The sequence below is a fragment of the Gopherus flavomarginatus genome, chromosome 10 (genome assembly GCF_025201925.1).
Source record: "Gopherus flavomarginatus isolate rGopFla2 chromosome 10, rGopFla2.mat.asm, whole genome shotgun sequence".
Classification (NCBI taxonomy): domain Eukaryota; kingdom Metazoa; phylum Chordata; order Testudines; family Testudinidae; genus Gopherus; species Gopherus flavomarginatus.
Window position 1 is genome coordinate 11,336,440 of NC_066626.1, and position 142,210 is coordinate 11,478,649.

The following is a 142,210-nucleotide window of genomic DNA, read 5'->3' on the forward strand; positions in this document are numbered from 1 at the left end:
TCCCTAAATGGCGCCGTCTAGGATTGAACTCACAGCCCTGGGTTTAGCAGGCCAATGCTCAAGCCACTGAGCTACTCCTCCCCCATGCACTCTGCCAGATCTGCTGCTCCTGTGAGACTGAGTCCATGTATAAAGCCTTCCTAGGTGTTGCCATCGTCATTGTGAACGTATTTACTTGGAACAAGTTTGCATGTGCACTGGTTGTACTTGTTCATCATATACTGGTACAATGCGAGCACCCCGGCTATGGAAACTGGCCAAGCAATGCTTATGTGCCAGAGTGACAGACCTCTTAGATCCTGCTGATAGTTGGAAATCACTGCATTGAATGTTTCCCAACAGCACGTGCAGTCTGGGTGCACAGTCATTAAAGAAGGCTGATACAGCTCTGGAAGAAGGAGATGTGTGCAAGGAGGACAGATGTAAGAACACCCAGCCCAGAAACTATTCCCCATTCTCTCCAGCTCTGGTAGGAGCCCCTGAGAAGCACTGTACTCAGCTGGAGAGGATAAACTGAAGGCACATGAGTAATGAGTGCAGAGTAAAGAGGGGGAGGGTTTGAGCACTCAGCCCAAAATCGAGATGTTGAGAATAAAAATCAAGAAAGTGAAGGACATGAAGAGAAGAAATTCTTTATTTGCTTATACACCAGTGCTAGGAGCCTGGGTAACAAACAAGAGGAATTTGAATTAGAATTGCCCATTTATGAGCATAAATTTGATCTAGTTGGTGTTAGTGAAACTTGGTGGGATGATTCCCATGGCGAATGTTAAAATCAATGGATATAACCTATTTAGGAAGAATTGATTGAGCAAAAAGGGAGGGGGAGTGTCAGATTGTCAAAAATGACAGCTGGTACCAGCTGGCATCTACTACAGACCATCAGATCACATCAGAGAGTAGGATAACCAGCATCTGTACTGGGACCAGTGCTGTTCAGTATATTCGTAAATGATCTGGGAAAAGGGGTAAACAATGAGGTGGCAAAATGTACAGACTATACAAAATTACTTGAGATAGTTAAGTCCAAAGCGGACTGTGAAGAGCTATAAAGGGACCTCACAAAACTGGTAACTGGGCAACAAAATGGCAGAGGGCATTCAGTGTTGATAAATGCAAAGTAAAGCACGTTGGAAAACAATCCCAACAAAATGATGAGGTCTAAATTAGTTGTTACCATTCAAGAAAGATCTTGGAGTCATTGTGGACTGTTCTCTGAAAACATCCCCTCTATGTGTAGCAGTAGTCAAAAAAGCAAACGTTATGAAATATTAGGAAAGGGATAGATAGTAAGACAGAAAATATCACATTGCCTCTCTATAAATCCATGGTACTCCCACATCTTGAGTACTGTGCACAGATCTCATCACCCCATCTCAAAAATATATATTGGAATTGGAGAAGGGCAACAAAAATAATGGTATGGAACAGCTTCTATATGAGGAGAAATATAGAAAAAAAGACTGGGACTTTTCAGCTTGAAAAGAGATGACTAAGGGGGGCTATGATAGAGATCTATAAAATCATAATTGGTGTGGAAAACGTGAATAAGGAAGTGTTATTTACTCCTTCATATAACACAAGAACTAAGTCACCTAATAAAATTAATAGGCAGCAGGTTTAAAACAAACAAAAGGAAGTATTTCTTCAGATAACTCAGTCCACCTGTGGAAAACTTTGCCATGGAATGTTGTGAAGGCCAAAACTATAACATGGTTCAAAAAAGAGCTAAATTCATGGAGGATAGGTCCATCCGGAGCTATTAAGCAGAGTGGGCATGGATTGCAACACCATGCTCTGAGTGTCCCTAGTCTCTTCCAGGAACTGGGAGTGGGCAGCGGGATGGATCCCTTGGTGATTACTTGTTCTGGTCATTCTCTCTGAAGCACCTGGCATTGACCACTGTGGGAAGACTGGATACTGGGCTAGATGGGCCATTGGTCAGACCAAGCATGGCAGCTCTTATGTTCACAGATAATTGCTGTGATCAATCCATCCCCCAAGACTCATCTATACCTGATAAGGTAGAGGGTAGTTTTGGGTGCACTTAATCATCTTGGAGCCATTCTATTACTTGATAATTTGCCCTCTTGATAGTTGGTATAAATGCACTCCTTGCTGGTGGCAATTTTTTTCTGTTTGCGCCTGCCTGGAGACATCCAACAAAGTAATTCTGGAAGTTTTGTTGTGTTGGCCTTCAAATGGTAAACTTGGCATAGGAATATCTCCAGTGCATTTATAACCTCATCAGTGACAATCTCAACTGTTCCACCTCCTGCACAGTGAGGGAGGAGAGTCTTCTGCAGCTGAATCAAATGCCTTCCAGTAAGATAATTTGGCCTTTTCTAGCCAACCTTCCAGTAGCGTCACATCCTGAAAGGGTGTGGAAACTTGGTGGTGCAGTGTCTTTTAATGGGCCAAGTGATAGGAACACATCTCTGAGAGGGACAAACAGCAATTCTGTTTCCCAGCAGCAGGCACAAAACCAGAATCTTGCTGAAGACTTGGGTAGCACATCTCAGAGAGCACTACAACTGCTGTGTCTTGTTCAAAACTCTAGAGTTTTTAGTATCACCTCTTATAGATTCTAGGACTGGAAGGGACCTTGAGAGGTCATCAAGTCCAGTCCCCTGCCCTCATGGCAGGACCAAATACTCTCTAGACCATCCCTGATAGACATTTATCTAACCTACTCTTAAATATCTCCAGAGATGGAGATTCCACAACCTCCCTAGGCAATTTATTCCAGTGTTTAACTACCCTGACAGTTAGGAACTTTTTCCTAATGTCCAACTTAAATCTCCCTTGCTGCAGTTTAAGTCCATTGCTTCTTGTTCTATCATTGGAGGCTAAGGTGAACAAGTTTTCTCCCTCCTCCTGATGACACCCTTTTAGATACCTGAAAACTGCTATCATGTCTCCCCTCAGTCTTCTCTTTTCCAAACTAAATAAACCCAATTCTTTCAGCCTTCCTTCATAGGTCATGTTCTCAAGACCTTTAATCATTCTTGTTGCTCTTCTCTGGACCCTCTCCAATTTCTCCACATCTTTCTTGAAATGCAGTGCCCAGAACTGGACACAATACTCCAGTGTCCAGTGTGGCACTGATACCATGCAAGAAAATTTCAGTGTCAGTCTCCTCATGGGAACTATGAAGAAACTCCAGTGAACAGTGCAAGGCAGCAGATACATTATCTTGCAGTGAAGAAATTCTTTGAATAATTCTTCACATGCTGGAGCATTTTCCCTGCAATGTACGTGGTTAACTTGTCTTTCGTGCGAGTATGAGACATTCGTTTCTTCTTTGTGACATTGGAGATGTTCATAGAGTCAGTGATTTTGTATTGGACAGCTGTGATATCATGGAGTCTCTTCTTTCTGGTAATATTTTTAATTGATTCCTCGGCATTCATGTCAAACACAAGGTGGACTTCATCATAGGTCCAGTATTTTCTTCATAGCCACATCATAAAGTGTTCAGCCAAATCTCGGCATGTGTTTATAGTTTCTGATTTGTCAAGAGCTTGACCTCAGCCATAATTCAGCCTATGATTGCTATGATGAAAGGCCTCTACTGGCATAAGATACTGGTCACGTCAGTAGGTGCTGACTTAGGAAGATGATGGAAGATGTGCACTAGTTTGCTTTTTGCCTGGCACGTATGCGTTGTTCTGTTCCATTCAAACAGCAATTGTAATACCCCAGAACACTTGTACGTTCCCTAAGTCTCATATAAATCAACACAGGGGTCCCCAACATGGTACCCGCGGGCACCATGGCACCTGCCAGGGCATCTATGTGTGCCCGCGTACTGTCCGGCGGACGAACATCCACCGAAATTACAAGAAGCAGCATCATCCAGAGGTGTTGCCGCCAAAATGCCACTGATTTTCGGCGGCGACGCCTCTGGATGTTGCTGCTTGGCAGCATTTCGGCAGTGACGCCTATTGACGTTGCCACTTCTCGGCGGATGCTCGTCTGCTGGCCACGGTCCTCAGTGGTTCATTGTGCAGCACCTGCCAGACTAAAAAGGTTGGGGACCACTGAATCAACATCATGCTGAGATCTGGACACAATCACGAGACAGGCAAACAATGCCATGTCTGTGATTAGCTCTGTAATAGTCCCTTCCACCTTCATTCTGACTTTCTTCTTTGCATTCGAGCACAGCTTTAGTCTGTTCTTGAGTGGAGCTTGTAGACTGACAGCCTTGGTTAATACCTTCACCATCTGCTGTATCATCACAGAAGTAAGTCTAAGTTATCGGAAGCACAAACTATAAACCTATCCTTGACAAGGTCTGGAGGAATGTGCATCCCTTCAGTCAGTGCCATGCAGCAAAGAACCTGGTTTGCAGCTGTAGTCAGTGGAGGAGCTAATGCATAAGCTGCACAAGGAATTTGCTACATGATTTGGAATGAATTCTTCAACCAACAGCCACTTGTAGCAGTAGATTACACACATGCTGCACTGTTGTGTATGTGTTGGAAACCTCTTGTGACTAATGTGTTACTGAGGCCAAAAACTGTAAAAATGTGTAATGTGTATGATTTGTGGGAAAATCCTCAAACATGCTGAAATGGTACATGGAAACAAACTGTAATAGAAACCCTTATATGGATGCTGTTTGGTTAAGTAAGAACACCCTTTGCATTAGAAAGCCTAATAATGTTGAGGTTTCTCAGCTAATGCCTATCCACATGCCTAAAACTTTCCACTGCAGAAAAACCAGTACAAGCTTGGACTGCTGTGCAAAAAAGGGAAACACAATAGCTCACAGCCTTCCTGGCTGAATGCCAGAGTAAGAACATGCTCCCTGAAGAACATTAATGGCTATGTTAAGTCAGCACATAGTCCAAAGCCTGAAATCACTGAAGTGTTTCACAAAGTACAGACTGTTTTTAACTTGGACCAGAGCAGGAATGACTAGTTTGGCCTATAGAGAATTCAGTGTAAACACAGCTCATGTCAAAATTGGAAGGTACTTAAGGTGTATCAAGAGCTCTATTTACTCCCTTCTACACCAATCTCGTGTTAGGGGTGTAACGTTATCTAATTAACATATGCCCATGCAAATCATTGTTGTTACCACTGTTATATAATTGCAACGAATCTTATACAAAGTGTAATGTATGGCCAGAAAGCTTTAAGCATCCTGCAGGATACCTGACCCAGAGTCACCCATTGGAGGGATGTTGGAAAGGTGTGTGAATAGTAATTAAGGCCATTGCATGGTAGATAGGCTAGAACTTTGAAATGCAAAGCTGTATGGTTAGAAAGGAGAGGTAATACTAATTGCAGGTGTGTACCCATATCTCGTCTGATGCTAACCATGTAACCAGACAGTTCCTGTCTGTCACTATTGAGTCGGAGACCACAAGGCCATGTTAACATTTAGTAACCCCCCTGTGAAAGGCACTGCCAATCACCTGAGAGTGATGGGAAACAGGCAGGTGCCTTACGTTAATCTGGGTGGGGAATTACCGGTGATGCTTAGGAAATGGATCGACTTCCAATGTCCCCTAATTGCCTAGTGTTGGCGGAAGGACTCCGGGCTGCCAGGAGAAGGCTCGCAGCTGAATGAAGATGCCTGGGCGGGGCTCCCAGTCCCTTTCCTCTCGGATCGGCTTGGCTGTGAGCCTCGGGCCTGTTTCCGACAGCGCTGCTCGGAGCGAGTCAGCGCCGCGCCGAGCTCAGAGCCGCGCCGATCTCCTCACCCACACACCCCCGGCTCTGCGAACACAAGATGGCCTCCCGCCGGCCGGGCCCCGAGTCCGCGCGGCGCCAGCGGCGGGTGAGTCTCGTGAGCGCCGAGAGCGCGGCCCGCTCCCAGCGCCGCGGGTCGCTGCCCCCCCCTTCTCATTCCCCCGGGGGCGAGTCTCTGCCCCCCCTTCTCCTTCCCCCGGGGAGGCTGGCGGCCCCGGGCTTGGGGGCGGGTCTCTGTCCCCCCCTTCTCCGTCCCCCGGGGGCGGGTCTCGGTCCCCCGCTTCCTTCCCCCGGGGGGGTGGGTGGCGGCCCCGGGCCTGCGGGCGAGTCTCTGCCCCCTCCTCCTTCCCCCGGGGGGGGGTGGCAACCCCGGGCCTGGGAGTGAGTCTCTGCCCCCTCCTCCTTCCCCCGGGGAGGATGGCGGCCTGGGGGCGGGTCTCTGCCCCCCCTCTTCTCCTTCCCCTGGGGGAGTGGCAGCCCCAGGCCTGGGGGCGAGTCCCTACCCCCCCTCCCCCTTCTACCGGGGGGGTGTATGGTGGCCCCGTGCCTGGGGGCGGGTCTCGGTCCCCTCCCCTTCCCCATAGAGGTGACGGCCCCAGGCCTGGGGGCGGGTCTCTGCCCCACTCCCCCTTCCACCAGGGGGGGGGCTGGCGGCCCCGGGGCTGGGGGCGGGTCTCCCCAGCATGGATGTCATGGGGGGGGGGTGTCTGCTCCCCCCATGGAGGTCGTGAGGGGAAGGGGTTGCCAGAGCTCTTCCTGAGAGTGGGGCTGAGTCTCTGCCCCCTGAGGAGGTTGTGGGGGAAGGGGATATGGGCTGTGTGACGGAGGGAGGGGCTCTTCTCCGCCCCAGGGAGGTTGTGGCAGGAGGGCTGCCAGCCCTGTGACTGAGGTAGAAGTTGCCTGGGCTTTGGCATGGCTAGGAGGAAGTGTGGCCTGGAAGGTAGGGATTTGCCTAGGGCGTAGGAGGTCCGGGTTCGGTTTTCTGCTCTCACACAGTCTTCCAATGTGACCTTGGCTGAGGCATTTAGGCTCAGAAATTTCACGGTGTTTAGGAGTTGGCATGCTCAGCATTGCAATTCCTAGCTAGTTTAGGTATCTAAATCTCATTTTTGAATCTTACTGTCAAAATGAGAGATGTAAGTTTCTAAATCGGCTAGGCATTGAGGATAACATTAAAGACTATCCTAACACATGCATATGAAGGGACAGAATATAGGTTCCATGCATAACTTCAATTTGGTACTTCTTGACTTTTAAGTGTATAACTTTGTGACCTTGAAGTTCAGCTTACCTGAGGAAGAAGGAAACAAAATGTGCGTTGAGTGAGAAGGGAAAAGGAAGCATCTGGGGGATGGAGGGGAGGACATGCCTGAGAATTCATGCTCTAATGTTTACGTCAGATAGTGCTGACATAAGCCTTACTTAACCACAGTAAAAATAAATACACCTAATATTGGTGAGGTTTTTTTAACCTAGATGATTCTAAAACATTGTCTTATTTCTAGTTCCAGGTAGATGACCAAACAGAGATGCCTTCTTGTGTAACTGTTCTGATTATTGGAGCTGGATGCCGGGGAAAACACTACTCTTATTTTGCTGTGCATTTCCCCAACCGAATGAAGGTAAAGATGTGATATGCTGTCAATGTTTTTCAAGTGGTCATGTGTCTTATGGTTCTTAATTTGAACAGAGTTCTTCTTGAATTGCAGCAATCACCATATAAAATGTGAGGTAAATTACTATAGTGTTTGAAAGTTGTTAATGAGAAAACAGATCTTTTCCTAATATCTTACTCCTTTATTGGTTCATAACTCATAACAGCAGGAATATTAAATTTCAAACATAGCATTTGCGATGCCTTGTGTTAGAAAAGTGATGTTTTTAACGACTATATTTACCTTCTGAAAGTCCTGTACTGAGTGTGAGCACTCCATTGTTTAAAGTTCGGAATTGCAGCTAGAGCCACTGGGCATGTGCACGCTGCTGGGGAACTGCAGCATGTTTGTAGAGACGGTTAAGCTGGAGCATTTACAAGCAATCTGACAAAACTGAAGTTGGACTCTCTTCCCTCCTCTTTCATTATCCTACATGAGAGTGGTGTTTTGATTTAAAACAAGTCCCCTTTGAGCACTTATACTTACCTGCAGCGGTTATAGATCCGACTGCAAGTGAGCAATTTGTGAAGGAGAGCGAGAAGAAGGGACACAGAACTGGTGTTCAAGTGCACTACTAGAAAAATGCTTGACATCGTATTCTCCAGCTATTAAATTACACTCAGCGCAGTCTAAAGAAGCTCTTGACTAAGTCAACACTAAACTTAAGACTTAAAGGCCAAAGTCTGGGCCGTGCGCACAGCACCTTCTTAGTTCGTGGTATAGTACCTGTGGGTTTTGGCCAGTGGATCTGAGAGCACACTTTCCAACAGCTAGCAGTGTTGTAATTGTAATTGTCCTCCTATCTCCTTAAAGTAGCAATAGAGGTGGTGATAGTCAAGGACATTGAGGAGCAGAGTCTAATCCCAGCTCCTTGTTAGACACATCAGGAGCCTACTCTGTTGTTATGCCCTCTTCAGTTTAACTGTGTCAGTAAACCAAATTTTGTTATACAAATGCCAAACTGCCCCCCCCCCAACATCATGGTACTATGAGCATGAGATTTCCTGCGCTTAGTTTTTGCTCTGCTGTCCACTTCTGATTAGTGCTGACAGCAGTGAGTGCTGGAGGAGTGGCCATGGTAGAGGATCCTCCCATGCAGCAAGGTGCCTGCAGTTGTTATCTTAGCCACAGTCCTGGCAGGAGATTTTCAATGTGTGGTGCTTGCTAATCTCACTTGTGGAATGTCCCACTGATCTTGCTAATGACTTCATTTTGGGAGTACCAGGCAATGGCATGCAGAGACCCGAACCTTCCACACATGCTGTTTAACATACAGTCAGTTGCTAATAAGACAATTGCCACCTGTATTCTGGTAATGGATAAGATGCTTGGCCTTTTGTGTATTACTAAAACAAGCTGGCGGATCCTGTTAGTCCTGCGATGGCTTGGTTTGCTCCAGTGGAATAACCAGTGCAAATGTAAGGCCTTGACTACCCTGGCACTTTACAGCGCTACAACTTTCACGCTCGGGGTGTGAAAAAACACCTCCCTGAGTGCTGCAAGATACAGCGCTCTAAAGCCTCAGTGTAATCAGTGCCGCAGTGCTGGGAACGCTGCTCCCAGCGCTGCAAGCTACACCCGTAAGGGATGTGGTTTACGTGCAGCGCTGGGAGAGCTGTCTCCCAGCGCTGGCCCTCCGACTACACTCACACTTGGCAGCGCTTTGAAATTTCAAGTGTAGCCATACCCTAAGACTCTGGAGGATCAGCAGGAGTTTGTGGCTATGGCTTTTGCCTCTGCACTTTGCAGGGTCCCAGAGCCCGGACTCCAGTCTCAGATCAAACATCTACATCACAGTTAAAAAGCCCCACAGCCTGAGCCCTGTGAGCCTGAGTCAGCTGACATGGGCCAGCTGTAGGTGTTTAGTTGCAATGTAGACATACTCTCAGACAGCAATGACAATTATCTGTGTACTAGAAGAATGTCTTCCATGGCTGATTAAAGTCAGTGACAAGACTTTAGACCCATTATTACAAGAAACTGTTAATGGTTTTCATGTTGAGGGCAACAGGCTGTCCATAGTCTTACAAACAGCATTTGACTTGCTCTGGAAATTCACCAACTATATCACAGCCTTGAATATTTTGTTTAAATGGAAGATTGAAAAGGTGGTGGTGGGTTTTGGTTTGCAGGATTCCTATCCATCTGGCTTCAGATCTCAGAATGGAAGAGAGACTTATTGTATTGACAGTTGATCTCAAGTAATGATGCCCAGCTGATTCTACTAATTATTTCTGCTTTTTAATGCCATTCACCACTGAGGTTTTTACCCTCCTGTAGGGTCTTGTAGGGATAGACAAAATGACCCTTCAGTGGTTGGTTCCTCCCTCTGTACAAGATACAGAGGATAGTATTGGGCAACTGCTGCTCCTTTCCAAGGCTCTTGCACAGAGAGTTCTTGATGCCCCTCCTGATCAATGTGTATATGAAGCTACCAGGGGAACTAGTGTAACATACTGGGCTGAAATATCATCACTATGATGTTGGTGATAGTAGCTAGAGGAGAGAGTCTGATCAGTGTCCATGCTAATTGAATGGGTTTTGCCTGCTTCTTGCCAATATGCTTTGCAGGTCTCTGGCAGGCCTATTTGGCCCATTGCTGTCCCTGAATTCTTAGTGCTTTTGAGGCGATGAAAGTCCCAAAGTCTCTCCAGATCCGCGAGAAGGCTCTGCTGCTTCTGGTCCAGTCCCGAGTTTAGCATGCTCTTACGTTTCCTTGTTGGTACCCCTGAACTGGCCACCTGTCTTGAGATTTATACCTTCACCAAGATAATATCATGGTTCCATAAAAGGAGATATTTGCCTCTTTGTTTTGCCATTGGCTGTTACTCATTCTCACTATCTCACTCATTCCTTACATCAATCGATTACATGTTCATAAGCATGAATACAACTGATTATATAGAGCTATGCAGCTTTAAGCAAGCATGTAACATCATTGAGGCTTTCCTCGGCTCGTAGCTTTGTAATGGCGTTAACAGGATACAGTTCAGCCCACACCTTAAAGAGCAAACGGGGGTGGGGGACACTTCTGGTTACAAGAAGCGCAGTTTGTGACTGGTTGGGGAGTTTAACTTCAATGTTACCCGCCAGTCTTGGGAGTATCTGCTCTCCCTTTGCAGCTTTCCCTGACCTTGGTATTTCCGGTGAGGGCTGCCCCAGGCACCTCTGTGCCACAACATCTTTGACATGCTTCCAGGTCCAGATCAGGCTTGTCAGGATTTTTAAACCTTGAATGATCTGGGCTCAAGTTGTCTGAGAGACCTCTTGTCCTATACTCCATCACAGCAATGGAAATCATTTGGGATACAGTTGTTCTCTGGAGCCAGTGGGAGGTTGTCCATGGTAGAGGGTCTCCACCTTTTGAATTTGCTCCACTTGATAGTTCAACAGAGCTTGGGTTTGTTGAGCTAGATATTCAATGTCAGACTTAATTATCTGATCTGATGCTTGATTGCTTTTGTTTGCCAGCTTGGGTTTTATTTTCATTAATTTTGTTGCAATTTAAAGATCATTTCCTACAGTAAGTGGTGTGGTGTTTTATTCAGTCAGGTTTTAAATACTCTAAATGATGTGGCTTTAATGAGGAGATATTTCTACAACCTGTTAAATGATTCAGGATTTTTTTCCTGAAATTTAGCCTAAAATTTTCTTTGCTAAGTTTTCTTTCCTGACTCCTAGGTTAAAGTGTTAGCAGTGTTTTGAATATGTAAAATGCTGTGTTGTTTTTATTTTATTGTTGCTAATAGTGACCCCTTGATTTAGGCTTCCTAAACTTAACCATTATGAAAGATTTTTGTGGTCTCTTTTTGAGGAAACACTAAACCCTTCATTGTGAGCAGCAGGTCTTTGGAATTTGGCATGCGAAAACCCTGGGCTAGAGATGTGCCTTTCTCTTGTCCAGGGTGGATAAAAATTGCTTTTTTTTTTTTTTTTTAAAAGAGGGGGGTATTTAAATCAGATTTTTTTAATTTGAATATTTAAAATTAAATTTGAAATTATGATTATGGTAAGCCCTTAATTTATTGTAAACTTTAAAAAATTATTATAGTAAATTTAAAAAAAATTAAGCAATATGTGTTTGTTAAATTTTAAAGAAAATCAAATTGCTGAACTGGTGCAAGTCACTGGCTAAACTCTTGAACTAGAATTAGCTGAAGTGCTAAACCAGCTTTTAACAGTAGTAGACTTTTCTGCAAGTGTGGAGAGAATATTTTCAGTTGATGACTATAATTCATTCAAAGAGGCCAGTGGAAGTTGAAAAAGCTGGAAAGCTTGTTTCTTCTTCCAATCTATGAGTAAAAAAACAGCTTTGAGAGGAGATCTAATAGTTCTAAAATCTTGAAGGATGTTTCTGGTCATCACGATCAGTTCAATTTATTAACTACAGATGATACTTTGTTTAATTAATCATATAGTCTTAAATGCAAAACATGTTTTGATGAACATTCCTTCTTAAATGTGCCAGATACATAAGAGACTTTCTTATTAGTTAAATAAAACTAAATTGCTGGGTTTTGTGCATTTTAATTGAATTTGAATTTCAGCTTGACAAAAATCACAAGTTAAAAAATTAGGGCATATCTACACTACAAAGTTAAGTTGACGTAAGGCAGCTTATGGCGACCTAACTGTGGAGGTGTACCCACCGCAGTGCTCTTCCTGCCGCTTTAACTCTCCTGCTACACCGACCTGGAGGAGAGGCAGAGCTTTTTGCAACCTAGTTAGACTAAGGCAGTGTCCGTTTAGACATTGCTTATGTTGCCTTAAGTGGCTTCCAGGAGCTGTCCTGCAATGCTGGTCACCGTTTTCAACTCCACTGCTCTGTAGCCAGGTAGAACATCCCATCCCCTTTAAAGCCCCAGGAAGTTTTGAAATTGCTCTTCCTGTTTGCTGGGCATGGAGAGCTCACCTAGCAACTGCCCAATTGACTGCTGGCTCCATGCAGAAAATGTGCTTCTGCCTGGAGTACACGGGAGATGGTGGATCTCCTGGGTCTGTGAGGAGAGGAGGATGTGCAACCGCAGCTCCGCTCTAGCCGCAGAACTTGGATATCTATGGCAGGATCGCTTGGAGCATGGTGGAGAAGGGCTGCAGCTGCGACACGCTGCAGTGCAGTGTCAAAATCAAGTTGCTGAGGCAGGCATACCGGAAGGCAAATAGACACTCTGGTGCGGAGCTGTAAACATGCTGCTTCTACAGGGACCTGCGTGCCATCGTTGGCAGCAACCTTACCTCCACCCTCAAGAGCCCTGTGGGTACTTCAGGGCTGGAGTTGCTGGTCACCAGAGTGAACACAGAGGACGACATGTTGGATGAAGAAATGGAGGCGGAGGAGAATGAGAGACAGGCAACAGGGAGACCCCGTGGCATGGAGAATCAGGATCTCCTTTTGAGTCCTGAGCTGTCTAGCCTGTCCCAGCAGGCCAACCCTGGCAAGCCGGATGCAGGGGAGGGAAGTTCTGGTAAGCACTGTGCTTCAGTACTGCAGGGACACATCTGCTCACGTACTGCTTTTTTAATTGGGCTACAAGAGGTAGTGAAAAAACCAGCACAGAAACAGTTATCTGCTTCTCATTCTCCTGTACAGCTAGGCAGGGGGGCCCTGCAGAAAAGTTTGTTTATGCACAATGGGATATCCCATGAATCTTCCATAGAGATCTCTTGGAAAGTTTCCTGGAGGTAATCTGCAATCCTCTGCTGAAGATTTTTTGAGAGGGCTGCTTTGTTTCTTCCCCTGTGGAGGCCACTCAGTAATTACCTCAGCAGGCAGGATAGAAGCACACAGGGCAGCAGCATACAGTCCCAGGGTATGGCTACACTGGAGAGTTGTAGCAATGGGGTGGGTTTACAGCGCTGCAACTTACTGTCCACACTTGCAAGGCACATACAGCGCTGCATCTCCCTGGCTGCAGTGCTGGCTGTGCTCCTGCTCTGCCTGGGGAATAACGATTGCAGCGCTGGTGATGCAGCGCTGCTCCGCCAGTGTGGCCACCAAAAGTGCTGTAATTGGCCTCCAGAGTATTCGAAGGTATCCCAGAATGCCTGTTCAGCCACTCTGCTCATCAGTTCAAACTCTACTGCCCTGGCCTCAGGTGACCCGTCCTTTAAATGCCCCGGGAATTTTAAAAATCCCCTTCCTGTTTGCTTAGCCAGGTGTGGAGTGCAATCATAATCTTTCCAGGTGACCATGCCTCCACGTGCCAAACGAGGCCCAGCATGGAGCAATGGCGAGTTGCTGGACCTCATCAGTGTTTGGGATGAAGAAGCTGTGCAGTCCCAGCTGCGGTCCAGCACTAGGAATTACGATACCCGTGGGCAGATCTCAAGGGCCATGCTGGAAAGGGGCCATGACCGGGACGCGATGCAGTGCAGGGTTAAAGTGAAGGAGCTGCGGAGTGCCTATTGCAAAGCCCGCGAGGGAAACCACCGCTCTGGTGCTGCCTCCATGACCTGCCGTTTTTACAAGGTGCTGAACGCGATAATTGGGGGTGACCCCACTGCCAATCTGACGACCATGATGGATACTTCAGAGCGGTGAGGGAGAGTAGGAGGGGGAGGGGGAGGAAACCGAGAGTGAGGGTACTGGGGGGAGGGAGACACCCAGGAGGCATGCAGCCAGGAGCTCTTCTCAAGCCAGGAGGAAGGTAGCCAGTCACAGCAGCCGGTACTTGGTGAAGGAAAAGCAGAGGAGCAGGTTCCCGGTAAGTGGCTTTTATTTTCAGGATGGAAATGTTTCGGGAGAGGAGGGAGGGTTAGGGCTGCATGCATGTGTAACCCTTTTGCCCCTCTGAGTTGGCAGCAACAAAGGCCGGGTTCAGTACCCAGGGGTTCCGTTTCAGTAACACAATGCATAACCGGCTCGAGCCCCCAGCCAGTGACCTGGGACACTTACATACCACACCCCCCTGGGCGCCTGTGGGAGGCAATACTTCCCCTCTCGCAAGCACGGAGTCTGAGTGTAGCAAAATCTTTTTAATAAAAGAAGGAAACAATGCGGCATCACGTTGGAGAAACACCACAAAGAGGATTATAACACAAACCATAAACAAACAAACAAACCCCAACCCCAGGTATGTTTGTCAATGTCCTTTTCCCCTTAGGGTCTTAAGTCCAATCACCCCAAAGTCCAACAACCCCAAAGTCTCTGGTCAGTGCCACCCCAAAATTCGAGAGTTTATCTGCAGTGTTACCCCCCCCCCCAGCCTGGGTGGAAAGGGGGGGGGGGGAAGTCCACACAGGGGGTTAAGGGGCACCTTATGTGGGCCAGGGCCAACTGCTCCGCCTCTCCATTGAGTTCTGGAGCCTTCACCACGACCAGCTCCACCACACCAGCTGTGCCGCTCCTCCAGCTGTCCCTGCAAACTGCTTCAGTCCGCTCACTGTTCCATGGGCTGCTCCAAAATGCTGCAAACTGCTCTTCTCTGCTAGCCACTTAACAATAGGTCTTCAGGCTCCCCCACTAGTTAACACAGCACTCTATGATCTCAATTCAGTTCTTTCAGTGATTTCAGCTCTTAGTAGGGGAGCCCTGGTCCTGGTGCACCATTGGCCCAACATGAATTCAGCTCAGCAGTCTCTAGATGGACTTCTAATAGAATAAAAAATTAGCTCTACTCTTTAACATTGGAGAGAGGAGGATGTGCAATTGGTGTTCCAGGCCCTCAAAAGAGGCCTATACAATCAGGTACACACACCCGTCCCCAGCCTCTCTCAATTCATGGGGTTTTGGAACCAATGTCCCATGTTCAGCAAGTACCACCCAACTGAGATTGAGTCATTTCTGTCACAAAGCAGTCCCATCCCAAGCTGCTGTGGGGTTATGCTAAGTAGGGGGGTGGATGCCAATGCAAATTCTTAAAATTCTTTCCACACTCTACAATTCACCATCAGATGTCAGGGTAGCGCTCATCCTGACTCTGCTTACACATGCATGCCTAGATGTAGAATAGCCCATTGATGTGGTCTAGCACGTCGTGGTAATCGGCCTCGGTAATCTCTTCAAACGTTTCAGCCAGAGCTTGGACAATGCGCTTGCGCAAGTTTATAGGGAGAACCACTGTGGTCCTTGTCCCAGTCAGGCTAACACGTTTCAGCCACTGTGCCGCGAGGGGTGGGGGGACCATTGCTGCACACAGGCAAGCTGCATACGGACCAGGGCAGAATCCGCATTGCTGTAGAAGCTCCTCCCGCTCTTCCCAGGTGACCCACAGCAGCGAGATAGCTTCCAGGATTAACTCCTGTGGAAAATGTTGGGAGACTATTCAGTGTAGATGCCGCCTGCAGCAGTTTGCTTTCCCCAACGCACAGAAACCCCTGCACATCCCTGAAGCAATCAGTCCCCCTTACTCACTATTTCGTGGCTCCTGTGGGTTATGTGTGCTCTGTTTGGTATGGGAAAAGTATGCTTAAGTGAAGACTGTAAACTCCATTGTGTGGGAATAACTGGGTGAGATTATAAACAATGCAGCTCTGTTAACTGTTGCCATTTTTGCCTTTCGAAAAGTGTCCTTGACTGCTCGACTGCCCGTATCATCAACTGCTCAGAGGCTACAAAACCTCGGGAAGAAGCCACGAAAAAGCAAAGAAGACATGCTGAAAGCAGTTATGGATCACTCTGCCAGAGAGAGTAAAAAACTGCAGGACTGGAGGGCAAGGGAAAGCAGGCTCCGCCAGAGAAACACAGCGGCTTAGAAGAAAAGCACAAAACAACTGATAAGCATCCTGGCGCGGCAAGCGAACTCTATCCAGTCACTCGTAGCCCTGCAGGCAGAGCACTACCGTGCCGCCCCTCGCAACCCCCCGTCCCAAAGCTCTTTCCCTTGTGCCCCAGTGTCAGCTACAAACCCCCTTCCCCAGCATCCAGGTTCTTACCACCACCAGCTGCCCCCAACACCTGTACGTTCATGAACCAGCCCTGAGAACTACGACCCTTACCCTCTGCACTCAACCCCCATCACCATGCAGTATTTTCATCCTGAAGTGCAGCAGTCATTGCACAGCACTCCAGACAGGACATATTCAAACCTGTGACTGTACAGTTCACGCCCCCCCGCCCTTTTAGGTTCCCAAAATGTTGTGTGTCTGTCAAGAAAGTTATTTTCTTTTCAATAAATGAATTCTTGGCTTTGAAAACAGTCTTTATTATTGCAGAAAGTACAAGGATACCTTAGCCTAGGAAAGAAAACAGGCACTGCAAATCATTTCAGGAAAAACAGATTCCTACTAACATTGTAACTACTGCACTTCACTCCCGTGCAAGGCACCAAACATTACTGTTGGTTTTCAGCCTCAAATTCCTCCCTCAAGGCATCCCTAATCATTGTAGCTCTGTGCTGGGCCTTTCTAGTAGCCCTGCTCTCTGGCTGTGCAAATTCAGCCTCCAGGCGTTAAACCTCGGAGGTGCATTCCTGACTGAATGTTTCACCCTTCCCTTCACAAATATTATGGAGGGTACAGCACGTGGATATAACCGCAGGGATGCTGCTTTCCCTCAAGTCTAACTTCCCATACAGAGATCTCCAGCGCCCTTTTAAACGCCCAAAAGCACACTCCACAGTCATTCGGCACCGGCTTAGCCTGTAGTTCAACCGGTCCTTGCTCCTGTCAAGCTTCCCTGTATATGGTTTCATGAGCCAAGGCATTAACGGGTAAGCGGGGTCTCCAAGGATCACAATGGGCATTTCGACGTCCGCTACTGTGATCTTCCGGTCTGGGAGAAAAGTCCCGGCCTGCAGCTTCCTGAACAGGCCAGTGTTCTGAAAGATGCATGCATCATGCACCTTTCCAGGCCAGCCTGTGTTAATGTCAATGAAATGCCCACGGTGATCCACAAGCGCCTGGAGAACCATAGAGAAATCCCCCGTCCGATTAATATACTCGGATGCTAGGTGGAGTGGTGCCAGAATAGGAATATGCATCCCATCTATCACCCCTCCACAGTTAGAGAAACCCATTTGTGCAAAGCCATCCAGAATGTCCTGCACGTTCCCCAGAGTCACGGTTTTTCTTAGCAGGATGCGATTAATATCCCTGCAAACTTGCGTCAACACGATTCCAGTGGTCGACTTTCCCACTCCAAACTGGTTCGCGACCGATCGGTAGCTGTCTGGAGTTGCCAGCTTCCAGATTGCAATAGCCACCCACTTCTTCACTGGCAGGGCAGCTCTCAACCTCGTGTCCTTGCGCCGCAGCGTGGGGGCGAGCTTAGCACACATTCCCATGAAAGTGGCTTTTCTCATCCGAAAGTTCTGCAGCTACTGATTGTCATCCCAGATTTCCATGACAATGTGATCCCACCACTCAGTGCTTGTTTCCCGAGTCCAAAAGCGGCGTTCCACAGCGCTGAGCATTTCCATGAATGCCAGCAGCAATTTAGTGTCATACACGTCAGACGACTCGATATTGTCAGACTCCTCACTGTCACTTTGGAGCTGAAGGAATAGCTCAACTGCCAAGCGTGATGTGCTGGTGACGCTCATCAGCAAAGTCCTCAGCAGTTCGGGCTCCATTTCCCACAGAAATCGCGCTGCACAGAAACCGTTGGGAGACTCACAATGGCGCCAAACATGGACGGAAAAACAGTGACTGCTGGGATGTGAAGCGATGCGTCATGGGGTGTTGGGACAGGAAGCAGAGTGACCCGCACCCTTCCGTCTCCTTCCCACAACCCACAGCTCCAAAATGGGACTAGGTGCTCTGTGGAATAGCTGCCCATAATGCACCACTCCCAACAGCACTGCAAATGTGGCCACACTGCAGCACTGGTAGCTGTCAGTGTGGCCACACTGCAGCGCTTTCCCTACACAGCTGTACGAAGACAGCTTAACTCCCAGCGCTGTACAGGTGTAAGTGTAGCCATACCCCCAGTCTGCAGCTGGACCCTTGCAGCCTCGGTTAACCTCAGGCGTGCACCAAGGGAAAGAGAGACAGGGGCTCTTGTTGCTTGTTTGGATCAAGGGTATAAGTGCACTGACAATAACACCTCTATTGTTTTGTTAGCCGCTGCAGATGTGCCCTTAATGGTCTCCCACACACTGGCTGATCACCTCTCTCAGATAAGGAGGAGTAGAGCAAACATGTTCATGGAGGTGCTGCAGTTGTCTGGTGCTTATGAGCAGAGAGGATGGAGTAAGGCAGTCACCATCCACTACATGCTGTTTTTGCAGCAAAGGGGTTTCCCAAATGTGGTGGGGTGATAAGGATGTACGTACCATCTATCTTGGGACCAGACAACTGTGCCGCAGAGTACATCAACAGAAGGGGCTACTTTTGTGTGGTATTGCAAGCGCTGGTGGACCACCAGGGACATCTTACCAACATCAATGCAGGAATGTCAGAGAAGGTGCATGACGCACACGTCTTTAAGAACACAGGGTTGTTCAGAAAGCTGCAAGCAGAGACTTTTTGTCCAGACCAGAGGATTACTGGGGCTGGGGAAATTTCAGTAGTGATCCTGAGAGATCCAGCCTACCTCGTGCTCCCATGGCTCATGAAGCCTTATGTCGGCCACCTTGACAGCTTCAAGGAGCACTTCAACAACAGGCTCTGCAGGTGCAGAATGACTGTTGAATGTGCCTTTGGCCGCTTGAAAGGCTACTGGCATTGTCTATTCATGAGACTAGACATCAGTGAAAAAAATACCGCTATGGCTATAGCTGCCTGCTGTGTGCTTCATAATATCTGTAAAGCAGAGGGAGAGAAGTTTGTGCCAGGGTAGAGTCTCTAAGAAGAGCTCAGCAGGGAGCTATACAACTCAGGGAGGCTTTGAAAGACCATTTTAATAATGAGCCACAGTAATGTGTGGTGTGTGTTGGGTGCCTGTCATTGGTTGTGGTTTTATTTTTTGTAGTAGTATAACATTGCAAATGCACCTATTGCTAATATCTGTGAATGTCAGCCCAAACCACTGTGTTGTGAACTAATAAAAGTGAATTAAGTTTCCATAAATAGACTTTTATTCCAAACACATGCAAACAGATATACAGAAGAACCTCAGTTATGAACACATTGGGAATCGAGGTTCTGAATAACTCTCAAAATGTTTGTAACGCTGAACAAAATGTTATGTATGTTCTTTCAAAAGTTTACAACTGAACATTGACTTAATACAGCTTTGAAACTTTACTATGCAAAAGAAAAATGCTGCTTTCCTTTTTTTTTTTTTTTAAATAGTTTGTTTAACAAAGTACCATACTTGCTTTTTCTTTGGTCTCTGGTGCTGCATGATTGTGTACTTCCAGTTCCGGATGAGGTGTGTGGTTGACTGGGCAGTTTGTAACTCTGAGGTTCTACTGTATTTGTAACTGAATGAAACTTTATAAATACAGGGAAAATAATCTTTGTTCTTTCCCCTTTAAACACATTCACCAACCCTGTCTCACAGATCAGTGTACATGCTGCTGTGATTGTTTATACTCTCTCGCTGGGGTAGAGTGGTAGGGGTATTGCATCAGCCCTGCACACTGTGTGGAATGTGGGGTGGATGTAGGGAGGTCCCAGAATGCAGTTCTCTGGCCACAAAGGGAGGCGAGCATGGATCTGTTGAGCTTAAAGGTTAGTAAGAGTCTCAGGATGTCTGTTTGCTGCTTGAGAAACACTTTCATCTCCTGCTGCATGTCACTCTCCATTTCCTGCACTTTTCTCTTGCATGCACTATCTCTGTCCATTCTGTCTGTGAGCATGATCCTCCAAGCCCTCTGCTTGGTATCCATAGCATCAGAGGCTCGCAGGATCTCTTAGAACATGTCATCCTATGTTGTCTTCCTTCTCCTTACCTGGCTGAGCCTTTCTGCGGGTGTGCATGGAGAGACCCTTAACGCTATGTTTCCAGCTGTAAAAGTTACAATTAGGGCTTCAAGTGATTAAAAGAATTAACTGCAATTAATCACATTAAACAATACAATGCTATTCATTTTAAATATTTTTGGATGTTTACTACATTTTCAAATATTATTTTCAATTCCAACACAATACAATGTGTACAATGCCCACTTTATATTTTTTATTACAGATATTTGCACTTTAAAAAGGTGTTTTTCAATTCACCTCATACGAGTACTGTGGTGCTTTATCATGAAAGTTGAACTTACAAATCTAGAAATATGTTTAAAAAAAAAACAAAAACAAAAACCACCTGTATTCAAAAACAAAACAAACAACGTAAAACTTTAGAGCCTACAAGTCCATTCGATCCTACTTATTCTGCCACTCGCTCAGACAAAGAAGTTTGTTTACATTGATGGGAGATACTGCTGCCTGCTTATTTACAATGTCACCTGAAAGTGAGAACAGGCATTTGCATGTCACTTTTGCAGCCAGCGTTGTAAGGTGTTTACATGGCAGATATGCTAAACATTTGTATGCCCCTTCTGTGCTTTGGCCACCATTCCAGAGGACATGCTTCCATTCTGATGATGGGTTCTGCTTGATAATGATCCAAAGCAGTGCAGACTGACACATTTTCATTTTCACTCGCTAGACAAGGGACATGGGTTCCAAAACCCAGTGAATGGAGAGAGGTTGGGGACTGGTGTGTGTACCTGCTGATTACCATGTGGAGCTCACTACACAGTTCATCACGTTGAACTTTTTTTCCTCTCTTTAAAAATAATAATTTCCTACTTTAAAATAAAAATAAGGTTGCAAAAATAAAGCACTAATATTTAGGAAATGCCAGAATTAAGGTGCCTACGTAAACTTTGTTTCAGCCCCCTTGTGCTTATGCATCATCATAACTATTTACATGACCATTTTATATTTTTTTCCACAGGTTCCCTGCCTCATTCAGTGAATGATGCTCACTGTATGGGTACCTAATCAGTACTTTTTTTTATCCTCATTCAGTGTGGGACCTCATGCTTATTTACTGTACACCATCCAAACCCTGCACAGAATAAGAAATTTTCCCATGGGCATTTTTTATGGCATTCATTACTGTAGCACCTGCGTGGCACTGATTACTGAGTGTTAAAGAACTTAGATGGGGAACTGTGGCTGAGTTTAAGGCCAGAACTATTAAGTGCCCAACTTTGAATGCCCAGGACCTGATTTTATTTCTGAGTGCTTAGTGTTTTTTAGCACTTTATGTATTCACAGCTACCACTGGCTTCAGTAGCAAAAGTGAGTGCTTGGCAGGGCCCATGTATCTAATGTTGGGCACCCAGAACATGAGGAACACACAGTGACCCTCGGGGAGAAGTTTGGTTTAAGTGACTTTCCCAGTATCAAGGAAGAACTATCTGGTGGAGGTGGGAATGGAATCATTTTCCAGGGTAGCATTCAGCTGCTTTAACTGAGTCCCCTGCCTCATTTGCTACTACCCACCTTCCAACTTCTGCAACAAACAAGGCTGGGGTCCTACAGACAATAGCTTCCTTCCGTACACAACCCTGACTGAGTATCTGAGCAACATCTGTCCAGTGTACTAAATGAGGCAGGGGTCCTGTGACCAAAAAAAAAGGGGGCAGGGGGCCAGCATGATTGGAGCTGGGTTGTAATTGACAAGCTTAAATCTGGCACGTCTACATTTCAATTGCTTCAATTTGCAATCTTAATGTTTTCTATGTAGTCTTTTTATATGTAAATGAGAGTAAGGTTTTACTGCTCTTTTGGCACTGCAGAAGCTGTCCAGCTTTGGAACCCGGAGCTGGATTATTGTTCACACATCAACAGAACTGGCTTTGCCCTCTAGTGTCTTCAGATTCTGCTTCTTCACACCTGTGCAAGCCCACTGAATGCAATATTCTATTCAGGTTCTTGTTGCAGCAGAGCTGTGGCAGAGGGTGTAATTTTGAGGACAAGTGGTGTACAGATATAACTGGCAGTTTTGGGGGTATGGACTCTAGTGATGCACTAGGTTGATTTTCATATGTCTACTCTGCAATAAAAAAGCCACGGTGCTGAGTCTCAGCCAACTCAGGTGTACAGCTTGGACTGTTGAGCTAAACATTTGGGCTGGGGCTGGAGCCTGGGCTCTGAGACCCTCTGCCCTATCACCTAGCTCCAGATCCGAGTAGGCTTTCATAGATTTAAAAAAAAATCTTTGGCTGACAAACTGAGCAAACTTGCTAGAGAGTAGACAAGAATAAATGTGGAGCTCCACAAAACCATTGTTAAAGTCATATTACAGAGTATAATCCTCCCTTTGGCTGGATGAATAGCAAAAGGACCTTGCTTTCAGTCCGATGGAGGGGTTAGGTTTCAGTTCTCTTTAGATTTCTATTTCTACCCGTTTCTCAAAGCAGTCAGCTGGTGTCTTCCAGCCCTGCTTCCACCAAGCTTGTCATGCCTGCATTGTGTTCAGATTTCAGGGGGTTGTGGAAGGAGGGGAAGTGCTCTCACTAAGTAGCGCTCGCCTTTCTAATTTTGTCCCTACATACTTGTGTTATTTGTTTATATTCATCCTTTGTAATTTGATATAGTCTCCACTTTTTGTAGGACTTTTTATTTGTAGATCATTGAAGATCTCCTGGTTAAGCCAGGATGGTCTCTTTCTATACTTCCTATCTTTCGCTCTTGTGCCCTTAATAATGTCTCTTTGAAAAAGTGCCAACTGTCTTCTATTGTTTGTTTGTTTCGACGGGGACAGGTGAGCAAACCCCACAGGTAGGTGGGGAACAAGACCTGGGAGATGGGTTGGAAACAGGAGGGAGCCCGGGCTATAATGGCAGAGAGAAAGGAGGGTCAGGGCAAAGCTGGGAGGCAAGATCAAACCAGTATCTTAGATGCCTATATACAAATGCAAGAAGTATGGGTAATAAGCAGGAAGAACTGGAAGTGCTAATAAATAAATACAACTATGACATTGTTGGCATTACTGAAACTTGGTGGGATAATACACACGACTGGAATGTTGGTGTGGATGGGTATAGTTTGCTCAGGAAGGATAGACGGGAAAAAGGGAGGAGGTGTTGCCTTATATATTAAAAATGTACGCACTTGGACTGAGGTAGATGGACATAGGAGATGGAAGTGTTGAGAGTCTCTGGGTTAGGCTAAAAGGGGTAAAAAACACGGGTGATGTCGTGCTGGGAGTCTACTACAGGCCACCTAATCAGGTGGAAGAGGTGGATGAGGCTTTTTTCAAACAACTAACAAAATCATCCAAAGCCCAAGATTTGGTGGTGATGGGAGACTTCAACTATCCAGATATATGTTGGGAAAATAACACCGCGGGGCACCGACTATCCAATAAGTTCCTGGACTGCATTGCATACAACTTTTTATTGCAGAAAGATGAAAAAGCTACCGGGGGGAAGCTGTTCTAGACTTGATTTTAACAAATAAGGAGGAACTTGTTGAGAATTTGAAAGTAGAAGGAAGCTTGGGTGAAAGTGATCATGAAATCATAGAGTTTGCAATTCTAAGGAAGGGTAGAAGGGAGTACAGCAAAATAGAGACAATGGATTTCAGGAAGGCAGATTTTGGTAAGCTCAGAGAGCTGATAGGTAAGTTCTCATGGGAATCAAGACGGGAAAAACAACTGAGGAAAGTTGGCAGTTTTTCAAAGGGACGCTATTAAGGGCCCAAAAGCAAGCTATTCCGATGGTTAGGAAAGATAAAAAATGTGGCAAAAGACCACGTTGGCTTAACCACGAGATCTTGCGTGACCTACAAAATAAAAAGGCGTCATATAAAAAATGGAAACTAGGTCAGATCACAAAGGATGAATATAGGCAAATAACACAGGAATGCAGAGGCAAGATTAGAAAGGCAAAGGCACAAAATGAGCTCAAACTAGCTATGGGAATAAAGGGAAACAAGAAGACTTTTTATCAATACATTAGAAGCAAGAGGAAGACCAAGAACAGGGTAGGCCCACTGCTCAGTGAGGAGGGGGAAACAGTAACGGGAGACTTGGAAATGGCAGAGATGCTTAATGACTTCTTTGTTTCGGTCTTCACTGAGAAGTCTGAGGGAATGTCTAATATAGTGAATGCTTACGGGAAGAGGGTAGGTTTAGAAGACAAAATAAAAAAAGAGCAAGTAAAAAATCACTTAGAAAATTAGTTGCCTGCAAGTCACCAGGACCTGATGAAATGCATCCTAGAATAGTCAAGGAGTTAATAGAGGAGGTATCTGAGCCTCTAGCTATTATCTTTGGGAAATCATGGGAGACGGGAGATTCCAGAAGACTGGAAGGGGGCAAATATAGTGCCCATATATGGTAAGGTGATAGGGAATAGCCAGCATGGATTTGTAAAGAACAAATCGTGTCAAACTAATCTGATAACATTCTTTGATAGGATAACGAGCCTTGTGGATAAGGGAGAAGCGGTGGATGTGATATACCTAGACTTTAGTAAGGCATTTGATACGGTCTCGCATGATATTCTTATAGATAAACTAGGAAAGTACAATTTAGATGGGGCTACTATAAGGTGGGTGCATAACTGGCTGGATAACCGTACTCAGAGAGTAGTTATTAATGGCTCCCAATCCTGCTGGAAAGGTATAACAAGTGGGGTTCCGCAGGGGTCTGTTTTGGGACCGGCTCTGTTCAATATCTTCATCAACGATTTAGATGTTGGCATAGAAAGTACGCTTATTAAGTTTGCGGACGATACCAAACTGGGAGGGATTGCAACTGCTTTGGAGGACAGGGTCAAAATTCAAAATGATCTGGACAATTTGGAGAAATGGTCTGAGGTAAACAGGATGAAGTTCAATAAAGATAAATGCAAAGTGCTCCACTTAGGAAGGAACAATCAGTTTCACACATACAGAATGGGAAGAGACTGTCTAGGAAGGAGTATGGCAGAAAGAGATCTAGGGGTCATAGTAGACCACAAATTTAATATGAGTCAACAGTGTGATACTGTTGCAAAAAAAGCAAACGTGATTCTGGGATGCATTAACAGGTGTGTTGTAAACAAGACACGAGAAGTCATTCTTCCGCTTTACTCTGCGCTGGTTAGGCCTCAACTGGATTATTGTGTCCAGTTCTGGGCACAGCATTTCAAGAAAGATGTGGAAAAATGGGAGCAGGTCCAGAGAAGAGCAATAAGAATGATTAAAGTTCTTGAGAACATGACCTATGAAGGAAGGCTGAAGGAATTGGGTTTGTTTAGTTTGGAAAAGAGAAGACTGAGAGGGGACATGATAGCAGTTTTGAGGTATCTAAAAGGGTGTCATCAGGAGGAGGGAGAAAACTTGTTCACCTTAGCCTCCAATGATAGAACAAGAAGCAATGGACTTAAACTGCAGCAAGGGAGATTTAGGTTGGACATTAGGAAAAAGTTCCTAACTGTCAGGGTAGTTAAACACTGGAATAGATTGCCTAGGGAAGTTGTGGAATCTCCATCTCTGGAGATATTTAAGAGTAGGTTAGATAAATATCTATTAGGGATGGTCTAGACAGTATTTGGTCCTGCCATGAGGGCAGGGGACTGGACTCGATGACCTCTCGAGGTCCCTTCTAGTTCTACAGTCTATGAGTCTATGAGTTTTTCCCCTTATACTTGCTTCCTATGACTGACTCCTCCGAAGTATCAATGGGATCCTTGGGGGTATGTGTCCCTGCTGAGTATGACATGCAGCTCATTGTAAAAGCAGCATGTTTGCAGTTCTGCACCAGAACGACTGTTAACCTCCCTTGCATTTTGATATGCCTGCCGCAGCTCCTGACTTTCATGCAGCGCTGCTGCGGGTCCTTCATGTAGCCCTGTGATGTTCCTCTCTAGTGTTGTCTGTCACTCCAGTCCTTGACTCTGGGAGCCAGTCTTACCCTGCTCGGCTGTGAGAATCCCCACTTATGGGCTGTTCACTCACAGTCTTAGGCATGTAAGCTGCTCCTTGGATTGTGCAACTGAATGATACTAGCCAATATCTCCAGTCCCAGACACAACCCTAGGAGCCTCTATCTTGTAGTGTCCAGTTATGCACACTGGACGCTGCAAGCTTATATGAGTTCATCAATTTAACAAAGAAATTGATTTGTACCAGGCTTGTTATCCCAAGGGGAGTTTCTTCAAATGCACTGCTTCATGTCGAATAAAACAGATTAACTATAAAGATAGATTTTAAGTGATTATAAATCAAAGCATATATAGTCAGATTTGGTCAAATGAAATAAAAACAAAACACATTCTAAGCTGATCTTAACACTTTCAGTGTCCTTACAAACTTTGATGTTTCTCACCACAGGCTGGCTGCTTACTCTTCAGCCAGGCTCTCTTCCCTTTGATCAACGCTTCAGTTACTTGGTGTGATGTCTGTAGGTGTAGGTGGAGAGAGAGAGCATGGCAAACGTCTCTCCCTTTTATCATGTCCATTCTTCCCTCTTGGCTTTGCCCCCACTCCTTCAGAGTCAGGTGAGTATCACCTCATCGCAGTCCCATACTCGCCAAAGGAATGGGGTGACTCACTTGAGAGTCCAACAGATTCTTTTGTTGCTGCCTAGGCCAGCGTCCTTTGTTCCTGTGAGGCTGGGCTGGGTTTGTCCTGTACTTGCCCTGACAAGGTGTGAACTGCCCCTCTGCTCTTGGAGAGTTTTTGCCTGGGCTTGTTTTAAGCCATGAGGACACATTTTCAACCTCATAACTACATACAGTAATGTTACAGGTTATAATTTCATGTAACAGTTACTATAACATCACTATAACAATTCTCAGTGCATCATGAGCCTTCGGAAGACACCCAGCATGACAAACTTTGCATTGGATACCACACAATCATTTTACAAGGATTAACATGGGGATGCTGGGTGTTCCCCTGAGGTACAGAGCATCACAAGCCCTTCTTGCCCATGCCCTGACCGATTTGCTCATCGATATCAATATTTCTACGGCTGGATCAGAGGTGTGCACGCACAGCCTCTTCTCCCCACAGACCCAGGAGATCTACCACTTCCTGTGTACTCCAGGGACGAGTATGTCTGCAGTGTGGAACTGGCATGGTCAGCTGGACAGTTGCTAGGTGAGCTCTCCAGACTGAGCAAACAGGAAAGGGAATGTCAAAAATTCACTGGCCTTTGAAAGGGGAAGGGCATGCTCCTATGTATCTGACCAGAGGACAGCATGGTTCAAAACGGTGACCAAAGCAGTCACGGTGGGGCATTCTGGGACACCTCCTCGAGGCCAGTAAAGTTGACTAAGTAATGCAGAGTCTAGACTGACACTGCGTCAACCTAACTACATCAACCTAAGTGCTATGCCTCTCAGGGAGGTGGAATTATTAAGTTGGTGTAATGGGTGAGTTACTTCGGTGAGAGTAACATTTTAGTGTAGACACTTACAGAGTTAAGTCAGTGTAATCTGCCTTCGGTTTACTTTACTCTAGTGTAGACCAGGCCTAAGTACCTTTCCCAGACCTGAAGAAGAGCTCTGTGTAGCTCAAAAACTGCTCTATCACTAACAGAAGTTGGTCCAAAAGGCAGAACTGCAGCACTTCTTAGGCAAAATGTATTTTATGGAGGAAAATACAAAATTCTATGCCCAATGCTGCAGAATTCTCTCAGGAGTAGAAGTTGATCGCAGCACTCTGCCCGCGGAACCAGGTTAGGACAGAGTGGGGAACACAGGCCTGCTGGGGGGGTCACAGACTGGGGTTCAGAATAGCTAGTGGGGAGGGACAGACTGGGGAATGGGCTCAGGAGCTAGTGAGCTGACAGCGTTGAGCCTGGGGACGGAGTGATACCAGACACCTCTGTGTTCTTGGGGAACCAGGGTGCAGTATCCAGCCTGACTCAGGAAAGACACCCCACCCCCCACCCTCTGCTTAAATCAAAACCCATCAGAGGAAAAGAACTTGCAGAGAGCAATGAAGGGTGTTGAGAGACACACCTAGACCCCTACTGACAAGGGTGACAAGATTAAGACATCTCCATTAGCATACAGAATGGAGAGCAGAGACGACTTCCCTAGCCCCTACATGAAAGGTGGAACAGAAAGACATCTCAATTTTCATACAGAATGGAGAACAGAGAACCACACTGAATTCTGGGGCTGGAGAAACCCAGCCCTAGGAAACCTAGGTCCTGCAGGAGAGCTCCATTGGGAGGGGACTTGCAGAAGGGAGAAGTAGAGCTCCGTATGAGAATACAAGTGACACAAGCAGCACATTGATAAAATTACAGAATCCCCTTTCTCAGAAAAGTAACCCAAATAAATGAGCATACCCCAAAGTAATAGGCAAATCTGGTAACTGGGGGGAGGGCGTCAGGGACCCATGGGATGGGAGGTGCAAGGACAGGGGCAGACGTGTCTGACTGAATGGGAGAGGCTTGAGGTCAGGCAGGATCTACATGGGGAAGGTTTCCCAACTCCCTAACAATCCCACCCCTCAAAAAATCCATCACACCCAACACCCTCCAGGTTCACTCCTAGGCTCCTTCCCTCTCCCCTGCCCCTCCATTTTCCCTGACCCCCCCAAGCCTTTGCATTGCTTCTGAGAGGTGCAGGAAATACAGTTCTGTATTGTAATTTAAATGAATTATACAAAGTTCTATAATAATATGCCTAGTAAGGAATCTTATTTGTCAAAAAAGATAATTATCAGAATCTTTTTGGTGGAGGGGGGTCTGTATTGTTACAGACATGCTTGCTGACAGATATTTTGAAATAAATTAACAAAATAATTGAAACTGACATGATTATATTGTTATTTTGACAAATAAAATATGCAGAATTTTGCAGAATTTTCAAATATTGTGTGCAGAATTGTTAAATTTTTGGCACAGAATTCCCCCAGGAGTAACCACTGTACAAGATAGATGCATGGGGAGCCAAATTAAGGTTTCGTGGGTGACTGTAAATCTGGCATTTACTAACTTTTGGGTATTTAACTTTATAACCACTGAACTTGGCATTTTGTATGTAATCTTAATTATGCTGTCCTAAATAATTCCTCTTCCTCCTTTATGTGTAAACCCTATGTATACTTGTAAGTGGTTATCCTCTTCCCATATAGCTATTAAGCCAGGTTGTGTTTAGTTCCTGGAATATTTTCACTTTAGTCAATGTCTTCATCTGCCTAATCACTTTGTTGCTGTTCTCTGAATTCCTTTGTGGACATATTTCTGGTATTGACACTCCCACCGCTGTTTGCAGAACATAATAATGTTCTTCTTTTTTTAGGTAGTTGGAGTTGCAGATCCTCGTGCTTTTGCTAGAAATGATCTTCAGAAGATTCACAGCATTGACAAGAAAAATGTATTTAATGGTAATATTTGCCTTGCTGCCTTGTTCTATAGGCCATATTATGAAAGACTAAATTAATGAAATATATTTCTATAAATCCAAACAATATTAGTTTATATGCAGCACTTTTTAGGACACACATCTGGGGACTGTATTTATGGAATATTGTATTATTTTGTATTTAAAAAAATAAAATAAAAAAATGCCCATTCAGGGCTTTGAGCTAACTTGACATAGTTAAAAAAAACCAGTAACTTCTCATCTTGAGAAGGATGATGTTCCCTTGGTGACTGCACGTTAGAGCAGACTTAATTATACCGGATCATAGAAACAACCACTGTTGCCATATTTAGGTAATCTGCTCATGTCTTCCTTTTATGACATTTTATTCTACAGTAATAGCTAAATATTTTTGCTGTGAGAACAATAAGACCTATAATATGATATCTACCACTGAAATCTAAACACTTTTAAATACAGTAGAACCCTGCTTCACTGTGTCTCCATTTACACATTGGAGAATTCTGCACCAAAAAATTAAAAATTCACACATTTTAAAATTCTGCATATTTGATTTGTCAAAATAACGCAATATAATCATGCCAAGTTCAGTTATTTGGGTAATTTATTTAAACGACTATACTATGGATGGAGAATAGGAGTGGGGAGCACTGGAGGAAATCTCCAAATGGCCTTTGTCTAATAGTAATGTAGCTAGTTTTGACTCTTTATTTCTAGTTATTAGTCAATAAATATATGCAGCCATATGCTCAGAATTACATCATAGGCAACTAAAGTACAAGTGAGGGTTGGAGAATCAAAATTTATATTGGCTACTCACCCTCACCAAAAAGGTCAGTAGTAAACAGTTCATGGAGCACATTTTGATAGAACATTTTTCAGTCCAAAAATTTAGACCAGTTATATTGACTAAAGCACCATTAGTATTTATAAGGCTATACTGTCGTTTACAATACAGCTCCTTTACACCACTCTGGCAATGTAAAGGACCTTTACATCTTTTACACGTGTTTTATGCTCCTGGGGGAATTCACTAAGAACAATGGGAACAATTCACAAAGCAGGCAGGCTGCTATATTCTGCTCTGCCTGACAGTGCCTGCCTCATGCCTACCTCCTCAGAAACACACCAAAGCTGTGCCTCCCACACCAGGTGTGCCACAATAGTGAGCGAGAGGGACAAGGTCTCATTCACTGACAGGCTAAACTCCTCCCCACCAGCACTGATTGATGTCTCCTCCTGCCTGCATGCCTGCCAAGCCCAGCACACACACACCCAGTGGTGATTTCCGTCTCCACAAGCTGTTCCAGGTGCCTGAACAACGTCCCTATGCTGCCTGGGAGTGGCGCATGACCGCTTATGTGGCTTCCCTTTACTTCCCTGACAGAAGTAATTTTTCTTTGGGGAAGCAAAGAAATCTGTGAGGGACTAATTCTGCTTGTGTGCAGTGGCACAGAATTCCCACCGGAGTACTCCATTTTCTGGCTCTCCTTCTTAACTAAACCACTGTGAGCCCCCTGGTGGCTGTGGCTCGGGCTGTCAGCCCCTGATGGCAATTATCTGGTTTATGTGGATTTTTGGTTTTCTGATCTGGATAAGATTGGATAATTGGAGTTCCACTGTACTGAATAAAAATAGTGAACTATTTGTTTTGAAGGAAAGTGTGTGAGTTTAGGATGGGATCTGCTTAGTGAGGGAATCGTTAGATCTTGATAAAGTGATGGGGTTTGGTTTAAGCAAATCTGCAGTTTTGGGAACTTCATAGTAATGATTATTGGGGCTTTCTGCATTTCAGTATGTCTGACAGAAGTTAGGAGTATAAGGGGGACAAACTTATCTGATGGTCTGATCTCTGAAATAACACAACTGTGCCTATTTCAGTGTGCATCTGGAAGAGTGCATGCAGTCTGTCTCTCTGTTCATGGGCGGCGAGTTATATACCCACGTGGTGCCCGGGCACTAGCAATATTCAGAGCCCAGGGGCCCAGCTCCACCAATGTTTGGGGCCTGGTCTCCCCCCTGGCCCCACCTACCACCCCCCTGCGCCTCCCCCGAGTGTCCCCAGGCCCCTCCCTTGCTGGCTCTGTGCACGTCCCCTGGCCCCAGAGTCCCCCTTGCCTCTTCCGTGCAGCTCCATGCTGCCTTCCTGCAGCAACTGCTGCCGCAGGGTTCTAGTGCCCCCAATATAAACTGCCATGGCAGACTGACTCTGAGCCTGCCCTTCCACCTCAGACCCTTCCCTTTTCTGGCGGGACTCTCCACCAGCACAGCCCCCCCCCCACCCCCGCCCACAGTCCTTGCCCCATGCTGGGCAAGGAGGCAGCGCTATCCCCAGTGAGGCTACAGTCAGGGTCAACAGCAGGGGTGCACGCAGCACCCCCTGGCACCCACCACGAGGAATAAAAGAGAAATTCCTGGACTTGAGAAGGAGCACATGCAGTGACAGTGGTGGGGGTGAGTGTGCTGCTGGGGGAGGTGGGAAAGGGGGGCTCCTCCCCCAGAGCTCACCGCTACTGGCAGGGAAAGGGCTGGGGGGAGTCCTCCTCTCTGGCCCCTGTCCTGGAGCAGCCTGCCTGCACCCCAAACTGATCCCCAGCCCTGCCCCACTCCAGAGCCCACACACCCAGTCAGAGCTTTCACCCCCCCACCACACCCTCAACCCTCTACCCTAGCCCTGAGCCCCTCCCAAACCCTAAACACCTTATCCCTGTCCCAGACAGAGCCCTCATTCTGCCGCACCCTAACCCTCTGCCCCAGCCCTGAGCCTCTCCAACACCCCAACACACCCAGCCCCAAACTGAGCCCTCACCCACCACACCTCTACTCCCTGCTCTAGCCCTGAGCCTCTCCAACACCCCAAACCCCTCATCCCCAGCCAGAGCCCTCACTCCCGACACTCCTATTCTCGCTTTGATCCCCTCCCACACCCCAAACCCCTCATTCCCAGCCCCAGCCAGAGCCCTTATCCCCTGCACCCTGTCTGCCTCAAACCTGAGCCCCCTCCTGCATCATGAACCCTTCATCCCCAGCCCCACCCCACAGCCCTCACCCCACCCCCCACTCCTCTGCCATAGCGCTGAGCCCCCTCCCACACCCCAAACTTCTCATCCCCAGCCCCACCCCAAACCCAGCCCCAGCCCTGCACCCCCTCCCTCCTAGAGCCTGCACCCTGCACCCCAGACTTCCTCCCCCTCCCAAACTCCCTCCCAGAGCCTTGGGCAGGTGGGTGGGGCAGAGTTTGGGAGGGGCCGAGTTTGGGCACTACAAACCTGCTGCCCATGTCTCTATTGATAAAGTGATTGTGAATCCACATTATGTGACGTTCACTGCATCTGAATCTATTTAGCAATATCTTCAAATATAGCAAATTAGATATATAGTGTTTACACATATAGTATTTCTCAGTAAGACTTGCATACGCTGAATAGAAAAGAAGCATCTGAACACTTGTTAAAAATCCATTTTATTTAAGTACAGGCCTACAGTGAACACTTTGAATTGCTTATCAAAAGTATGCTATTTTTGGGGGTGCCCAGTGTGTCAATACATACAAAATACAAAGGTATTACAGCTACAGTTGGCAAAAATAAGGGAGAAACTGGCCAATATGCGTATTTTATTTTCTGCATACTTGTTAGGAGTTGCCATCTATGAATTTAGATGGCATAGGCATTATTTTTTGAATTTACTGTGATAATCTAATAACAGGAATACTGTTGGACAGATTTCATTCTCAGGCAAGTACTACATATATCAACTGCAAGGAGTAGTTTGTGCGAAAGATGAAGAGAGTCACTTTAGACCATCATAGCCCTCTAAAACACATGCTGAATTGAGGTGGATTTGTGTTACAAAAATACCGGAAATAGAATATCTGCCTCCAAAAGCAATAGGCAAAAGCCTATTTTCACGACCTACAGTTACAAATTCTATCACTGGCTTTTCAGTCTAATACACTTGCTTGCAAGAGCAATTTCAGAGTAATCCTGTGTGAAATGATACTGTGCAATTAAAGAAGTCATGCATGTAGAGGCTTTGTGCATATTGAAATATATTAATATTTGTTTTGATTGACAAAATAATTGTTTTACCGCATTAATATAATTATCCTTTATTTTGGGACTTTTAGAAAGTAACAATGAAACATTTTAGAAATGTGCTGAAACATTTTAAAAAAGAGCCCTGTAGGATTTGTTCAGACCATCTAAAAATTTCCTTTGGCCTGTAACCTTTTGTCTTCTAATGTGTTACGTTAATTGTTTCAGAAGGTTAAGTGTCTGAAATAGGATCTTAGGCTCAGTCTATTTTAATTGACTTCGGTGAATGCAGAGAGGGGGCACTAAAATACTATCTCAGCCTTACGTATAGAATCAGTTTTAGTATAACAGACTACTTGGAATTTAGCCTAGAATTAGTTCAAGAGGTGGCTATAAAACTTGCACTGTGGTAATAAATAGTTTCTTCTATTCTTTTTAATGTGAAATAATATTTTTCCTTTTTTTATATGTGCTCACTTTTTGTAACATAAAGGTACAACCACTCAACCACTGACATTAGTTGACTCGCTATTTTAAATCTCTTTTCCTTCAGACTGGAAAGTAGCCGCAGAGAGAGAGAGGTTTGCGGATGCTGTTATAATAGCAACACCAGACAGACTGCATAAGGTACTATGGACTTCTTGAGCATGACACAGAAATCGTAACTGGAATAACAAAGGAGAGCCCCGGATTATAAAGTGTACATCATTCACCTAGCTCTGGCTTTCCAGTCTTAGTTTGTTCACTATTTTGATCCATTCTTTCTCACGACAGGTTTGATATGCACTTGGAAAACACGAACATGCACGAATATTCAATGCCAGGACTTAAGTCATTCTCTACCAATTGCGTTTTAGCTAGAAAAATTAGAATTTAACACCTGACCCTTTAAATGATTACAGCCTTGTCCAACGTCCAGTTGAGCCCCCCCACTCACAAGCTGCTGAATCCTTAGGTGTTTTAAACCCCCAGAGTCTTAACAGAGTTCTGCCAGTGCCGCTGTCTTAGAGCCTCTGGTCTCATTCTCAAGCTGCCAATCTTCTATCTGCCATTCACAGCCAAGAGCCGAGGCCACTCATTCCCTGGCCCAGCCCCCAGAACCAGTGCTGACGGAGCCCTCAGACTGCTCCTCCCATAGCCTGAACACACAACACACCATCTCTCAGATCTCTGCCCAAAGGGGACCAGCTGGTGGGTGTCATTTATAAACTCACAGACACTTTGCACAGGGTTTTCCAATGCTTTTGCTCTTTCTTTGTGTATTTTTCATGCTACTCATCTATATTAAAATAATAAACCCTGCCTTCATTTCCCTTTTCAGTTTCCTCACCACACTGGAATGTTCTCTGGGCTGGGGTCATGGAGTCTGGGGCAGTTGCATGGCTTGGGTTCTGAAAGCTGCAGTGTCTCCCCCACTTTACCTCCTCCTCTTGACTGGTTTGTCTCCTTCCCCTTTCTTGCCCAGAATTTCCTGTGCGTTTCCTGGAGCCTTCCTCCAGCTAATGCCTTTCAACCTCTTGCCTGGTAACTTCTCTCTCTTCTATCATTTCCACTCCCTCCATCACTTCAGAGAAGAGCTGCTTGAGCAAGCACATTGTCCCGAGCTGCTTCATCCCGATAGATGGTCACTGAGTTCCGTCGTTGTACCTCACAGATGAGGAACATAGTTGTTGGCTATGGTGGATACACAGATTTTGTTCTCACTTACAAGTTATGTTGGCATATCTGTGTCAGGGGGTGTGAAAAAAAATACACCCCTCACCAGCATAGCTGTGCTGACAATATAGAGGCAGCTACGTCAACAGAAGAGTGCTTCTGTTGATGTAGCGAATGTCATTCAGGGAAGTGGTGATCATATGCCAACAGAAAAATGTGTCATTGTAGAGTATGTCTATACTTGGAGGCTGTGCTGGCATTCCTATGCTGCTATAGGCTCTGTAATGTAGACATGGCCAGAGACATAGAGGCCTTACATGATACAGCAGTTTCATAATATCAGCCAGAACATATAAGTTGTACAAACTCCCCAAAGTCATCACATTGAGGAGAAGCTATCACTGGCACAATCTGATGTTCATGTTGGTAAGTGTAGAAACAAAGCAGAATCAAAAGGACAGGAATTAAAATGATGGTTTTTAAATTTGAAATATAGAATTGTAGAAGTGTAGGACTGGAAGGGGCCTTGAGAAGTAATCAAAGCCAGCCCACGGCGGTGGATCAGGATCAAGTAAACATGTCGTTCAGGGAGATGGTGATCGTATGCCACCTCTTCCTCACAGCTGTTTGTCCAGCCTGTTCTTAAAATATCTCCAGTGATGGGGATTCTACAAAAGGGGTGGGCAAACTATGGCCCGCAGGCCACATCTGGTCTGTCAGCCATTTTAATCCAGCCCTCAAGCTCCTGCTGTGGAGCGAGGTCTGGGGCTTGCCCCCTTCGGCGCTCCAGCCAGGGAGCAGGATTGGGAGCTGCTCCATGTGGCTCCCAGAAGCAGCAGTCCTCCCTCTGGCTCCTATGTGTAGGGGAAGCCAGGGGGCTCCACTTCGCATACTGCACCCATGCCAAGGGCCACTCTCGCAGTTCCCATTAGCCAGGAACCACAGCCAGTGGGAGCTGCAGGGGCGTCACCTGCAGATGGAGCAACGTGCAGCAAAGCTAGTTGGCTGTGTCTCTCGGTAGGAGCCAGAGGGGGGACATGCCGCTGCTTCCAGGAGCCGCTTGAGGTAAGCGCTGCCCCGAGCCTGCACCCCTGAGCCACTCCCCCCAACCGTGCCCCAGCTTCCTGCCCCAGCACTGATCCCCCTCCCACCCTCCAAGCCCCTTGGTCCCAACTCGGAGCACCCTTCTGCACCCCAGAGCCTGCACCCGCAGCCGGAGCCCTCACCTCCTAATGCCCCAGCCCCCTACCCCAGCCCTGATCCCCCTCTGAACCCCTCAATCCCAGCTTAGAGCACCCTCCTACACCCCAAACCCCTCATCTCCAGCCCCACTCCAGAGCCCGCACCCCCAGCCGGAGCTCTCACCTCAACCCCAATTTTGTGCGCATTCATGGCCCGCCAAACAATTTGTATACCAGATGTGGCCCTCGGGCCAAAAAGTTTGCCCACCTCTGTTCTATAACCTCCCTTGAAAGACTATTCCAGTGCTTAACTACCCTTATAGCTAGAAGGTTTTTCCTAATACCTAACCTAAATCTCCTCTTCCTTGTTCTCCATGTCCACTGAAGGTAGGACAATTGGTCTTCTTGTGAGCATCTGCCCCCCATGCCTTTGGTTGGAGAATTTTGATAGCAGTGCCCATTTTACCCCACGTGCGCCCCACACATCCTCATGACCCACACTGGGGATACACAGGGCTGTGCAAGAAATCTGCCCTCGGGTCCTTCTCAGCCACCTCTGGCCTGCGATGGAGCCTCAGGCACACTTCTTTACGTCTACTTAGTGCAGTTAGTTTGGTTTGGAGTTTGTTGGTTCCCCTTTTGAAGGGTTGGTTTGGGATTTTAGTTAACTAGGGGATCCCCAGGCTTTAAACATTGTCTTTTCTGCTGGCAGGCCTGCCCCAGTAAGTGATGGACATTCTCCTGTCTGTTTGGGAGACCCCTATATACAGACTAAGTGTATGGTCTGCTCCTCGTTCCAGAGCAGATCTCGTAAAAACAAGGAAATCGTGTTCAAGCTTGTGATGAAGGAGCAAGCCTGAAGGCTGGCTTCTGAACTGGGCCCCGAGAACTCCTGGCCGTATGCCCTGGGCTATTAGTCTTTTTTGCAGCTGAACTGCATTGTTAGCCCATATACAATGTGTGACCACTATAATCCCCACATCCTCTCCTGCAGTTCTGCTGCCTAACCAGTTAGTCCCCATTTTATAGTTGTGCATTTGATTTTTCTTTCCCATGTGTAGTACTTGGCAATTGCCTTTATTGAATTTCATCTTGTTGATTTCAGACCAATTCTCCAGTTTGTCAGGGTTGTTCTGAATCCTGTTCCTGTCCTTCACAAATTTTAAAAGTATCCTCACAACCTGTGTTCTCTCTAAGTTGCGTGGTCGGGCAGCTGCCCAGGAGTGATCCAAGTGCTGCGCACATGATTAGCATATCTGGCAGCTTGTGTTCAGGTGCCCCTGCCCCTTCTGCTTTGCAGCCATGTTGGTCCTGCCCTAGAGCCCCTTGCCAGCTGCTCCCGGGACCCTCCTGCTAGCTGTGCAGAGCAGGGGAGGTGGGGGTGCTAATGTGAGGCTGCCCCCTGCCCATGTACCCCATCTCCGCAGAGCAGGGGTGGGGGACAGGGCTCAGGACTCAGAGCAGGAGAGCTTCTGAGGTCTGAACTAACCTTCCGGGCAGTAAGTGTTTTAAAGAGACAGCGCATGGTCTCTCAGTGACTTCCCCAGCAGGCAGCACACACAATCTCTCTCTCTCTCTCTCTCTCTCTGTCACACACACACACACACACACTCTGTCCCCCTCCCTCCCGCCTATGTACCCCATCTCCACAGAGCAGGGGAACGGGGGACAGGGCTCAGGAGCAGGACTTTTTTTTCACTTTTCTTAGAGAAACAAATATCTGAAGGAAAAATATTTTAGTTGAATTCAACACTTTGTTTTGATTTTATCTAGCTTTTTATGAAGAGCAAAGGAAATACAAAACACCATTCAGACAACCAAGCCTCCCCTGTATATCCTACAGCCTTTTGGTTAGAGCACTTCCCTGGGGTGGGGGACACCTGGGCTTGTGTCTCCACTCTGCCTGGTTTACAGCAGGGATTTGAACTTTAGTCTCTCACAGTTTAATAATTTATTGGAGGAGGGAGTGGGATGCAGGTGTCTCCCTCTGGGGAGTCTCCTAACCAGCAGGCTGTAGTGTCATTCTCTGTCTCTACCCCAGTGACTAGTTAACGATTTTATACCAAGTGTAACAGCTTCCGTAGGAGTGACTAAGTTGATGCTATCCCAGAATACTCAGTGCCATAACACTGGACTATTCCGTTGGAGGTGGAAGTCCCTAGTTCAAATCCCTCCTCTGAGTGGGGACTTGAACCTGGGCCTCAGACATCCTAGGTAAGTGCTGTCACCAGAGGGTCTGTGGAGTGGGGGAGGCATTTCCAGTTCCTTTGGTTTTGTGAATGGCATGTAACATTCCTTGCAAATCTAGCCCAAAAATGTTGTGGGCCAAAACTATTCAGCAGAATTGTGTGAAATTCGCAAGTAGGTTTGGTGGCCCCGAAACTGCATATTTTGGTGACTAAACTGTCTGAAAAACTCTGTTTATTTCTAATTGTGAGTAGACAACCATAGGGAGAAATGGTTAGTTTCTTGTAACTTGTCTCTTTGGTTTCTCTCTTTTCCTAGGCTCCAGCAATAGCTTTTGCTAACAAAGGCTACCACATTCTGTTGGAAAAGCCCATGGCAGTAAGTTAAGCAAGATCGTAATGCTAAAGTTTAAACAGTGGGGGTCATTTTCAAATATCAGGGTAAAATCTTCAATCAATTTGCCTTAGTATCTTTTCTGCTACATTTGCTAATTATCAAAGCCCAGATCCATATTCTTTTATATTTAATAAAAAATGGAAAAAAAATTTTATATAGTCTTCCTTTCCCTGATCCTTCCTATTTTCATTTCACCTAGAATATAAACTCCTCAGGGTAGAAACTCCCTTAAAGTGTGTGTATGTTTGTACAGCCCTAGCACATGTAGGTGTTAATGTAATAAGTAATATTCTGCTTGTCTGTAAATATAGCGTGAGGTTTGCTTCGTTACAGCACATCTCTGGCTTTGGGATCTTGCAGTAAGGTGGTCATGATGAATTTATGATATCATGTAATTTCTCTGGCAATAGAACATAATGTTAGGCACAGAATTTTGACTTTATTGCAGAATCCAGAAGAACAAGAAGTGAAATTTTTGGTTTTTCGGTCCTGCTATCTGCAATAAGGTGCCCTGAACCTGCACCTCTGATGTCAGTGGGAGTCTTGCCATTGACTTCAGTGGGCACAGGAGCTAATTCTGAGAGTCGGAGGAACACCACTTCCTGCAATCTACCTGTCTTTCTGCATAAATGTTTTTGCACTTCCAAGTTTGTCCTATGTGAAAGTTGCTTTCCAGACAGATTAAATCTTTGGGGTGCTGTATAAGTAACATCTTTTATTATTGTTTATATTTGTATTAGTGTACTTTGAGTGCTGTACATAAATGTAGTAGGAGACAATCTTTCCCCCCCAAGAGTATAGACAAGATAGACACAGTGTAGGAGAAAGAAGGAGTATTATGTTCATTTTATAGATGGAAATTGAGGCACAGAGAAGCAACATACTCATGGTAACAGAGTCTGGCAGAGCCTAGGAGTTGATCCCAATACAGGCAGTCCTCAGACTTATGGCACAATTGGTTTCTGAAAAATTGTGTTGTAAATCGAAACGTCGTAACTTGGAACCACAATACACTCCATTGTGGTACCAAGCATTGTAAAGTCGAAACCAATTGTCGTAAGTCGAATCGGGTTCAATTCAGAAAAGTTGTAACTGCCGTTCGTCATAAGTCGAACGTCATAAAGTTGAGGACTGTCTGTATCCTGGAGACCCAAGGCTAGTGCCTTAACCATAAAACCACCCTCCTCTAATGTCAGATATTTTGATATCCAGTATGGTAGGTCCTTCCAAACATCAAAATATGGGCTTAAATCTTTATTTAAAAAAGTAATGACACACATTTTACATCAATAAAAACGATTTGCTGCTGTGCTGAACTCTTGGATAAGTTTCACCCTGCAGAAGTGTGCTTTGGTCTAGTTAAACGTAGTTTCTAATAATAACACAAACATATGCATAACTAGAGTATTATTGGTGAGTGCCATTTTCATACAGTTGAAGATGAAATTTCAGTTTAGCACATAAGTGCCTATAAATCGCTAGTGTTGTGTCAGCAGATTCATGCAGTAACTGTGGTACATAATGCAGTCAGAACAGAAATAACTGACTGGGTTGTTTTCTCTGGTTTATAAGGTAACACCTGAGGACTGCAAAGAAATTGTGTCTGTATGTAAAGCTAACAATGTCATGCTTGCAGTGTGCCATGTCCTGCGGTACTATCCAGCCTCACTGAAGATAAAGGTATACTTATTGCTTTCACAGTAACCAGTGGAGTCAGTAAATGGTCATTCCTGCTATGTGATAGGGGTATTAACTTCTGTGACCTTGACATTGGTCATGAGAGTAGGGTCAATAAATTCCTGTACTATATGTCACACTCCTAGTACTACTGTGATTGGTTGTCAGAGCATAAAAAATAATCATTTAGAATTGCAGGAAGCAGCTGTGAAAGTTTAGGCCAGGACTTTAGGTGTTCAGTTACTGAGAAAATAAAGTTGTAAATGAAATTTCATTCAGAGATTGCCCAAATGGATTAGGCCATAAATTAGCTGGCATTCCAGGACCAGCAAGTGTTAAACATGTTTTAGAAATCTTTCTACAAGGCTACTTCGGAGCTGTTAAGAGTGTGCTGTACCAGTGAGAAATGCAACACTGCTACTTGGAGGGAACTGAAACTCCTCTATGTAACTCCTTTGGTTTTGAGGACTGTTTGTTAGTCACTAAGACTTGAGTGCATGAAGAGTGGTTACTTTGAGAAGACTACCTGGGTGGCTCCAGACTCCCTGCCTGCTATTTCACAGTCTTGTGGATGTTTGATTTTGTACTGAATTGAGTATGTGGTTGTAATAAGATGAAAAATGTATTTGTAAAGTTTTAGAGCTAAAATTTTAATTGACAATTAGATTTGGTGACAGATTTGAACTGTGGAAATGTGTATTACGGAAGATTATCCCGTAGGCACACACATTGTCTAGAAATGCATGTCAGTTGAAATTTAGGATTCTCCTTCGTGGAGTGTCCCTGTTGGTGCTCCCTTCAGGTGAATGAGCGGCCCTGCGCCTTTCATTGGAGAATGTCAGCAGCATTGCCTGGCTGGGTCGCACATGCACTCTCCCCATCTTGCCCCATTGTCAATGCCTATCTAGTGCTGTGTGACCAGACCCTGCCCCCCAGTTCTTTCTCATTTGCCCTCAGCCTGACAGAGCTCTCGGCGGTGTTACACTTGATACTTAGCTTTAGCATCAGAATAGCCTATTTAGTACTCTGGTTAGATTTCACTAACCCCCTTATCCCCATTTCTTCTTTTTCTCTGTCAATTTTTTTCTTCTTTATTTAAGTTTGATTACCCCTTAGAGTAGTGCATTTTCACCTGTAATGCAGACTCGCTACAGCCAGAGCCGTGCCTGGTTCTCCGGGCTTCAAGTGGTGCCTTTCCTGCCAGGAGGCGATCCCAATCTCCGATGTCCGATGGACACTGAGTGCATCTGGTGCCTTGTTGAGACACACATACCACATTCGTTGCGTCTGACCAAGTGAATATTCACCCACGAAAGCTCATGCTCCAATACGTCTGTTAGTCTGTAAGGTGCCACAGGACTTCTCATCACTTTTTACAGATCCAGACTAACTCGGCTACCCCTCTGATACTTGACATCCCACAAGAATGCCACAACTTAAAAGCTCGCCCCAGGAAAACAATAAATTTAAAACAGCAGATTCTCTCTGGACGCTGGTCTCCAACAATCACTTCTGACAAACAGACTTCACCCATGTCACAGAGGAAAGCTCACTCCTCTAAAAAATATGGCAAGAAAATGGGCACCAACTTTTCCTCTTAAAGATCCACTGAAAAAGAAATGGTCTTCAGCTTGTTCTAGGTACCAACCGCACCATGGCTGAGTACACACAAAGCACCAGGGTCCTCGGGTACCGCACGTACCAAGAAAACCAGTGACCACAAGCAGGCAGGCTCAGAGTCAAGAGGCAAAGAGAAGCCTGCCTCCTCCACCACAGTTCCGACGGGGCTGCCTAACATGTGGCATTGATACGCTCTCCATAGGCTTTGGTGCCTCCTTCAGCTCCCATAGCGCAGGGTGCTCCGACGTCAGCACAGTGATTATTGACCACCTCGGTACGGAAACCATCGGCACCACACTAATTTCTTCACCACAAGGACTTACTAATCTTGTTAACGCAGGGCTCACCACACCTCGGCACAGATGTTACTCCGGTGCACATGGTACCCACGCCTACCCGTCTCATCTCTGGCCGCTCAATTTTCCAATGAGGATGAAGATGATGAGGAATAGGGCTCTTACACATCACACCGTTCCTCTCCCATTCAAACTAGTATGGTATTAAGTCCACCTATACAGCCCAAATATTACCACTGGGCTGACACCTAGATATGGTATGGGCACCCATGGATGCCACCACCTATGCCATTCCCTATCATAGAATCATAGAATGTCAGGGTTGGAAGGGACCTCAGGAGGTCATCTAGTCCATTCCCCTCAAAGCAGGACCAATTCCCAACTAAATCATCCCAGCCAGGGCTTTGTCAAGCCTGACCTTAAAAACCTCCAAGGAAGGAGATTCCACCACCTCCTTAGGTAACCCATTCCAGTGCTTCACCGCCCTCCTAATGAAATAGTGTTTCCTAATATCCAGCCTAGACCTCCCCCACTGCAGCTTGAGACGATTGCTCCTTGTTCTGTCTTCTGCCACCACTGAGAACAGCCGAGCTCCATCCTCTTTGGAACCCCACTTCAGGTAGCTGAAGACTGGTATCAAATCCCCCCCTCACTCTTCTCTTTTGCAGACTAAACAAGCCCAGTTCCCTCAGCCTCTCCTCATAAGTAATGTGCCCCAGCTCCCGATCATTTTTGTTCCCCTCTTCTGGACTCTCTCCAATTTGTCCTCATCATTTCTGTAGTGAGGGGCCCAGAACTGGATGCAGTACTCCAGATGTGGCCTCACCAGTGGCGAATAGAGGGGAATAATCATTTCCCTTGATCTGCTGGCAGTGCTCCTACTAATGCAGCCCAGTATGCCGTTATCAGTTCTCCAAGTCATTGCAAACCCAGCCATTGCAAACCCATCTATCGATGTTTCTAATGATCGTATTCCCTATTACCTGTCTCTTCCTAATAACTGGGGTTTCCTCCCCCAGAGAGGTATCCTCTGTGTAAGAGGATACCATGACATCATCTGGAAGGAGGGTCCCAACTATGGCATCTTTCATCTCTGCTCCAGTTTGATATTCTCCTTCCCTGAGACTTTCATCCCCCTCAACAGCAGAGAGGCTATCAGACCAGGGGTGGGACCATTCTACTGTGTCCCGGAAAGTCTCATCTATGTACCTTTCTGTCTCCCGTAGCTCCTCCAGTTCAGCCACCCTAGTCCCCAAACCTGTACACGGTCTCTGAAGGCTACGAGATCCTTGCACTGAATGTACACATACCACAGGGCAGGTAATCATACATGCTGCATTGAGTGCAATAAACTGGATAGCCCCCACTCTGTTGTTGGTCTTCTGCCTGCATTCTCTTTTTACTCCTGCAGCTCTTTCCTCTGTTGTTTTGTTTTTATCAGGGTTTTTTTATTGCCTTAAAGAATGTTAAGTTTATCTAGCCTCCGCCACACACTTCCCCTCTAAACTCCCTCGCAAATCTTCCCTGGTGGCTGCTTGTGTTCGCTAGCTCCTCTGGTCACTTAGGAAGGGGTTTCTTAAACTCCTGGTCTCCCTGAGTAGACTTGCTCCCTGGTTCAGGTTTGGTGGGTGCATACGTCCACACCTTCGCAGAACATTATGCAAGCACCAGGGACTCTGCCTCTGATGCCATCTTTGGCTCCACAGTACTTTCATCTGTAACTAACCTAACTCCAAAGTCTCAGCCCTCCAAGGGGGGCACTGCTCAGGAATCACCTACTGTGGAACACCCATAGGGACACGACTCGAAGAAGAAGTTACCTTGTGGAGTAACAATGGTTCTTCGAGATGTGTGTCTCTGTGGGTGCTCCATTACCCACCTCCTCTCCTCTACTTCGCAGTTTTTGCTATGACTCTGCGCAGGGCCGGTGAAAGGAAGTTTCGCGCCCTAGGCAAAACTTCCACCTTGCGCCCCCCCCAGCCCTGCAGCAGCTCCCCGCCCCCCCTGCCCTGAAGTGTGCCGCCTGCCCCCGTGGCAGCTCCCCACCCCATGGCCTGAGGAGCCCTGCGGTACCTCCTCACCCCAGCTCACCTCTGCTCCGCATCCTCTCCAGGCAGGACATCGCAGTGGAACCCGTGGGCTGGCGGCTGCCGGCAGCAGCTGTGCTGACCCAGGGGACCTCCCTGGATTGCCAGCGGTGCACCAGGGCAGCCCAGAGGATTTCGGGGGCCTGGGGTCTTCAGTGGCAGGGGGGCCCCGCTTTGGCGGTAATTCGGCAGCAGGTTGCCCTTCTGCTCCGGGACTTGCCGCCGAAGTGCCTCTGAGACCCACCGCGAGGCTCCCCCACCGCCGAATTGCCACCGAAGCGGGACCAGCTGCCGAAGTGCAGCCGGGTCTTCAGCTGTAATTCTGTGGCAGAGGGCCCCCGCCGCGGGTCTCCGGAGCACTTCAGCGACTGGTCCCAGAGTGGAAGGGCCCCCCGCCACCGAATTACCACCAAAGACTGGGCTGCATGTCGGCAGCGGGTCCCGCTTTGGCAGTAATTCACTGGTGGAGGGTCCTTCTGCCCTGGAGTGGAAGGACCCCCCCCCCCGCCAGCGAGGACCGGGAGCAGAAGAAGCTCCAGGGGCCGGGCCCCGCGAGAGTTTTCCGGGGCTCCCGGAGCGAGTGAAGGACCCACCTCCAGGGGCCTCGAAAAACGCTCGTGGGGGCCCCTGCGGGGCCTGGGGCAAATTGCACCCCTTGCCCCCCTCTCTGGGCGGCCCTGCTGGCGCGCTGACCCAGAGGAAGCCCTGGGCTGCCGGCAACGGCGCCCTGACCGGGGGGACCCCCTGGGCTGCCGGCTGCTGCGGCGGCGCCCTGACCTGGGGAACCCCCTGGGCTGCCAGCTGCCACGGCGGCGCCCTGACCGGGGGACCCCCTGGGCTGCCGGCTGCTGCGGCAGCGCCCCAACCCGGGGGGGCCCCTGGCCTGCCGGTTGCCCCGGCGGTGCGCGCTGACCCAGGGACTGGGTCAGTGCGCCTCCGCGGCAGCCGGCAGCCCGGGGTTTCCCTGGGCCAGGGGACCCCCTGGGCTGCCGGCTGTCGCGGCAGCGCCCTGACTCGGGGGACACCCTGGGCTGCAGGCTGCCGCGGCGGCGCCCTGACCCAGGGGACACCCTGGGCTGCCAGCTGTTGCCGGCAGCTCATACTCCCTCTTTGTCCCAGCAGCAGCTGCCGGTCAACCATTTAAAAAAAAATTTAGGGGTGCTTTTTGGCGCCCCCAAATCTCGGCACCCTAGGCAACTGCCTAGTTCGCCTAAATGGTTGCACCGGCCCTGACTCTGCGGGCCCAACAGGTTCTGCTACCACAAGTCTCCGATCAGCAGCGCAGGGGGGCACACGTACTCCTGCAGTGGGACACCCTCAGGGACACACATCTCGAAGAACCATCGTTACTGCACAAGGTGAGTAAATTCTCTTTTTCCCAGTTGATTCAATTGCTTATTTGAGGTTTGGCTCTCCCCCTTCTTTATACCTCAGATGAAGTTTCTCTTCCCTGCTGGGGAGTAGCCACGCTGTCTCTCCCCTACTACTCCCATTAGCTTGATAGCTTTGTTTGTCGGACATGTAAATGACTTCTCATTGTCTTTCAAAGTACTTTGGAAAACCTTCTATGGGTCATCTTATCACTTCAAAAGTTTTTTTTCTCCTGCTGATGATAGCTCATCTCAATTGATTAGACTCTTCCAGTTGGTATGGCTACTTCCACCTTTTCATGTTCTCTGTATGTATAAATATCTCCTGTCTGTGTGTTCCATTCTATGCATCCGAAGAAGTGAGCTGTAGCTCACGAAAGCTCATGCTGAAATAAATTTGTTAGTCTCTAAGGTGCCACAAGTACTCCTGTTCTTTTTGCAGATACAGACTAACACGGCTGCTACTCTGAAACCTGTCTAGTGGAGAAATCACACTCCTTTATTTGTGGGGGGTAACTTCTGTTTGACTGGAAACCCACTTTAAGAATGTGGTGTGGCTGAAAAAAGATCCTGACATTTGTGAGTTCTATCGCTAGATCGTGAGTGAGACTTAATTTTACTCAGAAATCGCGACTCACGCAATAAATTCACAAGAGTTGCCATGTCTATTTGTGGTATCAGCAAGAGGCTTTGTGTGCCTGAGTAGGCAGAGCAAACTGAGTTATGTTTCCTCACTGTCTGTTTATATAGGAGCTACTAGATGCTGGAGCAATTGGAGACATCTGCCACATACAGCATCTGGAGCCCGTAAGTATGTGTGTCATGGTATTTTCCGAGCTTAGTTATACATATTAATCAGTGCCTTAGTAGTAAGTAATACTTCCGCATATATGCTTTTCGGCATCTTCTCAAGTTTGCTAGAAGCAACTAACTAAGTTTTGAATGTTCCTTTCCTTTCTTTGTTACAAAATTAAATTAGTTAAATAGGATTTGAGACAACAGACTTTTTTATTTTACTGTTTTTTAAGTCTTGTGTATTTTTTATATTCTTTATTAATCATCTATTGTGAACATAAACAACTAGAACTATTCCTTTTTAAATGCTTTAGAAAACAAATTGCTTAATCCTCTTGTTGCCAAAATTCGGGGGTAAATTATTGGAGAACTGCTGACTTCACGTCCATGGCCGTTGTAATGAGAAGCACCCTAAACAAATGTTTTGTTTTGAACTTTCTGCTGACTGTGATCCAGTTTTAGAAGTGTACGTGTGTGGGCGAGGGAGAATCTTGCATATTTTGTCCCATCTTGTGGCAAATTTGATTGTCTTCTCTCCTTCCCCTCACCCCCCTGCTACCCCATATGAATCTAGCTCCTTCTCATGTATCTCCTTGCTTGTACACCAACAGCATCTATTGAAGCAGAAGGAATGGGCAATCTCTGGAAATAGTTTGTGGTAACTTCTGATCAGAGCAATGAGAAGGTGCTGAGACCATTGTTTTGTGTGGGCCTTACCAACATGTTCTTTTAAGTTTGCAGCAAAACGTTGGATTTTTATTTCTAAAGTTGAAATCAGTTAGAAGAAATTTACTGTCAGATCATCACTGTTTAAAGTTAGTGAAAACTTAAAAATTCAAGCACTGAAATGAAATGTTATTTAAATGTCAGTAATGGTTTTTGCCCTACCATTTCAGTTCTGGTTTAATATGTAAGAAACTATGGTGGCTTACAAATTCCAAGCAGGCAAACATTGTCTTTGTTCACTATTCCTTTTTCGGAGAAATACTTCAGTGTCCAAGAACAGTGGATAAATGACACTATATACTTTTCACACTTTACCTTGAGCAAAATTAAAGTCACATAAATTATGTCCCCAGCTTAAGGCATTTTTAATAAACTGGCAGGAATCAGGTGTTTTGAAAAGCAGATTTTTCCTATGATTTTTTTACTTTAATAACACTCAGGAAATTAGCCTCCCTTTTTTCAGTGAGAAGGATTTTAGATATTCAACAAATTCTGCTGTGACACTTAGCCAAACGAATCTGGATTGGATCATTCACAAGGAAGGTGCCAAAATATTTGTTTATACTTAAGCAGATTGGGAGGGACTATGATTTTTGTTTTGTTTCCTGGAACTCCATTTTTGGAGTTTATAGGAAGTATAAGTTGTTACCGTCTGGCCCAAAACCCCTTTGTGTGGACAGCAGTCTGAGTGGATCTGTATACTAGCTCTCATGTGTTTCCAAGCCAATTGAGTCTGGGTAGAGTCTCATCACCATTTCTGGGTCTGGGTCCTTAGGACACACTCCAAGACTTAGACCTCTTTGTGCCTTTCCTTGGGACATGGGGCACTGCTGCCCTCGACCTCAAAATCTGTGTCTGAGACCTCCTGAGCCTCACAGTTGCTTACTCATGCTCCACTGAGGCTGTGGATGCTCTGGGCTTCTAATTTAAGCCCTGTGCGGACAAAGGAAAGCGAGGAACACAGGTTTAGCAAAGGAATTTCTTAACCACAGAAACTCCACTCTTGAAAGAATTCAAGAGTTATAGATCTTGTAAAACAAGAAAAGTCCTGAGCCTCCCCATCTCACCCCTTTTAGGAGTGGGAAATTTTTCAGCATTGTCGGCAGGGCAGAGTCTCTCCTATCCTCTTTCTCCTGCAAGTCCCCCTTGAGTTTGGTGATATTTGACCCCTGCTTAGAGTAGTTCTAGTCTCTGTCTTCCTGCCCTGTGCTTACCTGGAATGTGCTAGCTCCCATTCCCCTGTCATTCTTGTCCTCCCTATAGGCCACTATGTAGAAAAAAACATTGTTCCATGGGGATGGACCAGCAGTTGAGAGACATTCAACTCTGATCACTCCAAATTGCCATCTTGATGGCTTCTCAGTAATAGTTCTTCGGTGAGGCATTAAGCCACTTCCCTGGGCAGGCCAGCTATCTGGAAAGCAATTCAATAGGTACTTGCCTCGGGCAAGTTTAGATACATCTCAACGCACAGTACAAAATGGAGTCCGTATGATGACCACAGCCCACTTCTGTCACTGAAGTATAATGAAGAAGTTAGTGAAATGTGTGTGACATTTCAGATGGAAATATTGTTGATACAATTGAATGTATTTTGCTAAATTTTCCCTTTTTACCACAAACTTTTCACTAAGAAAAAATTGAAAATAATATAATTTTCAAACTATCTGATATATATAAGTGGTTGAAATCTGCATTAGTTACAGGATCAGCTGTCTTTAGTTGTGTTTTCTGTATGTTAAGATTATGCAATATACAAATTTCAAACATGTTTTTGGAGGATGCACCAAGGTGATGTTTTTCTAGCTGAAATGAATTTGATATCTTCATTCAAGTTTCTTGTAGACAGGGGTCCACATTATAGAAGACAACCATGGTTAGCATTAATCGGTAATTTTGATAGTCTCATAGGGAAGCCAGGGATTGAAAGCCATGGACACCTGAGTCCCTAAAGTTACTCCTGCCAGCAGGGCCGGCCTTAGGATTTATGGTACCCTAGGCGAGATTATTAAACTGGTGCCCCTGTGCCTGATCTGCTCTTAGCAACACAAACATAAGCTTACAGTATTGGAAAACTTGCCAAATTCATGTTATTAAAACCAGTTAAACTTAATTAAGCACACTGTAATGCTGATGGACTAGCACTAAAGAAGCAGCACTATAGAAAAAATTCTGATATGAAAGATTGTTGCAAATAATATATTTTTTTTAATTTATCAAAATTTTATTGGAAATTTATATGAAGAGGTATTGAAACAAAGATTTGTTTTTAATTAAAAGCAATCTTTCTGGCTTTTTTGGCTGCAAAATCAGTAATAATGTCATCGTATGACAAAGACAAAGTCGTGTCTTGTTCGATTGCAAGAATAGCAAGACCAGGTAAGCGTTCCTGACTCATTGTAGAGCGGAGATAGTTTTTAATGAGCTTTAGTTTTGAGAAACTCCATTCTCCTGATGCTACTGTTACAGAATTGTCAGTAGAATACGAGTGGCAATGTACACATTAGGATATATGTTAACAAGTTTGCGGGTATGAATAAACTGTACAATGTCCATCACCGATTTTGCATGTGGCAACATTGATGACAATGTATTCAATTCTTCGTACAGTTCAAGTCCATTTAAATCAAAACTATCACCGTACTTCAGGAGGCTCTCTAGGTTCTTGCACTTCGTCATTAGTTGCTCTTGTTTTCCTATTTCGTTGAATTTAGTTATGTCATACAAAAATCCAAACTGTTCATGGTGTACTTGCAAGGTATTAAACCTTTCATCAACAGCAGATACTGCTTTATCCATCACAACATTAAAAAATTCAACCTCAAATTTCTTTTCTGGATCGTCTATGGGCTCATCTGCTCCTTCATATTCCATTTGTCGTTTTTTCCTTGAAACTCGTGTCACATTCGCACATGGAAATTTTGGTTCTACACCGAGTGCCTGTGCAAGCTCTCTTGCTGTAACCTGTGCTTCTTTGAATCCATGTTCTCTGTATTTCACTAAAAAGTCTTGTGTGTTGTTTAGTAAGGTAAGTGTTGAATCAAGCTGCATCATTGGACTCTGCATTATTTTGCTTACACTTGAGATTTTAACAAGAATGTCATACCAGATTACGACAGATGTTAGAAACTTGAAGCTGGATATTTCAGAGGCCAATGACTGTGCTTCACTTTTAGCTTTTGGTTCTCTGGCTTCTTCCGAAATAGCAACCAGTGCTTCATAAACTTCCTCAGATTGATATCTCAACATTTTTACACTTTCTACTCTGCTTTCCCAGCGTGTCTCAGATAGAGGCTTAACGGTAATACCGTTGACATGTGCTTTGAATATTTGCCATCATTGAGTGGAAGCTGAAAGAGCACATAAATGCGTTGCAGCAAACCAAAAAAAGATATAGCTTCTACAGAAGACTTGGCCATATCACACAATATCAAATTAAGGCTGTGACATGCACATGGAACAAAAAAGGCTCGTGGATTTTCTCTCAGCAATCTAGCTTGCACGCCAGAAATGCATCCTTTCATATTGGCGCCATTATCATAGCCTTGTCCTCGAATGTTCATTATGGACAATCCCATTTGTTTTAGTTCATCAAGGAGAGTTTGAAGAAGTCCAAAACCTGTAGTGTCTTGTACTTCTAAAAATGTGATAAACAATTCCTTAACTGTAATCTGTGCTGAATCACTAATGTCGACAAATCTCACTATTAATGACATCTGTTCTTGATGACTTATGTCCGGAGTGCAATCTAGAATTACGGCAAAATATTTTGCCAAAGTAACCAATGAAACAATTTTGTCTCTCACTTTATTACTCATTAGCATGATCAGTTCATTTTGAATTCTTGGTCCCAAATAGTAGTCATGTATTTCATTTTCAGTTACTCTTCGGAGATGTTCACTCATCACTGTGTCAAATTTTCCCAGCAGTTGTACAAGGCCCAAAAAATTTCCATTTTGGGGCTGGAATAATTTCTCAGCGCTTCCTCTAAAAGCAAGATTGTTTGTTGATAGATATTCAACAATAGATAATAGACGTTCAAGAACACGACGCCAATGCTGCTTTTCTGACTCCAGCAATCTTTGATTTTGGGCATCAAGAGTCGTCTGATTTTTTAACCTTACACTCAGCTCACACCATTTGTGCATACTTTCAATGTGGTATTGTGCCTTTTCATGTTGTGGTAATATGTGACTAAGATTTTTCCAATCATTAATACCCATGGTTGCTATCTTAAAATTGCAACTATTGAAAATCTTGCATGGGAAACAAAATACAGCATCCTTGCATTTAGAGTACACAAGCCACCGTCTGTTGACAATTTCACCATTAGAAAGTCTTTTGTAGTAATTGTTTTTTGTGAATTTCCTACCTCTAATGTCTTTAGGATATTCAAGACCTTTTATTCCCACAGGGCCTTTCTCAAGTATAATGGCACGGTACTCGTTGTTTAAAGATTGCGGCCATGTGCCAATGTCATCTATATCCCATGCTAGTACAGTTTCAACTGTTTTAATTTCTTGTTTTGTGTCTGCATCTGTTTCAAATGATTGTTCTGTGTGTTCTTGCATTTCTTGAGCTTCATCTGCATAAAAATTTTCTTGGGAAGTTACATGATGATCTTGATCAACTTCGTTGTTTTCATGATGTACAAACTTAAGTATAGAACCCTTCTGTGCTTCTACAGCTAATCCTATTTCATTTTTCCGTTTTCTTTTTTGAGACCCAGAAGGTTGTTTTTGATAGGACATAACTTATAAGGGTGTTTTTTAAAGAAATAACTGTTTAAATTATTGTTATTATCAGAAATATTATTTAAAATAGCTAATATAGGATAGCCGTGAGCCTGTGAACTTGAGCTAGTGCGAAGACTGAGACACAGTAGAGTTGGAAACCCATGTCATTTTTACAAAGCCACTTTTTAGTTTTAAATGTATAATGGGCATCAATCTTAACGTTAGTTACAACTCTATATCAACTTTATACTGTAAATAGATCAATGGCATTATCCAGTTTAATAAGCTGGGTTTCCAAACAGTGAGAAAATATAACCCTAGTTTTACTCCTAGGTAAAGCACAAAGTGACCAAAATGAAGTCAGCACAGAATCATCTCATCTAGATTAAGGTAGCACAGAAATGTTACAGAAGTCCTATTGTGCCTTATTTTTGTTTGGAAAGAAATTAGCAATAGCAGCACATTCACATGATAAAATACATGATAAATCACTGCCTCTAAAGTTCCATCAAAAACTGACATTTTCACAGCTCTAGCATGATCTGCTGTACAGATTCTTCACAAAGAAGTGTCCCTGGCCTTTTAAACTCATATTAACTATGTATTTACTTTATGAAAGTTGGAGAAAACATTGTGAAAACGTAAAACATTGGCTGCCCAACTTCTGGGCTGGCAAAAGTTATACTGACTCACAGGGGGAAAAAAAAGCAGGAGAATCTTAGTACAACATATGGTCACTCTATACCAGGGGTCGGCAACCTTTCAGAAGTGGTGTGCCAAGTTCACTGTAATTTAAGGTTTCTCGTGCTAGTAATACATTTTAATGTTTGTAGAAGGTTTTTCTCTATGTCTATATTATATAAATAAACTATTGTTATTATCTGAGGTCTTGGCCACCGGTCCTGCTCAGGCCACTGCCAGCTGAGTAAATGAAACCCCAAACCGGCAGCGGGCTAAGTGGGGCTGGTGGCTGGAACCCTAGACAATGATCCCAGGCCCTGCTCAGCCTGCTGCTGGTCTGGGGTTCTGACCACCAACTCCTGCCAGCCAGGATCCCGGCCGCCAACCCCCCCTCAGCCCACTACCAGCCTGGGATTCTGCTCACCCAGGCTGGCAGGAGGCAGAGTGGGGCTGGCGGCTGAGCTCCTGACTGCCAAGGGCCGGCAGCCGGAACCCCGGAGTAGCAGTAGGCTGAGTGCTGTTGGCACCCCAGACTGGCAGCAGACTGAGCCACTCAACCCCCCACCGGCCCTGCTCAGCCCGCCACCAGCCCACTCAGCCCGCTGCCGGCTGAGTGAATGGAACCCCAGGCTGACAGCAGGTTGAGTGGTTCAGCTGGCCTGCTCAGCCCACTGCCAGCCTGGGGTTCCTTGGGGGTCCCCAGGCCAGCAGCAGGTGCTGAGTGGGGCTGATGGCTGGTATCCCAGCTGGCAATATGGCAGCAGCCGGAACCCGAGAGCAGTGATGGGCTGAGCCGCTCAGCCTGCTGCTGCATACCATCAAAAATCAGCTCACCTGCCGCCTTTGACACGTGTGCCGTAGGTTGCCGACCCCTGCTTTATACACTAGTAAGGAGATGAGCATATTACAGTTGTTGGAGGGCTCTTATCAGGAGTAACAGGCTATAGGAAAGTCAGTCAACATTTTTTGTTTCTCTGATGAAAACTGGCCCACTCCCTGCCTCAAACCAAACCTGTCACTAATAATTGTCAACAACTTAATTTTCTGTTTTTGGCTAAGATGTTGATTTTTTTTTTCAAAAAAAAATATTGAAATTGGATTCAGGATTGTTAGCAAGAATTTTTGGCAAACAAAGTTGTTAAATGACAATCTAAATGGCAACACAGTACTGCTTTCATGCTTGGCTAACCCCCCAGCCTGCTGATCCAACAGCTGCAGTAGAGGAGGAGATAGGTGGAAAACTGCAGGACCCCAAAATCCACCTCTTGGGGTGCAGAGTGGCAACAGCAGCAGCAAACCCTCAGGTCCAATCACATGCCAATGGACACCACCACCAGCCTTACGGACCATGGTGAAGTTAGCATAGCATCTGATCTCAGGGACGGGGCACCCATGGAGCCACAGCAGCTCATCCTGCCCTGTGCAGCTCCCCCCGGATGAGATGGATCGCTGGCAGCTGCCAGCCCGGGGGAGAGGCACTCCCCAGCTAGGGTGGCCAGATCCAGATGTCCTGATTTTATAGGGCCAGGCCCAATATTTGAGGCTTTGTCTTATATAGGCACCAATTACCCCACTTAGAGTGACCAGACAGAAAGTGTGAAAAATCAGGACAGGGATGGGGGGTGGTGGTAAAAGGAGCCTATATAAGAAAAAGACCCCAAAATTGAGACTGTCCCTATAAAATAGGGATATCTGATCACTGTACCCAAATCCCCTATCCTGATTTTTCACACATCTGGCTAACCCCAGCCAAGCCCTGTCTGACATTCCAATCCTGGCTGCCTGCCGAGGAAGTGAGTTACTTTTACTTTCATTTCTCAGCAGGCAGGCAGCCAGCCTCCCCTCCCCCCAGCACCTCACCCAACCCAGCCCTGACGGAGGGGAGGGAGGCGGGAGAGAGGGGTGCTCCTGGGGAGGAGGGAGGCGGGAGAGGGTGCTCCGTGGGGCGGGGGGGGGGAGAAGAATGGATGTTATGGGGGACAACAAAGGATACTGGTTCCAGAGCCGCAGAGCCTGCCTCACCTCACCTCAGCCAGGGGGAAAGAGTCACACACACAGGTGAGCTCCTTCCCCAACCCCTACCCCCGCCCCTTTCCAGAGACCCCAGCAGCCAATCCCATTCCTCAGACTGTGCTGCATTGGGCTCTCTCTAGGACCCAGCAGCCCTGCTTCTCCACTGTCTGGGCTGCCTGGAGAGTGGTGCCCCCAGGCAGAGTGAGGCCCTATGCGGCTGCCTATTCTGCCTATGCCTAAGGACGGCCCTGCCTGCCAGGTCAAGAGTAAGAAACACTTGTAGGGCACAGGGCGAGGTAAGCATGCACTGCTGCTTCTCTTGCTGTACCTGTTCCTTGTAATAAGACCTCAGTGAGGGTATGGCTACCCTCCGAAACTTCAAAGCGCTGCCGCGGCAGCACTTTGAAGTGTGAGTGTGGTCGCAGCGCCAGCGCTGGCAGAGAGCTCTCCCAGCGCTGCACGTACTCCACCTCCCCGTGGGGATTAGCTTGCAGCACTGGGAGCCGCGCTCCCAGCGCTGGGGCACTGTTTACACTGGCGCTTTACAGCGCTGTATCTTGCAGCGCTCAGGGGGGTGTTTTTTCACACCCCTGAGCAAGAAAGTTGCAGCGCTGTAAAGCGCCAGTGTAGCCACGGCCTGAGTCTGTCAATCTAGCACCTTCTTAGTTGTCAAGCCCCTTCTCCTTCCAGACTTGGGATTATTAATTGTTTTAAACTATAAATTACTTGTATCTATTCACTTCATTAATTACTGTTTATTTCTTGTAAACATAGGTTGGATTCTGGCATTTTGCCCACTCGTTTGTGAGAGGAAATTGGAGGAATGAAGCAGAAAGTACATTTTCGTTGTTAGCCAAATCCTGCCATGACATCGACCTCATTAATTTTTGGATGGGTGATAAAAGGTTTACAGCATCTTTTTTATCATATTTGTTCTAAGAATAAATATGTGCAAACACAAATAAGGAGTGTTATAGTTACACGTTTTATGTAACTTTCCCCTTCCGAGAGATGAAGGCTGTGTCTATGCTACAGATGTTTTGCCAGTGTAGTTACAGTGTAGATGCAGCTTATGATCACAGAAGGAGTTTTTTCTGTCAGACTGGTAGCACCACTCCTCCAAACGACATTACTTATGTCGTCAGAAGAACTCTTCTGTCAGTATAACTGCATCTGCATTGGAGGTTTGCTGACATAGCTGTGCCGACAAAACTTTGTAGTGTAAACCTAGGCAGAGTAAGCTCTTTTCTCTTCTGCGTGTAATTGACCATCACCCTCCTAGAGAACAAGAAGCCTGAACCACCTTCTAAATGTAGATCTCCTGCAGTGATACAAAAAATGATAGATTAAATTACACTGATTTAAATATTGGTGTTCATATTATTTAAAGGGAAATGCTTGTAGTTGTTGTTACATCCTGGCAGGCAGAATAAACCAAAGGCAGTAATCAGATTGTGGGAGAAAGTATTTATCTAGGGACATGTATGTCTCCATCACTAGTATCTGAATGCACTGCAAATATTAATGAATTTATCCTTACAATGCCCTTGTGAGGTAGGTTGGTTTTTTTTGTTTGTTTGTTTTAAAATATCCATTTTATAGATTTTGAACTGAGACAAAGTCTGTGACTTTTCCAAGGTCACACAGTGAGTCTGTGACAGAGCTGGGAGCTCAGCCCAGATCTCCTGAGTCCAACACTAGTACCGTGGCCACAGGTCATTCTTCCTCTCCTGAAACTTAGTATTCCAAGAATGGTATCGTTTATTTTTTCAGTTGAATCTCCAGTCTGTCCAAAATCACCAACCTAGGCAAATTAGCTAACTAAATCATTATAGCTTCACTGGTAAGTTTAGTTGCAAGTTGGATGTAAAACTTGTCTTTATCAGAAAAGGATGAAATTGGAATAAGAATGGCCCTGGGTCTGGGACTCGCTGAGTCTACTTCTGAACCAGTGCATAAGGGCCCCAGTTCAGCAAAGCACATAAACATATCTTAAATGGGACTGAAGGACATGCGTAAGTGCTTTGTTGGACACCACAGTGACAGTTTCAAGGTGTGATAATTTTACTAATCTCCAAGGCTAGAAATATTCCTTGGAAGGTCAGCCTGCGGAAAGCAGGCACTTCCATTTCTCAAGGACATACATTGTTTTTCTATTCTGACAGATTGAGATATCAGATCATAATACCTTAATTTTATTATTCTCCTTTTATTTTTGTAAAATACTTAATTTCTGTAACATTATCTAAAACCACTAGAATTAGCCAAGTTGGATTACACCTTTTAAGTGTTCAGATAGTCTCAGTTACTGCTATGCACCTCCTGTTGAAGTCATTTATCTTCACTGGTCCAGAATCTCCAACAGTCTGTGAAATACCAGTTTCTAAAAATCATGCCAGAATTGAAGTGGATGAGGGAGGAAAAGATGAGAATCAGAATGACGTGATTTTTACTGTTTGATAGCTCCTCACCTCTCAGAACATCTAGTGGGACCAGCGCTAACCCTTTCAGGACCAGTAAATATTATCCAGCACTGATCCTGCACTAGAGGTCATAAAGAAATTGTGATTCTTGACTTAAAAGTATAAACATAGAGATGTTGTTGTATTTTGTATTCTCAGACGCATTTTAGTATAGAATTAAAGACATATTTTTTCCAGTTCCTCAAAGACAGCCCAGACAGTTATTGTTTGTAAATTCTTATAACAGAAACTGGAGACAAGAGAAAAAAATCAGAGCTCTTCTGACATCATTCTCTTGACCAGGACCCTGCTCAGTTAGAGATTTCCTGAGTAGTAAAATTATTCCCAATACTAAGACATGTCATCAGAAAAAAATCTTAGTGAAAACAGTTGCGCCACTAGTGCAACAGAACACCAGCAATTAATTGGTGTTGAAGGACTGTGAATATCTAAAAGCCTGATCTAGGTTGGACTGAAATTACTGGAAACCTTTCTGTAGACTTTGGTGTGCGTTGGATCAAGCCCAAAATGAACGGTTACGAAAATGATCATTTTACACTTTTATGTTGATATGTGTGTTTAATTATGAAAATGTCTGTTTTATTTCAGGTGCTTAAAGGTGTCATCTTTTGGCAGTCTTTCTCATTTTACTAATGAGCATAAGGTTTGTATAAATACTCCTGTATAAAGGAATACTCAGCGTCTCTAGCCTTATTTTAGCAGAGCATTTAAGCATGTGCTTAAGTCACATAAGCACATGCTGTAAATTAAGCTCATACTTCTTTGCTACATTGGGGCCTATATTATCATTTAATCTCCATTTTATTTTATTTTATTTCCAGGAAGTATGTGACCATTTTAAACATACCAGTTGTTACCAGTAGTTTTCCTGCTAAAAATGTGCATTTTGAAGTATGTAGGGAAAATAACATAAACATTCCAGGAAATTCCTTGTTTTGTGTTAAAAGAAACCTAATCTTACAGTAGCCAATGTCCTGAAGCCCTAGTGAAATAACTCAGTAGTGTAGAGAGACTAAAATGAAATAGCCCAAGCAGAAATTGCTTATGCTGTTTATTTAATTTTTTTTTAATCTCATTATTTCTAAAGACACACTTAGCTAGCTCATCCTGGCTTTCCCATTATGCCTTCCATTCTCTTTAGCACCTTCCATGCTATAAAATTGTTCCAAACCACTTTCAGTATCTAGCTCTACTTTAGATTTGGATTTTTATTTGTGTCATTAGGACTACTTATGTGAGTAAAATTACTCATGCACATACATTTTTACCAGATTGGGCCGCCAGTTTGTAGAATATTCAGATTCACAGTTTGGGACCTTGGATTTTTTTAAAATGGAAAAACTATTGAATTTCTAATGTTAATGTAAAACATCTATTCATTGTAAGCTAACTTTTAAAATAATAAATATTCAGCTAAATAATCTGAATTTGTTTTAAAAAATTGTTAGGACAAAAAAGTTTGTCTGGATAGATGTTCATTCCTAACAATCATGCTTCATGTCATGATCAGTTTATAAAAATGCAAAGGGTCTGTAAACGTAACAGTCTAGTTGTCTGTTTGGATTCACCAAAAAGGAAATGCAGAACATAAAAACTACTGTTGCAGCTTTGCTTACAAAATATGAATACACTTACATTCAAAAATCAACCAACCAAAAACACCCCTAAACCCAATATGAAGCTAACAAGATGTGCCTGCCATCATCCAGGTCACTTTTCTTGTGTGGTGTATCCCTTCCCCCTATCCTGCATATGTTCAGTTTGTTTGCAAAGTACAAGCTCGCTGGGGCTTGAGACATGTTTTAGCAGATTTTGGGCACTACCACAATACAAAGAATAAGCAGTAAAGTAATTTAAGGATCCACCAGCAACATTAATTTAAGCATCTTATAAATTCTGTGTCTTTTCCTATACATATTGTTACTTAAACTGTAACATGAATCTCAAGTGTGGATAATATCAACACTTGGCATTTCTAAGGTGCCTATAATTGTGGGTATCTAAACACCATTGTTGAGTTACACGTTTAACCAGACGAGTAGGACTAGACATGAGCAATGAGGCTGAATTATTGTGGCTGGCGGAGCCTTCGCATTTTCCAGATCTTGACTTTTTGTCATTGTAATTGTGCAGCCTGGGTGTTTCATTAGCTTAGCCATTTGCACTTATTTCTTTTACTTTGTTTTTTAAGTGGGGGATGGGGAAAATGCCTGTATTTAAAGTGTTAGCATTTAAATTGTCCCAGTTAGACCTTGATGGTCACACCATGCTGAGGCAATTGTTGAAGTGGGGTGAGTTCACATTTTTGCTGATTCTTGTAATTGGCTGGTGACAGTTTTTTGCAAGGCTGGGTTAAAAGAGCACCTACATGTTGTTTTTATTGTGATGGTGTTTTAGGTGATGGGACCAGGCTGGGCAGAAACTCTGTTACTACTTCATTCGTGGAAATTGTAACCTCAGCAGTTACAGCTTCCCACGTGAGACCAGCTTCCCACGTGCCTGTAAGGCTGGGGCAATGAGATTGTGGATTGTGGTGGTAAAAAACCTTTGACTGTAACAGAAATATTATGCCAGGTCTACACCACAAAGTTTTGTCAGCATAGCGATGCTCGTTCATTTTTGGGCAGAGATCAAAGGTTTCAACCCGAAAGGTGAATCCTTGGAAGACTGTGAACATGTGAAACGGGGATAAAATTAAAATTGTGTTCCAACTTTAACTACAATGACTTTCTGCATGAGATCTTATTTAGTACTGTTAGCATATACGGATCTTGCTGCGTGGTGACAGCGGCTACCTGCAGCACCTTGGGCTCAACTGGATGGCTACAAACCACGTTTTCTTGGGAGCTGATGAGTAAGGCTGTGAGTCTGCCACAGAGGTCATGGAGATCACGGATTCCATGACTTTCCGTGGCCTCCATGACTTCTGCAGCGGCTGGTGTAAGTTGTAATTTGTAGGAGTTTCATTTGAACAACCTGTGTTTTTAAATGATTGATGAATATACCTTTATTCCTAATGGAGAAATAATAGGTAGCACTTTACATCTTCATAGCTACTTCATAAATATTGTTAAATCAAGCCTCCCAACAATCCCTCTTTTAGAAATGTGAAAACTGCGGTGCAAAGAAGTTATTTGACTTGTTCAAACTGCCAGCAGTAAGTAGTTTCATGACTACTTTACAGATTGAAAATTGAGAAACTGGATGTGTCTAGTTCAAAATCACACACTGAGTGAGTGTAAGAGGTGGTGTTTGGAAGGCGGTTTTGTGTTCCAAACACAGGACTGTGTTGCCTCCTTACCATGAAGAAAGAGGAAGGTTACTGGAAGAACAGGGGGATCTGGTTTGAGTTCTCTCTGTTAAAATGTTGCAAGAAGTGTCTTTCTGTGGATGAAAATAGATGAGTAAAATTAATAAATAATAAACTGTAAATAATGAACCATTGTAAATTTGTTTTAGCCCAAAGGAGCTGCCAGTCGGTGCTTAGACTGTTCAGTCGAACAAACCTGTCCATATTCAGCCAAGAAGATTTATCTGCACCATGCAGAGAAGGTGAGTGCAGTACTGTTTTCAAGCAACATATCTTCCAAATATTGACTACATTGATCTCAAAATGTGTTCAGTTTCCAAGCGAAAGGAACTCATCTTTTGGTTTTCACAAGATCTTGGTGTGACGGGTTGGATCACAGAACCCCCCTGGGAGCTGCCACCTGATGTGCCAAGACTACTTCTGCCCCGGCTTTCCCTGCCAGCTCAGGACTCCAGCACCCTGTCTTGCTGAGCCAGACACTCCAGTCTGCTCCAACACAGACCCAGGGTCTGAATTACCTGCCCCAAAGCTGCAGGCTTCACTGAAAGCAGTTAAGAGAAGTGCTCTTGTCTTTAGCACCCGGATGCCCAGCTCCCAATGGGGTTTAAACCCAAATAAATCTGTTTTAACCTGTATAAAGCTTATGCAGGGTAAACTCATAAATTGTTCACCCTTGTAGCGGTGTGCTTCGAATACAAAAATGATACATGCATACAAATAGGATTAATAGATTCTAAAGCTCATAACCTTTACAGAGGTATGTTACATGGCATATGTAGTATAAAACACATTCTAGTTATGTTATATATACACATTCATGTGCATATTTCCATAAAGCCTTATGGGAGGTACCGTCACACTTGGAACATAAAAATAACTGTATAACATCAAACCACTGTGTCATCAAGGATAATATCTTGCTTCTGGTGGCCAACACTTGATATTTTGGAAGAAACAAGAAGCCAAAACAATTCTAAGTTGTTTGCTCAGTGTTCAAGATGGGAAGATGATTTCTTTCTGACTCCAACTTCGTATAAAAGTGAATTTTAAAAGGTTTTATAAATAAATTGGATCAAAAATGAAATCAATGAAAAGTTAGGAGGGAGCTTCAGTAATAGAGTTTAAGGCCAAATGGACCATTGTGATCACCTCGTCTGACTCATAACACGGGGCATACGACTTGCCTAAATTAATTTCTGATTCAAGTCCAGTAGCTGTTGTTCAGCTAGAGTAAATCCTTTATCAAAACAGCCAATCTTGATTAAAAATTTCTAGTAATGGAGAATCCACCACAACCCTTTGTGCATTATTACAGTGAGTACCTTCACTGTTTAAAAAATTACACCTTATTTCTAATCAGAATTTGCCTAGCTTCAACTCCTAGCTGTTGGAAGATGGAGAAGGCTGAAATACTCAACCATTAGATTTCAGCCTTCAACAGAAAGGAAGCTGGAGATTAATTTATGTTATTGAGGATCTTAGAAAATCGGGAAACAGCATGACTAGGAAGCAGATAAGAGAATACTTGGCTTCCGTAACTCAACAGGGCCAGATTAAACTCATAAGAGGGTCTTAGAGTGGTGGCAGACACTGTATTAAACATACTCTTAAACTTTTAGAGAAGTCAAGACATTAGAGGATCAGGGAAGGTAGTGTGTGATACCTGTATTTTACAACTGGGGGAAAAGAGACTAAAGTGTTCCAACCTGTGTGCCTACACTTAAGATACTAAATGTAAATTTAGAAGCATGTGAATAGAAATGGCCTGATTTTTTTTTCCAGAAGTGCTGTGCAAACCCAATTTCCACTGAAGTCACTGGGAGTAGCAGATGCTTAATATCTCAATACATTCCTGTACTAATGTAGGGGGATGGCTGAGTTTATCTAAGAGGCACATCTCTTTACAGGGACACAGAAGTATGAAAGTGAGGAATTGGTATGGTGGGTTGCCCCCGCTTTGGGGTGCCACCCAGGGCCGGATTAAGATTATGAGGGGCCTAAGGCTAATGGGAAGGAAGGGCCTACATATGAATTACATATTGCAAAAACAATTATGAAGTCATCAAACATTTATCTACATAATTTTACATAAACAAATATGTAAATATGTAACAAGTTTATTCTATTCTCACTACACTCAATTCTTCAAACACATTTTTTTCTAGCTTTAGCTTTGGCCAAGTCATGAATGATGTCACCATAATTCAAAGACCTGAGGATTTCATTCTCAGTGCTCAAGAGGGACAAAGCACTGAGATGCTCTTGAGTCATGGTGGATCCGAGGACATTTTTGACCCTTGTTAGAAAAGAGAATGAACATTCTCCCCTACAGTTAGGGATTGTTAGTGACAAATGCAGCCGTAATGCAGTTTCAACATTTGGGAAATATTCTGTCACTGGATTCAGTGATAACTCGATACATCCAAATAGATTTGCTTTTGTCATCTTTTCTCTCTATATCTGAGAGTGTGATGTGAATTGAAGAAATTCTTTAGTAAAATCTACTGGAAGATCGTGTGGGTACATCTGACACAGACATTTGATACCTTCACTGACTTTGGAACTTGAAATGTTAGGTGAAAAATTTGTCAGTACTCTACAGGTTTTGTCAATACTTTCGTAAGCCTCGAGCCGATGTTCTAACGCACTCTTCGGTTTGGCGATGATTATGATGAAGATATTAACTGTGAAGGCCTCCTTGTCACTGAATGAGTGGGCAGTTGCATCGTCGCATGTCTTCTGTCTTTTGCGGTGTTTGGCTGACTTATATTCATGGTTAGCAGTCTTTGCAGCCCCCTGAATTTCATAGTCATCAAAACTATTCCACATTTCTTGAAGAACAGTTCCAAGACTCCTGATTAGGTTTACAGCACTGGAAGGGTCAATTTGAGCACTTTGCAAGCTTAGACTGCACTTGCTGAATGGCTGAAGTACATCATTCCAGCCCTCACACAAAATACCAGTTTCCAAAGTGTGCATTACATCCTTCAGGATCTTCACATCTTTTCTTGTTGCTGATTTTTGCGATTCATCATCCTTGATGCTCTCTAGCACTTCAAGGATGTTGGGGTATCCCAGAACAACTGCATTCACAGCTTCAGCTTTGGCACTCCACTGTGTCCTTGAGAGTGATTGTAGCACTGGGCATCCCTCTGGTAGTGAATCTCTAAGAATCATCCAATGACTGGTTGATGCAGAGAAAAAATTGTAGAATTCTTGAACAAATCCAGAAAAGAAACTGCTTCAACACAATAATCCACGGCAGACTGGCCAACAAGATGGAGTGAGTGTACAGCACATTGTATGGAATCCACCAAAGAATTGCACTCTTTTATCTTTGCCTGCATCCCTGAATATTTGCCATTCATATTACTTGAATTTTCAGAGCTTTGGCCACGACAAAGGCTGATGTCAATCCCATTTTCGGTGAGGAAATTGAGTAAGTACGAGGCAAGTTTCTCCCCTGTGTGGCTGGTGATGTTTATGAGGGTCATGAAACACTCAGCTGGTCTGCTGGGTAGCACGTAATGCAAGATGACAGCTGATCTACATGTGACACATCCGGTGTTGAGTCGACGGACAGTGAAAAATATCCCACATCTTTGATCTCATCTACAATGGCTGATAGCATCTTCTTCACCAGCAGTGCAATGAATTCATCACAAATAGTCTTTGATAGATATGATGTATCGCCTTTTCCGCGATTTGTGCGTTCATTGATGTGCTGAGCTAAGAAAGGGTGAAACTTAATGTTTAGCTCTAGAACGCCAAGATAATTGCCATTGTGTTTCAATCCAACAGTCTCTTCTGAGCCATGGAATGGCAGACCACGCTCAGCAAAAAAATCTAGGGTTTCAACTACTTGCCTGAGAACATTTTTCCAGTAAGCACTAGCTTCCAAAACTGGTTTTCCATTTGGGTATCAATTCTGCCACTAACTTTCTTTCGGGCATGTTAGCTGCTAACTGACGATGTATGCTGCTCACACATTGCACGATTGGTAATGTATGCGGTATTCTTCCAATTACTGAAGCCTTCACAGAACATTCCCCACTTTTTGGTATCAGAAAACAGGCGGCAGTAAAAAACAGTTCACTTTCTACTTAGAAGGTGAATGGATGAGCCATTCTCGCTTGCCAATCTGTTTGTTAGGCTTCACATACTCAAACACTGATTTGATCAGATAATGATTCTGATTGGTGCATTCTCGCTTTGCCAATGAAGAGTCAGCATCTAGATCCTAGCATTTCTGTCCAATATGTAATGAGATCTTGAGAAGTCATGTTCCACTTGCCTGGATTGCTGGAGTGTATTACTATCACTGGGAAAGTCATCAGCGGGGTGGGGTGAGACTGCAGCTAGAGAAGTCACAGAAAGCTGCTCCTTTTCATCAGGCACAGGTGCAGCAGGTTCACTTGGGCTAGTATTTGCCTGGACTTCTTCACCACCAGACTTAGTAGGAGGAAAAAGTGTTAGGAGAGGAGTTCCTATCAGCACTACATCTTGTCTTTGCCATCTTTCTTGGGCCTCCTTCAATTTCTGCCATCCTCCTTTTCTCTACGTGGTTTCTATTGTCCAGTGTAGGCCTAGTGTGTACAAAGTTCAATAATGCTTGGGCCCACAAACACTCACTTAGCCCACAATGACAAAATCACAACCACCGTAAATTGAATTCACAGTCTTGATGGATTAATTTGTACAAAGCAATATCCAATGAGACAAAAAATGTCATAGGGCCCCGCTACCATCGTTCAGCTGGAGGGCCTACGTGGGGCCTAAAAATAGGAGGGCCTAAGGCTTTAGCCTTATTAGCCTATGGGTTAATCTGGCCCTGGTGCCCCCTGATGTACTGGGGTCCCACTGAACCCACCTGTTCCACCAGCCTGGGCTCCCTCACCCTGTCCTGCTGAGTCAGGCCCTCAAGCCTCATCCAGAACACATACAGGTAGGGACACACCCAGCTGCAGAAAGACACAGACACTGAGGTCAGCTCTGCGTGGGAAGAATCAGCTTGGGGATTTCCCAGCATTCAAGTGCACACCCACTCTGGGGTGCAAACCCAAAATCGTATTGTGTTGCACTGCACAGAGAACTGTACAGCGTAAGCTCATGAATATCGCCCCCTTCCTCAGTGTGGAGGAAGAGATGCACAGCTTCCCCCCCCCATTATGAATTGCACAAACTGGTTTAGAGAAAAAAAAACAAGTTTATTAACTACAAAGGATAGATTTTAAGTGATTCTAAGGCATAGCAAACAGAGCAAAGCAGATTACTGAGCAAATAAACACACAAACTAAGCTTAATACTCTAAAGAAACTGGCTACAAGTAGTAATTTCTCACCCTAAATGTTGCTTTAAGCAGGTGCAGAGTTTCTTGAAGACAAACTGTTCTTGCTTGCAGCTTAGAACTCCAGTTATTCCTTTCACAGGCTAAACACCACCTAGCCTGGGACCAGTCTTTTCTTCCCCAGTTCAGTTTTGGGTGTTTTCAACAGTCATCTCGGGCGGGGAGTCCATGAAGAACTGACCCTGATAAACTCACTCCCCAGCCTTAAATAGGATTTACATATGGCGAGAATCCTTTGTTTACCGGTTTGATTGCACCCCTTATTAATGGAAAAATACTAGCAGTCCAAGATGGAGTCCAGTACCAGGGGTGATGTGATCACCCCTGCAGTGTCAAAGCAGTCATAAATCCTCAGGAAGACTTCCTAGGAAGGTGGGAGGTTAGCATCTTCAAATCTTATTGTTCTTCCTAATGGCCCATTGACTAACCAGCCAGACTGATTGCATTTTGTCTGGTGAACGTTCCCTAGGTGCAAACCCACTTGTAATTGTTACACAGTCAATATTCCTAACTTCAGGTGCAGAAATGATACATGCATACAAATAGGATAATCATATTCAGTAAATCATAATCTTTCCAATGATATCTCACATGACCCACCTTGCATAAACCACATCTTAGTTATGCCAAGATCATATTATAACAGTATTTTTATGAAGAATATGGGGCATGGTGTCACAATTGGGTCCATAAGCAGACACAAGTGGCTAAACCAGTGAACACTAGTTTCAGGAAAAAAAGGGTCAAGTATCTCTGTGACTGTACTGTTCACGTTGCTGGAGAAAGCCATAGATGGTACAGACTCCCATTAGTGTCAGTGTGCAGTAAGGCAGGGGGCATGTCCTGAGGAAAGATGTGCATGGTATGCCCACTGCAGCTGTGCTGAACTCCAAATCCAGCAGGAGATTTACCCACTGTGGACACTGTGAGGATATCCGTGCTGTTTCCTTAAATCACTGGGAGGTGATTGCGGAAGGTTGGAGGCAGAAGCTATACAGTGAAGCAGAGAAAGAGAAGCTTGTGGGGTGGTATTTTTCTCCTTATTCTAAAAGTTACTTGTTCATTGTTAAAAGAAGCAACTCATTGATTTTTTACCATTGTCATTTGACAAACACTCTTTCCAGCTGCAAGCTACAATAAATTAACCTGGAGTCCTGCTGCTGCTGCTGCCTGCTCTCAGGTAGCCTGCCAGTGTAAAGTGGAGGCATATGAACAGCACTTCACTGGTGTTGGTTGTGATTCAGGGGTGACCTGAGGAGGCCAGTGGAGAATCCCAGGGATAGCAGGAATTCATAAGACTTTTCAAGGCTGGAAAGGACCATTATGATTATCTGGACGGATCTTTTTCATAATACAGGCCATGGAATTTCACCTTCCTCAAGCTCACACCTTCTCAGTTGAGCTATAGCTACGGCTATGATTTTATCATGGGTATTTTTAGTAAAAGTCATGGACAAGTCACAGGCAAGAAACAAAATATCACGTTCCATGACTTATACCACAAATAACCCTGTCTGAATCTTGGAGGTTGGGGGGTGCCCCAGGGGCCCACAGCACCAGCTGCAGGGAGGGAGCCCTAGGCTCAGCCATACTGGCCGCTGCAGAAGTCAGACAGACACAGAGCCCTAGCTATAGCGTATCTGTTAGAATTCCAATTCTGATTTAAAGATTTCAAGGTGAATCCACCACCTGCCTAGGTAAGTTGTTCCAATAGCTAATTACCCTTTAGTTAAAAAAACATTATTTTATTTCCCATCTTAATTTGTCTGGCTTCTGCACCCAGACACTGAATCTTTTTATGCCTTTGTCACTTAGAAACCCCCCAGCTATCAGAAATCTTCTCTTCACGCAGGAAATTAGACTGATCGAGTTGCCTGTTGACCTAGACTCATTCCTGTAGCTCTCTTCTGAGCTCTTTCCAATGTGTTGACATCGTTTTTAAAGTGTGGACACCAGAAGTGGGCCCAACGTACACAGAGATACCACCACCTCTGGACTCCTACTTGATACTCCTGTTTATACCTCAGAGGATCATGCTAACTCTCTTGCCACAGCATCACGCTGAGAGTTCATGTTGTTTACCTACAGGAACAGTTTTGTGACCCAGCTGTAGCAAATGGTTCTGATTTCTGTACATATAAATGAGAATTTGGTCCAAGATAAGAGGCAAGTTTTTTGCCTTTTTAGAAGAGATAAGAATACAGTATGTCTTGCAGAAGTAACATTGTCATTATTTTTTGTAGGGTTATTTTAATTGGCCAGTCTCTGTTGTGTGCAATAGTGGTGTTTGTGACATAGAATCTGTGACAGAGGCTCTACGCAGTAGTCCATATGGAAGATGTGTTTATGAATGTGACAATGATGTTGTCAGTAACCAGGTATGATATTTTTGTTCATCTAGCCAGTGTATGTAAAATATTATTTATTTACTTACATTTTTAAAAAATATAGACGTTAGTTCTGAGTATGAAACCAGTGCACTTCAATTTGTATGTCTTAAAGTAAACCAGGTTAAGTTGTTTTATTTGGTTAAAGTTTTCCCTGTTTGAGATTTTGTAAGGAAAGATTGGCCCTTGAGAAAACGTTTTGTGTGTAAGCTCTAGTCTTTTGGAAGTGCTTCCATAAGCATAGCTCTAGTAACATCACTCTGATACAGTGTGAATCTGCCAAGAGTCCTGCTGAAAAACGTAAACTATTGAAAAGTATCTTGTGTGCAGCACAAGATAAAACAAAGTAAAACTCTTTGACAAATAGAGCGTGTGCAACACATGACTTCCATGCTGCTCTTTAGAAATGCTCACCGCACACAACACATGGATTTTACAGCTTGCCTCTTGTGCTAGACCTGTAACTTCTGTTATTTTCATCTTTCAGATGTTTGTGCTGTCTACTTGGTAACTCCTAGTTATATGATAGATGACAGGAAATACACCTTCACCCACTCCTGCCAGAGTCCCCTCAGCACTTTTAGAGCAGCTGTAGGTTTCTTAACTTCTTTACCCTTTGCAGGTTGTTAATATGGAGTTTGAAGGAGGAGCAACAGCTGCTTTTACTATGATGGCCTTTACGGAGCGACTGGGTACGAGGAAAACCACAATCTATGGGACCAAGGTAAATTAATGAGTGATTGCCACACTAGTCAGCATTACTAGTTACTGGGCACAATCTTGTTCCCACTGAAATCAATGAGAGTTGTGGATAAGGCCTATTACAAGGATATTATGGGTAAGGCCATTTGTAAATCACAATTTCATGGACTTCCAACAGCAGGGAGGTGGAAATGGGCATCCCTGCTCCTACCTCCCTGCTGAGGTTGCTAACTGGGGGGATTAGCAAGCTGGTCCCATTTGGGAGGGCGGGCAGGAAGATGGTGAGGGCAGTGGGGGGAGTGTCTGACCACATGGCACTAGATGGAATCAGGGCCTAGCTCTCGCCGCACAGTTTCCTGTCCGGCCAGCAGGCAGAGAGAGACAGCACTGACAGTGCAGCAATTAGGAGTGGCCCATCCCAGAGCAGCCCCTGGCAGCCTTGGGGGAGACAGCGCAGCAGCCAAAACCACGATCCATCCCCCCACCGTAGTCAGCACAATGTCTAGCACTGCAGCCACTTGGAATATGAGCAGCTGTGTCAGGAGGCCCTACCCTGATGGAGAGATCGGGGCGTGAGGTAGCCGTTTCCCCTGCAGGGTCATGGGAGTGTGAGGAAGGCCACGCCTTGGCAAGAGGATCAGGCTGGGAGGTAGGATCCTGGCCTCAGCTCCCCACCATCTGGTGTGTTGTCTCCTCTCAGGCTGCTGGAGGTTGCAATGGGGCGGACCAGGCCAGGGAGCCTAATCGTGGTGTTGTCAGTGCTGCAGGCTGGACAGACAGGAAGTAGCAGCAGTTGCTGGAGCTGAGCATGGAGCTAGCTGGACCCCAGTCCCTGACCTGGGTCGGGCTGGGCTGGGCTGGCCAGCACCATGTGATAAAACACCAACACTCCCTGGGCTAGGACCAGCCCTCCACCTCCTACCAGAATCGGGGATGGGACTGACCCACTAACCCTGCTTCTGCCTTGCCACTGTTGGAAAAATCACAGCAGTTCAGGGGTGATCCGTGGCCATGCATGTCCCATGAAATGCAAACATTTACCTGGGATGCTACCATGAATTGAAAAAAGAAAAGAAAAAGTCTCTTCTTTTCTTAGGGCCTTAGTTATGGCGACATTACCTCATTCCCGTTAAAGGCCAGAGAGACAGAGATACTGAGGGCCTGTATTCAGAGTATGAGATATTCTGAACAAAAGCTGCGGTAGTTTGGAAAGCTAGGAATGTAGAACAGTAGGCATTATGGAGGTAGAAGCAGCAAGGCTTGGACATGGCCTGCATGTGTGAGTCAAAAAAGAGAGGCCAGATCAAAGATTGTCAAGGTTCCTCACCCACTCTGGACTTTAGCGTACACATGTGAGGACCTGCATGGACAGTTCTAAGCTTAATTACCAGCTTAGATCTGGTATCGCTGTCACCATCCAGATCCTCCATCTGGAACACCCCCTTTCCTCCCAAAACCTTCCCCTCCCTGGGTAGCCTCGAGAGACTTTTTCACAAGTTCCTGGTGAAAACCAATCCAACCCCTTGGATCTAAACACAAGGAGAATTTAACCATCCCCCCTCCTTTCCCCCACCAATTCCTAGTGAGTCCAGATCCAACCCCCTTGGATCTTAAAACAAGGAAAAATCAATCAGGTTCTTAAAAAGAAGGCTTTTAATTAAAGAATGAAAAGTAAAAAAAATCTCTGTAAAATCAAGTTGGAAAATAACTTTACAGGGTAATCCGATTCCTAAAGCCCAGAGGAACCCCCTCTAGCCTTAGGTTCAAAGTTACAGCAAACAGAGGTAAAATCCTCTCAGCAAAAAGGAACATTTACAAGTTGAGAAAACAAAGATAAAACTAACACGCCTTGCCTGGCTGTTATTTACAAGTTTGAAATAACAGAGACTGGTTCAGAAAGATTTGGAGAGCCTGGATTGATGTCTGGTCCCTCTTAGTCCCAAGAGTGAACAACTCCCATAACAAAGAGCACAAACAAAGACTTCCCCCCACCAAGATTTGAAAGTATCTTGTCCCCTTATTGGTCCTTTGGGTCAGGTGTCAGCCAGGTTTCCTGAGCTTCTTAAGCCTTTACAGGTAAAAGGATTTTGGTGTCTGTGGCCAGGAGGGATTTTATAGTATTGTACACAGGAGGGCTGTTCTCTTCCCTTTATAGTTATGACAAAGATGATGCCCAGATTATGGGCCTTAGCGATTTTTGAATTAATATCTTGCTATAAACACTAACACTTCCGTGTACTATGTGTGTAACTGCTCACAAAGTGTTGTTACGGGGAAGGGTCTTGCTGAGTGCAACAGTTTTTCATCTGTGTTGCTGCACTAGTTTATTGAATACCTCTGTTACGCAAACAGCTATGGTCTAGTAATTCAGTGCTATGCCTGCTAACTGTCCCTTAAAGACTATTTCACAATATAGTATTTCCTGCTGTTTTATGCTGACTTTTGAGACACATTTTAAAGGCCTGTGACCATATGAGGCCGTTGTCAAACTGGAGGTCAGTGGCCAGCAAATAAACAAGTGCAATAGCTCTGTGATGCATTTTTGATCCTTCTGCTGATGAAGCTAGCCATTGTTTTAATACCAGGTAGATGCTGTCCATAGTGAAGATATTAAAAACAAACAACGTAACTTTTCTAGGAGCAGTCTTAATATCTTGTTTAGAGATTTTAATACATTTTAATTGTGATAGAAACTCATTGTGGACATTACATTTAAGGTGTGTCTACACTGCCCATGTTGTAGTGTGGCCACACTGTGGGCAGTGTAGACTTGCTAGAAATACTGTCAAAAATTCAGAGTGATGTGTTTAGTAAGGTGTGTTTTGTGCTTTACTTTGGATTTCTAGGGAGAACTATTCTGTGATGGGGGGGGACCAGTGCAAGTTTTTGACTTTTGCACAAGAGAGAAAACTGCTTATCCAACAAACAAATCCGCATTCATTCCAAGCCATTTAATGGGGCACGATGGAGCTGACTACTATCTGATGGACAGCTTTATTTCAGCGTTAACTGTAAGTTCTCTTTGTCAGCCCTGCCACAAGTGTAGGGATTCCCACAATAACAGACAATCGATACAAGCAGCAATGGTAGCAGAAGTCCCGTTATGTAGACATCTCATCCACCATTCTATAAGCCCCTTCTGAGAAACTTCTCTAGACTATAGTCACATTTCTGGGTGATGAGGGGATAATTACATCTGAAGTGTGGATTTGGAATGCATTTACAACTTAAAATGACAATATGTTTGTATGTTGGCTGTCCCTTGTCTCCTAATTCAGAAAAAAGACTGCAAGATAAAATGTGATTTATAAAATGGCTCTTCCTTCAAATGTTAAAACTTTGAGTGTCAGAGGAAGCTGGAACATCAGCTAAAGTTTGTCTTCTGAGGATGCAAAGTTTTAAGTAAAGGAGATGCAACACAGTCCTCGGGCCTCTGCCCTCACATTTACTTTTGTTTTTATTTTTTAAAACGAAGACAATCCTATGTAAAACCCCCTTGGTAATTAGGGTTGCACAAGTGCATGTCTTCACAAAAACACAAACATTAAAAAGCACAAAACACGTAAGTTAAAGGAACATTCATTCTCAACACAATACCAGTCTCCAAGCATTAGGTTACTACCACAATGCTACTCAACCACTGCAAAAAGAAACCTGAAAAATTGGAGCGAGTTAAAGCTACAAGAATGATGTGCGGTCTGACAGCATGTCCCACAAAGAGAAACTTCCACTCAGTCCATTTCGTTCACCTCAGAGAAGGTTAAGAGGTGAGTTGATGATGGTGCTACAGTAATCTACACAGGGAGCAGATACCTGCTACTCGAGGACTCTTTTTAATCTAGCAGACAAAGGTGTTATGAGATCCACTGGCTGGAAGTTGAAGTCAGCGAAGTTGAAACTTGCAGTAAGATGCCACCTGTTCTGTGAGGGAGGGTAATGACCACAGTTCTTGGTAATCTGTTCCAGTGGTTAAATTACCACACTTGTCTTTAAATCAAGGCTTTGATGCTTTTCTAACATATACAATTTAGTTCAAACACAAATTGTTGGATCGGCTGCAGGAATTTCTGGGTAAACTCTATGGCCTGTGTCATGCAGGAGGTCAGACTAAATTATCATAGTTGTCCCTTCTAGCCACACCAGCATGCTAACTGAAAGAGCAATGCACAGTGTTAATTATCCCGTTAATTGGCTGCGTTGTGTAACGTACACAGGCCGTGGTAGGACTGTACATTCCAGGACAAGAGGCTGAGCAGCAGGGATTGAATTTGGAACTACAAGGCTCTAATTACTGCCTGAGCTAAAAGGCTGTAGCTGTAGCAGGCAAATAAACACCCATGTGGCCCAGTCAATAAGGGGGACAGAGAACTAGGCTTTGCCATCCTGGGTTATGTGTGGTGGTGTGTGCTGTGTAGCTGATCCCATCTCTTTAAAGTAACAGGGCGCAATACACAGCCAGTGGCGCATTACCGTATGGGCCAGTGGGGCCGTGCCCAGGGGCCCCGACCAGCTGGGGGCCCCACAGGAGTAGCTGGAAATCTAGCCACGGCCCCTGCTCCTTCTCTCTCCCCCTCCTGCTGCTCTTTCCCCCGAGGCCCCACCTCCGGCCCAGCCAGAGAAGCCTGTGGAGCTGGTGAGCAAATCCCCCCGCCCATAGGTACCAACTTTCCCCAGTGCCGGTGGGTGCTCGTGCCCCCCCACCCCGACTCCACCCTTTCCCTGTCCCTGCCCCACCCCCATTCCAACCCTGTTCCCAAAGTCCCCGCCCCAACTCTGCCCCCCCCACCCCTATTGGACTCCTTCCCCAAATCCCGGCCTCAGCCTCGCCTCTTCCCAAGCGCACCGCATTCCCCCTCCACCCCCTCCCTCTCAGCACTTGCTGCTCAAAACAGCTGTTTTGCGGCACAGGAGCTAAGGGGAAAAAGCAGCGTGGAGCTGCTCTGAGCCCCTTTCTCCTCCCCTCCCCCTCCTCGGCTTGGAGCTGCTCTGAGCCCCTCTCCCGTCCCTTTCCCCCTTCCCCATGTGTTGCTGAGCTCCCCGAACCCCTCTCCCCCTGCACGGGGCTGGCCCAAACCACTAAACAAAACCCTCCACCTCCCCCCTCACAGGGCTAACTCGAGCCTCACTGCTCAACCCCCACCCCGCCCAAGGCCTGCCACTCACCCTCCCTCCAAACTCCTTTTTGGCAAATCTGGGCATTTGTTCCGTTTGCGCTTGCCAACTAGTGATCAGTTGGCAAGAGCAAATAGGACAAATGCCTGGTTTTGCTAAAAAAGTTGGGACGTCTGGGGCCAAAATGGGATGTCTGGTCATCCTAGGCCGGGGTCCCCAAACCTTTTCAGTCGCGCTTACACACACACACACACCCCGGAGCCAGGGCAGGAGTAGGGCTGGGGCCCACAGTCAGGGGCTGTGAGTGGGGATGCGGCTAGGAGCAGAGTGACAGCTGGGGCAGGACTGGGGTGGGGCGAGAGCGGAACCGGGAGTAGGGCTGGGCCCTGCCATGCCCCCCCAAACGCTCCTTCATGCCCCCCTAGTGGGGCGGCCCCACAGTTTGGGGACCCCTGCCTTACACTATGGTAAGAGCTACCCAGGGAGTCCAGGCAGCTGTGGGGAGCCGTGAACCCTGCACCTGAGGGCAGTCCCCAGCCCATGTCCCTGCCCCCCAGTGCATGCTGCCCAGGGCAGGTGGAGAGTCCAGGGCTCCCCACGGTGGCCCAGGCTCCCTAGGCAGTTCTTACCATGGCCCAGCTTCTGGCCAGACCAGAAGGTGGAGCCTTGGGGGAAGGGAAGGAGCAGGGGGTGGGGCCCCATGGTGGGGGAGGGTTGTGGGGGGCTCAAATATTCTTTGTGCCCAGGGCCCCAATATATCGTAATCTGCCTCTGTACACAGCTACACCTAGTTAAGTCCAGGGAGCCGCAAAGGATCCATTTGAATTACCCCAGTAGTGTCCCACACTGGGATCTAGAAGTAGTGAGGTGTAGGAACCACTACCCAGGGATTCTCTACTGATGCTGGGGGAATCCCAGTTCTGGAAATGCCATTGTTCTGGTCCTTTCGCACCAAGGATCTGGCTCATAATGTAAACATTGTGAAGTTCAGGTGTGTTTTTGAGAAATATCTTTGTGTGATCAGTGTTAACGTTTTTCTGTATTTAGGGCATGGTATATGGAGATGCTAAAAACGGCAATTTTAAGATTATAGCTATTAACTGTAGCATTGGAAAGTCAGAGCTAAGGTGTTTTGCAGAGCGATCAGTCATGTGATATGTACATTTGAGAATGGGGCGATAGCACTAGCTGAATCGAAGGTGAGTGTGTTAGAGTATTATTATCTTGGCAAGATTAAATATGATAGTAGGCCCATGCTTGGAAACTGATATGTACTGGCTGTGTATGTTGCCTTCATTTTAATGCTTAAGGATTGTTTCATTAAATGTTTTGGAGAAACTAACTCTTAAATATTTTTGTTTAGTTTGTGAGCCAGTAATTTGCGCAGAGTGTGGATTGTTAATTATGAAAGCAGTTCGAGTATTTAAAAAAATATACGTTTTAAGAATTCACCCATTTATTTTTACCCTACATTAATACTTTGGGATTTTTAAGTGAAAAGGACAGAATTGCATTTCAAAAAGTAGTTAAAACTCACATCACACCTGTGTTGTATGTAGAACTTATATTTGTTTTACAGAAACTGTAGCAAAGAGAGGCTCAGTGGTTTCTCATGGTTTCTCAGCAAGTTAATGGTAGAACCAAAACCAGAACCCAGATCTCCTGACTACCAGTCTTCACAACCCGCTAAGCCTTGCTGTCTCTAGTGTTCGAGTAAGTGTCTGGGAGTCAGGAATTACAGGTGCTGTTCCCAGCTTTGCCGTTGGCTCCTTTTCTTTCAGAGCCTGGCAATACAGCAAGGAAGAAAATGTCCCTTACTTGTGGGATGCTTTACCATAACTTCCTGCAGAATCAAACTTCACATAGAAACTTTCTTTTAAACTTTTATAGTAGTGAAGACAAGTTTTCAAATGTAATTGGTGATGGTTGTTACTTTTTCTGATTTTTCAGATGGTCTGAAGCCTAAACTTTGTGACCAATGCATATCCCAAGCAGCTGGGCTGGTCCCCAGGGAGTGATTCTGGGACTGAGTGGGAAAAATCCTTTCCCCCCCTGCCACACTGTGGCAGTAGAGCTGCTCAGCTGCCTCGTCGCTACTTTTGCTGACATCATGTGGGAGGAAAAGCCACTGGATTCATAGCTATTAAGACTGGATAGATACAGATATGGATACCTAATAGCTTTCTTTGACAAGGTAACAAGCCTTGTGGACAGAGGGGAAGCGGTAGGTGTGGTATATCTTTACTTTAGTAAGACTTTTCATACTTTCTTGTATCACAGTCAAGCTGGAAGACATAACGAGTGAGGTCCCGCAGAGTTCAGTCCTATTCAATATCTTCATCAATGATTTAGATAATGGCATAGCGAGGACACTTACAAAGTTTGCAGACGATACGAAGCTGGGAGGGGTTGCAAGTGCTTTGGAGGATAGGATTAAAATTCAAAATGATCTGGACAAACTGGAGAAATGGTCTGAAGTTAACAGGATGAAATTCAATAAGGACAAATGCAAAATACTTCCCTTAGGACAGAACAACCAGTTGCACACATACAAAACGGGAAATGGCTGTCTAGGAAGGAGCACTGCGGAAAGGGATCTCGGGGGGTCATAGTGAACCACAAGCTAAATATGAGTTAACAGTGTAACACTTGCAAAAATAGCGAACATCATTCTGGGCAGGATTAGCAGGAGTGCTGTAAGCAAGACACAAGAAGTAACCCTTCTGCTCTACTCCACGCTGATATGGCCTCAGCTAGAGTGTTGTGTCTTGGTCTGGGCCCCACATTTCCGGAGGGATGTGGACAAATGGGAGAAGGTCCAGAGGAGAGCAACAAAAATGATTAAAGGTCTAGAACAGGGTTTCTCAAGCTTTTTCTTTCGGAGGCCACCCACAACATGCTATAAAAACTCCAGGGCCCAGCGGGGGAGGGGGAGGCTCTGGGCTGGGGAAGGAGGGAAACGCGGGCATAGGTATAGTTTGACTTTTATTGTGGGTGGGCAGGGGCCAGTGAGGCTCATGCCAGCTCCGCACACTGGGGTCTGGGGAGGGAATGCCACCTCCACATCCTGATTCACCTCAGCCGCCAGTCTGGAAAGGGGTGGGGGGGGGAACCAAAAATTATAACTCAAAGGTGTGGGGGGGGGGGGGTCAGCTCAAAAAGTTTGAAAACAGCTCAGGGTGCTGGGAGGGGGTAGCTAGGGGCTGTGTGCGGGGAGGGTTAGTTGGGGCTGTGTGGGGGCAGGGGGTAGCTCAGGGTGCAGGGAGGGGGTAGTTGGGGTGTGTGGGGACAGGGGGTAGCTCAGGGTGCAGGGAGGGGGTAGTTGGGGCTGTGTGGGGGCAGGGGGTAGCTCAGGGTGCAGGGAGAAGGTAGCTAGGGGCTGTGTGCAGGCAGGCGGTAGCTCAGGGTGCAGGGAGGGGGCAGGGGGTAGCTCAGGGTGCAGGGAGAAAGTAGCTAGGGGCTGTGTGCAGGCAGGCGGTAGCTCAGGGTGCAGGGAGGGGGCAGGGGGTAGCTCAGGGTGCAGGGAGGAGGTAGCTAGGGGCTGTGTGCAGGCAGGCGGTAGCTCAGGGTGCAGGGAGGGGGTCGCTAGGGGCTGTGTGGGGGCAGGGGGTAGCTCAGGGTGCAGGGAGGGGGTCACTCGGGGCTGTGTGCAGGCAGGGGGTAGCTCAGGGTGCAGGGGGTGGGGAGAGGATTCATAGACTCTGGGACTGGAAGGGACCTCGAGAGGTCATCGAGTCCAGTCCCCTGCCCTCATGGCAGGACCAAATACTGTCTAGACCATCCCTGATAGACATTTACCTAACCTACTCTTAAATATCTCCAGAGATGGAGATTCCACAACTTCCCTAGGCAATATATTCCAGTGTTTAACTACCCTGACAGTTAGGAACTTTTTCCTAATGTCCAACCTAAATCTCCCTTGCTGCAGTTTAAGCCCATTGCTTCTTGTTCTATCACTGGAGGCTAAGGTGAACAAGTTTCCTCCCTCCTCCTGATGACACCCTTTTAGATACCTGAAAACTGCTATCATGTCCCCTCTCAGTCTTCTCTTTTCCAAACTAAACAAACCCAGTTCTTTCAGCCTCCTTCATAGGTCATGTTCTCAAGACCTTTAATCATTCTTGTTGCTCTTCTCTGGACCCTCTCCAATTTCTCCACATCCTTCTTGAAATGCGGTGCCCAGAACTGGACACAATACTCCAGCAGAGACCTAACCAGCGCAGAGTACAGCAGAAGAATGACTTCTCTTGTCTTGCTCACAACACACCTGTTAATGCATCCCAGAATCACATTTTCTTTTTTGCAACAGTATCACACTGTTGACTCATATTTAGCTTGTGGTCCACTATGACCCCTAGATCTCTTTCTGCCATACTCCTTCCTAGACAGTCTCTTCCCATTCTGTATGTGTGAAACTGATTGTTCCTTCCTAAGTGGAGCACTTTGCATTTGTCTTTATTGAACTTCATCCTGTTTACCTCAGACCATTTCTCCAATTTGTCCAGATCATTTTGAATTTTGACCCTGTCCTCCAAAGCAGTTGCAGTCCCTCCCAGTTTGGTATCGTCCGCAAACTTAACTTAATAAGCGTACTTTCTATGCCAACATCTAAGTCATTGATGAAGATATTGAACAGAGGAGGAGTGGAGGGGTGGGTCTGAGTCTGGAGCTGCCCCAGGACTGCCCTGCGCTTGCACTGTAGTTTGGAGGAGGTGTAACACCCCTGTGTACCTCCATGGGCTCAGGGCTTCTGCCCTGTAGGGAGCACTGGGGCTCGGGGCTCCAGAATTGAGCCCTGCTGCTCCCGGCTTCAGCCCTGCAGGGGGCCCCAGGGAGCGGGGGTTCAGCCCTGCAGGAGGTGTGGGGGTTTAGGCTCTGGATTTTAGCCACAGGGCCCTGTGGCCCCCCTGAAAGGGTTCACAGACCCCCAGTGGGCCACGAACCACCTGTTGAGAACCACTGGTCTAGAAAACATGACCTACAAGGGAAGATTGAAAGAATTGGGTTTGTTTAGTCTGGAGAAGAGAAGACTGAGAGGGGACATGATAACCATTTTCAAGTACCTAAAAGGTTGTTACAAGGAGGAGGAGAAAAATTGTTCTTCTTAAACTCTGATGATAGGACAAGAAGCAACGGGCTTAAATTGCAGCAAGGGAGGTTTAGGTTGGACATTAGGAAAAACTTCCTGCCAGCAAAGTTAAGCGCAGGAACAAAATGCCTGGGGAGGTTGTGGAATCTCTGTCATCGTAGGTTCCTAGCAGGCTAGACAATCACCTCTCGGGGATGGGGTAGATGAGTCAATTACTTTATGTCAAGGTCCAAATTCTTCATCAAGGTATAGTCAGGGGCCAGACTGCGGATAAAATCATTAAAAAAAAAAACAATAATAATATGTAAAAACGATTTTGGGGTCCATTCAAAAGCATCTGGCAATCTAGATTTGGCCCATGGTCCACCTATTGACTGCCATGGTCTAGATAATACAATAGAACCTCAGAGTTACGTACAGCTCGGGAATGGAGGTTGTTCGTGACTCCGAGATGTTCGTAACTCTGAACGAGCCATTCTGGGATGCTCCTCAAGGTGGACTGCTCAGAACGGGGGCTCACAGCTCTGCCGTTGCTGCCCGGCAAGTTTCTGATTCTAGCCCAGCGGTCGGCAACCTTTGGGAAGTGCTGTGCTGAGTCTTCATTTATTCACTCTAATTTAAGGTTTCACATGCCAGTAATACATTTTAACTTTTTTAGAAGGTCTCTTTCTATAAGTCTATAATATATAACTAAACTAGTGTTGTAGGTAAAGTAAATAAGGTTTTTAAAATGTTTAAGACGCTTCATTTAAAATTAAATTAAAAGGCAGAGCCCCCCCAAATTGGTGGCCAGGACCTGAGCAGTGTGAGTGCCACTGAAAATCAGCGCGCGTGCTGCCTTTGGCACCCGTGCCGTAGGTTGCCTACCCCTGTTCTAGCCAAATTGCAAGGGTGAGGAGTGAGGCCCCCTGGGCACTGTGGCATCAGTGGGCACACAGTGCAGGCTGGGGCCCATTAGAAGTGAGCTGCTCCTCCAGAGCGCAGCATGCAGGCAGCAGGTTGGGTTCCAGCAGCAGCTCAGGAAGCTTCTTTCCTGGACTGAGACTAAGGTTGCAAGCTTGTCCCACTCCCGGCCAGAGCGGGGAAACAGCCCGTGACCAGTGCAGACCCCAGCACTTCTGCTCGGGAGCTCACAGTTATGCATGTGAACTTCAGCATCTTCACTTGTAAGTGGCTGGCCTGCGGGGCGAGTAGGGGGTAGGGGTGGGGACAGGCAGCCTAGATGTGCCTAACTTTAAGGCGCAATACCAGCACAGTACAGTACAGTATTTGTGGGTGGTGGTGGTGGTTGTTTTTTTTGTCTCCGCTGCTGCCTGATTGCATACCTCTGGGTCCATGTGGTGTCTGGTTGCCGGGTCAGTCTGTAACTCTGGTGTTCGTATTTTTGAGCTTCTGCTATACTTAGTCCTGCCTTGAGTGCTGGGGACTGGACTAGATGAGATCTTGATAGCCCTTCCAGTCCTATGATTCGGTGGAAAGGACTAATGTGGTTTTTCTAACTTGACCTCCTGCATTGCACCAACAATATGATTTTACCCAGAAATTCCCACAGTGGAGGGAATACTCATCCCTACTATTTAAGAGAACACAAAGGAGCCACTGATCAGGTTCCAGCTCTCAGCTGTATAGTGGTGTGCAGCCGAGCTCCTTGGCAGTAGGATGTATGCATCCCCAGCAGCGCTCCTTAAACGCCACCTCACACCTTTGCAGTCCAAGATTAGGTCTTCTGAGAGAGAATGCTCCTCAGCCACCAAGAAGGGGCCAGGCTTTACCTGAGCGCTGGGTTCATACTGAAACCTGCCTCTGGCAGTCATCTTTTACTTCCAAATCTTCTACTGGATGATTTAGGCAGGTAAGCATCACTCCTGCTCCCTTCCCAGAACGCTACATGCACATAAAGCAAATGTTGACAGATGATCTGTTTTGGTCATGAGCCAGCAGCATAGCTAATCCTCTGACTCTGTGCTGCTCTCTTCAGAAAACCACGGCAGTTTATTTGTAAATGGGAAGAAATAATCCGCATCTCTAAAGTTCTTTGAGACTGTGATAAAAGTCATTTTTTGAAGTGCAGAGTATTATTCACTTTGCACGCTCACACTTAGCTGTACTCATTGCACGCACCAAGGGCTCCTCACTTCCTTCCATCCCCCTATCATGTGCCGCCCTCCCATCCCCCTCTATTTCACAGATTCCCTGCATCTGCCCACCCCTCCATGTCACAGGTTTCTTCATCTCCCCCAGGCAGGGTTGTGTGTGCCCTCTGTCCCTCCCATACCATACAGAAGTTTTGTTTGCCTCCTCTCCCCAGACCAGGGTCCCCCCTTCTCCCCACCAGTATTTCTTTTCATTCTGTCCGAGAGAGAAGTCATCTGGGGTGTCTCCATTTTAAAATTCTTTTGGGAAGATTAACAAAGCTGAGATTCCCCCAGCACTGGAGTGACTGAGTATAGGACCTCTCTCCGTCCAGCCAGTTATTACTAGACAACGTTGCCTCCCCTAATTATCAAAAGCTTTACTACTGAGCTGACTGCCGTTACTGGCAGTAACATTCTATTGAACTGTATAGTGATTGCCCAACCACTGTCTAACTCTTGCTTTGGTACAACTCGCATAGTAAAGGGATGATAAACAATTTATTTCTGAATACTGCCTTGAGCCTGATCAGCGAGTCCCCTTGTGAGAGGGATGCAAGGATCCAGCTTTATAAACCAGACTTGTGTCTTTAATTCCTGTAACACTAGAAACAATGTTTTGTTTTTTAAACAGGAGAATAAACCATCCCTCATTCAGACTGGTCCAGAAGCAACCCTGCAGTCCCACCTCCTTGTATTTGAGGCCGAGAAATCCAGAAAAGAAAACCGTGTTGTGTTTTTAGAAACTAGAAAGGAACTCTTCCCGAAGCCTACATACAAGTGAACTTTTAAATTTGCTCCTTTTATATTTGAGGGGATGGAATAAAAACTGGTCCCAGTTACCAGGGAAATCATGTCTTGTTTATACTAATCTGGAATATATCTGGGGATGGGCACTATATAAAACCAAATTTTGCATACTACAAATCTGTAAAATGCAAAAGGTTTGTTTATAGAATTTTATATATTGTTTCATTAATTTTGTTGGATAAAGAAAATATTAAAAATCATCTTCAGTATTTTTTTCTATCCTGGTTTCCTTTAAAGGACACGAAGTTGCTTCTTATAGCGGCACTTCACTTAACCCTTACAATGGTGAAGGTTTTGGCAGCATGGAAGTGAGTTTAAATCAGCATTTCTCACATGTGGCTACTGGGGCTTTTCGTGCAGTTGTAACAGCCTCCTTGGCAGTGATGGAGAAGCCAGAACATCAGCCTCTCCCCCTCCCTCCCTGTTGCTCCTGCATGAGCGGCCGTGCACCACCTCTGGAGACAGATGGGGCGCAATGCTGCAGGAGCAAGGTGAGTTCCTGACCCACTTGTGGGGTGGGCAGGGCACATTGGGGCTTGGGCTTCAGCTGCATGGTTTGAGCCCCAGGCTCTGACCACGCAGCAGAGAGTGCTGACCCCTGGCTCCAGCCATGTGTCCTTGGCCCTGGGCGCTAACCCATGGCCATGTTACAAGAAGCGCTGGCTCCGGGCTGTGGCTGGGCAGTGGCAGTTGCTGGCCTCGGGCACCGACCCCCAGCCCCAGCCCCATGGTGGTGGGTGTTGATCCATAGCTCAGGCCGCACAGCTCCAACCCCCAGCTCCAGCCATATGGCAGCAGGGATCACCCACTGCCTCCCCCAGCCCCCATTTATCACCCTGATCCCCCACTCCCTTCCCTGGTTCCACATCTATCCTCCCCCCATTGCCCTGCCCCCCACTGATTCCCCCAGCCCCCATTTATCACCCCCAGCGCCCACTTCCTTCCCTGGTTCCACATCTATCCTCCCCCCATTTCCCCAGCCCCCACAGCCTCCCCCAGCCCCCACTCCCTTCCCTGGTTCCACATCTATCCTCCCCCCATTTCCCCAGCCCCCACTGCCTCCCCCAGCCCCCACTCCCTTCCCTGGTTCCACATCTATCCTCCCCCCATTGCCCTGCCCCCCACTGATTCCCCCAGCCCCCATTTATCACCCCCAGCCCCCACTCCCTTCCCTGGTTCCACATCTATCCTCCCCCCATTTCCCCAGCCCCCACTCCCTTCCCTGGTTCCACATATATCCTCCCCCCATTGCCCTGCCCCCCACTGATACACCAAGCCCCCACTCCCTTCCCTGGTTCCACATCTATCCTCCCCCCATTGCCCTGCCCCCCACTGATTCCCCCAGCCCCCATTTATCACCCCAGCCCCCACTCCCTTCCCTGGTTCCACATCTATCCTCCCCCCATTTCCCCAGCCCCCCACTGCCTTCCCTGGTTCCACATCTGTCCTCCCCACATTGCCCCAGCCCCCCGCTGCCTCCCCCAGCCCCCATTTATCACCCCCACTGCCTGCCCCAGCCCCACTCCCTCCCCTGGTTCCACATCTACCCCCCCCACTGCCTCTCCCAGCCCCCATTTATCACCTTGAGCCCCCACTGCCTTCCCTGGTTCCACATCTATCCTCCCCCCCATTGTCCCAGCCCCCATTTATCATCCCGAGCCCCCACTACCTTCCCCAGTTCCACATCTTACCCTCCCCCCCATTGCCCCAACCCCCACTGCCTCCCATCGCCCCCATTTATCACCCTGAGCCCCCACTGCCTTCCCCAGTTCCACATCTATTCCCCCCCATTGCCCTGACCCCCACTGCCTCCCCCAGCTCCCATTTATCACCCTGAGCCCCAACTGTCTTCCCCAGTTCCACATATATTCCTCTCTCCAATTGCCCCAACCCCCGCTGCCTCCCTCGCCAAACCCTGCATCTAGGACTTTATTTGTCCTGGGGCTTGCTGAGAAAAGCGATATAAATGAACATGCAAGTGTCACTTTTCCCAGCACACTTACTGGCTACCTGGGAGGCTGTGAAAAGTGATACCTGTATGTTTGTTAATGTCACTTTTCACAGACTCCTGCTACTAAGTGTGCTGTGAAAAGCACTATTAAACATACAAATATCATTTTTCACAACATTATTGTCTGAAAAAACCCGACATAAATAAATGACAATGATTTGGACCCGTGTATGTGCATATTTATTTGTTTTTTCCTAAAGTTTAAGTATTTTAGGAAAAAGCGTCAGTGCAGGCACCAGCAAGAACTGGTGCTCACATGCTGAGGCCACACAAGGATTTGTTGTGAGAACCCATGGTTTAAATGTACTCCCAGGCAAAATCCAAGCCAGCCATGTCTGCCTGAACCTTTGCAGGCAGGACTTCAGGTAGCACCCAAAAGATCTTCCTTTTCTTTGGTTCTGTGTATACATTTGTTCAGTTTTTACTTCTCCATTGAAAAAGTAACTAATTCCCAGCTGCCTGTCAACTGAGAGCTGGCTGTGTTTCCACGGGTCTCCATATGGGAGTGGTGCCAAGGGAACAATGAATCTTCTCAGCCGTTTCTCTTGCTATGAGCTGCCCCCTTTTGAGCCCCCACCAGGAACAGCACCAGATTGCCATCTTGGAGTAACTGCTGAGGAAGGCGGCTTTTCTGTCAGCACTAGAGTGGACTATTGAATTGTGCTCTTCTTAAATAAGCAGGATACTGTGATCTTCAAGAAGAACAAGGAGTATTTGTGGCACCTTAGAGACTAACATTTATTTGGGCTTAAGCTTTCGTGGGCTAAAACCCACCCTAAAGTGGCCATTCTTCAACAAAAAATCTTCAGAAACAGACTCCAATGAGAAACTGCAGAACTGGAATTTATTTGCAAACTGGACACCATCAAGTTAGGCCTGAACAAAACTGGGAGTGGATGGGTCATTACACAAACTAAAAACTATTTTCTCATGCTAATTCCCCCCTCTCCTGTTACTCACACCTTCTTGTCAACTGTTTGAAATGGGCCATCCTGATTATCACTACAAAATCGATTTTTCCTCCTGCTGATAATAGCCCACTTTGATTTGTCTCATGGGGGTTGCCTTACCAACTCTAACCTTTTCATGTTCTCTATGTATATGTATCTTCCTATTGTATTTTCCACTCCATGCATCTGATGAAGTGGGTTTTAGCCCACAAAAGCTTATGCCCAAATACATTTGTTAGTCTCTAAGGTGGCACAAATACTCCTTGTTGTTTTTGCTGATACAGACTAACACAGCTACCACTCTGAAACCTGTGATCTTCAAGTATGTTTTAGCTTTGTTACGTCAAGTCTTTAAAAGGTGTCATGTGCTGCACTGTGTGGGCTGAGAAAGATCTCATGTGCTCCCCACAGTCAATTCTGAGATTTGCACTGTGAGAGATTGGCGTTAAGGCTTTTGGGGTGATGGTTCCATGACTCAAACTCAGTGGCTTTGTTTGGCTACCGAAGTCTGAGGCTGGTGATCTTCGGGGACGGTACAAACCTTATTCTTATTGTGCTTATCACACTAGAATATGGGTGGCTGATAACTATGAACATCATATAGTAATTCCTGGATTTTTAAATTACTGTTTTAGCTGGACACATGTATAATGTATGAACAAATACTGTTCAGGGAGAAAGGTATAAAAACACCAAAGTGTTTGCTGTGCTTAGAGTGGTGATGTTCTGTGGGATACCTTCTGGAAGAACAGTATTGTGGGTAAATAATTCTGGTCACATTCTGTGCTGCACCTTGCACCAAAAAAAAAAGATTTTCTGCTGCTTACACTATTTGCAGCTTAACAGGGTGAAGATCAAAAAACAACAGTGGCCATGTCTGAGTGTCCCTCCTCTGCCAAAAATCTTGAAATAGTTAACTGTAAAATTAAAAACCAACTATGGCTGAAGTAATGGTAAGATTACTTTTAGAAGGATGCCTACAGGGGCATCCAGCACAACTTCCTATACCTTAGGTTCTTATGACAGTCACTAACGCTCTCTCCACCTCCACACTAGAGCTATTTAGAACACTGGAGTTTGTATTCCATTTGTATAAATGCTGTAATCTGGAAGGCCCAGATCCACAAAGCTATTTTGGTTCTTGACGTCCACTGGATCTCAGTGGAATTTAGGAGCCTAAATTTTACCTTTGTGGATCTGGGCCTAAGTAATTGCAGTTTGACATAAACATGAAAGATTACTTCTTATTTTGACACAAATTATTAATTAACAAACGAGGACAATCAGAATCCTTGTCTGAGGCCTCCTAAAGCCTCAAAATACTTTAATGTTCTTACGAAATAATTCACATCCACTATCGTTTTTGCCTGTGGTACGTATATTGTCCTTTTTAGTTGGCACCCTGTTCTGATCGTTGTCTGTACAGTAATCTTTTGAGTAATTCAGTTCAGATAAATGTTATTGGTCACCTGGAGTTTCTTCCTCAGAAGCTGTTTCGGCCTTCAAGGCTCTTCTCTTCCTTAATCTTTCTGCATTTGTGATCGTCATAGGATGCAATGGGAAAAATCCAGAAAGACCTGCAAGAAAGAGTATTTATGTTTATAACTGGAGTTGCAGTATTACTGTACTAGACTCAGATTCAAAGGCTAGAAGGAAGCATTGTGATTATCTCATCTGGCCTCCTAGGTAACACATGCTATAGAGTTACCCCAAAATAATTCTCAAAGAAAACACACCCAATCTTGAGTTAAATTGTCAGTGATGGAGAATCCACCACAACCCTGGGTAAACTATTCCAATAGTTAACGAGACTTTTAAGAAGTGAGAGTAATTGTCTCTCTCACCAACCCACTAGTGGCTTGAAGTGCCTTTTACTGCTGTCTCGGCCAGCTCAGTGTCTCCATCCCATTTCCCGTGGCCAGAAGAAGGGTGACTGCATATATGGATATTTTCAAGATTTCATGCAAAGAAATGAAGAAAAGGGCTTTGGTACTCCAAGTATGCAGAGGATCACCAAGGAAAATCTATTGTCATTTAAGCGAAATAAGCAAATAGCTTAGATTGAAAAACACCTTGAGTTACCTAGAAGTTTTTCAACTGGTTTTGTGACATGTGCTCCACAACCAATCCAGTGTTTGATCCTCTCGATGTTCAAGCCAACAAGTTTTTCATTATGGCTATTTGGGAGTGGGTCATAGCAGCCCACTTGCTCCAAATACTTGCCGTCCCGTGCTCGCTTGTTATGTGCGGCCACTATACGGAAGTAGGGTCTGTTGGCACAGCCGCCAAGTGCCAATCGGATAGCGACATGTCCTCCATGATAATTTTTCATAAGGAGATGAGCTGAAGGAAAGATCAACAGGTATCACAGTAGATTTGATTGTAACAGATGTGTACAGACGGCTAGCCAAAAAATTCCAAAAGGCCTTAGAGAAAAAGTTTGGTTTCACTTAAAATCAATAAAACTGCTGTAACCTTTCCTTACACACCAACAAGAGATTATTCTTTATGATGGAATCGAAGTCTATACCCTGCCATGAGATTGCTTTAAGACCTCGATTTATTGACAATAAATAAGACAGATTTGCTTTACCAACCTATAAGAGTTCAGCGGAGAAGGCTGCACATTCTCCACTAACTGTAATTGATTTAGAGGGATGCAGAAACTAGGGGTCTGTCAGTACAACATGGTGTACATGCAACCCTTAACAAATCCTGTCTGCACTTACCAAGGCGCACCATGATGACCCTTGCCAGCACCTGAAAGAGGAAAAAGACCATGAATGAATCCCCTGCCACTCCCAAACACAGAACAAGGGGCCAGCCCACTGCAGCTGTAAATACTATAGGGTAGACATAGCCTTAGTTGACAGAGATGAGGTATAACTGAAAGTTATAGCTTGAAAATCCTGAGGGAAACATGGGAGTTTAGTTGCAAGCCCTGCCCTGCCCCCTGTAGATTCTGTCTCTCGTGACCCACTGGCCATGGCGATCCTGGGAATGGAAGTTTCAAAGCACCTGCCCCGGCTCCCATTTTTGTGATCTGGGGTTTAGGTAACTTTCAACCTCTTAGGAGCACAGGCAAAGTTAAAAGCTTTTTTTTTTCCTGGTAGCCCTGATAAGCAGCAGCTTCAATGCCTCACCCTGCCTGCTTTTCTGTTTCAATAGCTTTGTTGCTAGGGCAATGCCAACAAGTGCCAAATGAGTACATAAAATAACTTGTCATTTTAAGATAAAAATTTGTTTCCACATTATATTGGTGTTTGAGGATTTGGCGTATATATGTTAGGGCTGTCAAGCACAGTTAATTCACACAATTAACTCAAATCAATCGTGATTAATTGCACTAACAACAATAGAATACCAACTGAAATTTGAAAATGTATCCAAAAATCTTTAATACTGATTTCAATTACAACACAGAATACCAAGTGCACAGTGCTCACTTTATACTATTGTTTTTGATTACAAATATATGCACAGTAAAAATGATAAATTCAGTTCACCTCATACAAGTACTGAAGTGCAAACTCTTAATTGTGAAAGTATAAAAATGCAGGGTTTTCCCTTTGGTTGCATAACTGCTCAAAAACAAAACAGAGTAAAATGTAGAGCCTACAAGTCCACTCAGTCCTACTACTTATTCTGCCAATCACTAAGACAAACAATTTTGTTTACATTGACGGGAGATACTTCTGCCTGCTTCTTATTTACAATATAACCTGAAAGTGAGAACAGGAGTTCGCACGGCACTTTTGTAGCTGGCGTTGCAAGTTATGCCAGATATGCTGAACATTTGTATGCCCCTTCAGGCTTTGGCCACCATTCCAGAGGATGATCTTCCATGCTGATGATGCTCATTAAAAAAATAATACATCAATTAAATTTGTGACTGTACTACTTGCAGGGAGAATTGTATGTCTCCTGTTCTGTTTTACCTGCATTCTGCATATGTTTCATGTTATAGTAGTCTCAGATGATGACCCAGCACATACTCGTTTTATGAACACTTTTACGGCAGATTTAACAAAATGCAAAGAAGGACCAATGAGAGATTTCTAAAAAATAGCTACAGCACTCGTCCCTCTCAGATTTTGGACGGCACTTCAGATCCTTAAACCTTGGGTCGAGGTGTGGAACATGCTTTTAGAAGTCTTAAAAGAGCAACACTCTGATATAGAAACAACAAAAAAGAAAATCAACCTCCTGCTGGTGATGATGAACCTTCTGACTCAGTTGATGAAAATGAACATGTGTCACTGGATCCTTATCAAGCAGAACCCATCATTAGCATGGATGCATGTCCTCTGGAATGGTGCTTGACACATGAAGGGACGTATTAATCTTCAGCGCATCTGGCATATAAATATCGTGCAATGCTGGCTACAACAGAGTGCCATGCGAACGCCTGGTCTCGCTTTCAGGTGACATTGTAAACAAGGCGGCAGCAGCTGCATTATCTCCTGCAAATAGTAACTAACCTTGTTGTCTTTGCGACTGGCTGAACAAGAAGTAGGACTAAGTTGACTTGTAGGCTCTAAAGTTTTACATTTTTATTTTTGAATGTAGGGTTGGGTTTTTTTTAAATAATTCTATATTTGTAAGTTCAATTTTCATTTGCACTCCAGCACTTGTATGGAGTGAAAATTTTTTTTACAGTGCAAATATTTGTAATAAAAATAAACAAAGTGAGCACTGAGGAAGTGTGCACTTTATACGGTGTTGTAATTGAAATTAATATATTTGGAAATGTAAATATCCAAAATATTTTAAATACAGGCTGTTCCATGGTTAACAGCATCATTGATTGTGATTAATTTTTTAATCACTTGACAGCCCCTAATACAAACACAAACACACACACACACAGACAATTGTTATTCTTGGGTACTAACTTCCTCAGGGAATCCTCGATTCTTGCTGCTAACGGCAAAAGGGTTAAGAAACAGCCGCGCCAACAGCCGCCCCCACAGGACGTGTCGGGGGGGGGGGAGCATTCATCCATCCCGCTCCCGCCCGCGGACGGGTCCTGCTGGCACCGGGCTCGCTCCCCGCTCAGACCCGCTCTGGCGCTGCCGCCACGTTGCCCAGCGCGCTTGGCGGGACCAAGGAGACGCTCCCCCTCCGGGAGACGCGCGGGCCCGGCTCGCGCCGCTCCGTGAGGTGACGCAGCCCCCGCCCCGAGGTACCTGCGCGGGGCCGGCTCGCGCCGCTCCCTCAGGTGACGCAGCCCCCGCCCCGAGGTACCTGCGCGGGCCCGGCTCGCGCCGCTCCCTCAGGTGACGCAGCCCCCGCCCCGAGGTACCTGCGCGGAGCCGGCTCGCGCCGCTCCCTCAGGTGACGCAGCCCCCGCCCCGAGGTACCTGCGCGGGGCCGGCTCGCGCCGCTCCCTCAGGTGACGCAGCCCCCGCCCCGAGGTACCTGCGCGGGGCCGGCTCGCGCCGCTCCCTCAGGTGACGCAGCCCCCGCCCCGAGGTACCTGCGCGGGGCCGGCTCGCGCCGCTCCCTCAGGTGACGCAGCCCCCGCCCCGAGGTACCTGCGCGGGCCCGGCTCGCGCCGCTCCCTCAGGTGACGCAGCCCCCGCCCCGAGGTACCTGCGCGGGCCCGGCTCGCGCCGCTCCCTCAGGTGACGCAGCCCCCGCCCCGAGGTACCTGCGCGGGCCCGGCTCGCGCCGCTCCCTCAGGTGACGCAGCCCCCGCCCCGAGGTACCTGCGCGGGCCCGGCTCGCGCCGCTCCCTCAGGTGACGCAGCCCCCGCCCCGAGGTACCTGCGCGGGGCCGGCTCGCGCCGCTCCCTGAGGTGACGTAGCCCCCCGCCCCGAGGTACCTGCGCGGGGCCGGCTCGCGCCGCTCCCTGAGGTGACGCAGCCCCCGCCCCGAGGTACCTGCGCGGGCCCGGCTCGCGCCGCTCCCTGAGGTGACGTAGCCCCCCGCCCCGAGGTACCTGCGCGGGGCCGGCTCGCGCCGCTCCCTGAGGTGACGCAGCCCCCGCCCCGAGGTACCTGCGCGGGGCCGGCTCGCGCCGCTCCCTGAGGTGACGCAGCCCCCGCCCCGAGGTAGCTGCGCGGGGCCGGCTCGCGCCGCTCCCTCAGGTGACGCAGCCCCCCGTCCCGAAGTACCTGCGCGGGCCCGGCTCGCGCTCACGCCGCGCGGGGACAGGCCGCAGCCCAAGCAGCGGCTGCAGGGCAGAACTTCGGCGGGCTGAGCCCAGCTCCCTCCGTCTCCGAACCTCACGGGCCGCCGTAGGGCGGCGGCGGGGTCAGGCGGCAACGCTGCATTGTGGGAACTGAACCCAGCGCGCCCGCGCCGCGCGTGCCTGCGTCTCGAGACTGCATTTCCCACCGACCCCCGCGAGGTCTGGCGGCTGTCTGGGGACTACTCCCGTCAGCCACTGCGTGGCCCTAAGCACGCTGGGAGACGCAGTGCGTGCACGCGCGCGCGCCCCGCAGTCTCCATTTCCGCCCCGTTTGTGTCGCGCCCAGAGGATGTCACAGCGGGCGACACCCCTCCCCCACCCCCACCCCGGGTCAGCCCAACGCTGGCCGAGCACCATCCCACACTGCCTGCCAGCTGGCCAGCCTGAGCACCAGCCCAGGCCGCTAGCCGGAGCTGAGACCCCACCAGCTTCTGGGGAGGGGGCTGAGGGGGGACTTGGCGGGGGGGAGTCTCGTGAGGGAGCGGGGGTGAGGAGGGACTTGACAGGCAGCAGGGATCTCTGTGGGTGGGGGGTGGCAGCTGTGCCAGGGGAGGCTTAGCCTTCCTTGACCTATTAAACCTGCTGCATATGCCTGGCCTGGAGTTGCTGTAGGGGTTGGGGATGCTGCAGTGGAGGGTCAGATTACAGCAATCTCCCCAGGACTGTTGAACCCCCTTGGCCAGTGACTTCCAGGAGGGCAGCATGCTTCCAACTCCAATTGACTCCAGCTTGGGGTCTCTCTGATCTGCTGAATGTGGCTTTGTCTTCGCTTTGCACCTTTTAGCAACACAACTGTGCTGCTGTTTGTCAGCAAGAGAGCACTCTCCTGCCTACAGAAAACTTCCACCCCCAATAAATGGCGTTAGGGTTGTTGGCAGGGGAGCTCTTATGCCGACATAGCGCTGTTTACATCGGCACTTTTCATCAGTTCAACTTTTGTCATTTAGGTGTGGTGGTATTTTTTTAACACCCCTGAATGACAAAAGTTTTTTCAATAAAGTTCCAGTGTAGACAAAGCCATAGTGATCTAAGGAGGAGCTTTACTCCTGTTCTGGGTAGGTGCCCAACCCAGCTGAAGCAGTTAGCTGGTGGAGGTGCTTTCTTCCCTGTTAGACTCAGCTGCCCCAGGGCACCAACATGGCCTGTTGCATGAATAGCTGTTCCCCTGCAATGGTGCTGTGTCATCGCCATGTAGGATCCTTATTTAACTAGAGCCTCATCATATGGAGTCTGAAATGGATTTCACACTGAGCTACATTATGGTTAATACAAAAGAGATCGTTGTCAGTATATATTTAAGGTACTCAGTTACCAGACTGTCTCTGATACACAAGTATTGCCAACTCTTATGATTTTATAGCATGGCTTCAGGTCTGTGATGTTTTCGTTAAAGCCTCGGCTGCTAGAATCCTAATACAAGAGATTCTTAGATTTCATTCAATAGAGAAAAGTTTGGGGGTGTGAAGCCAGTACATCCTGTGGCATTATGCCCAGTGTTCATCATCGTAAGATTATCGTGATAAGATTATGGCATAAATGTGTATTTTATGCAAGATAGGTCATGTAAGATATTGAAAAGGTTATGATTCACTGAATATGATTATCCAATTCATGCGTGTATCATTTTGGTATCTGATTTAGGCATATTGTCTATACATCGATTACAAACGTGTGTACGCGGGGAACGCCCAGTAGGTAGAATGCACTCAATCCAGATGCCTTGCTGGGAAGGGCCATTAGAGAGAACAATAGGTCTTAGAAGATGCTAATCTCCTGACGGAACCTTCCTGAGGATGCTCCAAGCAGCCTCTCCGTCATGGCTGCTATAGCCCTATCGGCAGGGCTGTCCTTACCCATATGCAAGGTACACAGCTGCGTAGGACACCAGCAAATTTCCTGGTGCCATGCGCAGTTGCATGCTACTCCAACCTCTGCCCTGCCTCTTCCCCAGGGCCCCAGCCCCGCCTCTTCCTGCTTCCTCTCCCACCTCTTCCCGCCCCTGGGAAGTGCAGCAACCCGGTCCCAGCTGTGCTGCTGGTGAGTGCTGGGGGGTTATTCCCGCCAGCTCCCCAAGCCAGCCCAGCCCCCACACATGGAGGTCTGGGGCCCAACAATCCCCTCAGTGGGGGAGCTGCATAGGGCCCCAGAATAGCTATGGATGGCCCTGCCTATCAGAACAGGTGATCAAGTCACCTGGTACTGGACTCCATCTTGGAATACTAATGTTTTTCCATTGAAAGGGGTGGGAACTAAAACTAGGGACAAAGGATTCCTGCCGTATTCAAAAGCTATTTAAGGCAGGAGAGTGACCATCATCATGGATCTTCAGTGACTTCCTGCCCAAGAAGATTGCTGGAAATGGCTGAGAAGTGAGGACTGAGCAGGGGGAGAAGGGCAGAACCCAGGCTAATCATCTGTTAGGGTAAGAATTTGCTACTCATCCAATTTCTTTAGTATATTAAGCTTAGATTGTTTTTGTTTGATTTGCTGGGTAATCTGCTTTGATCCATTTGCTATCCCTTATTATCACTTAAAATCTACCTTTTGTGGTTAATAAACTCATTCTGGTTTTGTCTAAAACCAGTGTGGGTGGGAGTCATTACTTGGGGCAGAAAGCTGTATATATTCTTCTCCACTTTGAGGGAGAGGGCAAATTTGATGAGCTTGCACTGTCCAGTTCCCTGTGCAGCTCACAATGGTATAACTTTGAGTTTACCCTTAGAGCAGGGAGGGGCAGGGGAGTTGCACTTGAGTAACTGGGCAGCTTCTTAGCTGAGTCTTCCCATGCAGAGCTGATCTCAGCGTATGCGTGTAGTTGCAGCTGGGTGGTGTCTCTACCTGTGTGTGCGGGAGGGGGTTAGGAGCTTATCACAGCAGTACAGTGTAAAGGGAGCCTGAGCTGGTGGATTAGGCAGGCTCACTGGTATACCAGTTCCAGGTGGTACCTGGGGGAACCAGTCACACACCCTAAAGGCTCAAAAGCCCGAAGGCAAATTTGAAAAAAAAAGGTTTATTTTGGAAAAAACTCTCATGATTTATAGGCCAATCTGATCATTTGTCAGGGGAAACCCTGTCTTTTTCTTGCAGGTTGAAAACAAACGCACCCCAGCACCCAAATCCCTTATAGTGCCCCCTGTGGTATCCTGCCCCAGATCACTGGATACGCATAGAAATCTCAGAAACTGTTCCCAGAGGTTGCAGTTTTACCTCAGCCCACCTCTCCTGTGTTATGCAGAGTGCTTGAGTTCAATTAGAAAATACATGGACATTTCTTTAAGAAAGAATAGAGATTCAAAGAGAAATCAGTATGAGATATGGGAACAAATGGTTCCATGTAACACAACCTCATAACACACCTTCTAAAGCCCATACTTAGGTAGATACAGAGATTCATCAATTCTAAGGTGAGAAGGGGCAAATAGCGATTATCCAGTCCGACCTCCTGTATAGCACAGGCTGGAGAACTTCTCCAAAACCACTCCTAGAGCAGAGCTGTTAGAAAAACATCTAATTTAAATTTAAACTTTGTCAGTGATGGAGAATCTATCACCACCTTCGGTAAATTGTTCCAATGGTTGGTTACTCTCATCATTAAAAATATTACACCTCCTATCCAGTCTGATTTTTGTCTAGTGTCCACTGCCAGGCACTGACTCATGTTAGACCGTTCTCTGCTAGATTCATGAGCCCATTATGAAATATTTGTTTCCCATGTAGGTACTTACAGATTGTGATCAAGTCATCCCTTAATCTTCTCTTTGTGTCATAAACATACAGCTATAAAATCCCTCTTTACCCTGTAAAGGGTTAATTCCTCTTTTACCTGTAAAAGGTTAAGAAGCTCAGGTAACGTGGGTGGCACCTAACCAAAAGGACCTATAAGGGGAGAAGATACTTTCAAATCTGGGGGAAAGGGAAACAGGGTGGGGGAAAATACATCCCCCTAAACTATATCTGAACTAAGCATCTAGTCTTGCAGAAATAGTAAGTAATAGCAGAAAAGAAATGTTAGATTACCTTTTGTTTTAGCTTGTGAATTTTCCCTGTGCCAAGAGGGAGCTTTATCCCGTTTTTGTAACTTTAAGGTTTTGCCTAGAGGGGAATCCTCTGTGTTTTTGAGTCTTTTGTTATTCTGTAAAGTACTTATCCTGATTTTACAGAAGTGATTCTTTTACCTTTTCTTTAATTAAAATTCTTCTTTTAAGAACCCGATTGATTTTTCATTGTTCTTAAGATCCAGTGGTTTGGGTCTGTGATCACCTGCACCAGTTGGTGATGATATTATTCTCCAGCCTTCCCCAGGAAAGGGAGTGTAGGAGCTTGGGGGGGACATTTGGGGAAGGTAGAGCTCCAAGTGGCCCTCCCTGAATGTTTAAATCACTTAGTCGTGGAAGCACTACTAAGGAAAAATTTTTTAATCTAAGCTGGTAAAAATAAGCTTAGGGAGTCTTTCGTGCAGGTCCCCACATCTGTACCCCACAGTTCAGAGTGAGGGGGGAACCCTGACGGTAAGTTAAATACATTGGGTGCCATGAGTCTGTCACTATAAGGCATGTTTTCTAATCTTTTAAGCATTCTTGTGGCTCTTCTCTGAACTCTCTCCAATTTATAAACGTCCTTCTTGAATTGTGGGCACCAGAACTGGAAACAGTATGGCAGCAGTGATTGCCAAATAGAGAAAATAACCCCTCTACTCCCACTCAGGATTCCCCTGTTTATGCATCCCAGAATTTCATTAGTTCTTTTGGCAACAGCATCACAGTGAGAGCTCATGCTCAGCTGATTATCCACCATGGCCCCCAAATCTTTTTCAGAGTCTCTGCTTCCCAGGATAGAGTCCCCCATTGTGTAACTATGGCCTGCAGTCTTTGTTCCCAGAGAGACTCATAGACGCTAGTACTGGAAGGGACCTCGAGAGGTCATCGAGTCCAGTCCCCTGCCCTCATGGCAGGACCAAATGCTGTCTAGACCATCCCTAATAGACATTTATCTAACCTACTTTTAAATATCTCCAGAGATGGAGATTCCACAACTTCCCTAGGCAATCTATTCCAGTGTTTAACTACCCTGACAGTTAGGAACTTTTTCCTAATGTCCAACCTAAATCTCCCTTGCTGCAGTTTAAACCCACTGCTTCTTGTTCTATCATTGGAGGCTAAGGTGAACAAGTTTTCTCCCTCCTCCTGATGACACCCTTTTAGATACCTGAAAACTGCTATCATGTCCCCTCTCAGTCTTCTCTTTTCCAAACTAAACAAACCCAATTCCTTCAGCCTTCCTTCATAGGTCATGTTCTCAAGACCTTTAATCATTCTCGTTGCTCTTCTCTGGACCCTCTCCAGTTTCTCCACATCTTTCTTGAAATGCGGTGCCCAGAACTGGACACAATACTCCAGTTGAGGCCTAACCAGCGCAGAGTAAAGCGGAAGAATGACTTCTCGTGTCTTGTTTACAACACACCTGTTAATGCATCCCAGAATCACATTTGCTTTTTTTGCAACAGTATCACACTGTTGACTCATATTAAGCTTGTGGTCCGCTATGACCGCTAGATCTCTTTCTGCCATACTCCTTCCTAGACAGTCTCCTCCTATTCTGTATGTGTGAAACTGATTGATTGTTCCTTCCTAAGTGGAGCACTTTGCATTTATCTTTATTGAACTTCATCCTGTTTACCTCAGACCATTTCTCCAATTTGTCCAGATCGTTTTGAATTTTGACCCTGTCCTCCAAAGCAGTTGCAATCCCTCCCAGTTTGGTATCGTCCGCAAACTTAATAAGCGTACTTTCTATGCCAACATCTAAATCGTTGATGAAGATATTGAACAGAGCTGGTCCCAAAACAGACCCCTGCAGAACCCCACTTGTTATATCTTTCCAGCAGGATTGGGAGCCATTAATAACTATTCTCTGAGTACGGTTATCCAGCCAGTTGTGCACCCACCTTATAGTAGCCCCATCTAAATTGTACTTTCCTAGTTTATCTATAAGAATATCATGCGAGACCGTATCAAATGCCTTACTAAAGTCTAGGTATATCACATCCACCGCTTCTCCCTTATCCACAAGGCTCGTTATCCTATCAAAGAATGCTATCAGATTAGTTTGACACGATTTGTTCTTTACAAATCCATGCTGGCTATTCCCTATCACCTTACCACCTTCCAAGTGTTTGCAGATGATTTCTTTAATTATCTGCTCCATTATCTTCCCTGGCACAGAAGTTAAACTAACTGGTCTGTAGTTTCCTGGGTTGTTTTTATTTCCCTTTTTATAGATGGGCACTATATTTGCTCCCTTCCAGTCTTCTGGAATCTCCCCCGTCTCCCATGATTTCCCAAAGATAATAGCTAGAGGCTCAGATACCTCCTCTATAAAGATGTATGTCTTTACTTTTAGCTGTCTGAAAAGCATGTTCCTTGCTTGCGTCCATTTCACCAAGCAATCTAGCTTGCTCTGACTCAGTGACCTCTCCTCTTTATTTTTCACCACTCACCTAATTTTTGTGTCATCTGCAAACTTCATCAGAGATGATTTTAGATATTTTTCTGGGTCATTGATAAAGATGTTAAATAGCATAGGGCCAAGAAATGATCCCTGTGGGACCCCAATGGAAACACACCAGCTTGACGATGATTCCCTGATACAGTGACGGAAACTTGTAGTCCGTTTAACCCGGCCATTTTAATTGTATATTTTTCTAGGTCTTTAATCAGTGTAGTGAGGTTCCAAGTCAAATGCCTTCCAGATGTCTAAATAAATGACATCAATGCTATTACCTTTATCAAGCATACTTGTAATCTCATTAAAAAAGATATCAAGTTAGTTTGGCAGGATCAAGTTTCCATAAACCCATGTAGATTTGCATTAATTACATTTGTGGGCGATGGGGTTTGACCGGTCTGTGCTGTGTCCCCTCTTGAGGGTGAGGGAGAACGGTGAGCGAGATCCCCGTGTGCAGACAATCTCCTTGCGTGGTGGCTGCCAGCTTTCTCGCCAAGCACTGAGTGTCCCAGAGAGGAGGGGGGAGAGGCCAGGCCAGGTTGGGATTTTGGAGGATTGATGTGGTTGGTGTGGAGGGCAGTTCAGGTCTCTGGATGGCAGGGACGCTGTGCATCTCTGCGTGGCAGGGGTGCTGTGTACCTCTGACCTTGCAGGTGCCTTGTGCAGCACAACTGTTGTCACCTGTGAGCTCTTCCCCACCCCCCGGATTGTGCCCCTCTGCAGTAGGCCCTGGAGAGCTGTGAGCGCAAGAGTCAGAGCAGGTCCCTGAGGGTTGATAGCCTCCTGCCCTGAGCCTCAGAGATCCTTTCCACCACAGAGGTGGCTGAACATTTCATCTCAATGCTCCCCTCTGGTTGCTAGCTGAGGCCCCTGTGCTAGCGTCTTCCACTCTCTGTTCCGTGGGACCCCTCTTGCAGGGGGACTCTTGCTGCAGCTGTGAGGAGGAAGAGGAAGGATGAGTGTGGTGAGGAAAGAAGATTTAATGTTTCCCCCTCCCATGTAAGCACCTAAGGCAGAGAGATCCCCACACTGCCCCTCCCACAGATCCCTTAGCCACAGGGCCTCATGGCAGAGAGATCCCCACACTGCCTTTCCTACAGATCCCTCAGCCCCAGGGCCCCATGGCAGAGAGATCCCCACACTGCCCCCCTAACAGACCCCTCAGCCACAGGGCCTCATGACAGAGAGATCCCCACACTGCCTTTCCTACAGATCCCTCAGCCCCAGGGTCCCATGGCAGAGAGATCCCCACACTGCCCCTCGCACAGACGTCTCAGCCCTAGGGCCCTATGGCAGAGAGATCCCCACACTGCCCCTCCCACAGACCCCTCAGCCCCAGGGCCCCATGGCAGAGAGATCCCCACACTGCCCCTCCCACAGACCCCTCAGCCCCAGGCCCCATGGCAGAGAGATCCCCACACTGCCCCTCCCACAGACCCCTCAGCCTTATGGTCCCATGGCAGATGGGGCCCTTCACTGTCCCATCCTCCCTGGGAGTTGCCCCAAAGCATCAGGGACCCACTTCCCAGCAGCTCCCCCCATGCCCTGCTGCAGGGGGTGGCTCTGCGACTTCCGCTGACGTCATTGGGCTCAGGTGGCTCAGGCCAGACCCCTGGGCTGGGATCCCCCCAATGACTCTGACAGAGCGACTGGGTGTTAATGGCTCCTTGCTCCTCTCCATGCCCAGGGGGGCTCTTCACCTGCACTGGAGGAGCACTCGGCCTCTGTGTTGCAAGGAGCCTCCAGGGAGTGGCCGCTCTCCCCTCCGGCACCAGTTGAGCTGCTGGGGCAGCGATCCCCCAGCTCCTGCCCTGGGGATGCCTCCTGCTGCCCACGTGGCTGGGCTGAGGGCTGCCCTGCCACAGAAGCAAACTCAGAACGTTTATTTTAAAGTAGGGCTGTTGATTAATCACAGTTAACTCACGTGATTAAATCAAACAAATTAATCGCAATTAATAGCAGTTTAAATTGCACTGTGAAACAATAGAATACCAATTTAAATGTACTGAAGATTTTTGGATATTTTCCTACATTTTCAAATATATTGATTTCAATTACAACGCAGAATACAAAGTGCACACTGCTCATTTTATATTATTTTTATTACAAATATTTGCATGGTAAAAATGATAAAAGAAATAAAAGCAGCAAAGAATCCTGTGGCACCTTATAGACTAACAGACGTTTTGGAGCATGAGCTTTCGTGGGTGAATACCCACTTCGTCAGATGCATTCATCTGACTAAGTGGGTATTCACCCACGAAAGCTCATGCTCCAAAATGTCTGTTAGTCTATAAGGTGCCACAGGATTCTTTGCTGCTTTTACAGATCCAGACTAACACGGCTACCCCTCTGATAAAAGAAATAGTATTTTTCAATTCACCTCATACAAGTACTGTAATGCACTCTGTATCATGAAAGTGCAACTTAAAAATGCAGTGGGTTTTTTTTTTTTTGCATGACTGCACTCAAAACTAAAACAATGTAAAACTTTACAGAGCCTCCAAGTCCACTCAGTCCTGCTTCTTGTTCAGCCAGTCACTAAGACAAACAAGTTTATTTACATTTATAGAAGATAATGCTGCCGGATTCTTACTTGCAATGTCATTTGAAGGTGAGTGAGAACAGGTGTTCAGATGGCACTGTTGTATCTGGCATTGCAAGGTATTTATGTGCCAGATATGTTAAACATTCGTATGTCCCTTAATGCTTCAGCCTCCATTCCAGAGGACACGCTTCCATGCTGATGACGCGCGTCAAAAAAATAATGCATTAATTAAATTGTGACTGAACTCCTTGCAGGAGAATTGTATGTCTCCTGCTCTGTTTTACTCGCATTCTGTCATATATTTCATGTTATTGCAGTCTCGGATGACAACCCAGGAGATGTTTGATTTAAAAACACTTTCATGGTAGATTTGACAAAACGCAAAGAAGGTACCTGTCATAAACAGATAGCTAAGGGTTAATGTCTCTTTCACCTGAAGCACCTGACCAGAGGACCAATCAGGAAACCGGATTTTTTCAACTCTGGGTGGAGGGAAGTTTGTGTCTGAGTCTTTGTTTTCTGTCTGCCTGCTTTCTCTGAGCTTTGGAGAAATAGTTTCTGCTTTCTAATCTTCTGTTTCCAAGTTGTGAGTACCAAAGAGTTTGTTTCTTTTGTATTTACATGAATATAGTGGCTGGAGTGCTTTGATTTGTATTCTTCTTGAATAAGGCTGTTTATTCATATTTCTTTTAAGCAATTGACCCTGTATTTGTCACCTTAATACAGAGAGACCATTTGTATGTATTTTTCTTTCTTTCTTATATAAAGCTTTCTTTTAAGACCTGTTGAAGTTTTCTTTACTGGGAAATTTCAGGGAAATTGAGTCTGTACTCACCAGGGAATTGGTGGGAGGAAGAAGTCAGAGTGTTAGCCAAATAGGCTCGTTTCCCCCTGGAGCTACTCAGTTACCCCAAGGAGGCACGGAAGACAGGATGACGGATACCAGACCTTTATTTTCGGTCAGCTGAGCGGGTGCCTCTTTCTCGGCTAATGCCAAAGGAAGAGGACACACCTTACAAGCTCAGAGTCAGCCTTCTTATACTCTGTAACAAACAAGTTAGCGTGCATACATTCCATTAGCCTATACATTGTTTACATTCCTCTTTAGGGGTAATCAGGATGCATCTGCCTAGCGTCCATCCTGAGTGCGTGGGGAGGAAACAGTCTATATGATAAGCGAATAGTTCACATAGTTAACCCTTGCTCTAACACTAGGTTACAAACATCCTTTTCGTGCAGAGCTTCCATTTCTCAAGTTCCTTTTACAGACAAGTTGGTTCCGCTTAACATCTTTCTCCTATGTATTTTGTTTACGTGCATTAAGTAGGGTTACATACATACAAAGATTAGCTGGGAAGATAATGGGCGGATAAGCAGAAGTTGCCAAAAGCAAGGAATTGGCACTCCCTTTTGCTCCAACAATCCCCCCTTAAAAGCGTTTTGAGAGCTTTAAACCCCCCAGTCTTCAGTTTTTATTGGCTGATACAGCGCCATCATACGTTGATATACAACTTGATTAATCATACGTCTAAATAGTGCCACTAAACAGGGAGCAAAGCAAGCTAGGGTTAGTAGGATTGCAATAAAAAGTACAACAAAGAGGAAACCCCTTCGGAGCCAACTTACTTGTGGTAACCAGGAGGTAAACCAGTCTGTGTTCCACCCACCCCAAGTTTGGACTGGGACATGGGCCAGCTTTCTTATTTCCTTTGTTAGCTGTTTTACCACCTTTCCATTATCATCTATTTGTAAGCAGCAATTGGACTCATTTAATTTCGCACAGACCCCTCCTTCTTCTGCTAACAAATAATCGAGGACCATGTGGTGCTGATAAATTGCATTTCTCATTTGAGTTGATTGATCAGCCAAGAGGTCAAGGGCCATAGCTGTCTGGTTAGTGATTATCTCCAAAACAGCCTGTAGCCTAATTATTCGATTTAGATTATAAATAGACTTCCTGGCCCCAGACAATAGCTCGTTAGGGTTTCATGTGGCTGGTCCATAATGTTCTATGATTCTTTTAGGAGGCCATTCCTGAGCCCCCCACATATCCAACAGTTGCTAAGGTTAAAAGAATTTGCTATAATTTCCCCTAGTTGCATGAACCTGTTTTCCCAACCATAATTATAGTGGATGTATAGAAGCAGAAATATTACTGATTGCTTCATTGTCTCTTTTTCTTAAAGAGTCCTTTTAGTCCATCAAGCCCTTGATATTTCCAGGTAGAGTCTTTGCCTGTGCCACCCTGGGCTTCCGGTGCCGGGGGGGACAGAGGGCTGGTGTCCTCTTCTGCTGACTCGGTTGCCTAGTTAGAGTCCAAAAACCTTTTTACCCGTGTATGGTGCGTCCACTTATCGCTCCCAAGGACTTTAACTGCAGCTTGGCTGATGAGCGAGACCGTATGTGGCCCATCCCACCGCGGTGTAAGGTGGTCACGCTTCCATTTCCTGATAAGGACCTGGTCACCGATCTGGAACGGGTGTACAGGCTGATCCAAGGGAAGAGTCTGGAAAGGCGCCGCGTATCGATGCAGCTGTAACAAGACAGATTGCAGCCCAGACACCTGCTTCCATAAGGAATCATTTCCCACTTCCCAGCTTACATCCTCCCGGAACCCCGGAATGAGCACTCGGGGAGGGAACCCAAAGACTAGTTCAAAGGGTGAAAGTTTGAGACCCTTGCCTGGGGCCCTTCGAATACGGGTAAGGGCAAGTGGTAAAGCATCAAGCCACTTCAGGTTAGATTCTGTACATATTTTAGTGAGAGTATCTTTAAGAGTTCTATTCATTCTCTCTACCTGACCCGAGCTTTGTGGTCTCCAGGGGGTATGCAATTTTCACTGTATACCAAGGGCCTGAGAAACCTGTTGAACCACTTTTGAGATAAAGTGGCTTCCCTGATCAGACTCAATCACCTCGGGGAGATGAAAACGAGGAAGTATTTCATGTAACAAAGCCTTAGTGACAGCTCGGGCCTGACAATGCCGGGTGGGGTAGCATTCTACCCATCCGGTGAGCTGATCAACAAACATGAGTAGATATTTATAGCCCCTGCAAGGAGGGACCTCGGCGAAATCAACTTGCCATCTCTGAAATGGAAAGGTGGCCCAGGGCCGTCCTCCCATTGGGGCAGGAGGGCCACACCCCTTCTGGTTTGTTTGCTGACAAACAGAGCAATTATTAACAATTCTTTGGGCTTCCACATGCATGCCTAGCCCCTTAAGGGATCGAACAGCCAAATCAACCATTGCTCCTGACCCCATATGTCCCTCTCTATGCAAAAGCCGAAAAATTTCCTGAAGCACTGGTCGAGGAACAAAGATCTCCCCCCCGGGTAATTTCCACCACCCAGAGGAAACTTGTCTGGCTCCTGCAGCCTGCGCGTGGCAAACTTCCTCATTTGTATACTGGGGAGGAGGGGTCTTAGCTTCTGTATCTTGAACCACCAGAAGCCAAGAAGCCCCGTCTCGGGCGGCCTCCTTCGCAGCCTGATCAGCTAGTTGATTATATCTACGCTGCTCGGCCTCAGGGGCTCTTCCATGGGCACGTACATGTATCACAGCAACCCGGAGGGGAAGCATCAGGGCCTCAAGAAGCGCCTTAATGAGGCTACCGTGTGCAATCTTTTGGCCTGAGGCTGTAATGAATCCCCTTTCTTTCCACAGGGTCCCATGAGCATGCACCACCATGTAAGCATAACGACTGTCAGTATACAAATTAAGAGTTTTCCCGGTTCCCAATCGAAGAGCCTCTATAAGGGCCACTAGTTCTGCTGCTTGAGCAGACAGATTAGGGCTGAGTTTAAACTTGTGTACCCCTTCATCCTTAATCACTACCGCTGCCCCAGTAAACCGTTTGCCATCTACCACATAACTGGACCCGTCAACGTAACCTTCGATATCGGGGTTGGGCCAAGGCAAATCCGAAATATCAGGGCGGGGTTTGGTTTCTTGTTGCAACACTTCAACACAATTGTGAGTGGGGCTGGCCTCATGAGAGGCCTGGGGATCAGGCAGTAGGGTAGCTGGGTTGAGGGAGCTAACCGTCCTAAAGGTTAGATTAGGGGCTAACAAGAGCCCCACCTTGTATCTGGTATGTCGACTGGGATTTAGATGCTTTTCCCCCGCGCCTGTTCCTAGTATTTGAGGCACCCCGTGGGGGACCACAACCTCAGTGTCCCCTCCCAGGGTCAACTTTTCAGCTTCCTGGACAAGGAGAGCAGTGGCCGCAATGGCCCGTAAACAGGCAGGCCATCCCTTGGCGACAGGGTCCAACACTTTTGAATAGTATCCAATGGGTCGCCAGGTCGGTCCCGACCTTTGACACAGAACTCCAGCTGCCACCCCTCCCCTTTCATGAACGTATAGAGTGAATGGTTTCCGGGGATCTGGGAGGGCCAGAGCAGGAGGCTGAACCAAGGATTCTTTAAGCTCTCGAAATGCTTTTTCCATTTCTCTGGTCCATACCCAGCAAAGCAGACCTTCCTTAGTGAGGGATTCATACAACGGCTTAGCCTTTCCCCCGTAGTCTGGGATCCAGAGTCGACAAAAGCCAGTTAGTCCCAGGAAGGCCCTTAACTCCCGGGGATTCCGAGGCTGAGGGCTATCAAGTATAACCTGGATTCTTTCTTTGCCCAAACTACGACTCCCTTGACAGAGATGATATCCGAGAAAAGTAACCTGCTGCTTAACCAATTGAGCCTTCTCCCTTGACACTTTATACCCCTGTGCCCCAAGGTAATTAAGGAGTTCTATAGTCTGTTCCTTGCAGACTGTTTCTGTCTCAGTGCTTAAAAGCAGATCATCACAATACTGAATTATGTTGCATGAGGGATGGCTAGCCAGGAATGGGGCAAGATCTCTTTTTAATTGGCTGCCAAAAATCTCGGGTGCACAGGTAAGTCCCTGTGGGATAACAGTCCAGAGATACTGAGCCTTGTAGTGGGTATCTGGGTCCTCCCATTCAAAGGCAAACAATTTTTGAGATTCCTGGTCAAGGGGTATAGAGAAGAAGGTATCTTTCAAATCTATTACAGAGAACCAGCTGTGATTTTTAGGAACCTGTCCCAAAATAGTATGAGGGTTTGGGACCACTGGGTAGGGGGCTTCTATTAATCTGTTAATTTGCCTCAGATCCTGGACCAATCGATACTGTCCATTAGGCTTAGGCACCCCCATTATTGGAGTATTGTATGGGGACGTGCCTTCCCTGAGCCACCCACACTGCAGAAACTTTTGAATCAGAGGTTTTAACCCGATTCGAGTGTTCAGCTTAAGGGGGTATTGTCGGATCCGGACCGGGCTACTTCCCTCCTTAAGGGAAATATGCACCGGAGCAGCATTCCGGGCTCGAGCAACACCTCCCTCCTCTGCCCAAACCTCAAGGTTAACTCCTAACAGCTGGTTCTTCTCACTCCCCCGGCCCCCCTCCGGGGCGGGATTTCTAGCACTTACAAGGGCCATCTAGTAATTAGAGGCTTGTTGCTTAGGAAGCCTGACCTCCATAGTTTCATCAGTAAATATGATTTCTGCCTGTAATTTAGTAAGAATGTCCCATCCCAAAAGTGCTATGGGACAGGAGGGGCTGCAGACAAACTGGTGGGAAATCTGATGGTCCCCTATTTTTACGAGAAGAGGCAGAGTTTTTTCCAAAGTTGTATTTTTCCCTTCAATCCCCTGAACTATGGCACGTCCCCGAGCCCTACCTCGGGGAGCCTTATTAAGGGGAGCAGACTAAGGGTAGCCCCAGTATCAATAAGGGCTTTAATTTGGCGGCCCTCCACCTCAATTTTTACCGTGGGATCCAAGCTGGCAGCTTGCGCCGCCAGGAGGGGCCGCTGGGTCCCCCGGCCTCCCTATGGGGAGGGTCCCTCCCCCGAAAATCCTGTACTGTTATAGAGGATGGGACGGGACGGGGTTCTATCTTTACATTCCCTTCCAGTGGCCTGTTGCCGGGGGCATTCATTCTTCCAGTGTCCCTCCTCCCTACAGATAGCACACTGATTCCGACCCAGACGGGGGCCTCTTCCCCTCCCCAGTGGCCCTGACCGTCCCTTGACTTTCCCCCCCCCTTTCCTCATATCCTTCCTTTAGGGCCATGGCTAAAACGCGGGCCCCTTTCTTTCGCTCCTCATCATCCCTTCGATCATAAACCCTCATGGCAATTGCTAACAGTTCCTCTATATTTTTGTCAGACGCCCCCTCCAGGCCACTTTACTCCAAATGTTATCCATTCAAGAGTACAGAATTTTACAAGATTATCTTTACAGAACGCAATTCCATAATTAGCCTGGCGTCTAAACGCCTTCCAGTTATTTAGCATACATCCCAAGGGTGTCCCGGGAAAAGTACTCTGTCCGGACCCCATTGTGTTCTTTCCTGATTTTCGAGCTAAAGAAAAGATAGGGATCTAGCTCTTTTTTGATTTACACTTGGTCGTGAGGTTCGGCTGACCCCCCTTGCGATCAAGATATCCTGGTCACCGGGTCTCCCCTCGCAGGAGTCTTGGGGCGGCTAGAATCAGCCTAAGCCTCAGACCTGATCCACAGTATTTGTTTTTAGCTAGTTACAGTTTAGGTTTACAACACATCATCAAGATAAAGAACAGGAACACCCCCACAAGGAACAAAAGCTACCCTTGGGGCTGTTCTAAGTCCCAACAGTTGTTCAGAACAGCCCACGGACTCGTAGAGTTAGTGGAGTTATGCATGGGCCGTTCCTTACTTACTTAATAACATAATAACAAGACATATACAAAACTAAAGCAATACCAATATACCTTCCCTTTCACAGGCTGCCTAGAGGGTATTCACCATCCAACCCACACTTCGGGGGCGTTATTCCTCGAACCCAAGAGGTAAACGCACTTACCGCCCGGAGTGGCCGCGTCCGGCAGCTGGATTCCCTCCTCCTCTGGAGCCGTCTTGTTTCCGTGTCTTTTGGAGTTCTCTTTAAAGGGGACGCAGCCGCCCCGGCCGATTGTGACGACCCGAAGCCTGAGCAAACCACGCTCAGGGTGGCCACCCTTCGGTATCGCCCTCGGCCGCCGGTCAGCGTTCCCTACAGGGAGAGAAGTCCTGCCGCGGTCGCCATTTGTTAGCCAAATAGGCTCGTTTCCCCCTGGAGCTACTCAATTACCCCAAGGAGGCACGGAAGACAGGATGACGGATACCAGACCTTTATTTTCGGTCAGCTGAGCGGGTGCCTCTTTCTCGGCTAATGCCAAAGGAAGAGGACACACCTTACAAGCTCAGAGTCAGCCTTCTTATACTCTGTAACAAACAAGTTAGCGTGCATACATTCCATTAGCCTATACATTGTTTACATTCCTCTTTAGGGGTAATCAGGATGCATCTGCCTAGCGTCCATCCTGAGTGCGTGGGGAGGAAACAGTCTATATGATAAGCGAATAGTTCACATAGTTAACCCTTGCTCTAACACTAGGTTACAAACATCCTTTTCGTGCAGAGCTTCCATTTCTCAAGTTCCTTTTACAGACAAGTTGGTTCCGCTTAACATCTTTCTCCTATGTATTTTGTTTACGTGCATTAAGTAGGGTTACATACATACAAAGATTAGCTGGGAAGATAATGGGCGGATAAGCAGAAGTTGCCAAAAGCAAGGAATTGGCACTCCCTTTTGCTCCAACAAGAGGGAAGTGTTTTTTTTGTTCCAGGACTGGAATTAGAGGGGGTGAAATCCCTCTGTTTAGATTCACGGAGGTTGCTTCTGTGTATCTCTCCAGGAGCACCTGGAGGGGGGAAGGGAAAAAGGATTATTTCCCTTTGTTGTGAGACTCAAGGGATTTGGGTCTTGGGGTCCCCAGGGAAGGTTTTTCAGGGGGACCAGAGTGCCCCAAAACACTCTAATTTTTTGGGTGGTGGCAGCAGTACCAACTCCAAGCTGGTAACTAAGCGTGGAGGTTTTCATGCTAACCCCCATATTTTGGACGCTAAGGTCCAAATCTGGGACTAAAGTTATGACAGTACCAATGTGAGATTTCTAAAGATAAATACAGCACTCGACCCAAAGTTTAAGAATCTGAAGTGCCTTCCAAAATCTGAGAGGGACGGAGGTGTGGCACATGCTTTCAGAGGTGTTAAAAGAGCAACACTCCAATGCGGAAACTACAGAACCCAAATCACCAGAAAAGAAAATCAACCTTCTGCTGGTAGCATCTGACTGAGATGATGAAAATGAACATGCGTCAGTCCACAGTGCTCTGGATTGTTATCAAGCAGAACCCGTTATCAGCATGGACATGTGTCCCCTGGAATGGCAGTTGAAGCATGAAGGGACATATGAATATTTAGTACATCTGGCATGTAAATATCTTGCGATGCTAGATATAACAGTGCCATGCAAACACCTGTTCTCACTTTCAGGTGATATTATAAACAAGAGGCAGGCAGCATTATCCCCTGCAAATGTAAACAAACTTGTTTATCTAAGAGATTGGCTGAACAAGAAATAGGACTGAGTGGACTTATAGGCTCTAAAGTTTTATATTGTTTTGTTTTTGAATGCTGTTATTTTTTGTACATAATTCTACATTTGTGTGCTCAACTTTCATGATAAAGAGGTTGCACTACAGTACTTGTTAGGTGAACTGAAAAATACTATTTTTTTTGTTTTTTACAGTGCAAATATTTGTAATAAAAATAAATATAAAGTGAGCACTGTACACTTTGTATTCTGTTATGATTTGAAAATGTTGAAAACATCAAAAATATTTAAATAAATGGTATTCTGTTATTGTTTAACAGCCCTATTTTAAAGCTGATCAACATAAACTCCATTTGAAATAGAAGTAATTAAAGTCTATATTGGGAGTCTATTCTCCTATACGCTACTTCTCTCAAGGCTTTTGGAGTGAGGTTTTATTTCAGCACTGCTTAATTACATTAAATAACTTTTCAGAATTAGCCACCATTTCCTATAATACTGATGCAAAAAATACCAAAATTAACCCAGCCCTAACCACAAAATAACCAGAATTATATTATAATACTACAAGTTATCACGTAATCAGCGTCTTATTCTGTAATAATTAACTTCAATTTTTTATTCCATTATCACTGGTAACAACATATTCAAAGATTACAAAATCTTATCATATTGGTTAGTTTTCTCTCAATCCTCATTTCCACCGTGAGCCCCATGTAATGCTCTGTTCCCCACTAACACGGGTGCCTTCCATTTCCTAGAGTTGTCTCTGGGCTGTGTCTATGCTGAAGCATAAGACTGTGATTGAGCCCAGGCTGAAGCCTAAGCCCTTTTGCATCTACACTGCAATTGCACTAACCCAGGGCTTGGACCCAGGGTCCTTGGACCCTGCGGGGTTGGAAGGCCCAAGCTCAAATTAAGCTGAGCCCCATTGCTTTGCAGTGTAGATGCAGCCCTGCTTCACTGCGGTCCCAGGGGTCAGCTGGAAGTATCCCATAATTCTATGGGACAAATTCCTTAGTCCTCTTTACCACAGGCACCGACTCTGGGGGTGCTCCGGGGCTGGAGCACCCCTGAGGAAAAATTGGTGGGTGCAGCTCCCCTTCCCCAACTCCCCTCCTCTCCACCCCGCGTCCTCCCCTGAACGCACCACAGCTCGACTTCTCCCCCTTCCCTCCCAGTGCTTCTTGCCACAAAACAGCTGGTTTCATGGTGGCAAGTGCTGGGAGGGAGGGGGAAAAGGGGGAACGTGGTGCACTCGGGGAAGAGGCGGGGCCAGGGCAGGGATTTGGGGAAGGGGTCCAATGGGGGCAGGGAGTGGGTGGTATTGGGGCAGGGACTTTGGGGAAGGGGTTGGGATGGAAGCAAGACAGGGACAGGATGGGATGGAGGTGGGGTGGGGCCGGGGGTGAGCACCCACTGGCACCTGGAAAAGTTGGCGCCTATGCTCTCTACCCCAACAATCTGGAATCCACTCTATTGAATATGGAAGACGTCCTCCTCACCCTCCATTACAAATGGCAGCAGCTCAGGTCAGCATTAACCCATTCTCTTCTGACCATGGATCTGTAAGCACACTATCAGAGAGTCTCCTGAGTGTGCAAAGGAGAGCGAACCAATAAAGCCTTTTGCAAAGCAAGATGCTTCTCAATAGCAAGCAAGGTGGGCAGTAATTTTTCCCACAGTGCACCACAGTCCTGGAACTAGAGTGACCCCAATTTGTGGGGGGGGAAGGGAACAAGGGATTCTAAGATGTGGTTACTTTCACTCGGACCTGCGCACTGCTGTGTGGACGCCAGAGCCCTAGGTGCCAGCACAGGTTAGAAGTGTCTAACATAGGGTTAAAATACAGTGCAGACACTCAAGCCCAGAATTTCTTCACAGAGGTCATCCGACTCAAGTCCCACTAAGCCTGGGATTATGCTGAAGTTTAGAAATATCTGCTGTCTCCAGTCTAAAGGAGTTGATAAAGGATGGGAATCACCCCAAAGGGTGAGGAGAAAAAGACAGAGGCAGGCAACTCGCGTGGAGCTGAGAGACCACACCGAAGAAAATGGTGCGAACTGTGTGGGAATTCGCTAATGTATTTTACAAAAAATCTTTGGGCCCTTGTCAAAACATTTATGAAATTACTCACCTGTGTGGGTTCTCTTACGTCTAAGAAAAGCTGAGCTCTGTCTAAAACTCAGGGCATGTGAAGGCTCTCACATGTGTGGATTCTCTGATGTGACATAAGGTGTGAGCGTGGGCAGACGCTTTCCCCGCACTTAGCGCACGTGTATGGTCTCTCTCCAGTGTGAACTCTCCGATGAGTCATTCGGTTTGACCTGTGTTTGAAGCTTTTCCCACACTCAGGGCATGAGAAGGAGCTCTCTCTTGTGTGTATTCTCTGATGTTGGATAAGATGGGAGCGCTGGCTGAGGCTTTTCCCACACTTAGAGCAGTAGAGGGTCTCTCTCCAATGTGGACTCTCTGATGTGAGATGAGGCTTGAGCTTCGTTTGAAGCTTTTCCCGCACTCAGGGCATGTGAAGAGTTTCTCTCCTGTGTGAATTTTTTGATGTGTGTTGAGGTGTGAGCTCAGACTGAAGCTTTTCCTGCACTTAAAGCATGTGTACGGTGTCTCCCCAGTGTGGCCTCTTGGATGTGCCACCAGGTGTGAGCTGTGTTTGAAGCTTTTCCCACACTCAGAATATGTGTAGGGTCGCTCATTTCTGTGGAGTCTCTAATGTGTGATAAGGTGTGTGCTCTGACTGAAGCTTTTCCTGCACTCTAGACATTTGTAAGGTCTCTCTCTTGTGTTGATTTTTTCATGTCTAATAATGTCTGAGCCACTATTGAAGCTTTTCTCTGGCCTGTACTGACTCTCACAGGCGTTTGCCTCTCCATAACTCCAGGAAACTTTCTCTTTGGCTCTTCCGACTAATGTCCCACGTTTATCTACTTGCTCAGCATCTTCCTGCGGTGGATTCTCCTCCTCATTCTCACTCACCATCCCATCACCTGGAAGGAGAAACAGAGAATCCAGACATAGGTCACTCCCTGTGCTGGGGAGAAAGGAAACCCCAAAGAGGAATGGGGAAAGGTGGGAACAAATGATGATAAGTGCTGGAGACATCAAACAAAACAGGATTTGACTTCAACCCTCTCCCCCACCAAAGCCCTTCCCCAGATGACAAAGAGCTGGGCAGTAAATTTTCCTACAGTGCATCACACTCCTAGGGCTAGATCATCCAGATTTGGGGTGTGTGTGTGCACAAGGGACTCTAGGATATGGTTACTTTGACTAAGGTCTGCACACTGCTGGGTGGATGCCAGAGAGCTAGGTTGTAGCACAGGTTAGAAAAGTCTAACATAGGATTGAAATACAATGCAGACACTGAAGCCCAGGGTTTCTTATCATGGGACATCTGACTTGAGTCCCGCTAAGCCTGGGCTTAAATTGCAGTGGTGGAAGGATTGTCACACTAGGTGGAAAGATTTGCATCACAAAAAAACACCCTATATTCTATTTTCACATTTTCTAATCTGTCAGAGTAGCAGGAGGTGAAGAAGTGATACAAACGTGTGAGACAGAAGAGCAAATCTAAGCAACAAAAGCATAGACTCAACATTCCTGTATCCTGCAGTTTGAACTTGGAGTCTGACACATTCAGTCCTTCACTGACCATCATCACTTGCACAGCATGGAAGTGCTAAAAAGGCCATCAGATGGGGATCCATGGGGAAGTAATGTCCTCAGAAGGTACCAACTGTTTTTCTCTTTGTCTCATGAAACTTTGGATGCAAAAGGCAAAGGACAATTGTTCCGAATTTAACCACAGCATCCTTTGGCACCAGAATGAATGCCCCTGAACTAAGAAGCAGTGTCCTAAAAATAGTTTAGCTGGGCCATAGGTCGTCACAATTTCCATATGTGGGGTGAAAATCAACCAATGGGTATGTCAAGGGTTTTTCCCCACTTTGAACTTTAGCGTCCAAAAAGTGGGGACCTGCATGATCACTTTTAAGCTTAATTACTAGCTTAAATCTGGTACGCTGCCACGAGCCAAAAATGTAGTGTTTGGCACACTTCTGTTCCCCCAAAACTTTCCCTAGGGAACCCAAGACTCAAACCCCTTGGGTCTTAAAACAAGGAGAAATAGACCATCCCACCTCCTTTTCCCCCCCAGACTTTCCCCTCCCTGGGTTTCCTTGGGAAGCTACACAGATCCAAACTCCTTGGATCTTAAAACAAAGAGGAATTAACCATTCCCTTCCTTTTCCCCCCACCAATCCCTGGTGAGTTTAGACTCAATCCCTTGGATTCCAAAACAAGGAAAAATCAATCAGGTTCTTAAAAAGAAAGCTTTTAATTAAAGAAAGAAAAGATCATTTTTATCTCTGTAAAATCAGAATGGAAAATGTTTACAGGGTACTCAGATTCATATAGCCTAGAGGGACTTCCCTTCCCACCACCCAGCCCGAGATTCAAAGTTACAGCAAACAGAGGTAAAAATCGTTCCAGCAAAAGACACGTTTACAAGTTAAGAAAATAAACATAAGACTAATCCGCCTTGCCTGGCTATACTTACAATTCTGAAACATGAGAGACTCATTCAGAAAGATTGGGAACACCTGGATGTACATCTCGTCCCTCTTAGCCCCAAGAGTGAACAACGAAGAAAACAAACAACACAAACAAAGACTTCCCTCCACCAAGATTTGAAAGTATCTTGTCCCCCCATTGGTCCTCTGGTCAGGTGTCAGCCAGGTTCACTGAGCTGCTTAACCCTTTACAGGTAAAAGAGACATTAACCCTTTACCATCTGTTTATGACAGGGTACCTGCTATTTCTGCCTGAGTTCTTGTGTGCTCCTAGGCCTTGGGCAGGGTAACTGGACACTGCTCGGTGGTAGGATTCTTACCAAACCACAGCAAATGTCAGTAGTGATAGTGAGGAATGGCTGGGCAAAGATGCCCAGTTTGTTTCTTTAACCTGGTGGCACAGATCTAGGATAGAGACTAAATCCAGGCCTGGGTTAGAATCCCTGTCACCCATTAAAGGTGAGGTATTTATTAAAAACAGGTATAATTCTGCAGCGGTCTCATATTCAACACTGAGTTCATTTTATACACATTTGCTGCATCTACAAGGGATGAGCTCATCAAAAGGGCCACTTCCATGTTCTCCATCTCTACAGAGATAGGGATTGGGCTTCCCAAATAATAGTGTGAAAGAAAACAAAGTCCTCGCTCTGAGTTTAAAGCAACAAGCCAGAGGTGGCTTTATTATGAGCAACTGCAATTGGTTGGGAGAGTGCACATGGGCAGGGATTCCCCTACTAAACAGGTATCCCCCAGATACACAATTCAGGCAAGCATTTATACCTTTTGTTACATACAGTAATGATCAACAGCTGCATTTTGTTTATACATATTCCTTCCCGATATCTTACTTTCCTCAGCAATTTCTGCTACAGTCTGTGTTCTATTCTTATCTAACACAAGGTCAAAATAACCTCGCACAGTTTCTTCCCACTCACCCAGGCCCTGCATTAAAGTCTCGTGTTATTAAACAGAAGAGTTAGCCCGACTCTTGCTATTCCTGGAAGACGAAGATGTCTGCGCTTTTCCCAACTTCCCCAATAGACAGCGCACACCTGATTTGGAAGGAAATGTCTTCAGCAGTCACCTCCCATAGGGCCTTTACCACAGTTGCTTTGGACCCAAATCCCTGGGCTTTTTGCCAAGTTCCAAGTCACTGGCTGGGGAATACACTTCCCAGATCATCTGAAACTATAATGCCCTATTGCCAAGTGAATAACAGCATGGTGACCAAACTACATTAAAACCCATAACACTAGCTGACAGAACTGGACCAGAGCGCTTTGCGATCTGTCTTGAGCAAACTGAGTCCGCATACTCTTAAGCTAAACGCAAGTGGAAAAAGACGGTTACTCACCTTTGTAACTGTTGTTCTTCGAGATGTGTTGCTCATATCCATTCCAGTTAGGTGTGCGCGCCGTGCATGTACGTCTGCCAGAAACTTTTTAGCCTAGCAACTCCAGTGGGCCGGCAGGTCACCCCCTAGAGTGGTGCCGCCATGGCGCTCGATATATACCCCTGCCAGCCCGCCCTCTCCTCAGTTCCTTCTTGCCGGCTACTCCGACAGTGGGGAAGGAGGGCGGGTGTGGAATGGATGTGAGCAACACATCTCGAAGAACAACAGTTACAAAGGTGAGTAACTGTCTTTCTTCTTCTAGTGATTGCTCATATCCATTCCAGTTAGGTGAATCCCAAGCCTTACCTAGGCGGTGGGGTCAGAGTGAGAAGTCGCGGCATGGAGCACTGCAGAGCGGAAGGCCGCATCATCTCTGGACTGCTGGACCAGGGCATAATGGGAAGCAAAGGTGTGGACCGATGACCAGGTCGCCGCCCTACAGATCTCTTGGATCGGCACGCGGGCGAGGAAAGCCAGCGATGACACCTGCGTCCTGATAGAGTGTGCAGTCACGCGGCCTGTAGGGATGTGAGCCAAGTCATAACAGGTCCTGATACAGGACGTTACCCACGAGGATATCCTCTGCGAGGAAATAGGAAGGCCCTTGACACAGTTCGCTACCGCCACGAAGAGCTGGGGGGACTTACGGAACGGTTTGGTCCTCTCCACATAAAACACTAGTGCCTGACGGACATCCAGCGAGTGGAGTTGTTGCTCCCTGCGGGACGAATGGGGCTTTGGAAAAAAGACGGGGAGGAAGATCTCCTGGTTAACGTGAAAGGCTGAGACCACCTTGGGGAGAAAGGCAGGGTGCGGTCTCAGCTGCACTTTGTCCTTATGGAAGACCGTATATGAGGGATCTATCGTGAGGGCCCGGAGTTCCAACACCCGTTTAGCTGAGGTGATGGCCACTAGAAAGGCGGTCTTCCAGGAGAGGTAGAGCAGGGAGCAAGTCGCTAACGGCTCAAAAGGAGGGCCCATGAGCCGAGTCAGAACGAGGTTGAGATCCCATGAAGGGGCAGGGGGATGGACCTGTGGGTAGAGACGTTCCAGCCCCTTCAGGAATCTCGCCACCATAGGGTAGGAGAAGACAGAACGGCCATCTCCTCCCGGATGAAAGGTGGAGATAGCCGCTAGGTGAACCCGAAGGGACGATATCGCCAGACCCTGGTCCTTGAGGGACCAGATGTAGTCCAGAATATTGGCGATGGAAACCTCCATAGGGAGAAAACCTCTCTCCGAGCACCAACTGGAAAAACGCTTCCACTTTGCTGAGTACGTAGCTCTAGTGGAAGGCTTCCTACTGCCCAGGAGAACCTCCCAAACCAGGGTAGAGCAGCGTAACTCGGAGCTGGTCAGCCACGCAGGAAGCATGCCGTGAGGTGCAGAGACCGAAGGTCCGGGTGACAGAGCCTGCCATGGTCCTGGGTGATCAGATCCAGGTGAAGGGGCAGGGGAACTGGGTTGGTTATTGAGTGGTCCAGCAACATGGGGTACCAATGAAGCCTGGGCCACGCTGAAGCTATCAGAATCACGCGAGCCCTGTCCCTGCGCACCTTGAGAAGGACCTTGTGGACCAGCGGAAACGGAGGGAACACGTAAAACAGATGGGTCGCCCATGGGATAAGGAAGGCGTCCGCTAATGACCTGGACTCCGGACCCTGAAAGGAGCAGAATGCCTGGCATTTCCTGTTCCCCCTGGACGCGAAGAGGTCCATTCGGGGACGACCCCACCTCTGGAAGAGTGAGAGGGCGACGTCCGGGCGAAGGGACCACTCGTGTGAGCAGAAGGATCTGCTCAGGTGATCCGCCAGTGTGTTTCGTACTCCAGGGAGGTAGGAGGCCGAGAGGTGAATGGCATGGGCTATACAAAATTCCCAGAGCCGCGTCGCCTCCTGACATAGGGGAGAGGATCTCGTGCCGCCCTGCTTGTTGATATAGTACATGGTCGTCGTGTTGTTGGTGAACACTGCGACACAGCGACCTTGAAGGTGATGGACGAACGCTTGACAAGCAAGACGGACCGCTCTCAACTCCCGTATGTTGATGTGGAGGTCCAGTTCCTGAGGGGACCACAGGCCCTGTGTCCTCAGGGTTCCGCTGTGCGCCCCCCAGCCCAGATCTGAGGCGTCCGTCGTCAGGGATGCCGAGGGTTGGGACGGATTGAACGAGAGCCCTGCACACACGACGGACTGGTCTAGCCACCACTGGAGGGAGTCCAGTACCCCCTGGGGGATAGTGACAACTGTGTCTAACGAATGTCTGGCCGGCCGGTACTGTGCAATGAGCCAAGATTGGAGGGGCCTCATGCGGAGTCGAGCATACGCTGTCACAAACGTACAGGCCGCCATATGGCCCAGGAAGGTCAGACATGTTCTTATGGAGGTCAGGGGGGCCGCCTGCAAGCGCAGAATGATGGCCGATAGCGACTGGAACCTGGGCAATGGTAGCAAGGCCCTGGCCAGGGTAGAGTCCAGAACGGCCCCGATGAACTCTATCCTCTGCGTGGGGAGCAGAGTGGACTTGTCCACGTTGACAATGAGGCCTAGGGCAGCAAAGAGGTTGCTGATCCTGCGGACGTGGTCGTGGACCTGCAGTTCTGATGTGCCTTGGACCAACCAGTTGTCGAGGTAGGGGAACACGTGAATGCAGCTGCGCCAAAGATGTGCGATGACGACTGCCATGCATTTTGTGAATACCCTCGGGGCCGTAGAAAGGCCAAATGGGAGGACCGCAAATTGATAATGCTGGCGGTCGACGACAGAGCGAAGGAAATGCCTGTGCTGTGGAAATATGGCGATATGGAAGTAAGCGTCCTGCATGTCAAGGGCAGCGTACCAGTCTCCAGGATCCAGCGATGGGATGATGGTCCCCAGGGATACCATGCGGAACTTCAACTTCACCATATACTTGTTGAGTTCTCGCAGGTCGAGGATAGGCCTGAGGCCTCCCTTGGCCTGGGGGATCAGAAAGTATCGGGAATAAAACCCCTTGCCCTTCTCGCTCTCTGGAACCTCCTCTATGGCTCCCTTGTCGAGGAGCATCTGTACCTCCTGACGGAGGAATTGCTCGTGAGAGGGGTCCCTGAAGAGGGACGAGGGTGGGGGGTGGGAGGGGGAGGACGATGAAAACTGCAGGTGGTAACCGGCCTGTACAGTGCGTAAGACCCAATGGTCTGATGTTATTCGGGTCCACGCCTGGAGGAAAAATGAAAGACGGTGGGAAAACTGTGGGGAAGGATCCGAAGGGGAAACTGGTACTGCGCCCTCAGGCGCACCTTCAGAATGAAGGCTTGGGTCCAGGAGGGGCCTTGGAGGAGCCCTGGTTCTGCCTCCCTTGGCCACCCGACTGTCTGCGCCTACTGTTCCTGCCCCGGCGCCTATTAAGGTCCTGCCGCGGGCGGAACTGGGGATACGGCCGGAGTTGTTGTTGCTGCTGGTTCTGCGGCCGGAAGGGTCTGCGCTGCGTCACGGGCGTGTGCATCCCCAAAGAGCGCATGATGACCCGATTGTCTTTAAGGCTTTTTAGCCTGGGGTCTGTCTTGTCTGAAAACAGGCCCTGGCCTTCGAAGGGGAGGTCCTGGATGGTATACTGGAGCTCCGGTGGAAGGCCAGAAACCTGAAGCCAGGATATGCGGTGCATCGTAACCCCTGAGGCAAGGGTCCGAGCGGCCGAGTCTGCAGCATCCAGTGAGGCCTTCAGCGAGGTCCTTGCGACTTTCTTGCCCTCGTCAAGAATAGCCGCAAATTCTTGACGTGCCTCTTGCAGCAACAGCTCCTTAAACTTGTCCGCCGCTACCCAGGAGTTAAAGGAGTAGCGGCTAAGGAGGGCCTGTTGGTTGGAGACCCTGAGCTGTAGTGACCCCACCGAATAGACCTTACGGCCTAGGAGGTCCATCCGCCTCGCCTCCTTAGATTTGGGTGCCGGGGCCTCTTGTCCATGGCGCTCCCTCTCGTTCACCGACTGTACCACGAGGGAGCACGATGTCGGGTGGACGTGTAGGTATTCATAGCCCTTGGAGGGGGCCATGTACTTTCTCTCCACGCCTCGTGGAGCAGGAGGGATGGAGGCCAGTGACTGCCAGATAGTGGTGGCATTGGCCTGAATGGTGCTAATGAAAGGCAGGGCAATTCTGGTGGGAGCATCTGCGGAGAGGATGCTCACCACAGGATCCTCTATCTCAGAGACCTCCTCTGCTTGTAGATTCAAGTTTTGTGCCACGCGCCTGAGGAGGTCCTGATGTGCCCTGAGGTCGAGAGGGGGAGGGCTGGAGTACGAGGTGCCTGCCACTGCCTCATCAGGGGAAGATGACGAGGAGACCCCTGGCAGCAGAGCGTCCACAGGGGGCTCCATCTGGGCCCTCACCTCCGGCTCCGGAGGGAGCTCTGGGTCCTGGTGGCTGGACGTGTCCTCGCCTTCCGGAGAGGGCGGGGGGCGAGACAGTGTTGCCTCTGGTGGTCTGCGCTCCGCCGCAGGCCGGGGAGAAATATGTTGTGGACCCTGGGCTTGATGGTACACCCAGGGAGTCCAAAACCCCCACTGCTGTGGCCCTTGGTCCTGAGGAGGAGGGTCCTGAAAAAGGGCCGCGTGTCTGTCCGGGCCCAGCGTATAAACGCTGTCCGCCTGAGAGGAGACAGATGGCTGCCTCGAAGACCATGGAAGTGCCGAACTCGGCTGATAGGCATCTCTCAGTCCCGACGACGACGATCTTCTCGGTGCCGAGGATCGGTACCGGGAGTCATACCGGTGCCAGGACCGGGACCGAGATCGGTCTGGTACTCGGTGCCGGGATCGGGACCAGGACCTGCCTCCAGCTCGGTGCCGGGATCGGGACCGGGACCTGCCTCCAGCTCGGTGCCGGGATGGCTCTGGGAACCGGGACCTGCCACTGACGCGGTGCCGGGAGGTTGACCGGGGAGTTGATCACCGACACGAACGGCTCCTAGAGTCCCGGTGCCGGTGAGGAGAAGAGCCAGACCGGGACCGTGCAGACGTTGACCTGCACCGCGAGTGCGACCGGTACGACCTAGGGGAGCAGTGCCGGGACTGCGAGCGGCGCCGAGAGCGTGAGCGTCCACGTCGTCGGGGCCTCAAAAGCGATCAATGCCTGGATTCCGGAGACGGCGCTCTCAATGTTGGCTTGCCTCTGGAGATGACCTGCACTGGGGGTACTGGGGGTTGAGGCTGGGATGGCTCAGTCAGAGCTATCAAGTCCCGTGCCGAAGCGAAGGTCTCTGGCGTGGACGGGACTAATAGCTCGACCTCAGATCTTAAGGGGGAGCTAGGAGGGGCCGGACTCGACGGACTTTCCGGGCCCGGAGTCGACGGCAACCCTGCAGGCGGTGCCGCGGCTGAGGTAGGTGCGGGGCGCTCCACTCGAGCCTGCTGCGATGGTGTCGCAGACGTCGAGGGTCTTTGATCGGGTCCCGGTGCCGGGGATGGACAGTGCCGGGGTGTCTTTCCAGTGCCAGCGCGGTCCGGTGCCGGTGTAGAGGTGGCAGGCTGCGCTGACGGTACCGGATTCAGTGCCGCTTCCATCAGGAGAGTTCGCAGTCTTTGGTCTCTCTCTTTCTTTGTTCGAGGCTTAAAAGCCTTGCAGATGCGACACTTATCGGCAATATGCGATTCCCCGAGGCACTTCAGGCACGCGTCATGGGGATCGCTAGTTGGCATCGGCTTCTTGCAGGCCGAGCACTGCTTGAAGCCCGGCGAACCAGGCATGGGCCCGGTGCCGGGCACCGGGAAGGGCAACGGCCCAACCCGCGAATAAGTTCTATAAACTATGTACAATGACTACTAATTCCTATACAACTTTAAACTGTTTTTAAAACTATTTACAACTACAACTATTGACAGTAACGAAGGAGAGCTAGGGACGTGGAGGACAGCAAGCCGCACTCCACAGTTCCAGCAACCGACACGGCGGTAAGAAGGAACTGAGGAGCGGACGGGTCGGCAGGGGTATATATCGAGCGCCATGGCGGCGCCACTCTAGGAGGCGACCTGCCGGCCCACTGGAGTTGCTAGGGTAAAAAGTTTCCGGCAGACGTGCACGCGCGGCGCGCACACCTAACTGGAATGGATATGAGCAATCACTCGAAGAAGAACACCCAAGTCGTGAAATCCTGGCAGTAATGACATGTTGTAATGACAGCTACCATGTAAGAACGGAATTTTACTGAAACCTGAATTCTAACATGGAACTGTTATTCTGGAATGTAATTTGCTTACCTACTATTATTCAGGGAAGTAATTGTTTAATTACAAAATACCAGTTTTTCTGGATAAGATATATTGGGAAATCATTTTTTATAAACAAAAGATTAAAAGTGTGATAACTGATAAAAATGTGATTGATTATAGAAGTGAACTTAAGTGGAAAAGCAGTGTTATATAATCAAAATAAGAAAGTAGTCAATAGTGCATTTGTAAAATATATTATATTTGAAGTCCTTTATGTTCACGTTACATCCTCTGAAACTGTATGGTAGGTAGATGCTGTGACCTTTGTACGAACTTCTCCTTCATATCTGTGCTGGAGAATACAAGCTTAGCAAAAACTAAGATACAAAAAGCTTGTAAAATACACATGAATACAACAGCTTCTAGCTATTGGGCTATACCTGGCGACTACACTATAGATGAAGTTAGGTGAGAGAAATTCTGTAACTTCTACAATGCTAGCCAATATTAATAGCATAGGCAATATTAACATTATACTGTCTATAACATCACGTTTCCTGATTTGTCCTCATGTTAAGATCTTCTAAAATGCTTTTTTATTTAGGTTACAGAAGGAGAGAACTGAAGTGTTATAATTTCAGGGCTAGCAGAAAAACAAATAAGGCTAAGCCTGGAATGTTCAAAACTAAATTGTCTTGTATCCATGCCTCTCTGCTTTTGTTTAATGTGTGGGGACTGCATAACTCAAATCATAAAATATATGCCATGTTGAAACTTACAGCATATCCCCTACAAGGAAGGTGTAGCAATTACTGTATGTAAAAAAAAATGTCAGGGAAAATGGAAAACAAAGATCTAGTAGATAAAGTGATATGGGGAAAATGGTGAAACTCCCCCGGTTAGGTACAAATGCAGGAAGGAGAAGCACAGAATCTTTAAGACAGAGTGCGCTCCACAAGCCAGTCTTCCAGAGTGACAGGTAATGTCGGGACTCTTCCTTGCTGTATTCATCTGTATTCATCTTTGTTTAATAATAATTGATTAATTAAGCCTAGTGAGACATACGGCTAGAAAGGTTAAGCAGCTTGCAGGCTAATTAAGCCAGATTCAACTTTGAGACATATTGATAGATAATGTTTGTGCTTTTGTGTGTTTACAGCTATTCTAACAATATTTAATCAAACAGTTCCTGTCTATCGTGTATTCTGTTAATTCAGAGATCAAAAGAAAATATGAACATGTAAATGAACTGTAAATATAGTGATATCACTGTCTCAATTTCTCTTTGAAGTATATAGCAAATCACCTGCAAATAATGGGAGATGAGCAACTGCCTTATGTTAATCCATGTAACTAATTACCGGTGATGCTTAGGAAATAAAGGTTGCTTCAAAAGCCTATTGTTCACATGAGGACGGGTGCTGTCAAGAGGCTGCAAAAAATCTCTATAAAAACTCTTGGGCCCTGATCCTTTCATCTCAGATCTGCTTAAGCTTCAGTCAGGGGCAGTTCGATTTGTAAAACTGAGATCTCCAGTCCCATCTGGACCGCCCTGATATTGAGTATTTGCATATTGGACAGAACTTAGGGACTAATTCTTAAAGGACTCCTTGCAACACTAAAGCTCACTATCTCTACTATGAAACTGATCTAAGAACTGTGTTAGTACCTGTATGTAAAATGATCTTTTAATCAGTAACTCTCTCTTCTGTTTTAATAAATTTTAGTTTAGTTAAAAAGAATTGGCTGTAAGCATGTATTTGGATAAGAGCTGAAATATTCATTAACTTGGTGGGTAATGTGTCCGATCCTTTGGAGCTGGTAGAACATTTTATATGATGAACAAGATTTTCAATAATCCTCATCATATTTGACTTGGCTGTCTGAGAGGGAGCCCCAGGCTGGGTTGCTTGGACGGAACTGAGTTTTGGCTTCTGTGTAAGCAGTAAGGTATTGTGGAAGCTGTTTTGTTGCTGGCTTGGTGAATCTAACTATTCTTTGCAGTTTGCCCAAATTGAGCAATCTCAGTGTGCCCCCTGCCCCCGAACCCTGGTCACACCTAGTTATTGGACATCTCTTGTTTTTAATTTATAACACACCCACAAGTGTGGTTGTGTGCAGTTACTTCTGTTTTAGCTGCACAATTTGTGGTATACCATTGTTCACCGTTTCCGAGTAAACATTTTTAAATGGTTCTGGTTCCTTGGGAGCATGCTGAACAGCTTGGAATATTGTTTCCTGCTGGCTGAACTGCATTGAACTTCCTCCATGTCATCATAGAGGGGTGGGGAAAAGACACAAATAAAATAAGATATTATCATTTGAGCAAATGGTCACGTCTCAAAGTCCCCAATAAATCTGAGGTACATTCAATCAAACAAAGGCAATATCCAATTGTGAGACCAAACTGCTTTCAGGAAAGAAAACCCACAACACAGAGGGGTGGAAGGCACTTTCAGCTTCATCTAAAATGAAATTCCAGAGCAGCTTATATCTGATAACTCAAAATGAAAACAGACTCTCCCTTTGTGTTTTCCTCTGATCCATTCAGACTCGCTTCACTCTGTGCCACCTCATTATTGTTGAGGCATGTTATTTTCAAAAGATTTAGCTTCATCAAGGGGCGAAAGCAGTCAACCTTCCCATCTGCAACAATCCCAGCTCAGCAGGAAAAAGCCCAGAAATAGCATTGCCAAGAGATGGAAGCACAGAATGACTACTCTTTGTTTGGGACCATTCGAATCCCCCCTCCAGGTCAGTGACACTTTCACATCTAGCCCCAATGAGTCAGATTTAGGTTCAAAGTGTGTCACCTAAGCACAGGGAGTGCTCAGAACGTGACATCACATGACACTTTGGGAGGTGCAGGGGTAGAATGTGGGGAGGATAAACGCTATTGTGGCTTACACAGAAGTTAATACTGCTGGGGCAAGGGGGCATTATGAGGAAGGAGGGAATCCCTTTGATTCACCCTGTCTTTTTTCGGGTGTCACAGAGGCTGAAATGACACATTTTTCCTGCCCTGCTCCTGCTCTTTGTTCTATTTCAATCTATTTTAATAGAGGAAAATGGTAGAAAAAATACTTCTGTCCAGCACAACCCTGAGCAAGGTGAGAACAACAAGGATTGAGACAATCTGTCCCCAAAGGGGAACTCGGTGACTAACAATCACTTTGTAATGGGGGAATAGTATCAATGTGATGCTTGGGGTTTGTCTAGACTAGGAAAAATGATGGAGGTGAGCTCAGGTCAAGGGGAAAGCTAACCCCAGCCACTGTACCTGGGTTATGTCTGCACTGCAAAAGATCGCTATGCTGAGCTACTACCGCCACGTACCTCCCAGTGGAGACAAAGCACAGGCAGTTTTTAGCTCAGTGTAGGTAATCAAGGTAAACACTATCTCCTGGACATGGTGCTGATAGATATTTCTGGCAGGAGGGGGACACACTCCCAGGTGATATCAGACAAAGAAGTTGATAAAGGATGATGGGAATCACCCCAAAGAAGGGTGAGGGGAAGAAGACAGAGGCAGACAGCTCATGTGGAGCTGTGAGATCACACTGAAGAAATTGGTGCGAAGTGTGTGGGAATTCGCTAATGTATTTTACAAAAAATGTTTGACCTGCCATTGTCAAGATATTTATAGCATTACTCGCTGGTGTGGATTCTCTTATGTCTGCTAAAAGCTGAGCTCCAACTAAAGCTTTCCCCTCGTTCAGCGCACGTGTGGGGTCTCTCTCCCATGTGGATTCTCTGATGTTTGATGAGGGTTGAGGTGTCACTAAATCTTTCCCCACACTCAGAGCAGGTGTAGGGTGTCTCCCCAGTGTGGACTCTCCGATGTGCCATCAGGTTTGACCTGTGTTTGAAGCTTGTCCCACCCTCAGAGCACGTGTAGGGTCGCTCTCTTGTGTGGATTTTCTCATGTGTGATGAGGTGTGAGCTCTGGCTGAAGCTTTTCCTGCACTTAGGGCATGTGAAGGGTCTCTCTCCTGTGTGGCTTCTCTGATGTATGATGAGGTTTGGTTGGTTTAGAAAGCTTTTCTTGCACTCGGGGCATGGGAAAGGTCTCTCTCCTGTGTGGCTTCTCTGATGTGTGATGAGGTTTGGTCGGTTTAGAAGGCTTTTCTTGCCCTCGGGGCATGGGAAGGGTCTCTCTCCTGTGTGGATTCTCTGATGTGTGATGAGGTTTGGTCGGTTTAGAAAGCTTTTCTTGCACTCGGGGCATGTGAAGGTTCTCACTCCTGTGTGGATTCTCTGATGTGTGGTGAGGATTGAGCTCCCACTAAATCTTTTCCCACACTCAGAGCAGGTGTAGGGTGTCTCCATAGTGTGGACTTTCCAATGTGCCATCAGGTTTGACCCATGTTTGAAGCTTTTCCCAGGTCTCGGCTGGGTGGGTTCCCTGAGTGGCTGCGCGGTGCTAAATAGGCTGCAGCCGCGCAGCTTACAGGGAACTCGAACCCATTAATCTCTATATCAGGAATCGGCAACCTTTCAGAAGTGCTGTGCCGAGTCTTCATTTAGTCACTCTGATTTAAGGTTTCATGTGCCAGTCATACATCTTAACATTTTTAGAAGGTCTCTTTCTAGAAGTCTATAATATATAACTAAACTATTGTTGTATGTAAAGTAAATAAAGCTTTTAAAATGTTTAAGAAACTTCATTTAAAATTAAATTAAAATGCAGAGCCCCCCGGACCACTAGCCAGGACCCAGGCAGTGTGAGTGCCACTGAAAATCAGCTCACGTGCTGCCTTCGGCACCCGTGCCATAGGTTGCCTACCCCTGCTCTATATCTTTTATGACTGAATTCCCAAAGAATTCCCTTCTGACCAGAAGCAGAGAGCTCCTGGGAATGTCAGCCACACCCCTGTGCCCTGGAGCAGAGGGGCTCTGGCAGCAGGCAGGGCCCATAGAGCACAGTCACTTTGTTATATGTTGTACGTGTTCTGGGTCTGCGGGAGAATTCTTGTCTCCCATACAGCAGGCCTGGGCTTAATTTGTGGCCAGTGTAGACCTGAGTTTTATGCTTATATGTAGAAATTGCAGAATTTAAGTTTGAAAGACAGGCCAGTTCCCTCCCCTGCTCCCACTGGAGGCACTTAGCCCCCTGCGTGGCAGTGCTTTTAAAAGGAAGGCCCCTGCCACTGGAGAATGGGGCCATTGATCCCACTGCCTCTCACATGCAAAGCGAGCGTTCAACCACTTGAGCTAATTCCACTGTACACAATAGATGTCCTCACCCACCCGTCTCATTCCAGAGGCCACACCGACCCTGCGGCTGCCTATGGCTCCTTTCTGAAAGGGCCAATTGGCAGGCTGTTTTCTGTGGGCTGGCTAGCTCAGCTGGTGAGAGCGTGGTGCTAATAACGCCCAAGGGCGGCAGGTTTGTAGAAATTTTAGTGGTGCCCAGAACCTGACCCTCCAAATCCCACCCCCCACACACACACACGCACCTGCCTAAGGCTTTGAGTTTGGGTTTAGATGGCCTCTGGGGTGCAGGCTCTGGGAAGGACTTTGGGTGCAGGCTCTGGGCTTGGGCAGGGGATTCGGGTGCAGGAGTGGTGCAGAGTGTAGGTTCTGGGAGGGAGTTTGGGTGTAGAGGGGGTGGGTGCGCAGGAGGGAATTTGGGGACAGGAGGTGTGTGTGGGAAGGGGGTGAGGGGTGCAGGCTCTGGAAGGGGATGGGGGGTTCGGTGCTTACCTGGGGCACTCCTCCGGCAGCGGTTCCTAGGCAGAGCAGGCCAGGAGGTCTCCATGTACTCCTGTCCCCATCGCCCCTGCAGCTTCCCATTGGCCACAGGGGCATTCGGGGTGGGGCAGTATGCGGAGACACAGCCCCCGACCCCCTCCAGGCCACAGGGATGTGCCGGCAGACACATGGAGTGAGCACGCAGGAAGCCGCTCAGGCCTGCTGTACTGCTGGTGGTGGCAGTGGGGCCATTTTCAATCGCCCAGGGGTGGCAGGCAGGGCTGGGGGAGGCACAAGGGCAGCAGGTGGGGCCAGGGGAGAGACCTGGCCCCAAACTTTGCTGAAGCCAGGCCCCCGGGCCAGGAATATCCCTGGTGCCCAGCACCACAGGTCCATATAACTCACCACTTCTGGCTTAGGGCCTGGAGTTTTGGAGCTGGCAGACCAAAGGTCTATTCCCCTCCCCTTAGGGATGTCTCTAGTCACTGGGTCTGGTGGCTGCAGCCCCTGGGTTTGTTCCAAGGGGAAGTCAAACTGCAGCACGACAAGGGCAATGTGGCCTCACCCAATAGGCCCCTGGAGAGGACAGGGATTCTGCTCCCTGACTTGTGGTGGCACTGAGCAAACCCCACCCTCTTTCCGGGACTCCAACAAGGATCTGCTCAGGCAATTGCTGCCCACTCACCAACCCACCAGCTCCCCTCTCAGACACTCATGGGCCAGCCAGGGAGACAGGGACAGGAGCTAGGTCTCCAGAGAGAAAATCCTGCAGTAACTCACCTACCCGGGGAGTCTTTTCATGCCACGTAGCAGGGGATCCATGGAACACATGACCATTAGCAAGGCTCCAAGACAGGACCCTGAAAGCCGTCCTCTCCCACTGGCTGGTTCCATATTAACCAAACCGCCAGTGCACACGGGTCCAGAAGCTGGCGATTTCTCCTGTGGCTGCTAAATGACCCAGTCTGGGGCGCCCCACGACAGAAAGGGTGGCCTGCTCTACTCTAAGGCCATCAGGACTCAGTGGCCAGGAGGGGCTCTTGGGGACAGGAGCTCTTTGTTGCTGCAGGAGAAGGAGACCCACAGCCTGTTAAACTCCCAAAGCTGCCAGGAAAGCTGAAAGTGTCGAAAGAGGAGAGCTTTAGCCGCCAGCTCAGCCAATCACACTGAGACTCTGAGGGGTGGGAAACTGATATTTCTCCCCAGATGGCCCTGAGATGGCTCAGGTCACCTGTGGGGATCACTGTCCGAGCAGCCTTCCTGTCCCATCACTTTGTGAGGGCTTCTCACAATGCAACGAGGGCTAGAGAGCAGTGGAGGGAGGGAAGCAGAGAAAAGGGAAACCAAAACTGATGAACCCCAATGTCCCCAGTAATTCTGAGGGACAATGGCCTAAGCTGTGTGCGGGAGAAATTCTTGCACCTTAACCTAGTGTTTTCCATGCCTTGAATTTGGCCAGCACCAAGTGGGTCAGGCTCCCTAGGTACCAAACCTCTCTGGGGCTCTTACCTGCTCCACAGGGACATCTGTCTTCTTGCTCAGTTACCAGTGGGAAAGGGAAAAACCCCAAGGAGCCTCCTCCTCGTGCTCACAGGCATGACCCTGTATTCTCTCACAGTCCTCAAGGAGAGACCTTGAGAAGGAGACTCCCTGCAGCAAAGTCATTTCCCCCACCCTGCAGCCTCTTTACCTGCCCGTTGTCATAGACTCTCTGTGAAGTCACCGCCTCCCAACCTCCTTTGACCAATCAGCTGAGGTCCTGCAAAAGGCTAGTGTGATGTCACTGCTCTGGCCAGCCCCTTTGCATTTTGAGCTGCTCCTGCTGTGTCACACCCCCACCCCCACTCACTCAGTGTTAGTTCTGGAGATCAAGCAGGCGACACATGAAAACATCAGAGGCTGCTCAATGTGCCACACTTAGTTTTGCCGAGATTTGTAGACGTTAAGGCAAGAAGAGAGCTTTGGATCATCCAATCATAGAATCATAGGACTGGAAGGGACCCCAAGAGGTCACCGAGTCCAATCGCCTGCATTCAAGGCAAGACTAAGTACTATATAGATCGTCTCTGGCAGGTGTTTGTCTAACCTGCTCTTAAAAATCTCCAGTGATGGAGATGCCACAACCTCCCTAGGCCATTTATTCCAGTGCTGAACCATCCTGACTGTAAGGAAGCTTTTCCTAATATCCAACCTAAACCTCCTTTGCTGCAATTTAAGCCCGTTACTTCTTGTTATATCATTAGAGGTTAAAGAGAAAATGTTTTCTCCCTCTTCCTTGTAACAACCTTTTAGGTATTTGAAAACTGCTATCATGTCGCCTCTCAGTCTTCTCTTCTTCAGACTAAACAAACCCATTTCTTTCAATCTTCCCTCATAGGTCATGTTCTCTAGACTTTAATCATTTTTGTTGCTCTTCTCTGGACTTTCTCCAATTTATCCGCATCTTTCCAGAAATGTGGTGCCCAGAACTGTACACAATAATCCAGCTGAGGCCTAATGAGTGTGGAGCAGAGCAGAAGAATGACTTCTCGTGTCTTGCTCACAACACACCTGTCAATGCATCCCAGAATCACTTCTGCTTTTTTTGTAACAGCATCACACTGTTAACTCTTATTTAGCTTGTGGTCCACTATGACCCTTGGATCCTTTTCCGCAGTGCTCCTTCTTGGGCAGTCATTTCCCATTCTGTATGTGTGCAACTGATTGATTGTTCCTTCCTACATGGAGCACTTTGCATTTGTCCTTATTGAATTTCATCCTATTTACCTCAGACTATTTTTCCAGTTTGTCCAGATCATTTTGAATATTCATCCTATACTCCGAAGCACTGGCAACCCCTTCCAGCTTCGTGTCATCTGCAAACTTTGTAACATTTCAGAGACGGGCCCCCGGCAGGCAGCATACCTCCTGAGATGGGATGTCAAGGCGACAGATGGGCGCCTCTGTCCCCCTCAGAAGAGAGTCTCTGACCACCACTACCCTATGTTTCCTATTCGCAGTGGTGGCAGCAGACCTCCCAGCCTTCGGGGTACGAGTCTTCTCCTCCTCTGCTGTAGGGAGTGATTCCTTCTCTCCTGTATCAAGACTAGCATAACGGTTACCTTTTACCACGGCGGAAGGGTTCAGGGCAGGGGTAGACCACTGCCTGCTGCAGAAGTAACCAGCTGCTAGTGTCCACCCTGAGCCATCTCCTCCTCCACCAGTGGTGTGTCAGCAGTCCTGTGTCCTGGCACAGCTACCTCAGCTGTCTCCACATGGACACTGTCCAGGAATTGCTCATGGATTCGGATGCTTCTCAACCTAGCCACCTCCTCCTGTAGGTCCCCCACTTGCTGCCTGAGAGATTTCACCAGCAGGCACCTTTCACATTGGATGGTCTCCCCACCCTGGATGTCAGTAAGTGGGAATAGCAAATCACAGTCTCTGCAAAACCACACCAGGATCTGGGTAGAAGCATCCATGCTTATCTTCTAGATGTTTTCAGATGGATTCCTTAATTCTTTGCTCCATTATCTTTCCTGGCACAGAAGTTCAGCTGACTGGTCTGGAACTGCTTGGCTTGTCCTTATTTCCCTTTTTATAGATGGGAACTACATTTGCCCTTTTCCAGTCTGCTGGAATCTCTCCCATCTTCCATGGCTTTTCAATTATAATAACCAAAGTAAAACTAGCCCACTGGGTCTGTGAGCAGGTGAATCGCCTCCCTCGCCCAGCAGCTCCCCTGGGGCAATGACCCAATGCCTCCCCACACCACAGGGACAGAGGCTGAAAGTCCATCTGGTTGCGGGTCAGGGGCTGGGGTGGAATGTGCTGGGATCTCGGCCTGGGCCCTAGTGGGGTAGATGACCCCGTCACACACAACCACACCCAGCAAGGCCTCAGGAGCGGCACCAGAGTTTTTGGTGCCCTAGGCGGGGGTCCTTCAGCGCTCCTGGTCTTCGGGGCACTTCAGCGGCAGGTCCCGGAGCGAGGGAAGGACCCGCCGCAGAATTGCTGCCGAAGACCTGGAGCGTGGAAGGACCCCCCACCACCGAATTGCCACCGAGGGCGGCAAAATGCTGCCCCCCCAAATCCTGGTGCGCCTAAATGGAAGCACCAGCCCTGCAAGGCCTGCACTGATTTTCTCCCTGTCTGTGAGTCCCAGCAGAGAGACCAGGGACTCATTGGTCCACAGAGAATAAGCTCCTCTCCCCCAGCTGGGGGCTGCAACCCAATCGTCAAGGGCAGCGGGTGAGGGGAGCTTGCACTAGCGCTCCTGCAGGGTCCATGGTGTGGGATGAACAGAGAACTCCAGTGTCCAGGGCTCTCAGGCTACGTGTCCAGTCCACTGCAGGAGGGGATCTGGGAACAGCCCGTGGGGGCCTGGGGCAGGAGCCGGGAAAGCAGCCGTCTGGGAGAAGGAGGGAATTCAGCTGTACTGGGGAAATGGCTGAGCAGAGATGCTGCTGACGATGCAGCTAGTTCCCTGGGTACGACGCTGCAGCACTTTAACTACATGATTAATACAGAGGTTGCAGCTCAGCTGAGTAAAGTGCTGCACCCGTTTTAATGATGTTAGGAACTTTGCCAGGGTATAAGACTGAGGTGCAGCTTCATCCTGGCCACACCCCTCTAGCCCTGCTCCACCCCCTCCCCCTCCAACCTGTCCATGCCCCCCCCCCCGCCCAAACACTCCTTGTGCCTGCAGCTGCTGGGGGGAGGCACAAGTGGCACCTGTGTTGGAGGAATTTCCCAGGGTGGGGGAGGGCTTTACACCTTCCCTACAGCCCGTTTGGCCCACGCTAGGCAGCATAGGAGCAAGAGCACAGTGGTGGGCTGGGGCCAGATTTCAAGAATGTCTCTTGATGTAGGGTACAAATATGGGATCCTGCCTGTAAGTGCCCAGGGGCTGGAGACCTGTAAGTACGGAGGGGCTGGAGACCTGCAGTGCCCAGGGGCTGGACACCTGTAAGTGCGCGGGGGTTGGTTCTCTGAGGGGCTGGACACCTGCAGGGCCCACGGACTCCAGGTGCAGCTGTGGATGCAGCTGGAACAAATTCCCTGCAGTCCTGTAGTTCAAAGAGAGAAACTGAGGTACCCAAAATTAGGCCGTTGTTGTAAATTGAGGCCTTTCCGCCTGGCCTGTTAGCAGCAGTCGGTGGGCTAAGGCTCATTGGAAGTCACTGTTTATACTGGATCACGGCTGACCTGGGCCTGGTGGTAAGCAGAGGCCTGGCAGTGAAAGGTCCTGATTCCATCCCCGGCCTCCAGAGGCAGATGGTCCCCCAGGGATGGAACAACCCTGGGAATATTTTACACTCACGACCTTTCCCACGGGCTGGGTAATTCCACGGTCTCATTCACAGGGCTGAGAACCTCAGCGTTAAGTTGCACAAAGTGAAACAAACTGAAATGTGCCCCCTGCGCTGCACACTGTGTGGTGCTACCCTGGGGAGATGTGGCTTTAAGCTGCTGTCCAAGCCCCTTCCCACTCTCAGGAAGGACTGGGCCAAAAGAAATCTGATCAGGTTCAACAAGTGTAAGGATTTTTATCTCTCTCAGCCGATCTGATCCGAAAAGCGCGGGGATCCTTACAGTTTATCTCCCGCGGAGTCCCCCTTTTAAGACCATCTGTCAGAGCTGACTTTAATGAACTCCACACACACACAACTATAAAATAAACAACAACACTTTATTTGCTAAGGGGAGAGGAAGGAAGGGAAAGGGGAATGGATTAATGATTCTGGAGATTCGGAACAACACACAGGCACTTATAGTTCAGGATGTTCTTCTACCTTTACAGACATCAGCGATGAAGGGGTTGCAGGATCCTGATGACAGAAGCCAGAGGTGAACATCGACCATGGACGACAGATGAAACAGACAGGTACGTAGCCCTGTCTTAACTCCCACCCTAACCCGCTTTGCGTCGTCCCGAGTGCACGATTGATCTAACTAACCGGACCAGGGCTATGTATGCCAGTTTGCTTTCCCAAAACAGCAACCAACCAACCCCAACTTAATTAGTAAGTAGCTATTGCAGGCCCATAGCCAGTGCCAAGATTGTACCGCACCAGGAGAGAGAGCAGCCACCTGCACCTCTGACAGCTCAAGAGGCAGTGCCCCAGCCCCTCCCCTCATTGGTCTCTGTAGGGAGCTGTTGCTGGGCAAGGTCAGGTTCCAGCTCTTCCCACTTTCCCGCCTTTTCTAGGTACTGAGGACCACGAACCTGACCCCCAGTGGAGGTAGCCTGGTCCTTTTACCAAAACAAAATGGCCTTTTGAGTTACCCAACTTATTTTAACTTTCATACAGAATAGTTTGGCAAACATGTAAACTAAAATTAACAGCAGCCCTCAATACACATCAGAGGATCCACTCGGGAGAGCGCCCCTCTGAGTGCTGTGAGTGTGGGAAACTGTTCAGACAGAAATCAGCCCTAATGACACATCAGGCAGCCATACGGGAGAGAGACCCTCTCAGTGCTGTGAGTGCGGGAAAGGCTTCAGTGTGAGCTCAGACCTCATTGTGCATCAGAGAATTCACATGGGAGAGAGACCTTATAGATGCTCTGAGTGCGGGAAAAGTTTCACCCGAGGCCCACCCCTTCAAAGACATCAGAGTGTTCACAGGAGAGAGAGACAGCATAGAAACTCTGTGTAGAGTGGAGAAGAGACTTTTTAAAAAAACACATTTGCTAATTCCCACGATCAGCCACACCATCACCGGTTCATTCACCTGCACGTCCACCAATGTAATATACGCCATCATATGCCAGCAATGCCCCTCTGCTAGGTACATCGGCCAAACTGGACAGTCGCTACAGAAAAGGATAAATGGACACAAATCAGATATTAAGAATGGCAACATACAAAAACCTGTAGGCGAGCACTTCAACCTCCCTGGCCACACTATAGCAGACCTTAAGGTGGCCATCCTGCAGCAAAAAAACTTCAGGACCAGACTTCAAAGAGAAACTGCTGAGCTTCAGTTCATCTGCAAATTTGACACCATCAGCTCAGAATTAAACAAAGACTGTGAATGGCTTGCCAATTACAGAACCAGTTTCTCCTCCCTTGGTTTTCACCCCTCAACTGCTAGAACAGGGCTTCATCCTCCCTGATTGAACTACCTCATTATCTCTAGCTTGCCTGCATATATATACCTGCCCCTGGAAATTTCCACTACATGCCTCTGACGAAGTGGGTATTCACCCACGAAAGCTCAAGCTCCAAAACGTCTGTTAGTCTATAAGGTGCCACAGGATTCTTTGCTGCTTTTACAGATCCAGACTAACACGGCTACCCCTCTGATACTTACACCATTTGTGTCACTGTGTTCGCTCAGCTGCCTTGTGTGTCGCCCACTCATGCCTTTTACAGGTCACCCTTATCTGGGGTGGATCCCATGCTCCTTACTCCCAACTCCTTTCTCCTGTGAGTCATCATGGGAGGGTCTCCCCTCCTGGCAAGGAGTTTCCATCAGCCCCGGGTGGGGGAAATTGGGGTGACCACAAGTAGCCTCACAGAGTGATAATAGACCTGGGTTTTGTTTTCTGCTCTAAGATTTCCCTTGGAGTCGACGTGCTCGATGTAGCTATCCTGATGTAAACACACCGCTCCGTTTGCAGTGCTGACATCGCCCAGGCACAGGGGTTGAGGTTAGCTGGAATCCTCCCCTTTGGCCTGTCCTCATGGACACCCATTTTCTTGGTCTTGACAATCCCTGAGCATCACGTTTATACTGAGACCCCAGTAGCAGAGCGATTGTTAGTCACCAAGTTCCATCTTTGCTGACAAAATGTCTCCTTCCCAGTTCTTCTGACGCTGGTACAGGTTGTGCTGGGCAGTGGGTATTTTTCTTTTTTACCATTTTCCTTATTTAAACTTCATTTCCATATAACAAGGAGGAGCAGGAGTGGGACAGACGTACCATTTCAGCCTCGGCTAGTGGGAGGGATTCCCTCCTTCCCATCACCATCACTATATCTGCTGACTCCAACAGCGCTGGCCTATGTCTGAGGCACAGTGGAGTTTATCTGCCTGTATTTTGTCCCTCCCCCTCCCAAGAGTCTCTGCACTTAGTATCAGTTTGATCCTGTGTCCAACTCATTAGCACTGGAAATGAGTATCCCAGGCCTGGGTGGGGGATTCCAATGGTGCAGGAGGGTGCTTGGGCTGGGAGAGAGGACTCTTCCCAGCTGTCTCTCCCTGCAGCAGCACCTAGGCTGGGGAGGGAGAGGCACCCCACCCCACCCCGTATCAGCTGCAGGGCTGGGGCCACAGGATAGGTGCCTTTCCTTGGCAAGGCCAGGGCTGGGTTCAGGTCTGGGCAAGAGCAGCTCAGGCACAGCTGGGTTCGGGCAGGTTGGAGGCCGGGATAGATTGGGGCTCGGGGAAGGGTGCCCCTCCCCTGGCCATGACAGGCCCCCAGATGGGGTGTCTGAGTGCCCATGCAGCGCTAAGGAGGCTGCTGGGTGGCTGCGCGGCTGTGCAGCTTACAGGGAACTCAGGCTACTTGTTCTGCACTGTAAGTGTAAGTGCTGTTACTTGAAGGAAGAAAAATCTGTTGTTGTTTTTTCACATGTATTGGAAGTTGAAAACTTGGTTTACAAGCACGGCCTTAATCACGAGACACTCCCGACACCACACACTCCTCCTTGCATCTGCTCTGTACAGTTAGACTCGAAGCTTCTTCCCCTAGGAGCTGTGTCTCACGCTGTGTGTGTGTCTGATACAGCACCGAGCGCAATAGAGCCTCAGTCTTGGGTGCAGCCTCTCAGGGCCATCCTTACCCATACGCAAAGTACACAGCTGTGTGGGGCACCAGGAAATTTTGGGCACCACATTTCCTGGTGCCCTGCGCAGCTGCGTGCTGCTCTAGCCCCTGCTCTGGCTCTTCCTCAGGCCCCCGCCCTTGCTCTGCCCACACTCCCCTGAGGACTCCAGAAGTGGTCGGGCTGCCCTCACCCATAAGTAGAGCGACCTGGCCCCAGCCTGCCCCACTCCCCAACTCCCAGCCGCACCGCCCGTGAGTACTGGGGGATGGTTCCCGACGTCCCCAAGCCTGGGAGCCATGGGAGCAGGGCAGGCTGTGGCCAGGTCACTCCATTTCCCACAGAAATTGCCCAGACCCAGTCTCCCATGGAGGCTTGGGGCAAAGCCTCACACACACACACCCCCGCGGAGGCGTGGGGCAGAGACCCACACAGCCTCCCTGTAGGGCACCAAAATAGCTCAGGACGGCCCTGCAGCCTCTGGCTGCTACTGTGTCAACAAGAATCCTGCTAGCAACAGGACCAATGACTGTTCAGTCAGAGCAGACGCTCCACGAGCAGGAAACCCACAGAGCTCAGGCTGAAGAGATACAGTGTGGGGGGAGTGGGGCAGAGAGAGACTCGTCCCCACCCAGGACAGTGAGGTGGATGTAGGGGGGAGAGGGGATGAGCCGGGCTTTAGGGCTCCTTATCTCTGTGGCCTCTGTTGATATCCCTGGCTCACTTGCCTGTGCCCAGCATTGTCATCACAGCAATTGGGAGACTCTGCCTCTCCCCCATCATTCTTCTTGGGAGGTCATTCCTGGTCCTTTAGAGTTCGGGGGGTGTTCACAGGACACTCATAGGCCAGTTCGAGTCTCGAGTGTGCTTCCCAACCCAAAATAATACAGCAAATGGCAAAAGGTCACCACATTCTTTTCCCAAGTCCAGGATGGCCCCCTATAGATAACCCGCCTTTCATCCCTTCTTTTACTAAAATTTGGCATAGGCCAGCAGCATTTTACACACCCAGAGAGTGGATTTGACCAATCGGGGGATGTTCCGGGACAGGTTGACCCATCCAGAAGGGGGTTGTATATCCCCTCTGAGAACTCCTCCCTCTGTCCTCAGCGCCAGTGCAAGGATGTTTCGTGCCCTAGGCAAAACTTCTACCTTGTGCCCTCCCCCTTCCCCGACCCCCGCCCTGAGGCGCTGCTCCCACCTAAGCCGTGAGGCACCCCCTCACGGCAGCTCCCCACCCCGCACCCTCTGCCCTGAGGCACCCCCCATGCCCCAGGGCACCCCTGCTCTGCCTCCACCCCGAGCACGCCGTCGCTGCTTCACTTCTCCCGCCTCCCAGGCTTGTGGCTCCTAAGCTGATTAGCGCCGCAAGGATGGGAGGCGGGAGAAGTGAAGCAGCCACGGCGTGCTCGGGGAGAAGGCGGGGCAGGGGTGAGCTGGGGCAGGGAGTTCCCCTGGGTGCCGTCCCAACTTTATTTGCTGCAGGCGGCCCTCCCCACACTCCCCTGCCCCAGCTTCCTCTGCCTAAATGCCGGTGGTGACCGGGGAGGCTGAAGATACGGCCGCTGCGGAAGCTGCTGAAGAAAATGCGCCCCCCAAATCCTAGCGCCTTAGGCGACCGCCTAGGTCACCTAAATGGTTGCACTGGTCCTGTCTCTCCTCTACCAATTGAAGTGGGCGTCAGCCCTGTAGGACCACCCTGAGAGGGGATTTGACCAAACAAGCAAGTGCCATAGCGGAGGGACCTGCCCACAGCCCGTTCCCATGATCCCTCTAAAAAGTCCTCACACCACCCGCTAGCAGTTGGCAACGGTTTCACTCCCACCTTAGGCCGTCTCAGAAGGGAAACGTACCAATCAGAACAGATATAGCCCGAAGGTCTAGGCTGTGATTTCCACAAAACCCATCCTTGGACCGAGTCGGCCTCTTCCTGCAGTGTTGGGTTGCGACGTCCAGGACGATGCTGCCAGCCACGCAAACATGGAGCTCCAGAGATCGGCGGCTTCTGGCCTAGGCCTTCGGGCACTACCTATTCTGATCGGTACGTTTCCCTTCTGGGATGGCCTAAGGGGTGAGTGTGAAACCCTGACCGATTAGCAGAGGACGGTGGGGGGATTTCATGGAGGGGTGATGGGCTCCCCTTACAGGCAGGTCACCCCACTACGGCACTTACCATATTTGGTGAAATCCCCTCTCTGGTTGGTCCTAAGGGGTGAGACCCACCCCAACTGGGAGGAGTTCTCGAGTGGGTCACATGACCCACTTCCAGATGGGTCACACTGCCAGAACTTTCCCCAATTGCTCAAATCCATTCCTGAGGCAGATCGATGGTGATAAAACACCCCCAGATTGGTGGAGGAGTGGGAGGAGCTCTTAGAGGGGTCACATGCCACTCCTTGCTTCCGCTCATGTTTGCATCTTGACCCCGAAAGTCTCATTTCATGGGGTCAGTCTCATGGTGACAGACGAGTGATGCCTTAGGGGTGAAGGGATGAGGTCCCATGGCCGGAACCAAATAACTGCCCTTAGCCTCAGGGTGATTTGGCCTAATGGCCAGAGTCAAATTGGCTGCCCTCCCACTCAGGGCTGTGTGGCCCAACCACCAGAGTCCGTGTGGCCGCCCTCTCCTTCGGGGCTGTGTGGCCCAACGACCAGAGTCCGTGTGGCCGCCCTCTCCATCGGGGCTGTGTGGCCCAGAGACCAGAGTCCGTGTGGCCGTCGTCTCTGTCCGGGCTGTGCGGCCAACGACCAGAGTCCGTGGGGCCGCCCTCTCCATTGGGGCTGTGTGAACCAGAGACCAGAGTCCACGCGGCCACTCTCTCCATCGGGGCTGTGTGGACCAAGGACCAGAGTCCGTGTAGCCGCCCTCTCCATCGGCGCTGTGCGGCCCAACGACCAGAGTCCGTGGGGCCGCCCTCTCCATTGGGGCTGTGTGAACCAGAGACCAGAGTCCATGCAGCCGCCCTCTCCATTAGGGCTGTGTGGCTCGGAGACCAGAGTCTGTGCGGCCGCTCTCTCTGGCAGGGCTGTGCGGCCCAACGACCAGAGTCCGTGCGGCCGCTCTCTCTGGCAGGGCTGTGCGGCCCAACGACCAGAGTCCGTGCGGCCGCTCTCTCTGGCAGGGCTGTGCGGCCCAACGACCAGAGTCCGTGCGGCCGCTCTCTCTGGCAGGGCTGTGCGGCCCAACGACCAGAGTCCGTGCGGCTGCCCTCTCCAGCGGGGCTGTGCGGCCCAACGACCAGAGTCCGTGCGGCCGCCCTCTCCAGCGGGGCTGTGCGGCCCAACGACCAGAGTCCGTGCGGCCGCCCTCTCCGGCGGGGCTGTGCGGCCCAACGACCAGAGTCCGTGCGGCCGCCCTCTCCGGCGGGGCTGTGTGGCCCAACGGCCAGAGTCAATATCACTGCCCTTCAGCTGTTTGGCTGAGAGTTCAGAGACAAGATGGCCGCCCCTCCTCTTGGGGCTGTGCAGTCTAGTGGCACATTGGGGAGGTGGGCTGCCACCCAAGGATGGATGGCGGCCAGGGCAGGGGGACCCGGGCCCTCCTTACTCCCCTGAGTCCTAGCCCAGGGCCTTGTCCATGGCCAATGTCTTTGGTATTGAGTCAGTGGGGATCCAACCAGAACATCTGACGTCACTCAGCATGACAATGGCTAGTTCTCCCAGGTTCCTTCCTATGAGACGTCTCTAGGCCATGGGCTGGAGGTCTCTGGGCTCCCGGCGTGGGAAACTCCCAGAGACTCCGAGCTCCCTTGCACGTCTGGATGGGGCTGGGGCTGGGTCTCAGCACCTCAGAGCTCTGCAGTCAGGGGCTTCAGCTGCTCCTGGACTGGAGCCGACAATGTGCATCCTCCATTTTCCGCATCTGCCTAGATTGAGCTGAGCTGCTCCCTTTCACACTGGTGCTCCAGCTGCAGCATGTCCAGCAGGGCTGGGGAGGGGCTTGGCTTCCTCCGCCTAGACTGTGGGGTTGTGTGTGGCTGGTGCACCCCAGCACATCCTGCTCTGCCTCTTCTCTCTCCTCCTTCCCATGCAACAGCTGCTTTGGCGTCTCCCAAGAGATGTGATCGGTGGTGGGCTCAGCTGGCTCCTGTTAGCCTCTAGATGTCTGTAAGAGGAAGAAAGGGCAGGAACACAAATCAGAAGAACAAAACCTTCAGGTAGGGTAGTTTTCCACAGCCCCAAACCACCGCACTTTGGTAATGCTCATTTGCCACTTCCCTGAGAGCTGGCATTGCTTCAAGAGAGCACCCAACCCCCCGCCACCTCCGCTACCCTGGGGCTGGCAATGGATAAAGGGAGTTGGGGAGACTTTCTCTTCTCCGCCTCGCTCTGACGACTGAGGGAATCACATGCGAGAAGCTCTGTGAATGCAGGGCTCTGTGCAGTGGGGTGAGATGTCAGACATGGAGCCCAAAGGTGGGGCTGTCCTGACTCTGCAGTAACTTCACTACAGTGAGAGAGATTTCAGAGCTCAGCTACAGGGTTCTGCCCTGTAACCATGTGTGGGGCTGGGGCAGAAGTGGGGCAGTGATGCACTCAAGAAAGGAGTAGGGCTAAGGGGGGCCCCGTGGTGCAGCCGCTAAAGCCCCTGTGTGCTGCATTCCAGCCGGGACGGCTCTGCCTGGCTGGGGTGGGGTGAGGCGGGTCCGCGCGCTGCCGTTCCTCTCCCCTCCAGCCGCGACTCCGTGACGAGCACCGCACCGGGAACCTCTGTCCCGCGAGCTGCTCTTGCCTGTAGGCTCCGCCTCCCGCTGCTCCCATTGGCCGGGAGTCATTAGTCCCACCCTGGCCCTGCTCCTAGCCTGTTCCAATCCTGCTCTTGACTCCTGATTCCGGCTCCAACCCTCGGCTCGACCTCCACCACCCTGACCACTAGGCCCCACCACCCCTGCTCCAGCCACTGGGCCCAACCATCTGTGCTTTGGTGTCCGACACCAGCGATATGTAGGAGTCATTCACCTCACTGCTTTCCATGCGTACGGCCCTGCTTTTGTCAGCTCTGGTTTTCATCTGCCATTGTGATGCCCAGTCACAGGGCTTTATCAGATCCCTTTCAACTTCTTCAAAGTCTTCTCTACGCCTCACTGACCTACATCATTTTCTGTCATCTACCAAAATCCACCTCATTGTTCAGTCCCTGTTCCAAAGATGCTGTGGCACGTACCATAGCAGGACAGAGAGGCCTTCTGTGTCGTTCCCGGTTCCCTAGTCGAATGCGGAACCTGACACGAGATTTCCAAGCTTCTGCAGCCATTTGTAATGTCTATTGAGGATGCGCCCTGTGGTCCTGTCAGATGTCAAAGGCACTTCCTGAAAAGCTGAAAGAAAGAGGAAACGGGTTGAAAACCCCATGGTGCTGATGTGACTGGTGCCTAGGAAACCTCCCCTTCAGATGGCCATTGCCACATGCTATTAGCTACCCAAGAGTCTGGGGGCATAGAAACAACAACTCCACTACTCCCAAAATAGCCCTGGACAGAGAGGAGGCCTCATTCTGTGCATAACTTCCCCCTCCCGCAGCATACACACGTCCACACACACGTCCACACACTAAAACACGGGCAGGTGGGGTAACTGTTCTTGGGATGGAACAGAAAAGTGACAGCAGCAGCGGTGTTAAATCATCCAACATTTACGCACAGATCCACAAAGGGATTTAGACTCCTAACGTCTACTGAAATCCTTTGTGGCCTTGTGCCTTCGTTCCTTAAGAGGTCCCAGGGAAAGATGTTTCCAATGTGCACTCAGGGGATTTCCTATGAGCTGATCACCAAGTTCTGAGTGGTTCCCTGCCCTGAAATCTCTCCATTACAGGGAGGGCAAGTGATGAATCTTTCCCTACAGAGGGTAATTGTCGTCATCATCACCCTTAAGAATAACAACAGCCCTTTTCAGTTCTGTCCGGCCTTCCTTTGGAGACGTTCTGACCTCTATGAAGACAGTCTCCCCGCAACGCTCTAAGGCTACGTCTATTCCAGGAGCTAGGGATGGAATTCCCCTGCTCCCGTACCCATATTGTGGCACCTCGATGAAAGCTCGCGTGACCATCCTTCTTCCTTAGACAGAGAGGGACACATTCAAAGCTGTGTTCAGGCCCTGTGCTGCATCCCTCTACTTCCCACAGAGGCCCTAACATACAGAGGTATTTCCTTACCTTCATACAGGCGGGAGATGCCATCTTCATTCACTGTTTCAGACAACAAATCACAGTAATGGTGGATAGTATTTCCTAGACAGACAATTAATCTCATTACTTTTCAAATCTTTCGCTGAAAACTGCTAAAGATGCAGCCATTCCCCCAAGACAGCCCTTGGGAAATTAAATACATTCCTTACATCTGTTCACAAAGCACATTAGATAAAGCATCAGAAGCCCAGAAGTCACTGAGAGACTGATTTCCAAAGGAGATTGAATTCACATCATGCTGGTTTCCCCCGGGCGTATCCAAAGAGGAGTTGTGGGCAGGGGAAGTTCGTGCAGTCGATGCAGCTAAGTTGCTTTCTTCATCTTGGAAGTCATGTTAATGTGCTCTCTCTCACACACACTCTGTCTCTCTCTCTCTCTCTCTCTTTCTCTCTCTCTCACTTTCAGA

The 142,210-nt window shown here is 47.5% G+C and overlaps 3 protein-coding genes and 1 long non-coding RNA gene across 32 annotated transcripts; 2 read left to right on the top strand and 2 right to left on the bottom strand.

Annotated features, from left to right (window-relative positions):
* The first annotated feature begins 5,692 nt into the window (after positions 1 to 5,692).
* On the top strand, positions 5,693 to 82,560 carry LOC127030140 (uncharacterized). 13 transcript variants are annotated; one of them, XR_007768309.1, is made up of 17 exons: positions 5,693 to 5,794; positions 7,218 to 7,328; positions 29,438 to 29,522; positions 34,112 to 34,185; positions 38,901 to 38,960; positions 40,551 to 40,658; positions 46,779 to 46,835; positions 55,754 to 55,884; positions 58,051 to 58,105; positions 60,922 to 61,014; positions 68,363 to 68,497; positions 69,129 to 69,230; positions 72,055 to 72,219; positions 72,487 to 72,975; positions 75,900 to 76,033; positions 76,271 to 76,514; positions 82,176 to 82,272. XR_007768309.1 is itself a non-coding variant. In XM_050916174.1 (14 exons), exons 1-14 carry the CDS (start codon positions 5,747 to 5,749, stop codon positions 82,323 to 82,325), a joined length of 1,374 nt encoding a protein of 457 aa, XP_050772131.1. In that variant the 5' UTR covers positions 5,693 to 5,746; the 3' UTR covers positions 82,326 to 82,560. The 13 variants fall into 13 exon arrangements, 7 of the variants coding, with proteins under 7 accessions (XP_050772131.1, XP_050772134.1, XP_050772135.1 ...); XR_007768311.1 differs by lacking the exon at positions 75,900 to 76,033 and adding an exon at positions 75,368 to 75,519 and having other exon boundaries at positions 76,271 to 76,544; positions 82,176 to 82,270; XR_007768308.1 differs by having other exon boundaries at positions 76,271 to 76,544; positions 82,176 to 82,270.
* Positions 82,561 to 86,601: 4,041 nt separating this feature from the next.
* Positions 86,602 to 91,571, bottom strand: MRPS16 (mitochondrial ribosomal protein S16). Of its 14 annotated transcripts, none has more exons than XM_050916235.1 (5): positions 91,433 to 91,571; positions 90,502 to 90,559; positions 88,042 to 88,072; positions 87,395 to 87,655; positions 86,602 to 86,889 (listed from the first exon to the last, which is right to left on the bottom strand). In XM_050916235.1, the coding sequence occupies exons 3-5, from the start codon at positions 88,052 to 88,054 to the stop codon at positions 86,771 to 86,773; spliced, it is 393 nt and encodes a 130-aa protein (XP_050772192.1). In that variant the 5' UTR covers positions 88,055 to 88,072; positions 90,502 to 90,559; positions 91,433 to 91,571; the 3' UTR covers positions 86,602 to 86,770. The 14 variants fall into 14 exon arrangements, with proteins under 14 accessions (XP_050772192.1, XP_050772185.1, XP_050772193.1 ...); XM_050916228.1 differs by lacking the exon at positions 90,502 to 90,559 and adding an exon at positions 90,560 to 90,617; XM_050916236.1 differs by lacking the exon at positions 90,502 to 90,559 and adding an exon at positions 90,676 to 90,733.
* On the top strand, positions 90,563 to 91,352 carry LOC127030180 (uncharacterized). 4 transcript variants are annotated; one of them, XR_007768320.1, is made up of 3 exons: positions 90,563 to 90,613; positions 91,137 to 91,230; positions 91,290 to 91,352. It is a non-coding gene; the product is annotated as an uncharacterized LOC127030180 (long non-coding RNA). The 4 variants fall into 4 exon arrangements; XR_007768321.1 differs by lacking the exon at positions 90,563 to 90,613 and adding an exon at positions 90,853 to 90,903; XR_007768323.1 differs by lacking the exon at positions 90,563 to 90,613 and adding an exon at positions 90,911 to 90,961.
* Positions 91,572 to 124,817: 33,246 nt separating the features above from the next.
* Positions 124,818 to 125,498, bottom strand: LOC127030096 (zinc finger and SCAN domain-containing protein 2-like). Its single transcript, XM_050916049.1, has one exon. The coding sequence runs from the start codon at positions 125,496 to 125,498 to the stop codon at positions 124,818 to 124,820; it is 681 nt and encodes a 226-aa protein (XP_050772006.1).
* Between the last annotated feature and the right edge of the window lie 16,712 nt (positions 125,499 to 142,210).

What these genes read in the sequence shown, in the direction of transcription:
- LOC127030140 (XM_050916174.1), top strand. Translation starts at nt 5,747, where the DNA reads ATGGCCTCCCGCCGGCCGGGCCCCGAGTCCGCGCGGCGCCAGCGGCGG. An exon ending in ATTTCCCCAACCGAATGAAG is followed by an intron (nt 7,329 to 29,437) that starts GTAAAGATGTGA and finishes TTCTTTTTTTAG; the next exon opens with GTAGTTGGAGTTGCAGATCC. An exon ending in CAGCCTCACTGAAGATAAAG is followed by an intron (nt 40,659 to 46,778) that starts GTATACTTATTG and finishes CTGTTTATATAG; the next exon opens with GAGCTACTAGATGCTGGAGC.
- MRPS16 (XM_050916223.1), bottom strand. Translation starts at nt 90,309, where the DNA reads ATGCTCCCCCCCCCCCGACACGTCCTGTGGGGGCGGCTGTTGGCGCGG. An exon ending in ATCGAGGATTCCCTGAGGAA is followed by an intron (nt 88,073 to 90,207) that starts GTTAGTACCCAA and finishes TTCCTCTTTCAG; the next exon opens with GTGCTGGCAAGGGTCATCAT. An exon ending in ACCAGTTGAAAAACTTCTAG is followed by an intron (nt 86,890 to 87,394) that starts GTAACTCAAGGT and finishes TCTTTCTTGCAG; the next exon opens with GTCTTTCTGGATTTTTCCCA.
- LOC127030096 (XM_050916049.1), bottom strand. Translation starts at nt 125,498, where the DNA reads ATGGAGACACCCTACACCTGCTCTGAGTGTGGGAAAAGATTTAGTGGG.